This window comes from Fringilla coelebs (assembly GCF_963513975.1).
Source record: "Fringilla coelebs genome assembly, chromosome: 8".
NCBI lineage: Eukaryota > Metazoa > Chordata > Aves > Passeriformes > Fringillidae > Fringilla > Fringilla coelebs.
In genome coordinates, this window is record NC_140066.1 from 22,596,228 (window position 1) to 22,709,805 (window position 113,578).

At 55.2% G+C, this 113,578-nt stretch overlaps 9 protein-coding genes across 18 annotated transcripts; 5 read left to right on the forward strand and 4 right to left on the reverse strand.

The window, feature by feature from the left end:
* The first annotated feature begins 2,313 nt into the window (after positions 1 to 2,313).
* CPN1 (carboxypeptidase N subunit 1) lies at positions 2,314 to 13,425 on the forward strand. Of its 2 annotated transcripts, XM_084210208.1 has the most exons (9): positions 2,314 to 2,581; positions 5,403 to 5,599; positions 6,262 to 6,417; positions 6,869 to 7,051; positions 8,493 to 8,604; positions 9,276 to 9,415; positions 9,706 to 9,805; positions 11,250 to 11,368; positions 13,201 to 13,425. In XM_084210208.1, exons 1-9 carry the CDS (start codon positions 2,359 to 2,361, stop codon positions 13,330 to 13,332), a joined length of 1,362 nt encoding a protein of 453 aa, XP_084066334.1. In that variant the 5' UTR covers positions 2,314 to 2,358; the 3' UTR covers positions 13,333 to 13,425. The 2 variants fall into 2 exon arrangements, with proteins under 2 accessions (XP_084066334.1, XP_084066335.1); XM_084210209.1 differs by lacking the exon at positions 9,706 to 9,805 and having other exon boundaries at positions 13,201 to 13,334.
* A 3,091-nt stretch (positions 13,426 to 16,516) lies between these two features.
* Positions 16,517 to 49,905, forward strand: DNMBP (dynamin binding protein). Of its 5 annotated transcripts, none has more exons than XM_084210224.1 (17): positions 16,517 to 16,652; positions 24,862 to 25,040; positions 27,249 to 27,371; positions 27,922 to 29,853; positions 41,560 to 41,747; positions 42,352 to 42,451; positions 42,967 to 43,114; positions 43,635 to 43,652; positions 44,283 to 44,482; positions 45,527 to 45,657; positions 45,889 to 45,993; positions 46,163 to 46,291; positions 46,727 to 47,059; positions 47,480 to 47,662; positions 47,737 to 47,935; positions 48,033 to 48,475; positions 48,768 to 49,905. In XM_084210224.1, exons 2-17 carry the CDS (start codon positions 24,896 to 24,898, stop codon positions 48,951 to 48,953), a joined length of 4,563 nt encoding a protein of 1,520 aa, XP_084066350.1. In that variant the 5' UTR covers positions 16,517 to 16,652; positions 24,862 to 24,895; the 3' UTR covers positions 48,954 to 49,905. The 5 variants fall into 5 exon arrangements, with proteins under 5 accessions (XP_084066350.1, XP_084066352.1, XP_084066353.1 ...); XM_084210225.1 differs by lacking the exon at positions 16,517 to 16,652 and adding an exon at positions 23,435 to 23,491; XM_084210226.1 differs by lacking the exon at positions 43,635 to 43,652.
* Positions 49,906 to 50,822: 917 nt separating this feature from the next.
* Positions 50,823 to 67,794, reverse strand: ABCC2 (ATP binding cassette subfamily C member 2). Its single transcript, XM_084209869.1, has 31 exons — positions 67,638 to 67,794; positions 67,082 to 67,204; positions 65,941 to 66,075; positions 65,415 to 65,537; positions 65,067 to 65,122; positions 64,639 to 64,870; positions 63,833 to 64,020; positions 63,091 to 63,268; positions 62,400 to 62,654; positions 61,859 to 61,924; positions 61,267 to 61,404; positions 60,783 to 60,929; positions 60,449 to 60,537; positions 60,297 to 60,359; positions 59,984 to 60,110; positions 59,592 to 59,768; positions 59,319 to 59,486; positions 58,832 to 59,018; positions 57,863 to 57,995; positions 57,428 to 57,533; positions 56,974 to 57,193; positions 56,356 to 56,510; positions 54,844 to 54,999; positions 54,542 to 54,741; positions 53,792 to 53,918; positions 53,290 to 53,391; positions 53,048 to 53,191; positions 52,641 to 52,799; positions 52,250 to 52,416; positions 51,705 to 51,899; positions 50,823 to 51,289 (listed from the first exon to the last, which is right to left on the reverse strand). Exons 1-31 carry the CDS (start codon positions 67,692 to 67,694, stop codon positions 51,160 to 51,162), a joined length of 4,503 nt encoding a protein of 1,500 aa, XP_084065995.1. The 5' UTR covers positions 67,695 to 67,794; the 3' UTR covers positions 50,823 to 51,159.
* A 3,542-nt stretch (positions 67,795 to 71,336) lies between these two features.
* CUTC (cutC copper transporter) lies at positions 71,337 to 76,146 on the reverse strand. 3 transcript variants are annotated; one of them, XM_084210501.1, is made up of 9 exons: positions 75,981 to 76,144; positions 75,591 to 75,662; positions 75,461 to 75,520; positions 75,142 to 75,351; positions 73,960 to 73,995; positions 73,452 to 73,585; positions 72,836 to 72,863; positions 72,317 to 72,422; positions 71,337 to 71,758 (listed from the first exon to the last, which is right to left on the reverse strand). In XM_084210501.1, the coding sequence occupies exons 1-9, from the start codon at positions 76,042 to 76,044 to the stop codon at positions 71,647 to 71,649; spliced, it is 822 nt and encodes a 273-aa protein (XP_084066627.1). In that variant the 5' UTR covers positions 76,045 to 76,144; the 3' UTR covers positions 71,337 to 71,646. The 3 variants fall into 3 exon arrangements, with proteins under 3 accessions (XP_084066627.1, XP_084066628.1, XP_084066629.1); XM_084210502.1 differs by lacking the exon at positions 75,461 to 75,520 and having other exon boundaries at positions 75,981 to 76,146; XM_084210503.1 differs by lacking the exons at positions 75,461 to 75,520; positions 75,981 to 76,144 and having other exon boundaries at positions 75,591 to 75,740.
* Positions 76,116 to 81,082, forward strand: COX15 (cytochrome c oxidase assembly homolog COX15; the record flags this gene model as incomplete). The annotated part of the gene is made up of 8 exons (XM_084210500.1): positions 76,116 to 76,351; positions 76,876 to 76,998; positions 77,178 to 77,364; positions 78,285 to 78,452; positions 78,943 to 79,024; positions 79,340 to 79,494; positions 80,407 to 80,520; positions 80,779 to 81,082. The coding sequence occupies 8 exons, from the start codon at positions 76,116 to 76,118 to the stop codon at positions 80,908 to 80,910; spliced, it is 1,197 nt and encodes a 398-aa protein (XP_084066626.1). The 3' UTR covers positions 80,911 to 81,082.
* A 198-nt stretch (positions 81,083 to 81,280) lies between these two features.
* ATP6V0E2 (ATPase H+ transporting V0 subunit e2) lies at positions 81,281 to 82,909 on the forward strand. The gene is made up of 4 exons (XM_084210504.1): positions 81,281 to 81,387; positions 81,467 to 81,514; positions 81,727 to 81,872; positions 82,138 to 82,909. Exons 1-3 carry the CDS (start codon positions 81,284 to 81,286, stop codon positions 81,818 to 81,820), a joined length of 246 nt encoding a protein of 81 aa, XP_084066630.1. The 5' UTR covers positions 81,281 to 81,283; the 3' UTR covers positions 81,821 to 81,872; positions 82,138 to 82,909.
* Positions 82,910 to 83,588: 679 nt separating this feature from the next.
* Positions 83,589 to 88,553, reverse strand: ENTPD7 (ectonucleoside triphosphate diphosphohydrolase 7). 2 transcript variants are annotated; one of them, XM_084209918.1, is made up of 12 exons: positions 88,454 to 88,553; positions 88,204 to 88,371; positions 87,920 to 88,125; positions 87,698 to 87,848; positions 87,221 to 87,324; positions 87,091 to 87,147; positions 86,669 to 86,817; positions 86,426 to 86,592; positions 85,358 to 85,682; positions 85,176 to 85,261; positions 84,898 to 85,059; positions 83,589 to 84,756 (listed from the first exon to the last, which is right to left on the reverse strand). In XM_084209918.1, exons 1-12 carry the CDS (start codon positions 88,459 to 88,461, stop codon positions 84,528 to 84,530), a joined length of 1,812 nt encoding a protein of 603 aa, XP_084066044.1. In that variant the 5' UTR covers positions 88,462 to 88,553; the 3' UTR covers positions 83,589 to 84,527. The 2 variants fall into 2 exon arrangements, with proteins under 2 accessions (XP_084066044.1, XP_084066043.1); XM_084209917.1 differs by having other exon boundaries at positions 83,589 to 84,777.
* A 638-nt stretch (positions 88,554 to 89,191) lies between these two features.
* Positions 89,192 to 92,945, forward strand: SLC25A28 (solute carrier family 25 member 28). 2 transcript variants are annotated; one of them, XM_084210538.1, is made up of 4 exons: positions 89,192 to 89,509; positions 89,627 to 89,855; positions 90,615 to 90,671; positions 91,953 to 92,945. In XM_084210538.1, the coding sequence occupies exons 1-4, from the start codon at positions 89,207 to 89,209 to the stop codon at positions 92,468 to 92,470; spliced, it is 1,107 nt and encodes a 368-aa protein (XP_084066664.1). In that variant the 5' UTR covers positions 89,192 to 89,206; the 3' UTR covers positions 92,471 to 92,945. The 2 variants fall into 2 exon arrangements, with proteins under 2 accessions (XP_084066664.1, XP_084066665.1); XM_084210539.1 differs by having other exon boundaries at positions 89,221 to 89,509; positions 90,540 to 90,671.
* An 8,898-nt stretch (positions 92,946 to 101,843) lies between these two features.
* Positions 101,844 to 103,774, reverse strand: NKX2-3 (NK2 homeobox 3). Its single transcript, XM_084210071.1, has 2 exons — positions 103,276 to 103,774; positions 101,844 to 102,626 (listed from the first exon to the last, which is right to left on the reverse strand). The coding sequence occupies exons 1-2, from the start codon at positions 103,616 to 103,618 to the stop codon at positions 101,986 to 101,988; spliced, it is 984 nt and encodes a 327-aa protein (XP_084066197.1). The 5' UTR covers positions 103,619 to 103,774; the 3' UTR covers positions 101,844 to 101,985.
* Positions 103,775 to 113,578: the final 9,804 nt, after the last annotated feature.

Sequence of the window (113,578 nt, forward strand, 5' to 3'; positions counted from 1 at the left end):
TTTTCCTCATGTGTCCCTTGGCAGCACTGCAGATCCAACTCTGCCACTACTGTCCCAGGCTACTGAAAGCAGCCTAGGAAGGGAAAGGGGAGGGTGAAACTGGCCAAACATGGGGTTTGCACTATAGCCCTGCCTAGCACTCTGGCTGCCAAGTAACACTGGGTAGTGCTGGAAACCTGCCCATGACTCTTTCACATGGCCTTCATTGCTGAAGCCTGGGGAAAGAGCAGCTCCACGGGAACCCAGCAGCCCTGGGAGCAGGGATGTGAAGGAGGTGAAGGCATTTCCCACTGCTGTTGTGGGCTGCCAGCTTTGCAAAATACCACCAGACATGCCTTGCTGTAGAGACAAGAACTGTCCTACCATACCCATGCTCTCCACGCCACAGCTTCTGCTACTTTGCCTTGGTTTCTGTCATGTGCTGGGAGAAGATATCACCTCCAGCACTGACCCTTGTTAGCTAGCTACAGCTGGGTGCAATGCCACTCCTGCTCCTGAATGTGTGCAGCTTTCAGATTAGCTGACAAGCAGGGATGGGGCTTACCTAGGAGGAAGTATCAATATGGTTATTGCTATCTCTATGCATATGTAATATTTTTCTTTTTCTGTTCATGTATTCAAAAGGGTATTTTTTCAAAAACAGGGGTTAAGAGGGAACTGTGCAGGTGGGGCAGAAGACCAAGAAGGCAGAAGATCAAGGAGAGAAATGACCACTATGATGGTGCTGGGGCAGAAGAATGTTGGATATGGGGAAGTCTGAGTAAGCCAAGTCATAGGCAGGCAATCCATGTGCCTTGACCACCAGCCTGTACTGTTTGCATCAGAGGCTATCAACAGCAGCTAGAGGCTATAAACAAGGACTCCTTGGTTTTACCAATGCTCTTCCTGGAAAACTGAGGTAGAAAGACAGCAGCCCAAGCAGCTGTGGAGAATAGGTAGGAAAGCACTGGGAAAGAAGCAAGCCTTGACACAGAAATTAGAGCAACACAGCACAGATCCACCTCAAGGCTGAAGGGAAAGCAAATGTTTGGCATGGCACTGAGTATCCTGGGCAGCCCATTACTAGTGGCCAAGGGAGCTCCTCTCTAGAACAGCCCGGATACAGCAGAATAGCATGCTCATGTTACTAAAGGGAGCCTTTCTCTTGGCCTGTCCAGCCATGATGGTACATTTTTCAGATGTTTGTGTTCATGTTTGGTCTCTGTGTCAGGGTTGTCCTAGTAAATACCTCTGTCAGAGCCACTAGCCTGCTGGAGTTTTAGCCTCGTGGGGCAAGATTGCAAAGCAAGCCTGCCCCTGGCAGTGGGCAGAGAGCAGAGACCATGAGGTGTCTGCTGCCCACTGGGACAAACATGGCAGAGGGGTGGAAAGGAAACAGCCTCCCCTATATCCAGAAACAGTTTGTAATCCTTTGTTAGCAGACAGCAGGACATTTTCATTTGTCTATATGCAGTTAAGCAATGTCCTCCCGCCCAGCGCCTGTCAGAGCTCTTTCTCATGCCCCCTCCCAGAGCAGGGCGGGGTGATACCAGACTTTTCGAGCGGAGCTCTCCGTGATGGTTCCAGCTGAGCAAATGACTCCTGCATCACATCCCACTCTGCTCTTCCCTACCCCTGCACCGTCCCAGCTCGGCAGCTCGGGCAACCACCTGTGGCGAGGGCGATGCAGTCCCTGCACCTCGGTTTGTCCCGGCAGCAATGGGATCGCCGGGTGAGCAGGGCCGGGCAGAGGGGCCGACTGACCCGCGGACTCCGCGGCGGTGCCTCCTCTGTTTCCCCAGGAGATGGGGCAGGAGAGGAGGCGCGGCGCGGATCCGGGACCGGACTGCGGGGAGGAGCGGTGGGAGCTGCCCGCGCCGGGCAGGGCTGCAGGAATCGTGCGGGCAGCGAGGCCGCCCGGCGCTATCCCATCCCCTGGGCTCCTGCCCCACGAGAGGGTGACGGGCAGCCCCCCGCCCGCCGGCCCCCTCTCCTCTCCTTTCCCCCGCCCGCCGCTCCCCGAGCGCTTGGCAGCCCCGACGCCCTCCGCAGCCAGTTTTCCAGCCCTGCGCTTCTTCTGCAGTGACAGCCAGTGGCTGCGGGGCCCTGTTTGCTGTCCAGTTAATAAGTGAGCTGGAGCGGGGGGAAACTTCTCCCCCGGAGGAGAGCGGGTTTGCCGGGGGCCGGCCGGGCGGGCGGGGGGGAGCATTCCTGCGCCGCGGGGCCCCGGCGCGCCCCGCTCCCGCCGCCCCCCGCCCGCAGGTGCAGGGGGCTGGCGCTCGGCAGCTGGAAAGAGCTGGTTGGAGTTTGCACTTTAAGCTCCCGGCGGGGAGGGAGCCGAGGCTGGGAGCTGGTCCGGGCGCCCGGCGCCGCGGGAGGATGGCGCGGTGGCTGCGGCCCCTGGTGGGAGCCCTGCTCCTGCTCGAGGGGGCGGCCGCCCTCAGCTTCCTCCACCATCGCTACGAGGAGCTGGTGCAGGCCCTGTTCCGCGTGCAGAGCCAGTGCCCCTACGTCACCCGCATCTACAGCATCGGCCGCAGCGTCGAGGGCCGGCACCTCTACGTGCTGGAGTTCAGCGACTACCCGGGCATCCACGAGCCCCGTGAGTACGGCGGGAAGGGGACAGCGGCCCCGAGAGGACGGGCGACGCTGGCACGCTCCCTGCCACGCGGCACTGCTGGGGCGCTGGGTGGGGGCTATCTCCCTTTCCAGGCAGGACCCCTGGCAATGCCCGGGTGCCAGGCGGCGCGGTCTCCGGCAGGGAGCCCGCAGCCAGCCCAGGGACGCGCCCGCGCAGCCCGCACGCGTGCACCGTGCCATGCACTGTGCTTGCGTGAGCTGCGGCGTGGCCCGGGCGCGTACTTTGGACGGAGTTCTGAGTTTTCAGCTCAGCTAATGCGAGAACGCAGGCGAGTCCATCCCAGCACCCGCCTGCCCTACCACACTCTCCCTCCCAAAACAGTGTTGTCCGGGCGAGGAGAGCAGCATCCACTCTCTGCCCTGGGCTGCTGGGTAGTGACAGGACAGAAAGTGTTCGGCCACTCCTGCAGGCGGCAAACCCAGGAGGACAGCGAGCGGGGACCCCGGCAGAGAGGGTGCCGGGCTTCTACAGCCCTCGCAGCTCCGTGGGCAGTGCAGCCCCAGGGACAGGCTGGTCTCAGGGATCGCCACCCGCTGCCACGTGGCCCTGTGGAACCTTGGCAGCGATGGCCCCTTGAGCTGCTGCCTGTGCAGCTTGGAGATGCTGCCGAGCCAGACCTTGCTGGCAGCCAGGTGCCCTGGGGGGGCCGAGGAGAGAGCCTGCGTGCAGCTCCCCAGCAGCTGCCAGGCTGGGGGACTGCACGCAGGGCTCCCTCGCATCCCTGCCTTGTGTCCCTGAGCTGCAGGTAACGACAGAGCTTTCTGCAGGATCTTCTGCCTTTTCAGGTCCTGGCTGATGTGGTTAAACACAGGGGCTGATAAGTGCAGGCAGCCTAGTCATGTGGAAAACTGCCAGCAGGGCTGCAGGGGTGTACAGAACCCGTGCCCCCCTCAGACGAACAGCCCCCACAGCACCCCATGTCTGGCAGGACTGCTCTGGGGGCATACTGCACAGTCCTGTGCCCATAGTATCATTTTCAGGGGTGCCAGGAAGTGAGATGGGAGGCTTCCCACCTTGACTTCCTCTGTGACAGCCCTGTTCAGCACTGGGAAACCTGCGTGGCACTGAGGGCATCTGGGGTACCTCCACAGTTTATCAAGGGCTGATTGAAAGCACAGAGTGAGCAAAGGGCACTGGCAGTGCACCACTGGATTTTAGACTTGCAGAACCACATGAAAGCAGATGGGAAGGCTGTAGGAGATGACTCAGATCTACCCTGCCCCAGGCAGGCAGCATGGACATGTGGCCCTGCTTGTAGCATGGGCCAATGTCAGACTGGCACTTTCAGCTTGTAGGATGAGGAATTTGGGAAACTGTGGATTTCTTTGAACGACATGAAAAGTAACTCTGAAAAGCAAGCTGAGTCAATGGGCTTACATGCAGTAATTAGAGTTTGTGTGCCCATATACATAAAGTTTAGGGGTTTGCATACTGAAAAAGGCTGACAAATCCTGCTGCAGACTCAAGCAAAGCAGAGAATCCTTGCTGAAACCTTATTTTTTTTAAAGCCTGTACATATGCCCAAGATTTTTCTGAGTTTTTAATAACTGGATTATCTAACTAAATCAGTTCTTATGTCCCTGAAATCTAACAAGATCAAAATATGTGGCTCACCTCTGGTGTCTTGCACTGAGACGCAGCAATCAAAAAACATGGAAAAGCAAAATCTTTATCTTGAATTAGACCTTTTTTTTTTTTTAACACAGCAAAGGCACAGGGGCTTTTGCAAGCAGCAGCTCACAATCTGGGGATGTGATGCCTTTTACCCCAGGATCCTGATAGATATCATACCTGGCAGCAGGGCTGCACGCTGCCACTGCAAGTCTGATCCCTGCTGGTGTCCAGAAAGCTCACGGTGTAATGGGAGTCTCAAGATCTGGCGAGCCAGCATTTGTAACAACACTCTTTTTCCTGACTCTTTCATGTGACAGTCAGGCTCCCTTTTTAACTTAATTCCCCTGTTGTCTTTCATTCTACCAATGCTGGCTCCAGCCTGCAATGTGACATTTTATTTTCCCACAAGTAACTGCTTTAAAAGGCCTCTGGGAAAGCACAACCTGTCCGTCACATGTCCTGCCTCTCCTTCAGCAAAGCAGCAAGTCCTGTTCCAGGCACTGTTTGCCTGTGGTCTCCAAGTCTGTATTTTGAGACCTTATTTTAGAAAAGCCGGTGGCAAGAGACCTTTTTGGTCATACTGGAGCTGCTTGAGGGACAGTTTGATCCATATTCAGCTCAGCTGCTGAGGGTTTCTCCAGGCTCTTTTCCTTGAGGATGAGGAGGGCCTTAACCTTGATCTTGGAGGCAGATAAAGGGGAAGGAGAGATGCAGAGCTGGGAATGGACCATGCTGGTGAGGGGCACTGAGAGCAAATGTAGAAGAGCAGAGGTAGGAGAAACAGTCTGTCTCCTCCACTGCCACCTACCCCAGAGCAGTGAGGTCCTGGTAGCCCGGGGCAATCCTGCCAGTGCTCCCTGGTCCTTTTGTGCTGTCTTTCACCCAAGACCAAGCCAGCAGCAAATACTCTTCCTGCGTGCTCCAAAGGCCCAAAGCAACCTAGAGGAGAGTCTGAGCAGCTCTCAGAGTGCTGTGCGAAATGAAGCAGAGCCCATATGAGAACTGTGCCACTCTCCCTCACTGAGGTTTGCATTTTCTAAGGGAAAGGGTCATTTTAGACCATTTATTGGGTGTCCCTTGGGCTTGCCCGGGGCTCTCTGTAGTAGGCTTTTGCTCTTCCCCCCTGTTCCAGCCCTGGCTGATGGCGTCACTCTCTTGCTCTCTCCAGTGGAGCCAGAGTTCAAGTATGTTGGGAACATGCACGGGAACGAAGTGCTGGGCCGTGAGCTGCTGCTGCAGCTCTCGGAGTTCCTGTGCGAGGAGTACCGCCGGGGCAACGAGCGGATCACGCGCCTCATCCATGACACGCGCATCCACATCATGCCCTCCATGAACCCCGACGGGTACGAAGTGGCTGCCAAGCAGGTACCAGGCAGTGATCACCTCCTCCAGACGGGTAGGGGCAGAAAGCCCTTCACATCCCTTTGGGATCCTCTCACTGCAGCTAGAAGGAGGGGGAATCATGCCCTGCCAAATTTGTCCCCATCAACTGCTGCTGCTGCTTGTCACCTCCTTACCAAGGGCTCATGCTGTGTCCTGTTACAGGTGACCTCGGCAGATGATGGAGAAGACTTCCTATACCTGTCTTACTCTCCTTAGAAGTTATTTCTCACAGAAGGGTCACTGCAAATCGCCTGCCCTAGACTGGGAAAGTGACAGCTAAATGCCGCTGTCATAAGCAGCCAGGGACATGAGAGATGGGAGGGTGGAAATAAGGCCCCTAGTCTTCCTGAAAAAAAATCACCCATCTCTTTGTGTTTCTAGACTTCAGGGAGATATTTATGGCTCTTTCAGCTAAAGTAAATTGTTTATTTGTCTTGTGGCTTACTCTGTCACCCTGACAAATTAAGGTACTGTTATTGATTTTCCCTGTCAGTACCAATACTCTTTAGCCCTAACAGCAATAACACATGTTGTAACTCATAGGCATTGAAGTGCTTTTACAGTGGCCAGTTTCTGCTTCTCTGATGCCCAACCTGACTGCACCCAACCTGGACTCACCCCTGTGATGCACCTTTGCCCCACAGGGCCCAGACAGCAACGGGTACTTGACAGGAAGGAATAATGCCAATGGAGTGGACTTGAACCGCAACTTCCCTGACCTCAACACACTCATGTACTACAGCAGGGAAATCAGCGGGCCAAATCACCACATCCCACTGCCTGACAACTGGAAAAGCCAGGTACCAGTCTGGGATACCGTGAGGGCTACAGCATCCTCTTAGAGTGTCTCAGCATGCAAGCAAATACATGCCCTTTGACTTTCACAGTGCTTGTTTCTTTCTCTGAGCCTTCTGCCTGCAGAGAAATGATACAATCCTGTCCCATATCACAGCTTGCCCCTCTGCCAGGAGAGGCTGACATCACAACCAGCTTGGGGGAGCAGGCTGCAATGCACAGGGCAGAGGAGGTGGCACATGCTGGTGAACACCTGTGCCTCAGGTTCTGGGGTTTAACTGGGGGAGGTGCTTTGTGTATCAGGGCAGTTGGTGGAGAACAAAGGAAGCTGCAAGAGCTGCAGCAGACACACTGCAGGACAGGGTCTGACATGGTCAATCACACCACAGCCTGGCATGGAGCAGCAGCTGGCACAGAGGTGTCTTCTCCTGGTCTCCTTCTCTCTTGTCCTTACAGGTGGAGCCAGAGACATTGGCTGTGATCCAGTGGATCAGCAGCTACAACTTTGTGCTCTCGGCCAATCTGCACGGTGGAGCAGTGGTGGCAAATTACCCCTATGACAAGTCCCAGGACCAGCGGTTCAGGAGCCACCGGCGCACGGTCAACACGCCAACCCCTGACGATAAGTTGTTTCAGAAGGTGAGCACGGCCACGTTGGGCAAGGACGTTCCCTGGCAGGGTGCAGAGCGAGGGCTGGACGGGAGCTCTGGTCCCTGCGTCATGCAGGAGCTGAGCCAAGAAACGTGTTGGAAATAATCATTAGAAGACTACAGCATTTCTGCCAGCCACTGCCTCAAGAGCCAGGTCAGGACAGTCCCACCACAGGGACAGGCCATGCTTAACCCTCAGGGGCCCCCTCCTTGTCCATGCTTGCTTTTCCCATAACCCGAATACCACTGGTATACTCAATAGCAACCTGCTCTTCCAAAGCTGGAGCTGCACTCAGCTTTGACACACCATCTTAGAATGCATTGGGTTCTTTTTCCTAGAGAGGTGACTGGGGGCCTGCTGATACCAGGATAAGGGAGGTGGGTGCCCAGCAGGGGCTTATGGATGGCAAAGAACAACTACAACAAACAGCAAGAGCTCCAGGAGCATAAGCAGGCAGCAGGGAATGCATCAGTCTGTGCTGTTGATCCTGTTAGTGCTAGCTGAAGCTCGTGGTTTTTCTTCATTATCCCAGCAAACAATGCCTTCAGTCACTGCTTCCATTAGGAAATACCCAGCATAAGAAAAAAATAAGTCCGCCTCAGAACAGTTAATGAGAAAAATAAGTCCAAGCTGGAGTCCAGCCTTCTCTGCAAGCAGAATCTGCAGGGGCTTGTCAGGACCTCCTGGGATCATGGCTGTGCTCTGACCCAGATGTAAAGAGGCTGCAGTCTGGGGTGTAGGCTAATGATTCCCACATGGCTCAGGACTCAGAAATGTAGAGAAGTAACTGACCGAATGATATTGCGCTGGAATCTGAACTGTAATACAAGGGTATAGAGTTTGCCTTAGAAAATGCAAATGCCAGTCCCTCTTAGACTGTGTCTTACGCAAAGAACTGGCTTTGGATGCAGCAGCCCAGTTTTAGCCCTGCCTTCATGTCTAAAAATAAGCAGTAATCTTAATAAGGGCAACAAACAAGTCGTTGCTAGAACCAGAAGTTGCCCAAACTCTTTCCTAATCGAAATTCTGCCAATATGTATCTGGTGTTTGCCAGTACCAGTAGCTGATACTGGTTACTTTTCTTCATATATCTTTTTCCTCTATTAGTGCCATTTGCTGTGTGGTGCCAAGTGTCCCCACATAGGTCCAGTGCCTTCTGCTCCCTCTCTTCTCAGTACAAACGGGGTAGAAGCCCTTTTGCCATCAACAAGTTTCCAGCTCTTCCTCCTTCACCTTTGTCTGCATACATCTTGTAGAGGTCCTGGGCACCTCATGTTTATTTTGTGGCTGTAAAATGCAGGAACTCTTTTCCTGTCTGACTTCCCTCCAGTGCTCCTCAGCAAAGGAGGGAGCAGGTTTTCTCCAGAGCCAGGCAGGTTCTCCAGCCCTGTGGAGCTGGAGCGGTGACCACTGGCTGCTCTCCCTCTAGCTGGCCAAGACCTACTCATATGCCCACAGCTGGATGCACCGGGGCTGGAACTGCGGGGACTACTTTGCTGATGGCATCACAAATGGGGCATCCTGGTACTCGCTCAGCAAAGGTAAGGGCTGGGCCGGTGAGCACCCCCCACAGCGAAAAGAGGTGAAGGGATAGACAAGAAACCTCAGGATAAGATGGGTTGGGGAAGGACTATGGCAATAGGATTGTGCCTATTACTAGATACCATTCTGGTGTTTTATATCTCAGACGAGGAAATGGCTTGGGAAAGAGCCACAGAAAAAGCCGAGGTCTGCAGAGACCTTCATCCTACGTGCTTCTAGACAAAGGAAACATTAATCTGCTAGTGTATTTGAAAATCCTATATAATTCCGTCAAAACCCAAAACTGTGACCAAAGGGAAGGCAGCTGCTAGTTCCTGAAAAATCTCATTAAAAAAGGTGCAATGAGAAAACTGGAAAATCAACACATAAGAGTAGACAAAAGATTGAAGAGGAACTGGAAGAGATATATAGGCCCCCTGTGGTACCAAACCTCCCTGGGCTTCTGAAGGCAGCTTAATGAATGATCCAGCTGAGAGTTGGCAGCTCCAAGGAGAGGGCTGCATGGGTGGAGAAGGCTCTAATTGCACTATCATGCAGGGAGGAGGCTGCACCTGTGGTGCAGAGAAGGAGAGTGAGATGGTTCTGGTCAAAGAAAGATGGGCCAGGATGACTGGGACATAGAAATAGGAAGGGAGCCATGCCCTGGCCATAAGGTATTCTTCTCTTCCAGGCATGCAGGACTTCAATTACCTCTACACCAACTGCTTTGAAATCACCCTGGAGCTAAGCTGCAATAAGTTTCCCCCCGAGGAGGACCTGGAGAGGCAGTGGATGGCCAACCGGGAGGCCCTTGTTGCTTTCATTGAAGAGGTAGAGGGACAGTTCTGAGACCTGCACCCTTCTCCTGCAGATCCCCATGGGCCCTGGTGGTAGGGGACCACTAGGCACCAGGAGGGGAAGAAAGTTGGTTGTGGAGATCATGGGGTGCTCTTGTTGGTGGTCTTTGGGGAAGCTGTTGTGTCCTAGACTGGCTGTGCTGGGGACAACCAGGAGCACCAAGGGTGCAGGAAAAGGTAGGGTTGTCCCCAAAGCTCTGCCCTTCTCGTCGATACCTCTTGAGCAAAGGAGGGGCCTTGACCCATCCATCTCCCTCCCTGCAGGTTCACCAGGGCATCAAAGGGATGGTGTCAGATGAGAACAACAATGGCATTGCAGGAGCAGTGATTTCTGTCCAGGGGATCAGCCATGACATCACCTCTGGTGGGTTGTCAATCTGCTTACGTGTCTGAATATGTGAGTGAAGCTAGCAGGCAAGGCTATACTATGGGAGGTCATCATGGTTTGCTTCCCAAAGACACTGGAGAAATATGACATCACTAGAGAAATATAAGCCTATCCTTATCCTTGACCAGGGTGGGCTTAGGAAAGCCTAGGAAGGACAGAGGTGAGAAGTGGAATGCAAACCTTATTGTAAAGGACTTTGGAAACTCAGCTCCTATTTTATCTGGGAGGGACAATTGAGAGGATAATTTACTCAAGACTGTAAGTATCTGCAAAGAGTTGAAACAGAAGATAGCAAAGAACAAGATGAAAAAAGAAAGAATAAGATGAAAGACTGAAAGTTCACACCAGACAAGTTCAGAGTGAGAATTAAGTGCCACTTTATGTTTCCCAAGTTGTGGTTGTTTCTTCCTTGCTGGCCAATTTTAACCTCCTTTCCATGAACACCCTCTTCCAAGCAGACCAAACACTACAGACTGCCTGCAGAAAATAGCTGATATTACAGCTCTTCAAAGGTCAGACTATGAAATCATTAAAGCTCCTCCTGGCTATAGGTCTGTGAGTCAGTAACACTAACATTTGGCACTTATTATGCCAACCTGCATAGGAAAGGGGACTGTGAAAGAAATCGCAGAAGAGCTGGCTGTCAAGGGCCCTCTGAATTCTTCTGTCCAGCTTGGAGCAAGATTTTCCCCAGCTGGCTCTGATCAGCCACTGCTCCCTCCAGCCAATTCTCACTGACCTCAAGGATGGATATTTCATAGCCTAACTGCTGACCTGTACCAGGGCTCTACCACATTCAGGTGAAGCTGCACTCCCAGCTCCACTCTGAAGTAATTTGCAATACCTATCCAGTTACATAAATGGGATTATACTCAGATTTCCAAAGTAATCCATAATGTGGTGTTACCTCACTGTTGGTTGTCCCCTGTCCCTAAGCACACCAGAGCACAGTCTGTCAAAGTGCTTCTGAGGCTTTCTTATGCAGGGAATCAGGGAGCAGCTGAGCTATTGAGCAACTAAAACCTGCTAACCTAAATGTGGCAAAATTGTGTATGGAGGGAATTAGATTGTGCTATGCATAAGGAGTCAGACTGGAGCTGTGATTGTCCTTAGGTCTGCTGTCATCTGACTGGTGAGTGCTCAGCTCTGCAGCCCTATACAGGCACAGCCAATGCTGCTGTACAGTCCCCTTTCATTTGGCTTTTACTTGCAGACTGACCTCTCCATGGCACTAATGAGACATCACTTGCAGTATACCAGTGTGAATCCAGCCTTGAGGTAGCTAGCAGATCTGGGAAAAAAATCTGGGTTTTGAATGCTACACATCCTAGAGGAAGTAACTCAGCAGGAATTACTGGTATGTCTTACGCTTTGCTCCCTGAGCATCCTGAATGCTTTCTTTTCCTATCTTGTGGTCCAGGTGATATGGGAGATTATTTCCGGCTGCTGCTGCCTGGCACTTACACTGTCACAGCCTCTGCAGAGGGGTACCAGCCCCTGACAGTCACAACAACAGTGGGCCCAGCTGCACCTTCACTGGTGAGTCAGGCTGCATAGTCACAAGGGTTTCTCAAAATATCTTCACCCCAGGGAGAAAGAAATGTGGTGGGGGATGTCTAGTGAGCAGCAGAGAAAGGAGATAGGATGTAGAGCATTTCCAGTGGCTGTAGATTACCTCTTTTGGCAGACAAGGCTCCACACAGCTCACAGCAATGAACAGAGTGAAGACAATGCCAGGTGCCTTTCAATTCCTTACTGAGGCCTTGCAGCTGCACTGGGCTCCCATACCAGCTTCTGTGTCTTTCTGCCTCTTGGCCGTAGGAGATCTCCTGGCTGGCTGGGACTGCTGCTCTTCAGCTCTCCCTCCATCCTCTTCACTCTCTAGGATGAGATGATGTGGAGACAGCCAGCCTGGGTTCAGTTATCCCCCCAGTTTTGTGGGTTTCAGCCCTCTGCTATCATCTGCATTCTGCCTGGAACCAAACATGTTATCAAACTCATAGCAAGAGGCTGAAGTCTGCCCTTCTTTTTGCTGAGAGCACCAGAGACAAATGGGAACTGAATGCAAACAAAGAGCAGCCAAGCACTTTCAGGAAAAGAAGTTTTCTTGAGACACTGGTGTGTCTCCTACAGAGCCTTTCTGAGGGCTGGCTGGACAACTAGAAATTGGTTGTAAAAACAGTGGGTGGTGATCCCTGCCCCTGCTGTTGCCTTGTGAACATGATGGAACCACAGATGCAGGCTCCTCAAGAGACCAGCAGGACTGCCCCAATGCCCCCCTGCCATCTGCGGCATCCTGGCCCATCATTTGCCTCACTGTATGTACACTGGTCAGGCTCTGCTGTAAATACACTGTGGTTGTTCTCCCACCTTCCATCGCTCCATCCCACCCTGCCCAGCCTCTGAAGTTCTTCCAGAGCTGCCCTCTTCTCAGGATCAGAAACCTTCTAATTTTTGTACTAAATTTATTTATGGTCAGTTTATGCCTATTTGTTCTTATGCCAATGTTGTGCTTTAAATAGCTCCTTTTCTTCCCTGGTGTTTATTCCCTAGTATATTTATAGGGAGCTGTCAAGCCCAGTCCTTTGTTTTGCTAGGTTAAGCACCCAGCTCTTTGGGTTTCCTTTTTAAAGCAGATTTTCTTTTTACAGTGTTACTGTAGAAGACTGATTTGTTCCCTGATGGTCTGATTTTTGCATATCTCCTCTCACAGCAGCCCTCCTGTTCCCATTTCTGCAACACCTCCCATATTCACTCTTCACCCCATCCCTCCCCCAAGAAGCCCATGCAGCCCCATTCCAGTTTTACCTTTCTGTATGGTCTCCCTATTCCCCGTTTATCTCATGCTGTGTTTTCCACACTCCTTGTCCCCTTCTCCCTCTTGTACTGCTTGTGCGGCTGTAGTGGATGGAGGTGTCTTTCCCAAAATTTTTCTGCCTGGGTCCACTGGAAGGGCTGGTTGCTGAAAGACTGATTAAGCTAACAAGATGCAATTGAAAAAGAACTGTCTTAACCATCCTCTGTATAAAATACTCACAGAGATGCAAAGCAATGCTATGTGTCCACTCTCTGGTGAGAAAAGGAGAATAAAGGACATAGCTCAGTCCCTTGCCATTTACAGCTCATCTTCCAAACCATCCTAAGACATCACATAGCCACAGGAGCAACTCTGCATAAGAAACATAGTTCATTGTTAGTACATTTTCCACAGGAGAAAAAAATTTACAGCTGCTTTAAGAACTAATTTCCTTTAACCATGGCTGAGACCCCTTATTGTTTGACTTGGCCCCAGAGTCCGCTTTGAAGGTAGAGGCAGGTCCGGCAGAACACATACACTGTGTTAAATGCAGTTATCTTTATTCTTTCTCCAGGTGCATTTCCAGCTCAAACAAGAAGTGGTGAGGAAGCCTGCGGAGCGTAAAGCCTCAGGCACACGGATGAACAACAAAGCCCTTCAGAAGAAGGTGGTGCCAAGAGCCACCCGCAGGGGGACCCAAAGATGAGGACAGCTCATTTGGCTGAGAGCTGGGGAAGCCGTTTACACGAGGCCTGGCTGATGACTCCAGCCGGTGAACTTTCCAACAGTTCAGCATGAAACTAGCCCAAATTATTAAACAAGGAAGTATTTAATACCTGAGCAAATTGTGAAGTCATTCACAACAAAGTGAGCCTGGGCTACAGTTCCCTGGGCATTGTGTCTGTCTGTGCTGAGTTCTTCTACAGTTGCTCCATCTCAGAGAGCTCTGCTCTCTTTATTCCTGCACTATTGCTACAGCCCACATGAAAGGCCACGAGTGTATACCAAGGATAATGAATCCAATCCTTGGTGTAAACTGCACTCAGAAAAGGAGCACATGAACAACAGTCCTCTGGGTGCAAGTAGCATGCTTTGCCCTCAGGTAAGGACACTTGAAAAGGCTGTTTTTACTGCTAGGCCGAGAGTTAGAGTTCTGCCTAGGCTTAGGGTTCTGAAAACCACAAAGCCCAGAGCTCCAGGCACACTGCAGCTGCAAAAGGCATCCCAAGAGGAAGACAAAACTGCCACAACATGCCTTCCTCCACAGCTTTTTCCTTGGAACCAACTTTAGCACAAGGCTGCTTTTACTGCCAGACCTAGGGTTAGGGTTCTGGGCTTTGTGGTTTTCAGAACCCTAACCCTAGGCGGAACCCTAACCCTAGGCAGAAAACGCAGCCTGGGGCTAAGGCTGGCACCAAGGAAAAAGCCATGGAGGAAGCCATGTTGTGGCAGCTTCGTGTTCTCCTCGGCATGCCTTCTGCAGCTGCAGTGTGTGCAGAGCTCTGGGCTTTCTGGTTTAAAAACCCTAACCCTAGACAGAACCCTAACCCTAGGCAGAAAACCCTTGGGCTAAGGCTGGCACCAAGGAAAGAGCCATGGAGAAGCCATGTTGTGGCAGTTTTGTGTTCCCCTTGGGATGCCTTTTGCAGCTGCTTTGTGCCTGGAGTTCTGGGCTTTGTGGTTTTCAAAACCCTAACCCTAGGGACAACCCTAATCCTTGCAGTAAAAGCAGCCTTGGGCTAGAAAATGAGGAACTGTCTCAATTCCACTCTTCAGGACAGAGTCAGAGTAGGGAGACTCCTTCCCTAGAATAGGACAACCAGCCCCAGACGCCGGATCAGTCACCCTTGCAGGCTACTATGGGGTTAGCAGTGCAGCAGAAAAATTAAGAATCTCAGTCACAAGCATTTCCCCTACAAAAGGGTTCCTGCAATATACAACTCTCTGGATGTCTCTCTCTCTGGGCTGGGATTTGTCCAGTTCATTCTCCTCCCAGCTCTGAATATTTTTGTGTTGAACAATTTGGTAGAGCTCCACTTGGCCGTGGCTGAGCTCTCCACGTGAGAACATGGTTACAAAATGTTTCTGAGGCAGGATTTTTAAGGACACCCCTCAATGGTGTGCCATGAGCTTTGCCCCCAGTGTTGCAAGAAGGGTGGGCTAAAAAGGGCACAACCTTGGGATGTAACATCTGCCAGATAGAGATTTCTTAGGCTTTTCAGGCTTCATTCAAGGCAAAAACAGTTGACAGGTTTGTGTCAGAAGACAAAGCTAACAGTCAATCCTCCCCATCTTCTCTGGGCCACTCATGATTTTGTAGACCTCTTCCCCGCTATATGTCCTTCTACCAAGCTGAAGAGTCCCAGCCTACAGTTTTTCATAGTACAGTCACTACAGTGATTACTGTACTTTCACTACAGTCTGTTCCCATGTCTCTGAGCATCCTTCCTGCCTGCCTCCAAACCTTCTTCCATTCTCTATTACCCTTTCTGAGGTGAAAGGACCAGAATTGTGTGCAGACACTGGAAAACATTTAAACAAAGTGAAGCCAGGCCCAGGAAAGTTAACCAAAATTCTTATAAGCAAAACTGTGAGGATCTTGGGAGAGCCAAGAGGGCAGATAGAACTCTGCATGCATTTCTGTATCTGGCATGGAGGAGGCAGAAAAGGGAAAATACAAATAAGTGAACTCAAAGAAAAATTAAGCAGCTTGGATGGGGATGTCAGCAGAGGAGAGTTGGTCATGGCAGCAACCTGAAAGGCTGCAGGAGGGATTGAGATTATGAAAAACACTCAAAACCTTCTTTGGCAGGCAAGAACAACAGAAATTTTGGGTCAGAGGACATCTAGAGCCCTGTGGCAGGAGGTGGTGTTCATTCTTCAGCACCAAGAAACCCTCTACAAGCATCCACACCGGCAGGGAATAGAGCACCTGTGCAGCTTCAGGCCCCCTGCCCACGGCATCGTGCCAAGGCAGCAGTGTGGGCCCCCACCTCGGGAGAACAGACGGGAATCAGCACCCAGCCTGTGCACGTACTAACACGACTCAGAGCCAGCCTGCGAGGCGTTCCACTCTCCCGCTCCTGGCTGGTGGCAAGTCAAGCTGAGATCTGTGTGGTTGCTATGGAGAACTGTAGCTAAATGCACAAACAAGTGCCAAACAGTGCTAACTGCTCAGGGGGACTTAGAGATTCCGGGCTTTACGTGTTGCTGAGGGATGGTATCCCTTGGGGCATGGAGGCTTTTTTTAGCCTGCCAGGAAATCCAGCTCGGGACCTACTATACTTTGTATGCCAGATCCTCAGTGATGCACAAACTGGCCCTCTCCCTCGTGGATTTCTGCTGGGGAGCTATTTGTTTTTCTCCATCTTAATTCTTTGGCACGATCTTACGATGTATCTAAGCAGCCAAGGAGGCTGCTAGCGGCAAAGCTGAGACTGCACCAGATGGACCCTATAGACCCACTCGTCAGCTGCTGCCTAAGCCAAAGCCGAGAAGGCAGCGAGATTCCCACAAGGCAGCAGCGGGGAAGGGGAGCCCCGGCAGCGTGTGGGGAAGCAGAAGAGGGTTTGCACAGGCAGCTGCCTGCCGTGCTCCGCGCCGGGCTCCCGGGTGCCCTGCCAGCAGCCTGGCTCGGTGCATGGCGCAAGAGTGCCGTGTCCAGCCCGGGGAGGGCTGCACCCCATGGTGGGCGCCGGGTGCCGCGGCGGGCCGGCCCCGTGGGCCGCCGGGGGGAATGCCTCACAGCCCGGGGACGCGCGGTGCTGCACAGGGCGAAGTCCTCACGTCACCGGCGGCCCCGGGCTCCCCAGCCTGCGGGCCAGCCCCGCGGAGCAGCTCCGCCTATCCCAGCGGCACCACGCCGGGCCGGGCCGGGCCGGGCGGAGGCAGCCGGGCGGCGGGGCGGGCGCTGGGGGCCGGGCCGGCCGGGGCCCGGGCGGGGCTGGGCGGCCTTGGGCGGGCGGAGGCGGGAGCGGGACCCCCAGGGCCGGAGCGGCCGCAGCGCCCGGAGCGGGCCGGGAGAAGGTAGGGACCCGCCGGAGCGGCCGGGGGGAGCCGGGCGCTCCGCCCCCGCCGCTTCTCGGCTTGGCCGCTGCCCCGCCGGCCTCCCCTCATCCCGCGGCCGCCCCCGGCCTGCGCCTCCGCCGGGCCCCGGCGCGGCCCGGCCCCCGCCCCGCCGGCGCCTCCCGCACTCCGCACCGGGCCCCGCTGGCCGCGGGCTTGGGGGCTGCCTGTGCCGGGGGCTGCCCTGGGCCGCGCTGGCCGGCGGCGGGTGCTCCAGTCTGGGGTGCTGCGAGCTCGGGTGGGTGCGCTCCCCTCGTGCCAGCCCCCCCAGGGCAGCGTGTGGCCCTCCAGCCCTGCGTGCCCGGCTGGGTGCTCGCTGTGCCCCGTCCCACAGCGCACACTCTGCCCTGGGAGCACTTCGGGCACCTGGGCAGCGTGGAGCAGCTGTGCGATACCGCGGGAGCCGCCCGTCTGCTGCCCACATTGCACTTTGTGATTGTGGTCTCAAGCCGTGTCTGTTCAGGCAGTGCTAACCCGGGTGGTCACCGCCAGGCAGGCAGGCAGCTGATGGTAGCTGGTGTTGCCTGGACAGCTTGTTGCAGGAGAGCACCTGGCCCCTTAGAAATTCTGTGGCCATCCCACAGTGGTTTGGCACCAGAGGGAGTCTGGAGTTTTTACAGCCGTGAGGGTGGCACAAGTGGTTGTACACAGAGAGCAGGAGCTCAAGGCTGCAGCACTGTGCCTTTCCCGGGTGCTCCTCCGAGGGCATTCACTCGGTTCAAGGCAGCCTGAAAAGAGAAACTTAAAAGAATTCCCTGTTTGTTTTCACTCTTGCAAACACAAATCCCTCTTGCAACACTGGCAGCCTGGCCCCATTGCCTTGTACTTATCAGAGATGAACTGAAGGTGTCTCCTCCAGCGGTTCTGCCAGGGGATGTAGGCTTGGGTCACCCTCAGAATACTTTGAGAAGCAGCTGCTGCTCTTCTGCTGTCCCTTTGTTGACCTTAAGTGGTACCTCGGCCTATCCTGTCCTTGATGTAATTTGGCCTTTGGGTTCAAACATCTCTGCTGCTGTTCCTGCTGTTTGAAATTCTCTCTCCACTTATGGCCTTTCATTCTCCTTGCTGTAGTACCTAGGAAGCCTGTAGCTGTGTCATACGCGTAAACGTCTGCTTTGACGTTTTTCATGATTCCATAACTTTCAGTTTCTTCTGAAAAGGCTTTCTTTCCCCTTGCCTCTGCTTCCACTGAGATTTTGTCTCTTCATCTGAAAGAGTTCATAGATACAGAATTTGCAGTTTTGCAGATGCTTTGCCAAATACAGCCTCTGTACCGTGCTACAAGACGTCACCATCATCCCCCTCATCTTGACTCACTCTGGCTGTGAGTCGTGCTGGGCAGTGTCTAAATGCGTCCTGCTTGTGTGTGAGGCCTCCATAGTGCCAAGAGTGCCCACGTCTCTGAGCTGGCCTCCACTTTCTGTTCGTGAGATCCTCTCTTCTGTCAGGGCCAAAGGTTTCAGTTGTCTCTCCAGTTGCTCTGCTTAGAATTAGCAGTGACATTAAAAACTAGTTGAACATACAACAGTTTTAAAGCACTGTAGATAATGGGATGAGAGGAGCTGAGCAGTAGGGGCAGAGGAAAGGAGTGATTCTCAGAGTTTTATGGGGCACCACCTCTGCCAGCTGTCATGGGAACCTCTTGGCTGTGCGACCTCTTGGGGTTCTGAGTGCAGATGAGGTGTGCCTGCAGTGGGTGACCTCAGACGGACTTTGTGACAGTGGTGATGTAACCTTAGGTGGGACAGCCTGACTTGTGCTTACCTCAGCACTTCACTGCCTTAACTGATAATTTCCCCTCAACCTCTAGCAAAAGTATATTTCTAATCACATTACCCAACCCCACTTCTGAGTGACACAGTTTTTACTTTGTCTTATTTTTAGAACTTTTCTGTGGGGAGATGAAATTTATTGCTTCCTTCTCAGGAGCACCTAGGGACTCTGAAAGGAAGAGTCCCTGCTGAGGACTGAGGTTCTTTGCAGATACAGTACAGAACAGGAATCGTGGTGAGCAAAGAACAGAGTTTCCACGTCAAAATTTCAAGTAATTTCCAAATTTCTGGACTCCCCACCCAGCAGCCAAAGCTTCATAATGTGCTTCTGTCCAAAAGTTATCTTGAAGAATATTGTTCAGGGTGCAAAATCAAGTGCTACAGTGTTAAGGAATGTCCTTGTAGTCCCAGTTCAACTTGTTTTGAATATGTACTCAAGGTGTAATGACTAATTTTGTAATTGTATGCTACTTACCACCTGTAGCCCAGCCACAGGTACGGCACATCAATGGTGATTCTGCTCTTGGGGTTTTGTCTGTTCCTTATTCTAAGTTGTATAATTTTAGCCTGTCTGCAAAACTGGGAAAAGACACAACCATGTACCTTGGGGTGGGAGAAGACAGGACTTTATAACACAGTCTGTAAGGTACGTGCTGCCACAGCATACAGAATTTGGGAAACTCTGGTCTCCCAAGCTGGTGTTCTGGCCTTTGCATGCTTGGCACCCCACTGCCAGAGATTAAATATCCATCACAGTCATCACATGTTGTGGCAAGGTGTTCTGCTTTGCATTAAAAATTGATGCTGTGCTCTAGTTTCCAGATACTTTTCATTTGCTTGCCGTCTGGCTCAGCACGAGCTCCTCTTGCTTCCTTGCCACGCCACTCTTAACCCACACAAACACCACCAGCCTGCCCTCAGACACATCCTGCAACAGAACAGGTGAGAACACTGACAGCCAAAGCCCAGCTGGAGAGAAGTATTGGTTTAATGACTTGTTTGGTACACTGCAGAGCTCCTGTGCCACACAGGTGTGGTGGGAGGCCAGAACTTGCTTAAGCAGCTCTTTTACTTGATAGTCCTGGTTCTTCAGGGGTCGGTGATCAAAGCAAAAATGTATTAATATCAATGATTTTTGATATATCAGGTCACAGACAAAGCAAAAGAAACTATTTCTTTTTAGAGTGAGAAGATTCCTCTTCCTCCTGAGAGCTGTGTGGTGTTAGGAGGTGGTGTGCAGAACAGCTCTCATGTTTCCCACTTTGTGAAGCTCGGCTGGGGGACTCTGGGATCTGCTGAGACAAGCAGCATGTCCTATCAAGAAGCTGCAGTGATCAGCATTCCTTGGTGGGAGAAGGCTCTTCTCCTCAGCACCATTAGTTGGGGGTTTGCCCTGCTTGCTGCATTGTCCATTCTGTTGGGATTCACAGGATCAGCTCTGCATTTGCTGGAGCCACAGTCCCTGCACTGGCACCATCTCCAGCTGGGGCCTAGGCAGCCTGGCTCAACAGGGTATTGTTTATTCCACCCAGGAATGTGCAGGCGAGCAGGGACCTCAGGGGGCTTTACAGAGCAGCATGTTCTGCTCTGAGCAGGGAGAGGGAGTGTGGGTGGCCACAGCTCTGAAGGCCAGTGGGAGCAGTCAGGGCATGCTGGTGTGCAGGTAATGTCCTCTCCTAGAAGTGTGAATGAGGACAGTGCAGGCTGTGCACATGCATTGGGGTATGAAGGAGGGGAAGGAGGGCTGTCCATATTTGGAGAACACAGGGAGGAACGGAGGAAAAAGGTAGAATGTCATAGTATGTAGTTAGTAGGCTTCTGCTCTTGACACAATGGTGCGAGAAGCAAAGCATAACTGCTGGTTCCTCCCACTGTGTGCTGGGTACTAATCCTGCAGCCTAGAGCACAGCAAGAGCTGCAGCAGATCTCTTGTCAAAGCCAGTCCTCCAGCAGCTGAAGGATGCATTGAACTGAGAGGTATCTCTGTCACTGGGGGTGGATTGTGGTGAAATGCAAGGTGTTTTTCAATTTTTTAAGAAGATCACTGACAGCATTTGTTTAATATTTTTAATATTAATTTCTCTAATCATTTTGTGACAAGCTTGTCTCTGTACATTTCTGGGAATATAACCATTCCTGGTCTACTGCTCATGCAGGTTCGAAAGTTCTTACAGAGATTGAGACATCCACTGGACAAGAATCCACTTGTCCCTTTTGTGCAAATCCCGCATGCCTGTGAAAGCCCACATGGCATATTTTGATCTGTTTGGTGAAATGTTAGTTTTTCAGTTACAGTGCAGTCATACCCTCCATAGTCAGTTCTAACAGTGCTGCTTCTAGAGTGAGAAGCTGGAATGTATTATTTAGTGGAGAAACAAGTGGCAATAGCACCTGTTAAGTTTGGTTTCCTTCCCGCTTAATTTGTGTTTTTTATCTCATGGTCTGAGCAGTGCTTTGGGATAGGAGTGGATTAGCTGCCCTCAAACCCTTTGGGTCTCTCTTTTTACTGGGGCTGTTAATACTTCTTGTAATCAGCCTAAATGCCTCTTCACATTGCTGCCTTATCTCTTAAGTGCTTAAAATGCTTGCTTCAGCATCTTTAGTAGCCCTGCCACCATCTAAGTGATGGTACTTCTAGCAAGTGCCTGACAATTACATTTGATGCTGGTCAGTCCGTTATTTGGGATTTCTTACCCTGCACAATTTCAGCTGCAAGAAGAGGAGGGATAGAAGTTGTCAGAGTCTGTGTGCAAATGCAGTTTCTTGGCTGACCCAGTCTGTGCTGAAGATCTCAAAACAATATTGTAACAGAGTTAATAGCTATCGTTTCATTCTGGTCCCTGCTTCCATCAGCCCACGCTGGACCAGAAACACTCCAGAGCTAATAGCAAAATGGGATAAGCAGTCTTCCATGAAGGTAATGTTAGTGTGTGCTGAGCATGCATGCATGCAGACTGGGGGGAGTGATTAATGCCCTGGGAATCCACTCTCTGCCTTGCTGCACAATGCCGTTGTGTCAGGCCCAGAGCTCGGCACCAGGCAGGCTGTGCTCAGGCGCCAGGAACACGTTACCTGGTTTGTGCAGGATCGGGCAGGGAGACAGAGCCTGTGTGTTCTCAGCAGGGCGAGTTCCTGCTGCGCCACAGCTTCATACTTGCACAGTGAGGCTCTCTTTGGATGTGGATCTGCTGCTGGGCGGGGGCAGGAGCCCTGCGACCCACAGTCCTCAGCTCCCCCCGCCTGAAATCCCAGAGTTTGCTCAGTTGTGGCAGAGCTCTCCCTCCTTCCCTCTGGCAGGCAAGGATCACCCATCCTTGAGGTGAGAGGTGCTTGGCCAGCTGTCAGGAGCCGTGACTCACAGGGGATCACAGGCGGAGCTCTGCTCTCCCTGCAGTCTGCTTTTCCTTCTGGAGCCTCTGCGTGAGCTGTTGCTGAATGCTTGTTTTCTAGGGTGGATCTGGAAGAAGGTCGGGTCCACTATTAAGCCTGAAGAGTTGGACTCAGTAAGTTTCCAGTGTGGAATATGCTGGGAGGCTTCCTTCTCTAGGTGGGGGTTTGTAGAAAATGTTGGCAGGCAGCACTACAGGGAGTAAGACAAGGCCAAGGCCCTGGAAAATGTAATATTTTGTGTTCAATTCATGTCATGGAGCAAGCAAGCTCCATTAGACTGATTCACTACTTGCAAATACAGGAGCATGCTGTCTATACTCCAGTGGAGTCAGGGAGTGATCTTGCTCTTCTTGGTACTGCTGAGGGAACATGAGCCTGTTGGGTTTCTTTTTTTGGCAGTTTCAGAAGTTGCTTCACACTTTCTTACAAGTTGCCTCTCAGGGAATGCTTTGGACATGAATAGGTTAGTGGTTTATTATAACTGTAATTAATATATTCATGCTGGAACTATTGCAGTCCTGCCTGTCCCTCTCTGTCTTCATCTCATTGGAAAATCTTGCACATTTTAATGATGAGTCCCCGGAGCTGCAGGTGTGTTAAAGGAAGTGACACTCCCGTTCTCATGGGTGGGATCAGTGTCAGGGCTGTATTCTCAGCACCAGTGACTGTAGCAAAGCCAGGTTTGGGTCTGCAGCACACTTACTGTAATCTTTGCATACCTCTGCTCATTCTTACATTACACCTTTGACAGAAGACATACAAGAAATCTCACTGTACCATCGTGTGCTCCTGGAGAAACTACCCCAAGGCAGCAGTTATGCTGCAGTATGTTCTTCCCTCTTTGTCCAGTGCTGCTGTGAAGTTTGAATATTCAGAGTATGGCAAGGATTCCTGGGAGCCTGAGCTCGGCTGGCAGCCTGTCTGGGGGTGGAGGGCAGCCTGGGTGCCTGCAAGGGGCTGCTGCTTTCACTTTCCCATGAGAACATGCAGCAGCATGCCCCAGGCACCCCACCTCAAACAGCAGATGGATCCTCACATGTCTTTAGTGTTTTTAAGTTAATTGATAGCTCTTCCATCTTTTTCCTTGCTCCACATGGTCATGTTTTTAATACTGTTACTCCTTCTGCCTCAGTGGGTTTCTGCTATCCTGAACTGCAGCTCTTTGTGCTCCTGATTCACTCCAGCCCATTCATCTCTTTTTGGTGGCAGAGTGCTGTCTGCTGCTGGATATTGGGCTCTTTGTTTGTACAGCCAGCACAAAGCTGTTGACAAAGGGACAGCCTGTGTCCCAAGGAGCCCACGTGCGATGGGGAAGGCAGTGGAGAGCAATAGGAGTGACAGACAGACAGGATGGCAGAGGTGAGGGTGGCCAGGGGCATAGCGTGCTGGCTGCAGCAGAGGAATGGCTGGGGGCGGGGAGAGACGTGATGAGGAAGCTGTTCCTGCTGAGTACAAACCCGCTTTGTTCCCAGGAGGTGAGTCGGACTGGATAAACAGAATGGTCCCGTCAGCAGAAAGCCTTTCCCTGCCTGGATCCCCCACTGGCACTCTCACTGGAAGTTGGCTGCGCCTCGTTAGCAGGGACATATTTCTTCTGCATGTGTTAGCTTCCCCTCTTCCTGACTCTGCGGGGCTCAGGTGGGCTGTGTGTGGCTGTACGGGGAGAGGCTGCCCTTGGGGGGGCCGTGTGTTTGTTTCTGTTGAGTTGTCACTGCTCTCTTTCTGCCCTAAGCTGGGCGGGGGGGTTGTCAAGCGGGGCTGACATGGGACGGGTGTCAGCGGCTGGGCGGCGCTTGGAGCGGGACTGCTCGCTGTGCGCTTGGAGCCGCTCTGGGGAGGGAGGAGAACGTGTCCCACGACGGGGAAGGTGTGTCCAAACGGACAGAACGGGGGCTGTTTGTGAGGTGGGAGGAAAGCAGCCTGTGCCAAGGGCGCTGGTGGGGAGGACGCCGATGTCCCAGCGTCGCAGAAGGCAGGGCTCTGAAAGCACCGAGAGGTGCTGGCAGTGCTGTCCTGTGCCTGTATTTGCAGTGGGTCTGAAAGTGAAAGCAAACTCACTGGTCTGAGGTGGAGGTGAGGAATTCTGGTTGCTTTGGATGGATGAACCTTTCTGTTGCCATCCTGAGGAATTTGGGAGGAGGCAAAGGAGCAGCTTAAGCTGCAGGACTGCTGCTGCCTTGGTGCACTGTATTTCCTTGACAGTGAGGCTGAAAAGCAGAAATTATACAGAAGAGTGTCCTCAACAACCACTTCCAGAGTAAGGGGGAATCCAGGACATAGCTCTTGACAAGGAGGTCTTTGCCTTCTTTCAAGTCTCCTGCCAGGAGGAATTTTAGCCTTGGCTCCCAGAACCTTGAATGGGGTCTGTACCCTCATCTCAGTCTGACTTCTGCCTAGAGCCATGGTGGGGCCACCCAGGGAATGTCTGAGCCAGGTACGTAGAAGGCAGAAAGGATATTTCCAATCAGGTCTGAGAATGAGGATGGTGGTATGAGCTTGCCTGAGTGGACTTTGTGCCTCTTCTCTTGCTGAGCCAGGATTGTGGCGCTGGTTCAGCATGCAGTTCCTGTGCCCTGAGTGGTGGCGTGGGGAGGGGGATTCCTGTGCCCATCCTGCCAGAGAATGTGTGGTGCGACGTGCAGGTGGGTGGTGCTGGCTGCCCACCAGGCCCTGTCAGGCTGAGCTGTGCCCCACATGTCAGGGAAATGCTGAGCTTCCTCCCCTCCTCTTGCTTCCTTCCTGACGGGAATTCACTTCCAGATTGCTTGCTGCTTGTCCCCCCTCTTGCAACACAAACACATGATCCCACAGAGAGAGCCACAGAGGTAGGACAAGGCAGGTTAGACCGTGGGGCTGCATTGCTGCAGCCCCTTGTCTCCTGTGGCATGTGGCGAAGGGTTGGGATCTCCCCACATCTGCCTCTGTGCTCACAAAGGGCTTTACTTCCTGGGCTTATCTGTGATAATTTCAGGTGTTTCTGGGTGCTGACAAATTTCTCACTGTCTCAGCCTTAGGCACTGACCTGCCTTCAGACCCTGCGCAATGGAGGCTGGCTCCGTGGTGCGGGCAGTCTTTGATTTCTGTCCCAGCGTCTCTGAAGAGCTGCCCCTCTTCGTGGGAGATGTCATCGAGGTGTTGGCTGTCGTGGATGAGTTCTGGCTCCTTGGCAAGAAGGAAGGTGTCACAGGTAAGAGCTGGAAATGCTTGCACCTGGGTCTGTCCAAGTGCCAGCTAAATGCACTCCATGAGCACCTCTTCCTTTGGTGGGGAAGGACCTGATTTGATTTACTAAATCTTTCATGGGCTTTGATTGGGACTGAGAGTGCAAGTTGCCACTGGTCTCCTCCCAGCTTTGTGTCAACTATTCAGACAAGCTTGTGTGTTGTTTTTTGAGAGAGGTTAGTGGAGAGTCAGTTCTCGAGGAGATAGGAGCTTCGCAACACTGGTTGTTCCAGTCTCTGTGGAGAGACTGCCCATTTCCTGGCTGGTTTATGTGCTGACCTGCTGTGGCAGTGGAAGGGGAGAAAGGAAACCGATGCACCCAGAGTGGAAATGCATCCACTCTGGAAACCAGTCCAAGTGACCTTGTCAGTGGAGATAGAACAACAGTGACCATGTGTCCCCCCCAAGCCCTCTGACTCAGCCCCACTTCCTCCTTTCTGCTTCAAAGCATCTTCCTGCACAAATTGCCATCAATATCTAGGTGCCTGGAATGGTGTGCAAGTCTCTTAAACTTTTAGGGGGGTGTGAGAAACCTCTGAAGCAGCGGAATGCTGTTAGTGAAACACTAAGAGTCTCATAGTCTCTGTTTAGGCAGCTCTTTCTCATCTTAATCCTGATGTTAAGATGTGTGAGCTTTGGGGAGATGAAAGCCAGGCCACTTCAAAGCATAAGCCTGCCTCTGTCTTCAGCATGAGGGTGGGACTGATTTCATCCCTGGCTGTAGAGACAGGGCTGCTATTGTAGCAGCAGTCTGGTCTCTCCTAACAGCCGCAAGCTGTGTATTGTCTGAAACAAAGGTGGACAGGAGCACTTCCCTCCTGTGCTCCATTGGCATTGAATGGGCATGTGCCTGATCCTACTGCTGCTGAAGTCACTGGGCAAGGATTATGTCTGCAGTTTTCAACAGAGATTTGTCTGCCAGCATAACTGGTGAGGTTGTTATATAGAAGATGAAGCTATTAAGGAGTAACAAACGGATGTGCACCATAGCTCAAAGATAAGAAACATGCTGAAGTCAAACGGAATGTTTTTAATGACCTTTAACTCAAAACCCAATTGCATTTCTGCTTTCCCTTGGAACAGCTGTTGTAGTTTTCTGCCCAGCTTTCTAAGTTAAAGTTATAGGGAATTGAAAAAGCACTTTAGAATAGAAGCTGTGGAGGTGTTGCAGCCTAGTACTCATTACTCTGTGGAATAATTACTGTAACTCCATGTACAGTAATTCCTTTCTTACAGCATTATGTTGTTTCCATGTAGAAAGCAGGAAACTAAGATAAGAAAAAAGAGAGTTGTTTAAAACTGTGAAGGGAGCAGCAGAGAATAGCAAATGTCAAATTGCCTAAGCACAGTGTAAAGCTCTGGGTGTCTAGGATATGGTGTTTCCAGGTTTCATTAGAAAATTTTGGTCACCCAGGGGCAATGCTGGATGTGGTACTAGCCCATACTTCATCATATCCCCTTGCATCAAATTATATAAGAAAGACATTTTTAGTGGCCTTTGCAGTGGGCTCTGCCATGTCATGTGCTCTCAGGACTGAAATTAGTATCTGATGGGTATCATCTGGTGGCCAACAAATGTGCCATGGTGAAACAGATACTCAGAATGACAGTGGGGAAGGTCCCTGGAGTCCCAGCAGTGCTGAAGCTGTGACAGAGCCTGTGACTCACAGGTGTGGCCATCCCATTCAGAGTGGCAGCCTGAATTCTGTGCTGACACTGCCCTATGGAGGCCAAGCCCTATGGAGGAAGGAGCACCAAGTGGATTTGCCCAGTCAGAAGACAGTGCTCCCATGATCCAGCACTACTGGATCCCTTAGTCCTCACCATGGGTCTGAGTTGGGAAGGAAGCAGTAAGGGCAGAGAAAACCTAATATGTCTGTTCCTGGAAGCTCCATGCTGATGGCACAGTCCCAGTAATGCACACAGCCTGTGGTTGCCTGGAGTGAGCCAAGGGCTCAAAGCTTTTTGTTCTCTTTTAGCTCTTAAGTACTTAAACCCCCAGGAATTCCTGGCTCCCAAACTTGTTCTTCTTTCACCAGGCTATTGAGTCACCCAGGGTAACTGGGTATTTCCCTTTAGCAAGAGATTAATAGATCCCAAAATCTGGAAGGAGGGTGGAAATGGTGGTGGGTCATAGGAAGGACTCATTGCTGACAACTCATTCTCCTTTTAGGGCAGTTTCCTAGCAGCTTTGTTGAACCTGTGGATATTCCCCCTTTGAAGCAGGGAGAAAAACTGTTTGTTTGTACCAATGACTTCACATCTCAAGAGCCAGGGAGCTTGTCATTGCAGAGAGGTAATCTCCATTCCCTTCCTTTGCTTTGCACCTCAAAAGCCTCACCTGTCCTTCTGGATGGATGAACCTAGTCACAGCCTCCTGCCTAGAGTGACAGAAGAAAGAGGTGAATCTCCTAATTCCTCATGACATGGGTCATGTCAAATCCACCATGGTCGTCTAGGCTTTTGCCATTTGGATACAACTTTCTCATGATCTGTCATTACTCATGAAACTCCAAAAAATGGCATTACCTGATCAGAGTAAATTTACAATTGCCTCTTAACTGACCTCTGATCTCCAAATCTTAGACTTGCATTTGGGGGAGAATGAAAGCTTCGATGCACCTGCACAGCTTTGCAGCCAAACTGTGTATCTTAGATGTACAAAAAGCTGCTGATACTTCATGCCTTAATCCCATCCCGTGCTTGTATGCATCCCTAGCATGCACTGTGCTATAACAGAGTGCCAGGCCTCACCCACAGCCAGGAGGAAACAGGGAGAGGCAGGAATAAGAGTTGTGAAGCGATAATGAGAACAGTTTTGAACTGTTGTGTCTCATTCTCTGCAGGAGACTTGGTGATCCTGGGAGGGTCCCTGGCCTCCAGCTGGCTCCAGGGCCGAAGCAGCTGGGGTTCCAAGGGCTTCTTCCCATCATCATGTGTGAGGGAGCTGTGCCTTTCAGTTCGGAGACGTCAGCTGTCCCAGAGCCCTCTCCTGGAGGTGCCTGCCTACTCCTTGGGCCAAGCCCAGGCCCTGATGGACCTGTCTGCTCAGCTGGAGGAGGAACTGGACTTCAGGGAAGGGGATGTGATCAACATTATTGGAGTCCCGGAGCCTGGCTGGTTTGAGGGTGAGCTCAGAGGCTGCAGGGGCATCTTCCCAGAGGGTTTTGTGGAACTGCTTACTCCTCTGCGAGCACCAGGAACCTCAGTGGATCCAGAGCCCACAGGGACTTGTGACACCAATGGGACAGTAGAGATGCCCCACAAAGATGACAAGGAGCCAGGGAGTACTTATGGTGTTGCCCTCTATCAGTTCCAAGCCCTGGAGCCCAAGGAACTGGATTTTGATGTGGGTGACAGGATTCGGATTGTAGGCATTCTGGAGGATGGCTGGCTGGAGGGGGAGCTGAGAGGAAAACGTGGCATCTTTCCACACAGATTTGTGAGGCTGGAAGCCTCTGAGGCTTGCATGGAAATGGTGAGTGCTGGGGATCTGCAAGGTGGAGGCAGTTGTGAATTGAGCATCCATCAAGATTCAGAAATCACTTGCTCTGAAACTCCTCCTTTGCACCAGAAAGACAGGAAAAAGGAGGATGGCTCGGTTGCATATCCTGAGCCTGCCACCATTTTGTCTCACAAGGCAGGGAGGTCAGAGGGTCCTCTTGGCACTGACTTGGGACAGGCCTTTCCCAGCACAGGACACCAAGAGCCACATCCTGAAGGCACGGTGGGCTCAGTCCCCTCTAACCACACAAAGTCAGTCAATGGCATTCTCCCCTCTGCTCAGCTGCCTCCCCCACAGGGCAACAGGCCTGGCCAAGCAGGTGAGCTGGAGCCTGAGGGGACTACTTCAGCCACCCCAGGAAACTCAGAAACTCACTCCCTCCCTAAGCATGATGGAGACAGCCCCAGTGTGCCCTTGCAGGCACCCCATTTCCCCCAAAATCCTTGCAGGAGCCAAGCGATTTCATCCGCTAATAGCTGGGCAGCATCCGAGCCCTGGGAGAGCCAGAGCAGAACCCAGGACCTAGACAATTGGATGGACAGTAAACTGGAGAAGTCCAAGCCCTGTTCCAGCTTAGGAACTGCCCAGGTGAGCCTGGACACATGGGCTGGGAGCTGGGGGGAGTGCTGCCCACTTGCAGTGCAGGGGGACAGCTGCACGGACCTGGACTCCAAACTGACGGAGCAGCTGGCCCAGTTTGAGAAGAGCCTGTCAAGTACTGGTGCGGAGCAGGACAAGGTCTCCCGTCACTTCTCCATCTTGGACTACAGCTCTGAAAAGGACATTGTCCGTGGGTCTCCTGAATCTGTGTCCCACTCCAGGCAGGCAGAGAGGAGAAGGGCCCTGAGGCCACCCCCTCCTCGGCCCAGCAGCCTCGCGACAGCCGCTGTGCACACGCAGGGTGGCCAGGTGTCCAAAGGCAGGGCTCTGTCCTTCTCAGTCAAACCCTCCCGGCCTGCACCCCGGCCTCCATCCAGCAACCAGCGGAAAAACGTGGCCCCTGCACAGCTTCAGCCCAGCACCCCAGAGCAGCGGGTGGAGGAGGGATGTGAGGACTTGACACAGGCAGGATCAGCCTCCTCCAGCTCCATCCTGCTGACTCGAATTGGAGAGGTGGAGAGAGATCTGGAGGCGTACAGCAAGACCCGTGCTGAGCTAAGCCTGATGCTGGAGGAGCAGCAGGATGAGCTGGTGAGAGCAGAGACTATGGAGAACCTTGATTTCTGTGACTCCAACATTGAGAGCCTCAGCATGGAGCTGCAGGAGTTGAGAGGTGAGTCTACAACAGCGTGGGATGGGGAATGCTTCAGGAGCGCAGGTGCCTCTGCTGTTTTACAGACACTGTTGAAGGCAGTCTTTTATACCCTTTAATTCATGATTTTGATTATCTTGTAAGTACTGTTGCAGTATATATCATCGTGATTTCGCCTTGGAGAATCACTTTGTCTTTCTCTGGATATCCCTTTGCCCCGATCTTCCTCACCCCCTTTTCCTTCCAACTCTCCCATCTGTTCCAGCCCCACCACACATCCAGAGCTTTCATTTCATCTACTCCCAGTATGTCCGTGATGGAAAGCAAAACTGCTGCTGCAGTTCCAACCCCCCTGCCTCATCTCCTTATCTGTCGGGGAGTGAGCAGCAATTTCAGGGTGGCTTTGCTCATGGTCCTGCAGTTGAGATTTGAGTTGACATAAGTGCTGTGACTGCTCTCAACCTGTCAGGGCACTGGGTTTCCTGTGCTTTCTGCTCTGGGGCTGATACAGACCTGTGGGGATTTGTTATTCATATGAGAAGGGGTGCACAGAAGGGGACTGAACGTGACCTGGGAGTGGGATGGATTACTGGGCAAAAAGTAAAACCTGCCCCTGTGCTCCTGCCATCCATGAAGTCCAGGACAAGAAAATAGGACTAGTCTGTTGGTAACAGCAGCAAAAAGCTTACAATTGTGGCATATCTGTAGCTGAAAATGTGACTTTTGTTCTTGCACCCCAGAAAAAAATTACTCAGGACAGAGGAATTTCCCACGGTCAGCACATTTGGTCTCTGAAACCTGAAGATGCCACATAAAGATCAGTGCTGTTAATTATGTTACACTTGATATTACAGTAGACAAGTGGAAAGATGGAATCACACACATCTTCTCCCACAGTTCCTTCCCAGGCTTCTCCCAGGAGCTGTGACACTGCAGTTCTGTTACTGAAACCCACGACGTGCAGGAAATGTGGGCACTGCATGCAGGAGACGGAGCGAAGTGCCAGCTCCTGCCTGGGAGTTACTCACTCTGACTTCATTGCCTCCATCCTCCCACTGCTTAATCAGCACTGGGGAGCCCAGGCACTTTGCTGCACGGTCATGTCAGAGGCAGAGCACATGGGAATGAAGGCTGGCTGCACCAGGAAAACAGGGTGACAAACAGCCTTCGTGTCAGTGGTGTGCAAAAGGGATGCTTGGAAGGAGGCCTAGAGGATTTGAAGCTAGATGAAATAAGTTGAAGGCAGGAAGAGGAAAGTCTAGGCTGAATCACAAGGGGAATTTTCTGATAGGATGGATCTTGCTAAGAAGTGTCTCCTACTGTCCCAGTGCTTCCTGGCAGAGGACTGATCCTGTGGAACCTGTTCGTTCCTGGAACTAGAAGTTTTAGACAAGAACTAATGCACTATCCTGAGGCATCCTCAAGCTAGTATCCTTTTAGTAGTCCTAGGGGATTTTTCTCCCATTCAGCCAAAGGAAGAGTAGAAAATACGTGGTTTTCTACAGTAAGTGTTTAAAATCATCAGGTTGCTTTTTTGGTGTGTCTTATGAGCACACTGTGGTTTCACTGATCACCAGGCTGGGGCAGGATTAGTGCTTGCCCTCCTGCAGTTGGAGTAGGAGAGTCCGTTGGTTTTATTTTTGTCTTCTACCAGCTGAGGGCATGGGCTCTGCGTTCCAAATATGTGTTGCAAGAACCTGAGACATGGATGACATCTCCAGACTCTCGCTCTCTCTGTCAAGGGCACGTTGTGGTTGTCTCTTGGTTTCTTATAGGAGCTCGTGTTTGGCATGGAAAATTGGGAATATGTTGTGCCCTGCAGTGAGAAGCATTACTGGAGTGTGTAGTTCTATAGCCTTCTGGAAACTTATTTGGTGTGTTGGCACCACACTCCATAACCCAAGTAATCCCTTCAAGCCTGTTCCTGTCAGCGGGTGGACCAGCTGTTTCCCCTGGAGCAGGGAACCATGCAGCTGTGGCTGCATGGCACTGTGGAGGCACTGGTCTGTCTTGCAGGGAGCAGCTCCTTTCCTGAGCTTTATGTGACTGTGGTGAGGGCTGAGAAGAGGATGGGCTCAGCATCAGGGTTCAGCCAGGGGCAGCCTGAAGGCCTCAGTTTGCCCCAGCAAAGTGTGGAGCAGATCCCAGCCTCTTCTAGACCATGTTGTTTCCTCCATGCCATCAGGGGTGGAAAAAAGAAGATCTAGTAGAAGATCTGGTATCCCACCTCTGCTCTGTGGCTTCCTGCGGTCTCACACATGCTCTGTTTCCCTTCCCTGAGGACATTGGTCTCAGGGCAGGGCCTCTGCATGCTCCAGTGCCCTCCTCCTCCCTGCCTCAGAGCTGCCTGTGGAGAGGTTTTGGCAAAGCCGTGGAGCCGGTTTGGGCGGTGCAGGCCTGCCCAGCCTGGCTCACCTCCTCGCTCAGGGCTGGTTACTGATTACTTTGGGCAGCAGGTGGAGGAGGCCAGGGCTGCCAGCGATTGGGCCGCTGCCTTAGCTGGCTGGTTTCAGGAAGCAGCGTTTCACTTGGGACGGGAGTGCTGGAGCAGAGTGGAGAAGCGCCGTCAGCCTGGGGTTGGGCTCGGGGAGCAGAGGGTGAGGGGAGCCGGCCCCTGTGCCACACCCCGCAGGACTATGTGCACCTGTCCTTAGAGGAAACGCTGCATGGAGGATTCGAGACGGGAACCGCGGCTCCTCAGCTGGGAATATGAGGATTGTTGTGCTGTACAGAGACGGGACGTGGCTGGCGGCAGTGACAGACCCAGGGCGACGAGGAGGCCGTGCCCAGGCAGCCGAGGAGCAGACAGTGGCTGGGACAGTTCCAGGACACAGGAGGACATCTCTGTGGACCAACAGAGCAGGAATGGAGACTGCGGAGGTTTTTGGAAGGGACAGATGCAGCACATGGACTGCAGGAGAGCAGACAATGTTTGGGAAGGCAAAAGACAGGATACAGAGGACAGAAACTACAGGGTGTACGAGAGGGAGGGTGTTCAGTACAGAAACTGCAGTTCTGAGATAAGAGGAGGGCGGAACAGAGAGGACAGAGTACCTGGGCAGTACAGGGAGAGAGAAAGGCAGTATGGAGAGGATAGAGGCCTTGGAGACTGTAGGGAGGGGGGAAGGGGGTATCAGGACTACAGAGATCCTAGGGACTACAGTGAGCATGGAAGACATTATAGGAAAAAGGAACTGTGGCACAGGCAAGAGAGCAACTCTGGGGAGTATAGGGAGAGGAGAAGGCAGTATAGAGAGGATGGAGGCAATCAAGTATATAGGGAAGGGGAAAAGTGGTATAGAGATGATGGAGGCCCTAGAGCATATAGAGAGCAGGAAAAGCTGCATGTAGGTATCAGGGACCAAGTCAATGAAGAAGACAGGGAACAGCACAGGAGGCCCAAAGGCCATGTCATGGACCACAGCAGTCCAGACAGAGGTTGTGAAGTTCCTGCATTTGCAGTCAGGTCCTCAGGAGATGGTAGTGTGAATCTGGGGTCAGGTACCTGCTACCCACAGTTCGAGACATGCGTCGTTGACTCCGACGGCTGTGGGGAGCTGGAAGGAGAAGCGCCAGGGCCTGGGGTGCCAGCCAAGAGCAGCAGTGGAGCAGAGCACTCAAGGGTACGCACGGGCCGGCCCGACTGGAGCCAGGTCTGGGAGCAGGAGGTCGAGGAAGCGCACAGGGTGGGCTCTGTGCTGCAGAGGAACAGCTTCTACAGACGGACGGCTCCCAGTGCCCTGCGGCACTCAGAGTTTGTGCAGACCAGGAAGAAAAACCCAGGTACACAGGGAAAGGGGGGGGCAGTTCCCTTGGGTGTGCCTTCACCCTGCCCCGGCACCAGGGCAGCGCTGGGAGTCTGGTACACGTGGGTGGCCAGCACAGCCAGCCTCTCACAGGAAGGCTCCTCCCTGGGACTTAGTGCAATAGCATCATGGTCATCACCCCTCCGTGCAGCCTCTTCAAGGGGAATTTGCAGAGGCCCAGGTGGGAGGGAAGCACAGGTGGCACAGACTCAAGGCTGTCCTTTCTGTTGCTCCTGCATGGTTTTGGTACACCCTAAAACTTGGGCCCTGGTTTGTCTACTCTCTCAGTGCTTTGAGGATGTTCCTCATGAGGGAGAGGGTGAGATGCTGGGGTTATTCCCACTGCCTCTTTATAACCCAGCATTAATAGATTCTGTAGGAACCAATTCCTGACCCTGAGCATGAGTATGGCAGCTGTTCACAGGCGGCACAAAGCAGGAAATTGAATGCTTCAACAGCTTCCTCTGACATACACAGAGAGCAAGTACTCAGAGTTGCATAATTCACCTGGGCACGGTACCCAGGCACCTGCATGCTGGGGGGCTGTCACCAATGGGAATCTCTTGCACCATCACCCTCAGTACTGCAGTGGTCTCTTGCCTGTGCTACAACAGTTGCATTCCCTGTGTCCTGGGTCCCCAAGCCATCTCCAGGTCTGCAGTCCCATCAAATAGCACCCTGGAGCTGCAGAATTACCAAAGTGGAAGGCTTAGGCTGTCTTGGTGAAATCATTCCCTTGACGCTGTGCTGTGTCAGAGTCAGCTGTAGATAGATTTGTGCAGCTTTGCTTGTTGGTGCAAGAATATTGGTGGGGGTTGAGGGGAACTAGCAGGGTGCTGGGGTCTGGGCAGAGGGACAGAAGGAGCCCTTCTTGATAGACAGGCCTCCGTGTGTCTGAAAACTTGTTTGTTCCTGTGCCCCTGCTGCCAGCATCTGTCTCATGTAGCTGTGTGTGTGAATTCTCCATGAAGTGGGATTGAAATGGAGAGGAAAACTGCAACAGCCAAAGTGATGGCAAAGCTGGAGGCAGTGCCTACCTCTGCCTTAGCAAGAAATCTGTCCTCTGGAGATATTTGATTAAGCAGGCTCCAATGGCTGCATTTCTCCACTCTCAGGCCACCCTGTAAGGGTGGGACTTTGCTCAGCTGCATTCCTGGGGTGAGGAAAGGGAGAGGCTTTGTGGTGCCAAGATGTCCAAAGGGCAGCAGGGGAGCCAGGAGGAGGCCAGGAACAGAGTGGGATGGGAAGTGGTCCACAAAGCCTTAGGAGGCTGGAGCAGTGCTGACTTCTCGAGCTTTTGCTAGAATTGAAGGGATAGACTGTGATGCCAAGTGAAAGCCTATGCTCTTCAGGATTATAGGATTCTTCTCCACTGTGGCAGGCTCAGGGGCATGGGAGTAGCTGTGAGAGGTGCAGGGCAGGATGCTCTCATCATCTGCACTAGTGTCTCACAGCAGAACAGGAGAGATGAAAGCTCCAAGTATTTCAAACACTGTCTGTCCATCCTGTGGCCTTTTTCTGGCTGCAATTGTCTGCTACTTTCCTCCTTTTGCCCTGCTGCGGCACAGTGCTGGATCAGCAACATCTCTCCTTGTCATGTACTGCTTTGCTGCTGTAGCTGCCTCAATGTGAGATCCCACCAGCACCTCCCCAAAAGAGCTCCCATTGTGCTTGGCAGCAGACACCTCCTGTGCAGCTGGCAGGCAAAAGTCAGCTCTGGTTCTCCCTCAGTGTGTGCTCCAGGCACCTTTTCTAAAGCTGTTTACTTCTCTAACAGGTTCCTCCTCCATCCACTGAGTAACAGAATTTGGGACTTTAAAGCTCCAGTAGAGATCATGGAATCGTAGAATGGTTTGGGTTGGAAGAGAACTAGAGGGGCATCTAGCTCCAGTGCCCCTGCCATGGGCAGGGATGCCACACTCTAGATCAGGTTGCCCAGGGCCCCCTCTGGCCTGCCTTGAATACTTCCAAGCCAGTAAAGATGATCTTTTCTGTTTGCAGGGTTATCACACTTCTTACAGATTTCTGTACAGTGTAACTGGGTGACATCTGCTTGGTTAGAGCTCCTCTTCTGGGATAAGACTCAGATGTGACTGCCTGACACATCAACAGGAGAACCCACCTGTCATAGTTCTGCTGCTTAGTCACCATCATTCTTAAAGGTTTTGCATGCTAATGTGTTGCATTTTAGCTCTGAACCCCAACCTTTTTCTCCTAAATTAGAGCTTTTTAGTTGATGGATATTCTTCTCAGGCAGGTACTGTAATTAAGTAATTTTTCAGTCTTCAATTCTTTGTAGTGAATGTAGTCTTAAAATACCCATGTCAAAGACTCACAGAAAGACTTTAAGTGTTTATTCTTCCTGATGCTCACTCATTTTTCAGTTCAGACTCTTTTAAAACAGTGGACTTCAGAGCTGGGTGAGGCATTCTGGGTGGGTGTCAGCACTAGTTTAACTTGCTATGCTCCTGTGCCCTTGTCCAAAACCCCAGTGGACCTCTGCAACAGTCAGGGAACTCCTGTTAAATTTTGTCTGATCAAGCCAAAAAATTACTGCCCAGAATACAATCCTGCATGTGGCTGTGTTTCTTGTTCCCGTTAATACACTAATGCGTTTGTCTGCATTAAACCTGCTTGGTTTGAATAATTCTATCTTATTCAGGGTACCCTGGATCACTCAGTGACTCATATGCCTCATCTTTATTTGTGATCCTATTGAATTGATCCTCACTTCTCTACATGACAGCAGTGATTTTCCATTTACTCTATTATGTGGGATTAACTAAATCCAGTCTCTGGAGAACCTGTTTAGAAATGCCTTCTTTTCTGGATAGTCTCCACTCCACTGGTAGTGGATTTTCAAAGTATTTTTTTGTTTTTTGGGGGTTTTGTTTGTTTGGTTTTTTCTCTTTTTGCTTTTTAGAAAGAAATAAGCAGAAAATTTATTGTATAATTCTACCTTTTTGCCAGGTTTGCCAAAAATCGTACTCTCTCTGCTACTTGTGGGATTGTGTCCTTGTAGGATTTTCTTTGTCCTGGACGGAAATAAAGGTCCATTATAAAGTACTATTTTATTTCCTCATTTAAAAGATGAAAACTGAATTCTACCATCCTTGGATTTTTCTTGATGTCTTTCTTTTCTCTTTTTTCTGTGGTGTGTCTATTATCTACTATCTGACTTACTATATTCATTTATATATTTATATTTGCTGTCGTTATTGAAGCACAGATGCAGGACAGACTTTTCATCAGTACTGTTCTCTTAATGTTTTTTGGATTGTATATTTAAAACATCCTTTTTAAGAACTTTCAGCTTTCGTTCTTTTATCTGTCAGTGGTTTTGCTCCCATTTTTTTTATGCCCTGCCTCCATTTTAGCAGCTTAGTTCTTTTACACCATCATATTACTTCACTTTTTTCTATATCAATGGTTGGAATCATCCTCTGGTCACACTGAATGCCATGGGGCTGGTCTGGGCAACCGGAGGCGGTTTGGGGCCATGGTTGTGGCATAGAGGCATCCCAGCCAAGCTGTGCATTAGGCATGTTTGGGACACCAAGCCGCTCCAATGGCCCTGGAGAACCATCCCTGTTCTGCCCCTGTTCAGCTCCCTGGTGTATTACCAGTGTCTGGAGTAAGAGTTTTCACCCCAGCCAGATCCTGCTCCTGGCAGCCAGTTTAGCCTTTTGCTTAGATTAATTATTCCCTGCCCTAGTTTCATCGCTCCCCCCTCTCATGGTCGGCAGTGGCTCCTCCCCTCCTGGCCTCCACATACTTCAAATATTTGCAGCTGGTTTGTTTTGTCCTGAGTCACTGCTTGACTGTGCTGAGCTGTGGGCCCGGGGCCGGGCTTGCCTCGCGGCTGGGAGCAGCCCCGTCGGAGATTGCTGGGATTGTCCTGGGCGCTGATGGGCGGCACGTCCCTCTCCAGGGAGCGTTAGCGCCTGCGGGATGCTGCCAGGTGAGCCCTGAGGAGCAGCAGCTGGGGGGCGAGCCCTGCAGCGTGGGGGACGTGCATCCCGTTGGATCTGGTCTTTGCGGGTCAGCTCTGCTCCCAGAGCGGGGCAGGAAGACCTCTAATTGCATGTGTGCTCCCACTAGGAGGTTGGGTAATGGCAATTCAAAGTTTTTGTTAATTTTAAGAAAGTTGATGACAGCGGCATTTCTCAGACGAGCAGGATGAGCCGTATGATTGCAATGGCAAACCACAGCCTCCCCAGGAAGGGCAGGGGTGGGAGTGTGCTCCATCTCACACCTCTTTGCCAGGGCTGGGTTAGGAGCTGCTCTCATGGGTCCAGCAGGGGTACTAGCCAAGCTCAAAAGCAGGTGCGCCTGGGAGGCTGTCTCAGACCATCAAACCGAGGAGAAACAGAATCTGAATCTCTGAAAATTGTGATTGAGAACATAGTTTTTGGAAGTGTATTTCTGAATGCCTATTTGGCAACTGTGTCATGGGTAAACATAAATTTGTCACTGGATTGGAATTTGTTGGCTTCATTAAAAATACGAGTCATATTCCTGCAGGCCAGCAAAGCCCATTCAAGCTGTGGTGTATGTCTTAGCATCTCCAAAGCTGATGGGCATGATGAATCAAATTGAAAGGTAACATCTAAATAGAAAATCTGTGGATTATAATGGAGATGTGTTTAAAAAATACTTACTAGATGACCAAAATCTACAGCTGTGAAATTGGTGGGTTTAGCTACCTGCTTAATAAGCTTCATTTAGGGAAAGCTGATATTAGACATACAAGAATGTATAACAAACAAGAAAAAATAAGCTCATGACAATTAACAGAGATAGTATGAAATGCAAAAAGTGAGAGTTTTTAAATGTATCAGAAACAAACACTAAGTAATATATATTCGTCAGATATAAGAGCCAAATATTACAAATAAATTCTGTATTTGAATATTTTGAGCTGTAAGTGTTTGGAAAGAAGTAGGACAACTTTTGAATTCATAGCTGAAGGAGGATGCTGGACTAGTGATAAACAACAATAGTTCTAGGAGACTTGACTGAATGTAGCCTTGTTTTTGAAGAAGTCTTAAAATGTTCAGAAAGAGCAAGAAGGCCAGAGGAGAATTAATTTGTATGAGTTTTCAAAATCATGCAAATACTGATACAGTGTAAGTGGGTGGAACTGATGCCCAGCATTGTGCCAGGTCATCCAGGCTGAGCTGATAACTACTGTGGGCTCAAAATCTGTGCAAGGAAGGTTTTAATTTCCCTTCCATAGGCAGGGACTTGAGACTTGCCAAAGAAGGGTGTCATGGAGCTGGCAATCTCACAAGTGTGGGTTGAATCCTTGCCACAGGGTTCTTTCTGTAAGGGCCTGACCTAGATTTACTTGCCTGGGGTTTTCTTGGTGGAGCGTGGGGAGCTGCTGCATTTGCCAGCAGCACTGGGCATCCCCAGCTCTGTTTTGGGGAGCTGGAGCCAAACACATGGTGTGACTGCAGTTTAGCTATGGCTAGGGCTGGGAGCACAGCAGGGTTGTTTGGTGATGCAGAAAACTCCCGAGGTGTCTCGTACAAAACTTAGCGTGGTGGCATTTTTCCTGGGGCTAAATATAAAATCCTGTTCTTAGACCAAAGAAAATGTAATATTTTCCATTTGTCTTCCCAAATGCTGCTGTATGGGTCATTTCTGGCTGTGAGTTTGGCTTGTCTTAATTTTCAAGATTCTTCCCAGCCCACCCCATGCAGTAGTACCATCTCACCACCCACCCCTCTGGGTTTCACACACCTGTTTGCATTGCAAATTAACACCTTCCTGTTCCGTCCAGGCTGCCTTCCCACTTGAGCTTGCTCTCCTGCAAAACAAGTGCCATGCCTTCTTTAAAATAACTCATTTGTTGTTACTTCATGGACTCCCTGAGCCACAAAGACCTGCTGACAGTATTACCTTAGTGTTTAGTTGTGCCTGCTGCACGTTTTTCTGCTCGTATGCTGTTCAGGCTCCCAGTGCTGTGTCTGTGGATATCCCTGTGGGCGTTTGTGGAGGACCTTGCACAGCAGGGCCCAGTCTGCTCCTGAAACTTTGCAGATGCTGTGGCAATGCAAAGAGCAAAACCAGTTAAACCCAGCATCTGCTCTGAGGCTCTCCTTGTGGATTCCTGCTGCATTTGAGTTGATAAAGTTCATCACTGGGGACTGCTGGAAAGCCAAGGCAGGCTCTGATGGGGTTAGGCTTAAGAATACTTGCCAGTAGGAATCAGTGAGGGCTTTTCTTCCCAGTGATTGCCTACTAAATGAAGTGCTGGTTGTGTCACTGAATCCTCCTCCATGGAGCTGGTTGTTTTGCCTCTCCCCAGGCTTGATTTCAAGGCAGGGCAGCAGAGATGCCAGCTTAGAGAGACAGATATCTTCCCTCCCACATTGAGGGCATCTGTGTTTCAGCTGGGTTTCCCATTTGCCAGGCTGGCACTGGAAATGATTTTGAAGTTGTTATTTCTGCAGAGAGGCACAGTGGTTCATCCTCAGCTTGGATAGCTCTAAGAACTTGCTGTTTGTTGCTGATGCTCCTGGTTTCTGCCAAGGCTGCTCTGCAATGGAAGGGCCAAAAGGGCTGGCATGGTTTCAGATAATCATGGGCTGAGTCAGTGTCTCAGTTTGGGTGTCTTTTCTTTCTTGGATTGTTTTGGTGTGAAGACCCTGGCCTGGGGGAGCAGTGGACAGGATGCTTAGGCAGAGGCAGCAATTTTCCCGTCCCACGTTTCATGCTGCCATGCTGGGTACTGCCATCACCCCACGTAGCACGGCCGGGGTCTGCTTGCTGCCTGCCCCACTCCTGGGCAGAAGCGGCTGGGAGCAGGGGGGTCTCTTAGGGCTGTGCACAGTCCATACTGTGGTACCAGGGTAAGTCCCCAGCCCTGGGATTTAGCAGGGCTGAGCCTCTGTTGTCCGACGCTATCACTGGAGAGGTCAAGGACCTCTGGAAGTGCTTGTCCTGCAAAAACATTCCTAGAAACGTCTGAACTGGGGCATGTCTGCAGCTCTAAAAGAATTCTGCGGATGGAGGGCAGCTGGGGCTCCGTAGCAGACGGCGCATTTGTGGCATCAGCCATTGACATGAAATGGGGTACCCGAGGCAGGCTGGCGCTGCAAGGGGCTTCGTGCTGCCCTGAAATGGGGGAGCCCCGAGTGTTCCTGGCCTCGGAGGGGTGACCAGGGAGGGCGCGGGGGGAGCGCTGTGGCCGCGGTTTCGGTCCGGAGGCGCAGCCTTTGAACGCGGGCAGGTGGGGCAGAGAGCGGCGGGGCCCAGGAATCCGCGGGGGGATGAGAAGTCTCAATGGAAGCGAAGGGGGCTGGGCCGGCCTGAGGCCGCAGGTGGCACAGAAAACCAGGAGGAGAGGCGGCCGCGGGGGTTCGGACGGGGCCGAGGAGCGCGGCCCGCAGCCCCGGGCCCTGCGGGCGGGGCGGCCCTGCCCGGCCGCGCTGGCCGGGCTCCAGCTCCGGGCTTTGCCGGCGGCAGCCGCGCTGCGATGCCCGGGGCCCTCCGCGGCCATTGAGATGGAAATGCCCCGGGCCTGGAGAATGGAGACCCTGTTCCCAGCCTGAGGGAGGGGCGGCCGCCATTGCCTAGCGGGGGCTTCCCTCCGTGTCTGCCGCTTCCCGGAGCCGCGGCGTGGGAGAGGAGCCGGGCCCGGCCGGCATCAGGGCAGACCGTGTGGAGCAGGTTTGTTGCCCGCCGTGCCGGGGCCGGGGCTTTGCGGCGCTCCTGGCGCTGCGAGGGTGGGCTGTGGGAGCAGCCGGGTCTCCCTGCAGCCCTCGGGATGGTCTCTCTGGAAAGGCCCTTGGACTCTCAGTAGTGCTGTTTCTCAGTCTCATGGGTTACATATGTAGCAGTGCCGGTGCTGTTTGTCTCCTGTACTTGTATCCTTGCTGGAGCATGCTGATCTCGATTATCTGTCTTGCAGAGATGACTCTCCTGTCTGCCCAGACACCATCCCTGGAGCCATCCTCAGCCGCCACTGAGAGCGCAGAGCAGAGGATGCTGGAGAAGAGGACCAAGGTTATTGAGGAACTGCTCCAGACAGAGCGCGACTATGTCAGAGACCTGGAGATGTGTGTGGAGAGGATCATGGTGCCCCTGCAGCAGGCACAGGTAGGAGCTGGGAAAGGAGGGGACACTGTGGTGCAGCACGGGTGGATTGGGGTGAGAATACTGAGTCCGTCTCAGAGGGGACTACGCAGTACGGGAACCCACAGAGGAAATTAAAGCCATTCTGAGGGGAGGAGAGTGGTTCCCACGGTTCCCTGCACTTGTTGCAATAAGCCCATCTGCTTTGAGATCCTGCTGAACCCTCATCCTTGCTGGGACTGAGAGACCTGGCAGCAAGTATCATACACTGAATTTTTTGGTGCAGGAAAAGTTTCTCTTTGTTTGGTTATAGGTTAAATTCATTGACAGGAGAAATAAGATATGGGGTCTTGGCATGGGGACAGATTTAGTGGGAGGAAAAAGAGAAAACCAGGTGAGCGGAGGCAGGGGTGGAATTGCTGGGAAAGAGAAGGACACATAAGGAGTGAGAGTTTCAGTGCACTAGGGGACAAGGAAATGTGTACAGGAGTCACTGTGATGAGAGAAGGTCGTACCAGGTGCCTGCTGTGAAGCTGAGGACTGATGGGTTGCAGGGGGGCAATGGGGGCCTGTTGAGTCTAACTGGGACATGTTCCCCATCCAGGACATCTCTTTTCCCCTTCACTAGATGCAGACCATAGACTTTGAGGGCCTTTTTGGAAACATCCACATGGTAATAAACTTCTCCAAGCAGCTGCTATCCGCCTTGGAGGCTTCAGATGCCATAGGTATGAGTTCTGCTGTTACCTTTTCTCAGAAGGCTGGGATGGGCATTGCTAGTGGCAGGGCATAACAGTTTAAATGATGGGAGAGGATCGGTGGGACTGGGCTTTCTCCCTGCTGGTACCCATCACCACTCATCATCAACAGTGAAGCCAAGGAGATCTGTGTTGCCTGTTGCCCCAGGGGTCACTGTGCTCAGACACAGTGCCTGTGGCTGTCCATGGCCCTTTGCCCCAAAGTGCTACCAGCTTGAGCCGTTCATGCCTTGGGCTGTCTGTGCCTTTGCTTGGTGGTTCCTGTGACCAATGTCTCCACTACTCCCCCTGGGAGACCTGGATTGATTGAGCTCTCTGTGTTGGTGGGTGATGAGGAGGGATCCTGCATGCTGTAGTAGAGCTATTTTCTTGAGCTGTGTGTGTGGAATGGGAACACTGGATGTCTTATCAAGAGACACACCAGTGTTTTTGGAGGCAGCTGGGGACCAGGAGACTCTGAAGTCCTGCTTTGCTGCTGTCTGCAGGACCAGTGTTCCTGACACATCGTGCAGAGCTGGAGAGTGTCTACAGGGTGTATTGCCAGAACCATGATGAGGCCATCGCACTGCTGGAAACCTATGAGAAAGATGAGAAGTTGCAGAAACTACTTTTGGACCTGCTGGATAGCCTCAGGTTTGAGCCTCTTCAGGTGGCAGCCACCAGGCTGGGATAGGGAGATCAGTTTCCATCATCCCTGCCCCTCTTCAGCAGTGTTTAGATGGTTCAGGTGGTGACTGGAGAGGGTCTGACAGTGGCACTGTATAGTTGACCAGGCTCTGGGTTCAAATGGCCCCCTGCCCCAATACACACATGCTGGGAAACTTGTAGACCCCATTAAAATCTGCATAGAAGCCACCAATGTATAGAGAAGGTGGCACGTCCTGGACTGAGGGCTCCTGTTCCCCAAACCCTGGGCCACCACGGCTGCTGAGGAAGGAGCTGCTTTGCCTGGCTCAGTGAGTGCCAGGCTCCAACTTGTGGAGGTAACTGCCCCAGGAGCCGGCAGTGCCGATGGCTGCTCTGGGAGGACAGGGCTGCCCACTGCCCTGGCAGCCTCACTGGGCAGGGCATAGACACTGGCTGTGGGATTGCACACCTGCCACCCCATTAACCCTTGCTTTTCTTTGCTTTTTGGCACTCTGTGGGCCGGCAGGAGCCTGTACAGTGAATGGTGAGTATTTCCTCTTAATCCCTGCTTGTCTGTCTGTGTTGGTCTGGCCATGCCCTTGTAACTAACCTTCTGCCACAGGCTGGGTGCATGCTGGGCTGCCCTAACAGTGCCTTGTGGAGGCATGACTGGGAGGACAGGGGTGTCTGTGGCATCATTGCAGCAGAGGCAGTGGGTGGGCTGCACAGGTAGGCAGCACAAGTGATGAGGTGAGGGGAAGTCTTGGGCAGGAAACAGAATTTGGGAGCCCTCAGCCCCAAGGAGCCAGGAAAGCCCTGCTGTGACTGCGGTCCTGCAGTCAGTCTGTCCTGCACTGGGGGACAGATCTGGGCAGTTGGTTGGTGGAACAGCATCTGAAACACGTGGCTCTCTGGCAAGTATGAGGCTGTGCCTATGTGGGATTTCATGGGGGGTCTGGTAATGAAGAGGATCCTGGCTGGGAAGTATCACCTGCTGTGAGTGAGGAGCAGAAACCTGGGGATGATCTGAGAGCACCAGGAGTTCAGGAGTACAATGAATTTGGTCATGAGGGTGGCTTGATGTAGGGAGTACGGTGGATTTAGAGGCATTGGAGAATGTGTGTGGCAGAGCCGGACTGACACCTGGTACATCTCCTTTGTCCTGACTTTCCAGGGGTTGCACAAACTACATTAACCTGGGCTCCTTCCTCATCAAGCCAGTGCAGAGGGTGATGCGGTACCCGCTGCTGCTGATGGAGCTGCTGAGTGCTACCCCTGAGGCTCACCCTGATAAGGCACCGCTCACGGCTGCTGTCCTTGCAGTCAAAGAAATCAACGTCAACATCAACGAGTACAAGCGCCGGAAGGACCTGGGTGAGGAGCTGGGCACTGCTGGGCACAGAGAGACAGGAGTGGGTGTGCTGAGGTCAGTGTCTGCTGGCCACTGAGCCTTAGCTGGCAACCATGGTCATGGAGGAACTCTCACTGCTTAGGGGAGTTTGGCCCCATCGCCTTTTTCAATGCCCTTCAAGCAGCTGCCAGTTGTGAGCAGATTCCCCTCTACTTCCTCATGGCCAGCCTACCTGGCTCCCCCAGCTCTCCTCGTGGATTAGGAGATGTGGTTCTCCCACGTCACTCATGGCCTTCAGGCACTAAAACTAGACACAGTACCCAATGTAGCTTCCCTGGGGCTGAACAGAAGGAGAAAATTACTGGCCACCCTCCCTGTTTTCCCTTGAAAGTCCCCAGTTTGGGCAAATCTTACACTTAAGTCTTTCCTCATAGCCCCACTGAAGCTGAGGTGACAGAGGCTGCATGTAATGATTGCTTCTATTTGCTAAAGAAGCAATATAGACACCTTCTGTATGATGAGGGACTATTGTACATCATCTCCTATGTCATCTTATGCTGGCACTATGCATAATCCTGTGGAAGAGCTTGAATGGTTTGTCTACAAACTGTAGGGCATCTCAAGAACCAAACAGGTGACACAGTGCTGGATGGGATGGGAGCTTATGATACAATATTTTATAAAGGCATGCAGTGATAGGGCTAGATAATGGCTTTAAACTGAGAGGATTTCGATTTAGATATAAGGAAAAAGCCTTTACAGTGAAGATGGTAAGGCACTGGATCAGGCTGCCTGCAGAAGTTGTGGATACCCCACCCAAGGAAGTGTTCAAGACCAGTTTGGATGGGGCTTTGAGCAGCTTGGTCTAGTAGATGTCCCTGCCCATGACAGAGGGGTTAGAACTAGATGATTTTTAGGTCACTTCAACCCAAGCCATTCTGTAATGAAATGTGGGACCTCAGAGGCTTGATGAAGAGGAGAACTAACAAAGTGATTGTTGATGAGGCAGTGTAAGACATGGGTGTTTGTGCTTACAAGGGTTTTGATTTCTGTATCAATCTCTTTAGTGCTAAAGTACAGAAAAGGGGATGAGGATAGCCTCATGGAGAAGATCTCCAAGCTCAACTTCCATTCTATCATCAAGAAATCCAACCGTGTGAGCAGCCACCTCAAGCATCTCACAGGCTTTGCACCCCAGGTACTGTGCATCAGGAGCATTTACACCCTGCAGTGCTTCTCCAGAAGCATCTGCTGTCCCTCCACACGCCTTGCCCCTGTCCAGCTCTGATCCAGGCCAGCGAGGCAGAGTGAGCTTAGGGTCTGAACCACCCATCTCTGCTGTCCAGCTTGTGGGCAGCAGGGCCCCACATCTTGTAGTCTGGGAGGTGCTGAGCCTGCATCGCCTCCCTTGAAACACTTTCTCTCACAGCTAAAGGATGAAGCCTTTGAAGAGACGGAGAAGAACTTCCGGATGCAGGAGCGTTTGATCAAGTCCTTCATCCGGGACCTTTCCCTCTACCTGCAGCATGTCCGGGTGAGCCAGTCTGGGTGTGATGCCAAGCCTGTGGGGCTCACCATGCACTGCCCCTCCTGTCTGCATGGTGTGTCCCTGCAGTGCCTCTGGCCACGGCTCCTGCCTCAGCTCTGCTGGGGCTGGGTGGTCTGGGCTGCAAGCATGGCTCAGCTATGTCTCCCTGGTGCAGGAGTCAGCCTGTATGAAGGCACTGGCAGCAGGGAGCATGTGGGACCTGTGCACAGAGAAGGGAAGTGGGGACTTGGACCAGTTCCAGAAAGTGAATCGTCTCATCAGCGACCAGCTCTTCTCCAGCTTTGTGAGTGAGGCTCGTGCCCCTTTGAGGCCCAGCCTGGGGGTCTGCTGCAGATGGGCAGGCCCTGGGAGGCTGCAGGCAGGGTAACCTGGGAGAGCTGTGAGCATTCCTTTTTAGATGTGCCCTCCTGAGAGTTTTGATGCCTGGCAGTTTATGACTGTGCCTGTTAGATACACATTTTTTCAGCCCTACCTGAAATGCTACAGCTCTTTTTGCGACTGGTTCAGGTACTTTGCGTAGAATTACCCATGCTAGCACAATTATGTAAGATAATAGGATAATTGCTGTTGGAAGGGACCTCTGGACCTCCAGTGGCTGTCACCAGGAGACAGTCACTGTATTGTCCTGGGGAGGCTGTATGCTGGAGAGTGAGCTGCTGGCGTTCAGAGTGGGAGAGAGCACCTTGTCTCACCTTCTCCCTACACCTCTGCCCACCAGAAAGAGCGGACGGAGCGGCTGGTGAGCTCGCCCCTGAGCCAGCTGCTCAGCATGTTTGCGGGGCCCCACAAGCTGGTGCAGAAACGCTTCGACAAACTGCTCGACTTCCACAACTGCACCGAGCGAGCGGAGAAGCTGAAGGACAAGCGAACGCTGGAGGAGCTGCAGTCAGCCCGCAACAACTACGAGGCCCTCAATGCACAGCTGCTGGACGAGCTGCCCCAGTTCCTGCGCTTCGCCAAGGAGCTCTTTGCCAGCTGCGTGCGGGGCTACGCCGAGGCACACTGTGACTTCGTGCGCCTGGCCCTGGAGGAGCTCAGACCCCTGCTGTCGGTGGGTTCACGCAATACAGGCAGCTCTCTGGGCTCAGAGCAGCACTAATCTGTGCAGGGTTTGTCCCTGAGCCTCACTGGGACCTGTCACATGGTGGGGGAAGCTGCTACTGCAGCTTCAGGCCCCTAGCGACTTGTGGATAGCTCCCGTCAGATGATGTTGGGGCAGGGATTGCAGGGTTATGTAGCAGTTGTGTGTAGAAGGCTCTTGGAGCAGTGGCAGGAGAGCATTTGCCTGGGAGAATCTCAGGTCTCAGGTTTGAGGACCACTTAGGGCTGAGTCCAGACAGGACTGCAGTCCTGGGCCTGATGCAAGTCACAGGCAGGACTCAGAGTCCTGCCATGGTCTGTGCTGTAGCTCTTGGCCACTTCTCCCAGCGCCTGTCACCTAACCAGGCTCTGAACTATGCTCTGGTTTCAGTTGCTGAAGGTGTCTGGCAGGGAAGGGAACCTCATTGCCATCTTCCAGGATGAGCACAGTCGAGTCCTCCAGCAGCTCCAGGCCTTCACCTTCTTCCCAGAGTCCCAGGCGGCTCCCAAGAAGACTTTTGAAAGGAAAAGCATTGAACGGCAGTCTGCCCGGCGGCAGCCCCTCATTGGCTTGGTGAGTTCCCTCTGCCCGGTGTCAGGGCTTGCAGAGCCCAGGACAGCCACTCACGCCTGCCTTGTTCTCTGCAGCCAACCCACTTCCTGCAGTCGGATGACATCCGTGCTGCCCTCCTGGCCCGCTATCCCCCGGAGAGTCTCTTCCAGGCAGAGCGCAATTTCAATGCTGCCCAAGACCTGGATGTGTCCCTGTTGGAAGGAGACATTGTGGGCGTCATCAAGAAGAAGGACCCCATGGGCAGTCAGAATCGCTGGCTCATAGACAATGGGGGTAGGTGGCTGTTCCCTGCCCTTGGTGCGTGCTGTGAGTCTCCTCCTCTGGTCTCCCTGTGCCCCAATCTGAGCTCCCTTCCTCTCCCTCTCTGCAGTGACCAAAGGCTTTGTGTACAGCTCCTTTCTGAAGCCCTACAACCCCCGCCGCAGCCAGTCGGACGTCTCTGTGGGCAGCCACTCTTCCAATGAGTCGGAGCACAGCAGCTCCTCTCCCCAAAGCAATGCCACCCTGACCTTCAGCCCCAGTGGGGCGGCCGTCACATTCACTCAGAAAGCCCTGCAGGACTCTGTCTCCCCAGCAGATGTGTACCAGTCCCCACTGGAGGTGGACTCCCCCTCTGTGCCCCAGCCTGGCTCTGGTGACAGGATGGCCCCACGGGCTGGTACTGTGACATCTCAGCGCCGCTGCAGCCGCCCCGAGCAGGGCTGCAGCCCCAGCTCTCGCAATGGGCACCCCACCAAAGCACACCTCAGGCCCACGTCCTCCGTGGAGGACAGAGACTCAGGGCTGGAGAACAGCGAGTCAGAGGGCAACCAGGTGAGTCTTCAGCCACCCTCATGGGGCTGGGGATGCCAAGGGCTAACTGCTTTGATTGGCTGTGGATGGAATCATCATCCTCCCTGGCAGTGACCATGAATATGTAGGAGGTGGGGTATGAGACCTTTTCTAACAACAGCAGAGAACCAGGCTTCAGGTGGGGGTGGGCAGAGCCAGGATGGGGCCAGGGCTGTCACTGGGGAGAAGGACAAAAGCTCACACATCCTATGCACTGTGGGATTAAGGCTGTGTGGTGTGACCATCTAACTGATGCTCTCCCCTTGTCTGGCAGGTCTACTACGCTCTCTACACCTTCAAAGGCCGAAACACCAATGAGCTGAGCGTGTCAGCTAACCAGAGACTCAGGATCCTGCAGTTTGAGGACATCACAGGCAATCAGGAGTGGTGGCTAGCTGAGGCCCACGGGAAGCAGGGCTACGTCCCCTCAAGTTACATCCGGAAGACAGAGTACACGTGAAGCCACAGACAGAGCCTGCACCCCGTGCCTTGTTCCTGCTGGGACTGCTAGGGTCTGGGGGAGGCTGGCCAGCCCTGCAGCCCCCACTACTCACCCTTAAGGCTATGCCTCTCACAGCTGTGCAGTGCTCCTGGGCCCCAAACACTGGCTACCATCATCCCTTTAGGGGACAGAGAAGGGTGGGCTGGCCAGGTGGGCAGGAGCAGGCAGCATGTGTGAGGGCAGGGGTGAGTTCACATCTGAGGTGTGTTTGAGCCTCCTGTGTCCAGCCAAGAGCAGGGGAACAAAGCCTGGGGCTGTCACTTGCCCAGCTTGACTCAGGCTGAGGAGCTGCTGTGGATTTAAATTGTGGAAGGCTAATGCTGAGTTTCTGGAGATTGTCTTTAGTCAAGTAGTATTAAAAGCAACCCAGACTTTGTGAATACACTCCCTGTGCAGCAGGAGCCTGGTCTTGCCTCTCTCTGCAGGACTTGCCGTGGGACATTTACACTGCCTGGGGAAGCAGCTCTGAGCTTTGCTGGGAGTAGTTGAGCCCTAGGCCTGGGATGGATATGGCCTCTGAAAGCCTCACAACAAACCCCCCAGCAGGTGCCTTCTCCCTGGGCTTGGTCTGCCAGGGGCTTGGCCTTTTCAAGGTCTGCTGCCACCAGCAACCATCAGGTTCCCATCTTTCTAGTGAGCCAGAAGCCCAGAACACCATACCCTTGTCAGCACAGGGCTGTGCCCAGGAGCCATCTTTGCACTGACATGCCCACCTGGCTGCTCTGGGCTGGAGCAGGGGAGAAAGCAAAGCACAAGCTGTCCTCCAGCCTGTTTTTTGGGGTCTGACCAGAATTGCCTCACCTGTGCTTTCCTGCACAGCATTGAGAGGGTGCTGACATTCAGGAGTGGCAGGACCATCATCCCTGGGAGGGCTGTGGTGCCTTTTGCTGGGTTGGTGTGTGATACAGCTGCTGCCATGTCCTGAAGGGAAGAGGTTCCCTTCATGGGGCAGTGTGTGTATGCCCTGTACTGCTGCTCTGCAAATAAAGATTTGCCTTTGTGTATAGAAGGTGCCTTTGCAAGTGTTGGGAGAGCTGGGAGGAGTGTCTGGCAGGTGCTGCAACCTTCATGCAGACCCTGCAGGGCCAGGAACAACATTTCTGTTTTGGTGGGATCCAGCATTCTAGTGCCTTGGTCTTTGTGCCAGCTGCAGCTCAGGCATGAGGAAACACTCACAGGAACCTTCTGTATTAAGATGAAGTGGTTGCACTGCCCTCTTGCCCAGCTGTGTGTTACATGGCTGGGGCTCCAGGACAGTAGGGGCTGGTGTGGTGAAAGTTTGGCCTGCTCTAAGTGGGCACCTGCTCCCTGCATGAGGAGATCTGGCCCAAGAACAAAGAGTCAAGGGTTTGTCAGCAATAACCACCATACTTTGTGTGTGCATGGCTGTACACAGACGTGTGCCTGCTGCTCTCCAGCTTCTCTCCACCACCATCACATTTGCAGTCTGGAACCACAGCCCAAAACCTGCCCCACAAGTAGTTGTGATAACCTCAGGGAGAGACTAATTTATTTGCAATACAATCAAAGGGAGCAGTAGCCACAGGGAAGGCAGGCAGGCAGCCCTGGTTTTGCTACAGAGCAGTGTTCTGCATGAGTAGAGCTGTGCCCCTTGATTTAGACTGTCCAGCTCTGTGTAAACTCTGTTGGCAGCTCTTTCCACCCAAGCACTAGCCAGGTTTAAAGCTAAACTGAGGCTTAATTACATGTTTTGACATCAGTCTTGTAGTTGAAAGACTACAAATAGTTACAAAAAGTAAATAAATTATAACATTTATTCTTTGATTAAACTGTAAATTTCATTCCATAATGCTAAAGCATCTCTAAGGTAGATTCACCTGGCATGGTGAAGTACAAAAACTAAGACCACCCCCACTGGAGGTCCTGATATCTCTGCCTGGCAGACAGCTTTTCCCCTCTATCCTGGAATAAATTATGCAGCTCCAGACCCTTGTGTGCACAGCAGGCAGGATGTGGTAGTAAGGTTAACAGCTCGCTCAAGTCCAGATGGTCAATCTCTTGACAACCAGAGAAGCCACCCTCTTTGCTTCCCTGCTGCAGAGAGGCCAGTTCCTGGGCACCTTGGCTGTGGGAGACACCGGTGCCCACTGGGTGAGTGGCAGCAGGAGGAGCTGTCTCACAGCCGGCGCCTGCAGCTCTCTGCCTACAGAGCAGTGGTTTCTGCAGCAGTGATGCCGGCGTCCTTTGCCATCGAAGCGAAGAGGCCCTGCTTCATGAGCAGCTCCTCGGGGCTGTCGAATTCCACAATTTGCCCAGCATGCAGCACCATCACCCTGGCAGAAGGGAACAAGGCCTCAGCTCCCAGGATCCGAGTGGAGAGCACTGCTGGTGCCCGCGCTGCAGCCCACCAACCCTCACTCCTCCTGAGCCACTTTATGTGGTTCTCCTCTCAGCAGTGCTGAGGGCACAGCCCTCCTCCCTGTGCTATGGGTGACACACACAAGGTGTCAAGAGCAATTGCTTCTATGGTCTGTTGCTGTAAAGAAGGATCCCAAAAACTTTCTCCTGCAGTTCTGCATGGGCATCCTTACTATCCTGTTCTCTTCACCACTGTGTATTATGCCCCAGCCTCTGCATCCACCCCTGCCCCTCTGGCTGCATGCTTGCTTTGGCTGCTGTCCACCTCTCACCCCATCCCAGGAGTCCAGATGCCCATTCCTCATGCCCTGCAGTATTGTCCCATGGTACCTGTTGCTGTCCATGATGGTGTGGAGGCGATGGGCAATAGTAAGGACAGTGCAGTCAGCAAATGCACTCCGAATTGTTGTCTGGATTAAATGATCAGTTTCCAGATCTACGGCTGCTGTTGCTTCATCCAGGATGAGGATCTTGGCTTTGCGGAGAAGGGCCCGGGCCAGGCACACCAGCTGCCTCTGCCCAACACTGGGATGAGATGAAGAACATGAGTTACTAGACTGACACTAGTGGACATTCTGCAAGCCTACTGCATCTCGCTGCTCTGACCCCAACACTGTCCCTGGCCTTTCCCCACTGACCATCTGCCTCCCTGAGCACCACATCCCTCAGCATATTACTCTCTGGGCCACCACAGAAGGGTTGGATCACACTAGCTCCCAAAGAGCCCTGACTCCTTGGCCATTTTCTTCCATCTTCACTTCCCAGAAGCTTCTGTGCATCATCCCTGAATGGCCACTTTGCTGGAGGGTTCCAGGCTGGTCCCTGGGATCTAGAGAAGGGAGGGGAGCTGGGCCTGCATCTGCTCCTCTGCTCACCTCAAGTTCTCCCCTGCCTCGCTCACGAGATGCAGCAGCTTCTCAGGAAGGCCTTCCACATATGGCTTCAGGTGAGCCAGCTCCAGGGCCTTCCAGACCTCCTCGTCTGAGTACTGGTCAAAGGGGTCCAGGTTCATCCGCAAGGTTCCAGTGAAGAGCACAGGGTCCTGCCAGGGACAGCACTGTGTTCAGCCCCACCACAGCCATTTAGCAGGGGCAATGGCTCTGGGCCACATCCTGCTCACACCACTGCCTGCAGCTGGCAAGGGATGTGGTGACAGCCTGCTCACAGGCCTTTGGCACGTCCACAGCACCCAGGGACACACTGAGGCCATGCAGTCCTGAAGGGGCCATGCAGCAGTGGGATGTGGAAAGGTGGGGATCAGCTCACCTGGGGGATGATGGTGAGGTTGTTGCGCAGGTCGTGGAGGCCAATTGTTGCTATGTCCACGTCATCGATGATGATTTTCCCTCCAGCTGCCTCCAGCACCCGGAACAGGCAGTTGGTCAGGGAGGACTTTCCAGCCCCAGTCCGGCCCACAACCCCAACCTGTGGAAGCAGCTTTTTAGACGAGATGACAGGGCTATAGAAAACAGGGCAGGTGCTCTCCATCTGTGTCTGGTGGGCCTTCCTGCCCTTACCATCACCCAGACTGTCTGCTTTAGTTCCTTTCCTGCAGCTCAAGTCCCCAGGAGCCACATCCCATCACCATCCCACCCCAGGGCATGGACTGAAGCCGAGAAAAAGAAACAACTTTAACAGAGTCTCTGTAGAGAGGGTAGTGAGGGCAGAGGCACCTTCTCAGTGCTCCCAATATTACAGGTGATCCCCTGAAGAACCAGGTCCAGTTCAGGTCGGTAGCGAACTTTGTAGTCAATGAATTGGATCTCGCCTCTGCTGGGCCAGCCGCGTGGTGGACGCTTCTTTGTCACCCATGGAGCCTGGGGGAGGGCACAGGAGCATTAGGGGGGTTCACAATGCAATGCTGACCAGCACCAAGCTGTGCAGCAGCTGTTTGCCCAGACCCTGGATTCCTCACCTCATTCTTCACTGTCATGTACTCATGGACCCGCTCCACAGCCACAATGTTGGTCTCCAGCTCCGAAGATGTCCGCACCAGCCAGTTCAGTGTCTGTGTCACCTGCATGGCAGAATCAGAGGGTGCAGAGCTCAGTGGCACCCAGGAAAAAACACCTCCCGCCTCAGCCCAGGGAATCATCCTGGGCACAAGCACACCTGGCCTGGCCCTAATGCTCCACTGCCAAGACACAGCCCACCTCTCCCCAGTCCTTCAAAAACTTTGCTGCAGCATCTCTGATCCACAGCAGGGCCATTTTCCACCCCATGGCAGCAAGGATCCCACTCAGACTGGAATGAATATGTGCTTCCCTGGCTCTATAGCCACTCCCCAGGTGATGGAACATCCCAGATAACCCCATTTCCATGGATCAGAGCTGGTGGCAGGGCAGCATCCTGCTGCCAGCCCAGAGCTCCCACAGACAGCCCTGTCCCGGAAGGAGAAAATGCTTTCAGTGACTCACATTGAGAGCGGAGGAGACAGAAAGACCCACGATGCCGCCCTCCAGAGCGCCCTTTGCAATCACTGCCAGAAGTGCAGAGAAGAAGACCACCAGGCTCCCAACGAACTCCAGACGGATGGCCAGCCACCTGCACCAGGAGAGGACAGCTGAAGGGCAGTGAGAGAGGCAGGAAGGCATCTGCCTGTGCCCAACACACAGCCCACCAGTAACAGCACACTGCACCAGCATCCCTCACAGCCAGCCACGAGCCCAGTGCTGTGCACACTGCACACAGCAGGTCATCTGTGGCCAATTCTGCAAGCAGGTTCATTTATGTCAGTCCATGTCTCACACATAACCTCCTGTGCTGGTAATGCCATGTATCAGAAGAGCCCCAGGCATTCAACCCTCAAACACCCAAATAATTTACCAGTTAGATTCAAAACCAGAAGGTGCCCGCATTTCTCTCCTGCTGGGCCTGGAGGATCGCCCTCTTCCCAGAACTCACCAAGAGCACCTCAGCCCTTGGCTGCACAGCTCACCCTGCCAGCCTCTGAACACTTTGTAGGGGAGAATACTTTGGCTTTCAAAATCACCCTAAAATGTCCCATTACCACAGATAGTGCCCCTATCCTAATCTGCCCCAGTACTTACACAGACCCTCAATGCTGAGATCAAAGGACTGCAGGATCCCAGGGATCTCTCTCAGGACCCAGAAGCCCCGGGCAGAAGTGCTGCAAGGTGTGCTGTGACATAAGTGGTAAAACTCACCTATTTGATACTATCCAGGAATAAACACTTTTCTGATTTATGTCCATGGTGTTCTCATTGTGCTTCAGGAACCGTTGTTGGTGTCCATAGGCCCGGATCACAGAAAGGCCTGACACAGTCTCACCAAAGTGGGAGTAGATGGGAGACCTGGTGACAGAGTCCAGACGCCTTAGCTGGCGGGACGTGGCGATGTAGAAGCGCTGAAACGAGCGACACAGACTGGTTACCAACACAAAGGCCAGCAGCCACCAAGATACTGCTCTCAGCAGGGCAGAAACTCCACTCAGGGCCCAGTTACTCACCAGCACAAAATAGTAGAAGATGCTCAAGGGAATGATAACGATAGCGAAGAATGGAGTGGCCAGGCAGATCACAATCAATGTGCTAATGATGGCCATGAAACAGGAGATCCAGCTGCGGAAGGACATGGGAATGGTCTCATCTACCGTGAAGATGTCCTGGAGGATAGAAAACAGTATAGAGAAGCAGTCAGTGACCCCAGAGAGTAGGAGAAGCCCAAAGGCCCCCCACACACAAGGTTCCTACACATTCCTGTAATAACACAGTGCCAGACACTGGTAAAAATATCAGATCATCCTGAATTGGTGTTATGGTCACAACTTCATTTAGGGCTACAGTTCTAAGCTTGTGAACAGCTGAGTTAACAGAGAAACTTGTAGGTACAGAGTTTGTGGTAATTGGGAGTGGAGCTGCAGCTGTAGGCTACAGCTGTGAAAAACAGGTGACCAGCATGGAACGTAATGAGACATGGAGTGCTGAAGTGCACTGCTCAATCACAAAAGGGTAAAGAGGACACACAGGTGTAAAACACATAAGATGAAGAGTATAAAAAGTTGAGCTAAAAAGCAATTAGAGCAGACGCTTGCAGCCTTTTGAAGTGAAGTGATGTTACACTGTATGGGCAGACACCTGAAGCCTTCTGATGTGGTATAGTGTAACTCTGCTTGGGCGAATGCTTAAAGCTTTCTGAAATTGTATGGTGATACTTTGTGTATCATGGCCCTCTCAACTGCACATATGCTGTGACAGAAACTTCCTATAATATTCCCCTGTTATGTAAACCAGCTATAAGAACTGCATCTTCATCAGGACCTAGGATGCAGGAGCAGTAATTGAAGCAAAAAGAGGGACAGGGCAAACTCCAGATCCATGCAGGTGCACCCAGGTCTTCAGCTGGTCCTCATCCATCTCCTAGCCAGGCACCACATTCTCCCTCAACTCAGAGTAAACCCAGGCCCATAGGCTTAATTTTAAGAAGAAATTTAATTCTCAAAATCATCAAGAGATAGTACCAAAGGAAGAAGTGGAGAAGCAGCCCACTTGAAATGACCTGTTTGTATTTTCCCTCCTTTCTCATTTTCTCTTTGGTTTTGACCTTCACTTAGATAAAAAATATTGTAGATTTTGCTGGAAGTCTATAAACTTCTTATTGTGGGACATGAGCTCTAGGCTCTTACCTCTCTTAGTCATCTACTATGAACGCTCCTCTGTTTCTCCACATCCTTCTTGCCCAGGTGACTCCAAACACAACATAGTATCCAGGTGTAAGCTCCTCAGCACTGAGCAGAGCTGAGGTAACAGCTTCCTGTGATTTGCCACACTGTCTTTCTAATAGAGCCCAGGATGTGGTTTGGCTCACGGTCAGCCTTGAATCCCCATGTCCTCCTGGTCCCTTCATAGCCTTTACCTGGGCTCAGCTGTGCAGTGCTCAACAGGGGCAGGGTTATGCCACTACCCAACGCTGTGCAGCTGTGGTGGAACAAACCTTCTCTGTGCTGGGGCTGTTCCCTTACCTTGGCAAACCTGTTGATGATGCGGCCAACCGGGGTGGTGTCGAAGAAGCTCATGGGCGCGCGCAGGATGTTGTTGAGCAGCTGCTGGTGCATGACACGGGAGGCTCGCATGGAGCCGTGGGCAGACAGCATGGTTGCGAAGAGCAGGAAGATGGCTGCAAGGAGAGCAGTGTCACCAGCTTATGGGTGACACTGGCCCCCAGTACCCTTTGGCTTGATGGACACACCAAGCAGTGCCAAGCCAGCAGCTCTGCAGCGAGCCGCTGGGATAATCCTGCATCCTGCCTTCTTGGGAGGCCCCAGCAGCTGTGTCCCAGCACAGGGGAGGAACACTAACCCTATTGGAAAGCCTTGGGCCCTAGCACTATGTCTAATCTGATTAAGGAAAATGATTTTAAAGTGAGGGGGCAATGCAGACTTGGGACAATTTCTGCTGCTTTCAGACTGGAGTGTGTCCACAGTCCAGCCAGGAGCTGAAAGGAAGGCAGCAGCAGGCAAATGAGCAAAACGCTGGGTCCCCTGCTCCTTACAGCACTGCTGGCTGCAGGCCTTGCAAGTCATATCCCTCCTGGACCACACAAACGAGATGAGTGGGAACTGCTGTCCTCCCACACTCACCTTGTGATATCCCCAGCGCCCCAAAGACACCGATGCGCAGGTCCCGCAGCTGCGTGGGGTAGGTCTGGTTGTGGTAGCGCACCGAGTCGTCGGTCCAGTCACTGAGCCACAGGTTGCTCCCCACGTAGGCCACGTATTGTCCAATGTAGCCCATGACGATCCAGAAGGTAAAGCACCAGCCAACGGCACGCAGGTACCGCAGGTACATGGAGAACTTCACCTGTGGACCAACTGAGCCCATCAGACCGCAGGCAATGACAGCCAGCACAGCCTTGGGGCTCCACCTTGCTGCCCACAGTGTCCCCTCCACCACCGCACCCACCAGTCCCAGGCAGCTCTGTCTCCTTTGTGTCTCTCGGCTGTGGAAGCCCACAGCAGCTTCTCTGAGCCACAGTCAGGGTCTGGCAGCACTTAGCCAGGGCAGCACAGTGCTTCATCCCTCCATCCTCCTCACCCTGCCGGTTTCCACAGTTTCTTTCTCGATCAGTTTCTGTCCCTTCAGCTTCTTTGGGGGCGCCTCCTGGGCCTTCTTCTGGGAACTGGTACTCCTTTTACTAAGGCTGCAGGGAGGTGATGAGTACAATTAGTTACAGGGGGTTGGATTGGTCCCAGCTGGGGCAGCTTTGAGTGAGCCTTGTGGAAGCACTAGGCATGTGCTAACCATAAAATTAAAGCCTCATTCCCAAAGGCAGAACTAGCCATCAGCATGAGTTTCAGGGAGGACTGCAGAGTAAGGCTGTGGCACACTAGTGTGAGTAAAGGCAAAATCAGATGCTCCTGACCCAGAGCAGCTTGTGGTAGGAGCAGGCAGCGAGGCTCCCAGCTGGAACTCCCTGGGAAGCAGTGCTTGTGGCAGGGGAAAGAGCTGAGAGCTCAGGTCATGGCCCACCTGCGACTCAATCTTCTCTGATGGATGCTGGCCTCTCGCTTCAGGGTCATTGTCACCACATCTTCAGTGCGCTCCTCCATGCAAGGATCCACAGCTTCATCAGCCTCCTCTTTATCCCCAGCTAGAGCAACAGCTACAAGCACAGGGATGAGGGAAGGTAGGGTCAGGCACTGAGGAAAGAGCAGATCCCACACACTACACCTCTGCTCCATGCCATACCCTAGGCCTAGGCTGTGTCCCACCACCAGGTATCACACCTTCTCCCACCTTGCTGCAAGACCCGCACAGCAGGAGGAGGAAGAAATGCATTGTGCTGGAGAGAGAACTGATAGGGGACACAGGGCTAAAGGCCTGCACAGAGGCAATCCCTCCTGCTGACTTCTCCCAGCACCACTGGCCACACCTCAAGCAGAGATTTGTGCTAGTTTAGTAGTGCAAGATCTGGTAGTTCATATTACTCCAGCTCAGAAGCATCTCCCTGAGCAGGTGGAGGTGGGCCCTGTGAAGACATACTGGGAATACCCAGGCTGCAGCAGGACAACTGGGCTGAGCTCTGACAGGGTAAGCACCCACCTGACCTGACACCACTCCTCCCCATAGCGCTGGGGGACATGATAAAGATGAAATATGGGATGTTTGGAACAAACCAAAGGATCTTTCTGACCCCACAATCACAAAAATATGAAGCCTGTTGCCACATAAGATTTTGGGACCCATAATAAATGAACTAAAAAGGGAGTAAAAAAGTTAAACAGGTCCTGTGCTGGATGTCCAACATAATGCTTGAATGCAAGTCTTAGTCAGAAGTTATTGTGCTGCTGATTGCCTGAAGCTGAGAAGGATTCACAGCAGCCACCGTTGGTGCCTGGGCTGGATAGGGCCAGGTCAGGCTGACACATCAGACCTTCATATCCCCAAGATACACGCACAGCCACTCTAACTGCCACAGCCCCACTGTGCTCCCAGTACCTGCAGTATTTTCCTCTGAAACATCCTCCTCCTGATTTCCATACAAGTTCAGGAACTGGGAAAAGGCCCCCTTGTTTGCAAGCAGGGTGCTGTAGGAGCCATGCTCAGACACTGCTCCTGCTGCCAGCACCACAATGTTATCGACCTGGGGCAGGAAACTGATACTGTGCGTCACCAAGATCCGTGTCTGCAACAAAGGGGTTGCAGGGTAGTGATCATCAGAGCGCCCCTCATCCCCAGCCGTGGGTCTGCAGGTTCTCCATCTCCCACTTGGGGACTTGTCTGCTTAGCAATTCCTGGCTATGAGGACACAGGACACCCCTCTGGGGACTCCTGAGGCCTCTCCTGCCAGCTGCAGCCACACGTGAAAGCTGCAGGATTCCTCTCTGTCCCAGGCAAGCAACCTCAGACTTCCTCGGCTGGCTAACACCACGCCAGTGCCACTCCTGCCCGGCTGGGGGGTGGGTTGGAGGGTGTGGGTGCTCACCTTCTTTTGCAGCAGCCCTTTTGGCCCCAGCACGTGCTCAAAGAGGTACTTGCCCACGTGGGCGTCCACGGCAGAGAGCGGATCATCCAGGACGTAGATGTCTGCGTTGCTGTACACCGCCCGCGCCAGGCTGACCCGCTGCTTCTGGCCCCCACTCAGGTTGATTCCCTGGAGGAAGGGAAGGATCTCCCTGCACATGGGGCTGGCACAGGGCAGCAGCTCTGACCTCTGCTGCAGGTGCCATCGGAAAACCATGGTGCCCAGGGCTGATACCTTCTCTCCAATCTCTGTCTGGTCACCTGCAGGCAGCAATTCCAGGTCTGGAAGGAGGGCACAGGCCTTGATGACCTGCTGATACCTGGCTTCATCCACCTCTGACCCAAAAATGATGTTGTCTTTCAGTGTGGCGTTCTGGATCCAGGCCTGCTGGGGGACATAGGCCAGGGAGCCCTGGAAGAAAAGACAAGAACAGCTACCTGTCAGAGCTCAGCCTGACCCCTGGAAGGAGGGACAAGAACAGCTACCTGTCAGAGCTCAGCCTGAGCACTGACACCTCCTGCAGCCTGTCCTTGCCCCGAGCCACCGCTCTGGGACAGTCCTGCTCTATCTCCCTGCTAAGCTCCCAGGAAGCCCCAAAGCCCTATGGACCAGCTGGCTCCTCTCACCTGGATGTTGATGTGTCCCTTGATATTCTCCATCTCCCCGAGCATGGCTGACACCAACGAAGATTTGCCTGAGCCCACAGCCCCCACCACAGCCACCAGGCTCCCAGGCGTGATGTCCAGGGTGACACTGCAAAGACACAAGAGCTGAGGAAGCAGCACTGCCAGGCCACCCATCAGTTCCTGGGTGGGAAGGGCAGTGTCTCTGGGACACTCATGCCTAGCAGCACTGAGGGGTGCTTGTCCTCCCCAGCTAATAACACAGAAAGCCTCCCCTGGCCAGCCCTCTGCCCCTGATGTGGTGCAGAGCACTCACTCTCTTATGGCAGCGTTGCCGTCCTGCTCCCAGGCAAAGGTGGCCTCCGAGAAACGCACAGCACTGCCTGCCACAGAGAGATGTCCCTCAGAGAGGGGAAAGCCCAGGGCTGGGCCAGCCTGAGGCCCACAGGGAGTAATCTGGAGGTTCACCTGCCTGCAATGGGGTTGTGGTGGATAGCTGAGGTGTCCAGGTCTTCTCCACTCAGGTAGCGCTCCAGCCTCCCAGTCGACACATTGCTCTGCCAGAAAGAGGATGAGGATGGCACATGGGCATGGGGGGGCTGGCAGGAGCCCCATAAGCAGGGCATCACATCACAGTCCCCACCCAACCTCTGGGCCCCAAACCTGTGTTATGCATGTGAGTCCTGTCCCACCCCAGTGCCAGCAGAGTCCTGTGTGCTGACCCCTGGGGGTCCATCACACCCCTGGTTTGGACAAAGGTCATGGGATCCCCCTACACCCCCTGCCCTAGGTGAGGCCTGACCTGCACCAGGGAGGAGATGACCATGGGCAGCGTGGCCATGGGGAAGCGCAGCACATTGAAAAGGGAGATGGCAGTAAAGGCCTTCTGTGCATCCAAGATGTTGTTCTCATCCACAAGCACGTAGACAGCAAAGCTTGCCAAGGAGACCTAGGACAGATATAAGGGAAAGCCATCACCAGTGTGTTTGTTGCAGCCCAGACCCTCAAACTACCCCAAGGCCTCAGCAGTGCCTTCGTGCTAGGGACCTGTTCCCCTCCTGCTTCTGTTCTCCTTTGGGCCCCATTTCATCACCCCAATGGGACCCCTTTGCACCACAGCTCTCCTGCCAGCAACCAGAACCATAACCTGTACCCACCAGCAAGCCCCTTCCTCGCTACAGAAACACTCCAGCTGAGGTCCCAAATATTTCCCATCCCTTTGGACAGCTGGAGCCCAGCCCCAGCTCAGAGGAAGGGACAGCCCTCCCAGGGCTGTTGTCACTCACCAGGAAAGGAGCACATGTGAAGGCGAAGACAGAGACGGACTGCAGGTAACCAAAGTTCACCAAGTTCTTGAGCTCATGAGCCCGGATGTCATTAATTCGCTTCTCAAAGGAGGGCTCCCAGGCAAAAAGCTTCAGGATCTGCAGGACGAGCAGGGTGAGCAGATGCTGGTCTCACAGGAATGCCCACCTCCACACTCAGCTCACTGGAGGCCAGCACCTCCATCACATTGCTCAGAAGCCCACTTGGTCACCGCATCTCTTCTCTCCTGTCCTACTTATAGCGTTTCCCCACTGCACTCCCACTCCCTCAGTCTCACCTGACACTGTCAGCTCCTCTGCCACCATGCCACTACCACAGCCATCCAGAAAACTCTCTCTTGGCTCCCAAGTCTTAGTCCCAGTATCCAGAGTTCCTCCCCAGCCAACTTTTCAAAAGATGAGGCAGCTGAGGGAATTGCTGAGACCCAGACAGGGCCCCCCAGCTAGACCAACACTGGTGCTGCAGGGTTATAGAGGTGTGCTGCCTCCAGGTACAGTGCACCAAGAAGAGGAGTACAGCAGCTGCCCAGAGAGTCTCCACTCCACTGCCCACCTTGATTCCATTGAGGATTTCACTCATTATTTTCATGCGCTCGTCCTTGTTCTTCATGTTCCTCTCCTACAAACAGAAGAGCCAGACATCACCTGAACCAGACAGCATCTGGAAATACATCTGGGCTGCCACAGGGAAGGGAAGGATGGTCTCCACAACCCAGAGAAGTCATCCCACAAAGCTGAGCCTTGACTTCCTGTGGCTCTGGACAAGTTGGGGAAAAACACCACCCTGCTGTCAGGTAGAAGCTAAAGCTTTATCCTGTGGTTGGCATTATCTCATTTTTAGCCCTCAAGGCTGTGCCCAGTCTGGTTCAAGTTCAGCTGTGATGGTAGAACAGATCTCACCTATCTCCTACTCATGGAGCTGATCACCTCTGGCTCAGGCTAGAGGCATTCCCAGCCCAAGCAAGATCAAATTCCTAGGCTGGGAAAGATCCAGAGCGTAAAAGCAAAGGGTAGGGAGTGCAGCAAATGAGGGAGGGGAGCAACAGTGGGGTTGGACATGGGAGACCAGGGAGGATATTGCACCCACCACTGACCTGAATGGTTTTGGCCTTGGCAATCAGGAACGCGTTTATGGGGAAGAGCAGCAACAAGGTTGCAATGCCAGCCAAGACAGAGGGGCCCAGCTCCACCCAGAGGAAGACAATGGACAGGATAATTTGCAGGGGGGATGACCACAGCTGGTGAATAAAGTTGGCCAGGTCCATGAACCTCTGGGCATCAGCTGACATCAGATTCACAGTCTCTCCCACCGTGGACTCCTTGCGGGTGGCTCCGGACATGGTGAGTGACTGGAAAGAGAAAGCACAGTCAGCACAAGCCAGGCTGGGAGCAGCTCAGAGCAGGGAATGAGCAGACCAGGCTGAAACCACTTCTGGGCACCAGTGCTCTCTGGTGCCTGCACACCTGGAGCCACTGGGTGCTAGGTGCAAAGAAAAGCACCCCTGTGCAGGAATCCTAGTGGCACCTGCCCCAGGTGTTGCACTGCTCTGAAGAGAAACCTCCCCCAGCCCCTGGTAGCTGTCAAACACATTGCTGCAGCACCCAGGTCCCAAGCAGAACTAGGGCTCACACTGTCCTCAGTGTTGGGTGGGTGCCCCCCAAACTCTCCCCATGCCTTCTGAGGAGGAAAGTGCACACACCCGAGGTTGATGGGGCAGGTGGATGATTTTATGCACAGCCCAGCTTGGAGGAAGGCAACAGGGATGATGACAGGACCATACAGACCTTCTTGTAGATGGCAGCGATGAGACTGGCTCGCACATTGATGCCAAGCTGGAAGCACAAGCTGAAGTGCTGCTGCAGGCAGAGGGACTGGATCACTGCTGTCAGGAAGAGCAGGATGGCATACAAATAGCCTTTCCAGGCAAAGGCGTCCCCATCTGACACAAAGGCAATCAGCAGCCTGGCAGGGAAAGAAGCTCATGAGACACACACCATACTGAGACACACCCAAGCAGGATGGTCCCAGTGAATGCAGGGAGAGCATCCTCACAAGAGTGGTGAGCAAAACCCTGCCCCAGAGAGCTGGCTCGATGGTCAGCAAGCTGGGAACCCTGTTGTGCCACAGACATGGCAGAGGGTCACTAGGGGAAGAGCATCCACAGCACAGAGACTGTGCTGCTCTGCAAAACAAGCCAGGGGGGCCCTGCTGGGCTGAGCTGCACCGACTCTGGCAGGGGCCCAAGGAAGAGCCAGGACTGACTCCAGGGAGTCCAGGGAGGGAGCAGAGCCGCATAACAGGATGCAAGGGAGCGGGATAACACACATAAGAGCTGGCAGCCAGCTCAGATCAGTTCTTTGTTAAACTGTACCCCAACATATTCTCCCATTTTTGTTGAGGGCACAAAAGGTCCCCAGGGTCTGTGGCTGGGAATGGCACACAGGGAGATGGTGGGGCTGGATACAGCGCACACACCGGGAGGTGGTGGAGCTGGGTGCAAAGTCAGGACAGAGACAAAGGACTCACTTCAGCAGCTGGGGGCTGACAAACACGAGGGCATCATGCACCAGCTTGAATGCCACTGCTAGCAGGAGATTCTGCTGGAAGGTCTTGCCCAAGGCTTTTATCAACCAGCCCCTGGGGTAATCCTTGGGAGGGCCTGAGTCCTCATTGTCTCCCTTCTTCTTCTTCTTCTTCTTTGGCTGCTTCTCCTCCTAGAGGAAAGCCCACACAGAAGTGAGGGAGCTGGTGGTGCAGGTGTCCTGCATCTGGAAGGATGCTTCAGGGCAGCACCTCACTGACCCCAGATCAGGTATCCTGAACAAAGCCTTAGCTTTAGCTCCTGTCACACTCCCTTTCACTGATCTCTGTTTATGCCATACACACCCAGGACTAGACCGTCTCTTTTGTAGCAAAGACAATTGTTAAAACCCAAACCAGCCTGAACCTCTCAGGCCAAAAATCAGGCAAAAATCGTGAAGAATCTGAGACCAGGAGTGGTCACAGAATGATGTTCCCTCTGACCTCATTGCTGGTATCTGACCTAGACAGACAGGAGGGAACTGCTTGTACTGCAGATTTGAGGGTGGTTCCTGTCTTTATGTAAGGCAGAAAGATGGAGACTTCCTTGGTCTTTTAAAGTACGGGGATCTGCCAAGGACATGGCAGGAAGACCCTGTCATGGTTTCCCCTATCCTTGCCCATGGTCCCGTGGGATCAAAGAAGGGAACGCCCAGGAAAGAGGGCTGCAGGGAGGTGAGGTGACCCTACTCCCTGAGGCTGGACCGGGATGTCTCAGCCTCAGACAAGGCCAAGAGTAGGAATGGATTTACCAGCACCAGGATGTCTTGGCTCTGGGCCTTGCTCATGCTGTTTCCATGGTCTGGGTCACCTTCCTGGCGTCTCTTCTTGCGTTTCCGTTTCTCCAGTTCTGCTCTGGCCTTCTGCATTGCAGTCTTCATGTTCTTCTCAAAAGCAGTGTAAAGAGCCTTTGTCTTGTCTTTATCTTTCAGTTCCCAGACATCCTCTATTTCCAAAGGCTTGCGATAGCCCTTGAAAACCATGCTGTGGGACAGAGAAATCCAATGACACTTGTTGGAGGAGACTCCTTGCTGCAAATGCAGGGCCTTCACACCATCCTGGCCCCGGGCTCAGGCTGCACAGGCTGCACCCAATATGGTGCCTCTTCCAGCCTGAGCTGAGGTTTCCCTCAGGCACCCCAGCATTTTGCCAGCCCGACCTCCCTCAGAGCCCTGCTCACCTGCTGTACCATTCAAAGGTGATGCAGCTCAGGAAGGAGGCTGTCACCTCTGGGTTCTGTGGTACAAAGCAAAGGGGGTACTGAGAGATTGTTTATCTGGGGGATGGTTTTGACAAAAGCTGCTTAGCACCCCCAGCCATTAAGGAGCCTCACAGGTTTCGAACCGTGCCAGCTCCAGCCCCAGAAACCTCAGCTCAAGCTAACAGCAGCCCACCCTGGACACACATGCAGATGCCCCATGCTCCAGGCTCCAGCTCTTGCTGGGCCCTGTGCTGCATGGAGCCTGCCCTGCCCCACACAATGCTCAGGATGTGGTGCCCCAAACACAGTCTCCTGTAGTCCTCACACCTTCTTCCCGATTTCCTTTGTTTCTGGGGCAATATCTGAGAAGCCTGAGACAACGAAGAGCAGCAGCTGGAGCCCGTAGGAGATGAAGAAAAGGATAAACCGTGGCAGGTCAGGGATTGGTTCCTGCAGAAATGGAAAGCCCAGGGTTATTGCTCAGGATTGGCTCAAGGCCCCTGGTACTCAGAGAGAAGATCCATCCCCTGGCTGAGCCCAACAGAGCAGTGCAAAACTCGCTCTGAGTCCTGGATCAGCTTCCCTTTGCCACCTTTCCCTGCTTCTCCCCGACCTCCTCCCATAAGTGTTTAAGGGGAGAAATTAGTCCTGGAGAGCTTATACCTCCCCAAAGAGACAGGATGAATTCAAACAGGGATTCCTTCTCAGGTCTTTTCTGGTTCCCCAAGGTCCCCAGGGTGGCTGGGACCCCAGTGATACCACAGGGAGCTCGTCAAGAGAAGAGTATGAGGAAGCTTGCTTTGGGAGCAGAGCAAGACCATGTTGAAGCACAGAGCTTCCTGTCAAACCCAACCTGCAGAGCTCTCCGGACGAGCGACTGGAATGGCAGAATCCCACAGAGAAGGGACAGCGTCCAGAAGCAGAAAAGCACCCCCGAATCTCTGCGCAAGCAGGAGCGCCGTGCCTCCTGCACCAGCAGGACCATAATCTGGGGAAAGAAAATCAGAGCTGCAGGACTAGGTATGGCTCTAAAAGCACCTTTGGAGCATGTGTCCGGGGATGCCAGCACACATGATGTGCTGGGATTCACTGCCTTGAATACCCTGAACACACCACCAACCCTTCATAAGCTTCTGAATTAATTCTAGAGGGCAAAGGTTTCTTTGCCCTCTATAAGATCAGGTTTGAATGTACCCTGACATTACAGCAGGGCACTATTACTCTTTCTAGCTGCTCTCACTCCACTCCATTCTCACATGTGTCAAGCTATGAGGGATCACACCCTATCTCCAGCACCTTGCCTCCAGACCTGGAACTGAACCCAGATCACATTCCAGTGGTGCAGTGTCTCTGGTGAGTCCCCTTGCCTTATCATCTCACATGGACTCAGCATGTGAAACTAAATGACACGGCAAAATAAGAAGGAAAGCAAATGACGGTCTTATTTTGCTTTTAAGTGTAGCTCCTGGGCATTTGTTAAGACTGTTAGAATACTCCATGTCTCACACAAGACGTCTGTAACTGCCATGCACATATTCCATCAAGCTAATAGCCCCTAGATCCTCTTTAGCCGGCTTTCTCTTCTGCTTGGGCACCCTGTGGTATTTCCTGGCCCTCTGCCCAAAACTGAGCAACAATGTAAAGGAAGCTGTGAGACATCAGAGTCACAAGCCATGGTCTGATGTTCACACTGCAAAACCAGTCCTGTGAAAAGCATACAGCTCCTAGGAAAGTTCTGTCAGAGAGCTCAGCTACACTTGCAGGCATAGAATCATCCCAGTTGTAAGGATAACAGCAGTGAGCACTGTACAACCAGGTACCTGCCTTCAACATATCACCCTCATGCACCACCCACACAGGTCTGGGGCTAGTCCTACCCAATTTCCAGGCTACCCCTGCCCTGTGGACACAGCTTCCCTCTGATCTCTGTGCTAGGGTGCTGCAGTCTCACCCTGTCCCCGCGGCACACGGCACACTCAGAGCTGAGCCCTTACCCAGGTGGCGATGTACAGGCTGGGGTTTGTGTACTGCACAGCTGGCACAGCGCCCTGCTCCGCGTCTACAAACGCCAGCGCCAGCCCCGCCACTGCCGTCAGCACCAGCAGAGCAGCCAGCACCTGTGGGGAGAGAGGGCCAGCCCATTGTGGACACTGGAACCACTGGGAGACAACAGAGGTCGGCATAAAATACATCCTCACGTTGTTTTCAACCCAGGCTTGGCCTGGGGCAGCTTTCAACCCTGCGAATGTGCCACAGCTCCACAGGAGCACTGCCACCATTTTCATTTTGGAAGACAGCAGCCCACAAGACGAGAGGCCCCAGCACACACCCTGCCCTTCCTCCCAGCGCATCCCTCCCTGTTATGCCCTCTGTCCCAGACATGCCTCCTGCTGGACTCCCCTAGACATTTCTGTCCTGGATGGTTCCCTATTCCACTGCTCCTTCCCTCCCACACTTGTCATCTCTTCATCCCACACCTGAATGCAGCGCAGAGTTTTTCCACTCATACCACCAACACCTGTCATCTGTGCCCCCTCAGCTCCACTCTACCTGTTTGATGATGTAGAGTTTGGTCACAGAGGATTTCTTGGCTCTGGATTTGCACATGGGCAGGAGCTGCCATGGGGCCAAAATCCAGAAGAAGCCAAGGGGGATCCAGACCAGCACAGTCTGCTGGAAGCACACCGGCAGGTCGGCATCAGGACGAGCAAGGTAGGAATCATTCTGGAGGCAGCAAGGACAGAACACCAAATCACTTGCAATGGCTTGACTCTCACTTGGCACACAGGACAAGAGCCAACACTCCTATAGGTCCTGCCCACCCAACTCCACGCCATTGCATCCCCCCTTCCACACCCACCCTCCTGGCTGAGCATTTCAGCGCTCAGCCAAGGTCCGAGCAATATCCCCATCCCCGTCTCTCTGCCTCAACGAGGGAGGACCACCCCTTGCTGGAGCCAAGCCAGCAGAAGCAGCTGAAGCCAAATCATTCTCCAGAAGTCCGTACAGGCTGTCCTGTGTTCCCAGGAAGGCTAAAACAGGACAGAGCTCAGAGAGGTGTCACTGCCTCACTGTCTGGTGAACACTGTGCAGGCAGTGCACAGCACTCAGTGTCATGGCACTCCTGGATAAACCCCCGACCCTCTGCTGACCACTGGCACTTGGGTCTCACTGGCAGGACGGGCTGTGAGCCTTGGAATGCACTGCCCTCCCCCACAAGGGCTGTGCTACACTGAGAACAGGCATGGGGATGAAGCAGTCACTCACCCAGAAGACGGAGCCGCAGAACTCCTCCAGGGCTGCTGACATAGCTCAGAGGAGAAGAAACAGCAGCTCCCTCCTCTCGCTCTGCCCAACTGAGAGCCCTGGGCAGATGCTCAGCATAAAAGTCCCCCCACACCCTCAAACGGTCTTGGGACAAAAACTCTGATGACCCACAGTTATTTATTAACTCAGTTATTATTGCTCAACCCTACAAACCAAAGCTGTGACCAAAAGGGCTTGGGAAGCTGCACAGGCTCAGGAGAAGGGAGGAGAGGAAGAGACGCAAGGAAGAGACCGAAGGGGGGACACAGGGAAGTCACAGAGTCACTGCAGGACACCACAGCCATTGCTCAGGAACCATAGTTTTCATAGTTTCATAGATCAGTGCACACCAACAGACACAAACTCGTCCTGACCTGCTGAAGACATTACTTTGATGCAACAGACCTCTCTGGTGAGAAGCCTGCTGAACGCCCACAAAAAGTCCAGCAAAGGCTGGTTCCACAGTGGCTGGTGCCTCTAGGCAAGGGGGCCTGCGACACCAGCAGTGCCCCTGGCCTGGGAATTCGCAGGGTCTGGCAGCTGAGCTCAGCACTGGTCTGCTGCACTGGTCTTTCTGAGTCTTCAGGATCCAGATTCCTTTTACTAATTTCCAGTCTGCAGAGCATAAGATTTTCCAAATTCCTTCTTTTTCTTCTTTCCCACATTTCCATGTTATCTGTGTGTTATGGCAGTTGGCTGACCACAAAACCCCAAAGAGACTTTGAATCTTCATGCTAAGATAACCCCCAACATCTGAGACAGAAAGAGGATGACTCCCAAGGAGACTGCCACTGAACCCTTGCTACTTAGGAAGGCCTAGGTGTGACAGGAACACATGGGGACGGTGCTACTAGGGCTAGAATTGGATTTGCTTTATCATGTGTGTTCTTGAGGAACAGCAGATAAAAGAGGACAGTAAGGGGGACTGCAATTATTGTGCTGTCTCATTGTACACAGAGTTACAAGGTAACTCAGAAGTCAAGGGTGACACAATGAGTAATTCCTCAGGAATCATCAATACCAAAGAAAGGCTCAATGTCCAACTCAGTGGTTAATTATTAGCAATTTCTCTGATTAAATCCACATGTTTTTGTAAATAACACTATCCCATGTGCTACGTCCTCCGGGACAGAACCAATACACTGCTCATGAGAGCTGTAAATCGATGCAGTGAGTAAGAAGTGAATGGAGCAATCACTCAGCCCTTCTCCATCTGGCCTGCTGATGTGATTCTTCTTTCTGGCACTGGCACAGGTGTCCTCTGGCCTTGCTCAAAACCACTCGGAGCACTGCTGCCAAGGGGCACACTTGTTTATGACACCTTCCTATATAATGCCCCATCCCATTGCTTATCTCTGTTTTTAGTACAGGTCACAGCTCATCCTCACCCTGGCTTTGGTCTCTCACTCAGAGTTCAAGTGTTGCCCTCAGCACAGGATTCCACACTCTTTGATGTTCAAAGCAAGCATAACCCACTTTTTCTACTCTCACATGCTCCTCCTAAAAACCCACAAAGCTTTATTGTCCTTCAGCTCCTTCCATAAATGTTCCTCCACTAAAATACCCAGACACCATTCAGTGGTACCAAGGTAATCGAAGTAGCACCTTTTTGGCCAGCAACACCATAGTTTCCCTGTGCTCCCCTGTCTTTATCCATCTGTTATACAGCATGTTATAGCTTTTCAAAACTAGGTACTGATTCATGCCTGTCTCACACAGTGTCTGATCCAGAGGCCTCTGCCAGGCAATCAGCCAAACTGCTCATATTCTGTCTGGAGTGTCTCTGCCTTGTCATGTTCTTAACCCTATGTTCAAAAACATGAGGCAGCTTGGTCAGCAGAATACTCTCACCTTAATTATCATGATTATGATACTGGTAGCCCAATCTTAATAGAGCTACCAGTATAATAATCACAACCATGACTCATAAAATCTCAACATAAGTCATGAACTCTTATGAACTCTCTATTGACCATAAATTTAATCAGTCTTTCCAAGTTTGGATTCTTCCTACAGCCTGCACATCTGTCAGTGCTAAAGCAGGCTCTGACACCAGCGCTATGCAGTCATTCCCTTTCCTGCTCATCTGTTAAGAAGTTCCCAAGGTGTTTTGGGAGACACCAATACCTCTGATGGATCCACGTGAAAAAGTGGATGTACCCTTTAAACTGAAAATACAGTCTTGGTGATAGGTTTCCAATAATGTGATTCTATTTAAGGTGACAGAGGTGCTGCCACCTTGTCAAGTATCACATTTTTTCCATATATCCTCACAGGCTGTAAGCTATTGCCAAGATGGGAAATCTGTACCCAGCATTTGCTTCCTGAGGTCCACTGTCTTGGCTGTCAGAGGGATTCTCTTCAGCTTTGTGATCTCTTACAGAGAGCAGGCAGCATGGATAAAGGTGCTTTAGTTCTAGGACTCTACTCTTCTAATGCACCACTCTGATACCACTTAAATCTTTCACTGGGTATTTTATAAAGTAACTGAGTCTGAGGCTTCAATCCTGACTAGGCAGCCATGATCCAACAGGCACATTCCCCAAATGCTGTCTGGAAAACAAGCAGTTTATGCTCTGTCTTGGGACAAGGACCTGGAAACTCTCTTAGAAAAAGCAGCTTTTCCTCCCAAGAAATCTCATACACCAACCCCACCTCAAGCACTGAGGATCCACAGCCCAGCATGGCTCACAGCTTCCTCACCCAATCAGTCAGGTGCTTCTCACTGCTTACACCTGCTGCATTGCTAATCCCCACCTGTGCTGCAGGCTGACCACTGCAGGCTTTGTTCCCCAGCTGTGGCTAAGGTGTTTCCCACCCTGGCATTCTGGATGTGACTGTATTCTCTGGCACAGCAGGGTCCTAATTCAGGCTATGCAACATGGGTCACAGTCTTACCTGAAAGCATAAATAAACTCTAGAAAAGCACAGCAAGAGGGGGGCAGCTGCAGTGTTTATTTGACAATCACATGCAGTGCTGTACAATTCAGTCCCCCTACTTGCTCACCTCCCTTCCTCCCAAATGCTGCCCAACAGCTGCTGCTGCAGCATCTGGAAATGAGTCCTTTTATTTAAAATGGCCAACATAAGTTTCCAGGCCAGGGACTTCAGGGGAAGCCAAGGGAAGAGGTGTGAGGCTCCATCACCTAGTGGACATCCTCTGCAGCCTGAGGATGGAAGCAGTGCCCATCAGTCCGTGTGCCAGGGCACGCCCTGGAGTCTCTGTGCTCCTGGCCCAGCACGGTGCCCTCCACTACAGAATGTTCTTGGCAATGGCGTTCAGGGTCCTCACTTTGGCCACGTCTGCCACCTTTATGGAGTACTCGGGGGCAGAGAAGGACGCTCCCATGGCAACGTTCGGATTTCTGTCAGGAAAACCAGTGATTAGTGGTGACCTGCTGGGGACACAGATGAGTAAGATCCACCAAAAAAAACACCCCCATATTTCCCCTAGCTTCAGCACTGGCCAAAGATGGTGCCACCCAAACCTAAGTTGGGACAGTAACAGAAAGAACAACAATCTAAAGAAGTGCAGACCTATGGACAAATATAGCCCATTCCTCACTCAATTTTCAGAAGCACATCCCACTGGCGTGCCAAATCCTACGTGCTTATGTTAAAAGTCTAAGGCAACTACACCACAGCCCGCCTTCCCAAGTGCCCTCAGAACTCCTAGGGTGGCAGTAACAAAAGAAATGCCCCAAGAACCTGGTTCTGCACGGAACTCACGTCCACGTGAGGAGCACTGCTGGATTCATACACTGCAGAACACAGTACCAGGCACCATGATCCCAAACATAAAGGCATAACTAGCACTCAGGAAGCTGCTTGAAATTAATGCCAGTTCTACAAAGGCATGCTCACGTTCATTAGCCTTTTCCTCACAGAGTTCTGCTAAAAAATGAACATAAATAATCGGTTACCTGAACTTCATCCCTGAGTCCCGAGCTGAGCGAGCAGAGCAGTGAAACTCAGAGGCAGTGGAGCCTTCCAGAATCCTCTGCAGGTTGCGCTCCGTGATGCCACCTCCTGGTGGGAACAAGCCCGATGTCACACACCGAGCAGATGACACTATTCCAGACCTGCCACCACCCCAGGACCTCACCACTAAGGGACAGGAGCCATATAAACTGAAGGGAAAAACAGCCCTTGGGACAACAGAGACACGGGCAAGTGAAAAGGGACGGGAGAAGCCTTGGCTCATGCTCTCCCACAGATCTACAGCTGTCCCCAAATCCTGCAGGGAGCAATAGCTGCAAGGCTCTGCTCTACCCAGCAGGCTGCGTGGCCTTTACTCACACCAGGACAGGAGCTGCTCCTCCTGAGCAGCTGGCTCAGAAAGCCAGATCAGAAAGTGGATTCCAGGGCAAGGAATCCAGGACAAGGAGGCTAGCAAGGAAAGGTTAAGGACTGCAGGACGTGGTACAGATGACAAACATTACCTGGCATCACCACAATTCTGCCCTTTGCCTGAAAGAAGAGTAACATACCTGTCAGTGATATTATTGAGGACCAGATCCACACATGCATTTGTGAGGCAGCAAAGAAATGCAGCCCTTTCCACAAGCTCATGGATGTCACCATGATTTACAGTTTGTGTGCTCGCACCCATCTTTTTTGTACTATTCATGTTTTAAAATGAAAAGAGAGAGGAAAAGAACTTGCAGTTACAGCTAAGACAACCTGTCACCATTCCCTCCTACCTCTCCATCCCACCTTGCTACCTCACCTGTTGCACTTTCCTAAAAGGAACTGTGAGACACTCAGCAGGGACCTCACTCTGTTGTTTGTGTGGGGTCATCACACCAGCTGCTAACACCAACTCCCACCACCCTCTCCAAACCTACAAACAAGAACCCAAGCAGTTTTTGCTGTGGGAGACTTCAGGGCCCAGCCTGCATGGACTTGGGGAAACAGATTAAAGCCAAGCAAGAGAGGGAAGGCAAGCACTCCTTGACAGAACTCCCTTTCAGAAATCAGGGATATCATAAAGCAGCTGCCTGCAGGCAGTGCCAGGGAGCAGCCACAGTAACCCAGCAGAGCACAGCAGGCACTCACCTGTTCTGCAAGCCTCTTAATCAAGGACAATCCTTCCAGTGCTGAGCTGTCACAGCCACTCGTCAACACCCTCTCAAAGCCCAGGGAAATCAGGGTCTCCAGTGCCACCAGAGGGTCATGCACCATGTCAAAGGCTGAGGGACCAGAACAGCAGCTCAGCAATCACTCCGTTCATCGTGCTCAAGCCCTGTCCCTCAGCCAGCCATAGGAAGGGTCCTGCTCACACCCCGGGTCCACAGCTCCCGACTGTAACACTCCCCTGGCAGCAGTGCCAGGGCCACCATACTCAGCTCCTCAGACACTGCCTCTCTCACAGGGCAATGAGACAGCTCCCACACCTGAGCCCCCTGGACCTTTTCTCTTGTAGGGAACAGCACAGCCTGCAGAGCTCTCCCTCTCCAAAGAAGAGCCAAAGAAGACCAAGCTCAGCTCCCTCCCAGCCCCTCCTTCCCCCAGCAGTGGGACACACGCTGGGTCCTGCCCAGGGCTGCTGTCCCTGCAGACTCACCGCGGTGAAACGTGACTGGCAGGGGACGGCATACGGCTGCAGAAAGAAGACAGTGGTCAGTCAGGGCTGGTACAGAGTGCCTTGTGCTAGAACCAGAAACACACATGACACGGAACAGGGCAAAGGCTTCTCAAGCCATTCCTGGGGAGCTCAGAGAGTCCCCATTCTTGCTGGGAACAATGATGTTCATCCAGGCTTTTTCGTGGGGAAGAGTTCTTCTGCCCTATGAGAAAGCAACAAACCTTTGGTTTTATGGGTGACACCAAAATCCCCCATCCTATCTGGAATGTGCAGAACCTTCATTCCTACCACAGATGACTTTCTTGGCAGGAAGGAAGCAGGGAAGTTGTATCATCTACCTGGGGAAAGGCCAGGACCATTGCTCTTTGGAAGCAAGGGAGCTGATTTTTGTGATTTCTTTAATTACAATTTCTGCTCTCAGACCACAGCAAACTTCACCAAAGGTTCTCTACTTACTGTGCAAAGTTATTTATTTCTACAAAAAGATATCCACCTGCTCCCTGCTAAGTCCTGGCAAGACCCTTTTCCTTTGCTGCACTCCTTACATTCCCCTTCATATGAAAACCTCAGCACTACATCACCAAGGAAAGGCCCAGGCCTCTTTAGCTTTGGCTGTAGCTCCCAAAAAACACGCAGCAAGAAAGAGAATTTCCTTCTGCATGTTTGTGGTCTGGGTTAGCAGTCTCCCACTGCAGCTTTTCATGTGTTCACACCTCTCGCTTGTAATCTTTTCTCCCTGTGTGTGTTAAGAGAGAAAAATGAAGATGAATTGCCAGCTACACACAAGGCCAAAGTCCTGGAGCTACATATCCTAGACACCTGCAGCAAGGACATAAGGAAAAGAACAAAGGACAAAGAAAACGAGAGAGAGAATTCAACAGGTCAAAGCAGCTCACCTAAGCCTTCCTACACTTTGCTATTATGTCCCAGGTGACTCAAACTCTGTATGAATGGCTTGGGGCTGTGGTCCTTGGTCTGCAAAGTTTCTCAAGTATTTAACGTCTCACAGGTAAGGCAGGAAACCGAAAACGGTGCAAAGAGATGGCAAGACCCAGACAAGATGTGCAGACCGAAGCCCTCTGTACATTTCTACGGCACCAGCCGGAGCAGCACTAGAACCCCGCCAGGCACAGAGCTCTGCCTGGCAGAGCTCGCCCTCACCCAGCAGCGCCGTGCAGAGCTCGGTGTCGATGCGCCCGTCCTCGGTGAGGGCCCCGAACACCAGCCCGTCAGCGCCGTGCAGCTTGGCCAGGCGGATGTCGGCCTTCATCACCTCCACCTCCCGGTCCGAGTACAGGAAATCCCCGCCGCGGGGCCGGATCATGACGAACACCGGGACCCGCACGCACTGCTTCACCACCTGCAGCAGCCCTGCCGGCGGGACGGGGGCGGCTCAGCACCGGCCGGGAGCGGCCGCGGCGGGAGCCGAGCGGGACGGAGGGCGGCGCAGGGAGACCGACCGGGGTCGGGCGCGGCTCACCCATGCTCGGGGTGGTCCCTCCTTCCACGAGGCCCGCGCACAGCTCGATCCGCCCGGCACCTGCGGAGAGGCGCGTCAGAACCGGCCCCGCCGCGCCGCCGCCCCCTCCCGCGAGGCTCCCGGGCCTTACCTCCGCGCTCCGCGTTGACGGCGGACTCCACCGAGTCCACGCACACCTCCATGAGGAACCCATCGTCCATGCCTGCGGGACCAGAGCAGCGCGGTGATCCCGGACCGCCCCATGGCGCCCGCCCGGGCCGCGCCGGCCCCGCCGCGGGCCCACCCCGCTTCCGCCTCAGGCCCCGCCCCCCACCGGCGCTTCCGGGCCCGCCCCCTCGCGGCCCGGGCCCGCGCAGCCCGTTGGCGCGAGGGCGGGCGCGCGGGCGGGCGGAGGCGCGGGACGCGAGCCCGGCGCGCCCACGCCGCCGCGCGGCGCGCGTGAGCCCCGCCCCTCGGGCGCCTCGGCCCCGCCCCCGCCGCCGCGCGGGCCCCGCCCCCGTCCCGCACGCGCCCTCAGCACCTGCGCTGGCGGCGCGCGGGGGTCGCTGCTCTGCGCTGCCGGTCACGCGCAGCGCGATCGTCATGGCGACGCCCGGGCGGGTCCGGAAGTGCTCGTCCCGCGCTTCCGGCGGCGACACTTCCGGGGTGGCTCGGGATGCTGCGAGCGGCGCGCGGCGGGGCCCGGCGGCTGCTGCGGGGGGGGCTCGCACCGCCACCGGCACCGCTACTGGCACCGCCGACACACGGCCGCCTGCCCTCGCCGCTCTGCCTTCCGCGCCGCCTGCTGCAACAGGCGCCCCAGCCCGTCGTGCCGCCGCCCGCCGTGGGGCGATGGCTGCTGGTCTGCAGCGGTGCCGTGGCCGGTGCCGTGGTGCTGGGCGGCGTCACCAGGTGAGCGCGGCACCCGCAGCCCCGCCGGCAGGGGCACAGAGCGGGGCCCTGGAGGCGGCCGTCCGTGTGTGCCCTCCGGTGCGCAGCGCCCGTGACCTTCTGCGGCTGTCCGCACACCGAGAGCCGCCCCGAGAGAGCCTGTGAGAGCTCCTCCCGTGCCTTCCCTTCCCTTCCCTTCTTGGCTGCAAGGGGACGTGGTGGGAGAGGGCTGGGAGTACCGGGGAGGCAGTTCATGGTCTGTGGATGCCACTTTGAGGCAACTCTTACATGTTTATCGTCATTTTAGATGTGGTCATTCACAGACTCTGATTTCCATTCTGTTCCTAGTTGTGAGCTTAAGGATTTGTCTGAACAAGGGTTTTAAGAGTTGCCATAAAAGCACAGAGTATGCTTGGAAGGGTCCCACAAGGATCATCGTAGTCCCAGCTCCTGGGTTGCTGTGCAGCCCACAGCTCTCGCTTCAGTTCCGTAGATTTGCTGACTGCCAGGGAGTGAGTTGTGCCTGTTGGTGTCTCTGCCCCCAGGCTGACAGAGTCAGGCCTTTCTATGGTCGACTGGCACCTGGTGAAGGAGATGAAACCCCCCCGAACGCAGCAGGAGTGGGAAGCCGAATTCCAGAAGTACCAGCAGTTCCCAGAGTTTAAAATGTGAGTGTGCAAAACTGGAAGGAGGGTGGGCTGAGAGCCTCCCTGCTGTGACTGAGCCGCTCATGCACCTGTGGCAAGAAGGAAAATGTTTTCTGAAGCCACTGGGAAGGCACACAAAGCCTGCCTGGGGGGGCCTGCTCTGGTCCCCGTGAAAGAGTCGCTTCCTTGTCCCTTGACAGCCTGAACCACGACATGACGCTGCCGGAGTTCAAGTTCATCTGGTACATGGAGTACTCGCACCGCATGTGGGGCCGCGCCGTGGGCCTGGCCTACCTGCTGCCCGCCGCCTACTTCTGGCACCGCGGCTGCCTCAGCCCGCCCCTCAAGGGCCGCGTGCTCGCGCTCTGCGCCCTCGTCTGCTTCCAGGTGAGAGGGGAGCCCCCGCAGCCTCTGAACTCACTGAGGCACCCACAGAGCATCCCCTTCTGGCCCCCCAACCAGAGATGCCTTTCGCTGCACCAGTTTGCTCAGAGCTCCGTCCAGCTGCTCTGGGAAACCTGCTCCAGTGCCCACCACCCTCACTATAGTGGATATTTTTGCCCCCAGTGAAGGAGAGGAATGATGAGGAGGACTCCATTAATATCAGAAGGCTAATTAATTACTTTATTATACTATATTATTCTATAATATATTCTATTATTATTCTATATTATATTACATATAATTCTATACTATATTACATTATATTATTCTATACTATTATTCTATACTATATTACATTACATCTAAACTGAATCTGCCAAGCAACCAACTGCACACCACTGCTCTGACTCTGGTGATTGTCAGCCAACAGTCCCGACACACACACACACGCACACACACACACACACACACACACTTGGCCCTGATAGGCCAAGGAAACAAAACACCATCACTCTGGGTAAACAGTCTCCATATTGCATTCTACTTTTGCACAAACACAGGCACAGCAAATGAGATAAGAATTGTTTTTCCTTTCTCCGAGGTTCGGAGAATGTGAAACCCAGAAATATTCTTGGGAAAAATTGTGCCTTGCTTTTCTCTGTGAAGAGAAATGTGGCGACACCTCACAGCACAGAATTTTTTCCCAAAATCTAATCTAAACCTGTGCTCTGTCAGTTTGATACCTTCTGATTCAGCATAACTAAGACAGTGGGATTCACGATAGCTTGGTGTCAGTGATGCCATGACACTGTGTCAGTGCTAGTAGAAAGTAGAGGAAATAAGTTGCTTTGCCCCTAATGTTTATCCCATTTTAGTAGTTGCTGCTGTCCTGTCTGGCCCTGAGCCCTCTCCTGTTTTGTTAGGGGCTGCTGGGATGGTACATGGTGAAGAGTGGTCTGGAAGAGAAGCCAGACTCGTACGACATCCCCCGGGTCAGTCAGTACCGTCTGGCAGCACACCTGGGCTCTGCACTGGTCCTGTACTCTGCCAGCCTGTGGACAGGGCTGTCTTTGCTGCTTCCACAACACAAGGTATGGAGTGCTGTGTCAGGGCAGTGTCACTTCAGAGGGCTGGGGTGTGATGTGAAGGTTGATGGTGCCTCTCTTGTAGTCTCTGTTCCTGACTCGTATCTAATACTTAGAGTGTTACAAATACCCATACTTAGAGTGTTACAAACTTCTTGGTTATGGAACACTTGCTTTGGCTTGTGCTGTTTGGGTCAAAGTGATGAGTCTCAGAATTTGTGGAAGCTCGGTTAGGGGTGTGCCTGGCTGGGGTAAATTATTTGTTCCAGTAACTGTCCAGGGGCCACTTCAGTTTCTGCACAGAGCTGGACTTGAATAGCTGTGGTTTTGAGAGACCACTGAAGCATGGCTGCTGTAAAACCCCCCTCTAAAATGCAGGCCAACCCCTTGGCCTGTGTATGTTGTGAAGGCTTTTCTTACCTGCTGCCAACACCACTGGAAATGCCTTGATTATTTCTTTTTCTTTTTCTTTTTCTTTTTTTTTTTTATTTTACAGTTGCCAGAAACCAAACAGCTCCTTCGCTTGAGACAATATGCTCATGGCACTACAGCTCTCATTTTTCTTACTGCTCTTTCAGGTAAAGCTTTTTCTGCTGTCCACTTTATGACTCATTCCTCTCTGCTGGTTTGGTTGTTTTCTTCTATTCTGTGAGCAACCCCATCCATTCTCTGGGAAAACTGCTGCTGTCAGGGATCTTACAGTCAAGAACGTCCTCACTGGTCTTTCCTGGGCAGGGGGAGAGGCACCTTCCAGCCTTCCTGTGCTGTGTGATCTCTGTCTATGTTGCTAAAAGAAATTCAGGATCGAGCTGAGCTCTTGAATGAGAGCTGTGCAACCTGGAGTGACACCTTTGTCTACTCTGGTAGTCTCATTTTCTGCTCTGGAATTGCAGGTGCCTTTGTGGCAGGGCTGGATGCTGGCCTTGTGTACAATTCCTTCCCCAAAATGGGGGAGCGCTGGATCCCAGATGATCTCCTTGCCTTCTCCCCCGTGCTGAGAAATATCTTTGAGAATCCTACAACTGTACAGTTTGATCACAGGATCTTGGTAAGTGCTGTCTTCCTGACATGTCTGGGCTGCTTCTTGGTTGCCTCCTGCAGCCAAGCTCTCTTCTTTGGGCTGTGGTTCTGTCAGCTTGAGTGATTTCCAGGGTGTCCAAAGGGCCTGAGAGCATCTTACCAGTTTGCTTTGCAGGAAAAGGAAGTTTAGCATTGTTTTTTATTTTCAGTGTGGCCTTCTTCCTTAAGGAGCTCTTCCTCCTACGCAAGTAACACACTTTGTTTCTCTGATTCTCCTTTTCCATAACATGAGCTTCAGAGTCGGGTAGCCCTTTGCTATTGAAATGTCTGGGAAAGCTGTGTGAAATAAAACTTGGAAATCCTGATACTGAATGCTTCCTGCAGCATTTCTGAACTTGTTTTGCACAGTAGTGCCCTGTGAGTATATCTCAGCTAGTTGGAGCAATCCGGATATTAAATACCACTGGCAGCACTGCTGTGAACTAAGCTGTGGCTAAGACTAAAAAAAGAAAGATTAAGCTGGATCACCTTGGGTGACCTGCACAGCAAGATTATACTGGTGAACTACAGCTGAGTGGTGGAAGTGAGATGAGTTTTCCAGATGACAGCTTCCACCTTCAGTTGTCAAGGTGGCAGCTGGAGAGAGGGCAGACACAATCTCTAATGACTTGAATTAATGAGGAGAATCTGTTGAAACGTAAAGCATTCATTTGGAGGAAACTACAAGTTCACTTAAGTGAACTGTAAGTTCACTTAAATTTCAGGGTTGTTAACCTGATGGTGTGGGAGCTCTAGGATTTGGTCATGGCCATTAATACATTTCTTTAGTTAAATACTGCTCACACAGTTTCTTTTACTGCATGGAAGGCAGTAAAAGGCCACTGTATCCATTTCCCTTGAACTTTCATTGAAGGGTGGTTGTTTCCCTTCTCTTCTGTAGGGAATTGCCTCCATCACAGCTGTCACAGCATTGTACTTCTTCTCAAGGAAGATTCCACTCCCTCGAAGGACCAGGATGGCTGTGACTTCCTTACTGGCCGTAGCTTGCATGCAGGTACTGCCCTTATTTTTTTCTTACTCCTTTGTAGCACATTCAAAGGCAGACCTGACCCCACTTGGATCTATGCTGGCTCCAAGAGTCCAGAGCTGAGAGGTGGAGCTGCCTATACCCCACACCTCACCATACTGCATGCACAGTCTGAATCTGGGGTGGCTCATGGTGCGACCATGACCCTTTCTAACACCACACGTGCTGGGAATGGTATCCCTGGTGCTTCCACAACTGCTCTTACCTCTTCTCCCTTCTTGGCAGGTGGGCCTGGGCATCAGCACCCTGCTGCTTTATGTCCCTACGCCTGTGGCTGCTACGCACCAGTCGGGCTCCCTGGCCCTGCTCAGCATGGCACTGTGGCTCATGAACGAGCTCCGGAGAGTTCCCAAGTAACGCCCCGGCGGGGGAGCCCTTCCGGGGAGCCGCACCGCCGGACGGAGGGGCGGCCGAGCCCCCGAGCCCCGGGTGCGCAGGGCGATGTGCGCCCAGCCGGGCTGGCGCGGGGGGCGGCGGTGGCGGCGTGTGCGAGTGCGAACTGTGTAACATAAAGGAGTTTTGTGAAGCGGCTGTGTCTGGCTGGGTGCTCCTTGGCGGAGCGAGCTGCGGAGGGCTGCGGGGGCCGTGCCGTGCCGTGCCGAGCGGATCCGGGCCGGGCCGGGCCGATCCGCCAATGGGAGCCGACGGCGCCGCCGGCGCGGCGCGCTCCGGCCGCGGATTGGCGGCGTGGCGCGGCAGTGGGCGGGGCGCAGTCCGGTGCGGAGCGGCCATGACGGCGCACAGCTTCGCGCTGCCGCTCGTCCTCTTCTCCGCCTTCTGGGGCCTGGTGGGCATCGCCGCCCCCTGGTTCGTGCCCAAGGGGCCGAACCGCGGGTGAGTGGGGGCTCGGGGGGTACCGCGGTCGGGGGTTCTGGAGCTGGGCCTTCCCGTGCTAACGCCGGTGTCTCCGCAGGGTGATCATCACGATGCTGGTCACCACCGCCGTGTGCTGCTACCTCTTGTGAGTACCGCGGGCCGGGCCCGGTACCCTTTCCCCCCCCTCCGCTGGCTTCACCGAGACCGGTGGCTGCTGCCCAGCATCCTCCATGGATGGAGGCTGGTCCCCTGGCTGCGGCCCGCCTCCCTCCCGGGCCCATCGCTCCCGGGACAGCAGCCGCTCCTGGCGCTGTGGTGCTGCCAGGGGGGCTGACGGCGGGTTGCGTCCCTTTGCAGCTGGCTCATCGCCATCCTGGCCCAGGCCAACCCCCTGTTCGGGCCGCAACTGAAGAACGAGACCATCTGGTACGTGCGCTTCCTCTGGGAGTGAGCAGCCCCTGGGAGCTGGCGCCTCGACAGAGAACCCCATCAAATCCATCACCGTGAGTGGGCAGAGAGTTAGGATGGCAGAAGTACCTGCTTGCCTGCCTGGGGAGGGAGCTGCAGCTCAGCCCTTGCTGGGCTGGGGGAAATGCTTTGGCTTCGGTGCCTGACACTAATGCATGTCTGTGGCGAGCTGGTCCCAGTGTGGGGCTGCTGGCTGTGTGCTGGGCCTGAGCAAATCCAGCACTGTAGTTCTCAAATTTGTGGGAGCTCCCTCATGAATGCAGTTTGGTGCTTACTTCTCTTCCTTTCTCCCTCCCCCAGCTCTTGTAGCTGTTCCAGCCTCTACCCTCCTGTACGAAACAGCCCCCCAGAGGTGCTGGACAGAGGCTGGACCCGCTGCCCAAGCACACCTGGAGCACTGCAGCCTGGACCAATGGATGGCTGGGCCCCCAGGCACAGCAGGCAGCATCCCTGGACAAGGGCCTACTAATCCACCCCTAGGAGCAGCCACGCTACCAGGGAGAGAGAGATCCCTTCAGCTTGGCCCAGTGCTGCAGTGACTGGGCACCATCCTGTGAGGGATCTGTGTGTGGTGGCAGCGGATCCTGTCCCAGCAGTGCTTGCCCTGCCCTCTTGGTGTGTTCAGCCCTAGCCCCCACGTGAAACCCCTGCTTGTAGCCCAAGCTGCCCAGCTGGTTCCCCTTCCCTGGTCATTACATCCACTGGCTGCCCGTCTGCATGAGAACACAGGAGCCATTGCATCCTCTGTGGAGTGAGCAGTCCCCTGTGGTGGGGGTGGTCCCTGCTAAGGCAGATTCTGGCTGTGGGTGGAAGAACAAAGGGTTCACCCTAGAGGAGTGTGCAGACCCCCTTGGGTGTGATAAGGGAGGTGTTGGGGACTGCTGGCAGGGACGAAAAGAGGGCTGTCTCCTACCTGAGCAGTGAGGCAGCTGCAGTAGTGTTTAGGTATCTCCACCACAAGATGGGTCCAGGTTCTGAGAAGAGCCAAGTAGGGCATTGTGTTTCAGATTTCCCCTTATTTATCAGATAATTTATCTGTATTTATTTATTTGTCTGTGTTGTTTAACTTGTGTTGTGGAAATAAATCCTTTTTCTAGTAAGTCATGCTGGAGGCTGAGTCATTTGCTGCTTTGAGGCTGAGTCTTGGCCTTTCCTTTCCCCAGCACTGTTCCTGCACCATGAGAACAAGGCTGGGATCCTCAGCTGTTGAGCAGGAGGTCAGCAGCACACAGGTGCATGGAGAGTTTTACCCTTGATGCCACCTGTGTGCTCACGCTGTGGGACCAGGGTCACAGGGAGTGACTGTGTGTGCTAGAGAGAACTGGGTACTTTCCCAGCCTCTTGCAGCTGTGCTGGGACCATTTCCATGGTGCTGGAGCAGCTCAGCAGCCTCTTTGCCAAGCAGCTAAGAGTCAGGTGGGGAATAAGTTAAAAAGCAGAGACCAACATCTTGGAGGGGCTCTGAGTGGGCAGGCTTGTTCTCTTAGGAAGAGGGCAGCAAAGCATGCTGTTTCCAAGGATCCCAGCAGTTTGGTTTGGATCAGGGCTCCCCTTGCTGCTCAGTTAAGCTCAGTCCTGCTGGAATCAGAGAACAATACTGGCAGGAAAGGAGCTCCATCAGCCCACTGTGGCAGCAGGAAGCAGCAGCAGAGCTGTGCAGCCATGCAGCCACCCCACAGCCAGGAGCCATCGCTGCTGGGAGCTGCTCGCTAGGAAATGAGACAGTGCTGGATGGCTCAAGGGGTTTGTTTATTGCTACAGGAATGGGAACAGCTGAGTTCAGTAAAGTGACAAACTTCATTGGACCATCGGTGGGGCTCCAGCCCCAGGGAAGGTTTGTGCCTGTGTGCACAGCTCAGCCCTGGTCTGCCCTGGGGCTGTGAGCTGGGCTGGGCTGAGGTGGCTCTCCCAGGGGCAGGCCCAGCCTGCCCTCGTGGAGGAAAGAGCCACGGGTCTGACACTAGTGCCTGGCACAGCACAGGGCAGCTGTGCCCAGGAGGGAATGAATGTGTGAAAGGAGACAGCCCACTCTGGGGGTGCCTCAAGAATCAATCAGTGAGCCCTCAGGGCTCAGTCTGGGATGTAGGGTAGGACTGTAGGATTGTCCTCAGAGGGAAGACATAGCAAAGAACAGGACACCCCTTCAGAAATACTCCAAGAGGGGCCAGGATGGGCAGAGCAGCCTGGTGGAACTTGTGGTTTACCTTGTTCCTGCAGTAACTTAGCTGGTGCCTGCCGCTCTCCCAGCCCCAGGCTTGTCAGGGCCTGCAGAAGGCCACCCCAGGTGACGAACCACAGCACCTCACCAGGTCACTCTGCAAACTGGTAGCTGAGTCATGGAAACTCAGCACTTCAGGCCAGAGCCCTGGGTTGGCTGCCTCAGTGATAGTGTCCTGTTATCTAAGGGATCTGCCAGGGCTGCAGCCTTGAGCCTGCTGGTGGCAGAGGACTTTGCTCTACACCATGTAGTGAGGCAAAGGCCAGAGGCCAAGGAATGCAAAGATTAGGACTGGGGCAAGGTGGAGAGGAAAGCTCTCGTGTCCATAGCTGCCTCAGCCCACAGACTCCGGTTCTGATGCAGAGACGACGGAGCGCAGACTTTGAGATGGTCTTTAAGAAGGAGTCCAAGCTCTCAGAGCCCAGCCAGTCCTAGTTCTGCTGGTGCAACTGGATGCTGGGCACCTCTGGCATCACGGCACGCTTCCCTGGCCCAGTGGCACCACCACCGTGTCCAGCCAGAGCAGGGTGTGCTGGGCCGAGCGCAGCTGCCGGCGGTGGATGCGGCGCAGCCGCAGGAGGTAGAGGACGATGGCCAGCGCCACGACCAGGATGCAGGCAAAGAAGAGATAGTGGTTGTAGACGAAAGAGAGGCGCAGCCAGGAGGCGTGTGCTTGCCGGATGCTCTCCTGACGGAGATCCCTGTGGAGAGGAACGTCAGGACTGGCCATGAGATACAGTGGGGTACCGCCAGGCTCCGTGCGGAGCCCTCACCCAGTGCAGTTACTCCTGCTCCTCCCTGGCCACCCTTCCCTGTGTGACACCACCCGGCAGCCACTGTACCTGAGCGGCAGAAATCGCGTCTTGTAGAGGATGGCTCCCAGGGTCCACTGCACCTCCCGGTCGTACACCAGCTGGGCTGTGCGCAGGCTGGGGTAGTCCAGTGGGAACTGGAAGCCCTCGTGAAGGACTTGGTACATCCAGGCTGATTTGAAGCACTGATACCTGCGGGCACAGCACACAGGCGCATCAGCCAGACACTAACAACTGCAGCAGTCCCCTAGCGCAGCAAAAGGCCCCCAGGAGGTCCAGCCACGGCACCTCCCAGCAAGTCCATTTACTTCAGCCGGTGCTGGTCAGCGTGCGCCGAGTAGAGGCCACCACGGAAACGCTGAGTCAGCATCTCCCATCGCTGGCTGCAGTACTCCTGGGAGAAGGAGAAGTTGGGGTTCAGAGCAGAGAAACCACCCTCACTCCCAGCCCCAGGAGCAGCCCAGCTCCCCTGGGCTGAGGCAGCACCCACCTGGGCAGCAGAGGTGAAGGTGGAGGCACTGTATTGGCCCCCCAGGCGCAGCACGTCCTCGGTGCAGTAGAAGAACTCTGAGAAGCCGTAAAACTCACTGTTGCTGAAGTCGATGGGTGCTTTGTAGGTCTCCACCAGGGAGACATGGCTGCCATTGGACCCTGCCAGGAGGGGCTGCAGCAGCTTTGCACAGGCCTGCCAGTCCCCTCGTCCCCTGATGTACAGGGTTTGGCCACCCCTGACCACCGTGTCCTCCAGCCCCACAGGCAGGCAGGGGTCCAAGAAGGGCATCTTGGGGCTCAGCCCTGTCTGCTGGTTGTGCAGGCTGGAAAACAGTCCAGGAAAACACGGCAATTGTACAGGGGGTCCTATTCCACCTCCCAAAAGCCTAATCTAGCCCTGTCCCACATCCAGATACCCTCTGCACCAGACCAGGCTGTGTCCTGCAGAGCTGGTGCCTGTCCTGCCACCTCCTGCTAAGGCTGAACTCACCAGATCTGTCATGCTGGCCTGCAGCTACATGCTCTGAGCACCTGTAGGTGCAAGAAGCCACGGCCCACCCCACCCAGCTCATGGGGATCTGTGCCTCTGCACAGCCCCTGGGGATCTGGAGGCAGGGGCTGCTTCGGCACAGGAGTACCTGGGCACCAAGCCTCCACCTCTGGCGACAGCTTCATGGAGTGCTCTTGGAAGGAAAGGAGAGACAGGAGAGCTCGAGGTGGGGATGCAATGGAAAGATGTGCTGAGTGAATCGGTGCTGGAGGAGGGGAAGTCAGAGCAGGAAAAGCCAATAGCCACTAGGAGGGGCCTCCCTGTAGCCTGTCACAAGGAGAGAAGGAGGAAGGCAGGGAGCTGTGGCACTGATAACACCTGCCAGGCTTGGAGAACAGCAGCAGCCAAGCCCTCTGTGCCAGCCCAGGCAACAGCTGCTGCCAGCGTGGCTGTGGGAGCTGTTATCACCACAGGCAGTTCATGAGGCAAATCCAAGGGGGAGAGCACAGCATGAAGGAACCAGCACCCCATTTCACAAGGCTCTAGTGGGGGCACCACTAGGTGAGGCAGCAATACCGGTTGTGCACATAGGTTTGGTTCAGCACGTGCTCCTCATAGCGCTGCCGGGCAAAATTGCCCCCGAAGCCCAGGAAAGTGTTGACGTAGACACGGTACATGTGGCCAGTGTGCTGCACGTCACAGCCCAGGTTGAATTCAGCCAGCAAGCTCTTAGCAGCCTCGTCCTGCTGACACAGATAGGTCCGTGATCAGCAGCAGTCCAGGGAAGGCAGGAGCTGCTCTCAGGGACCAGACACACACCTGCTGTGGGGAGGAGACGGCTCCGGAGTCGGGCACTTCGTAGGCAATCTGCAGGGAGGCGCCTCCCATGTCAAGGATCCCAACTGTTCGTTTCCGAACCAGGGACTTCCCCTGGTCCCCGAGTGCTACGGTCACCACTGCATCCTCCTCTGCAACCCACAGCAGCATGTCGGCAAGAGGCAGGGCCTGGGGCAGCATCTTCTCCCTTCCACCATCACCCCGCAGCTGCCTCAAGGGGCTCCTCCCCCACTGCAAGGGCCACCTGCAAGGATCACCTCCCAGGTCCAGGAAAGTTTCACTCTTATGACAGAAGTCAGGCACTGCTGCCTACTCCAGAGGCTGATCTTAGCTACAGCACTGGTACAAAGTGCAGCATGCTCTGCTTAGACCCTCCCAGCTCTTCTACGAGCAGCCAGACTCACCGTCGTCATGATCAAACCGTCCCAGGACAAAGTTGATGCCAATCCATGCATAGACACCTGCACAAGACAGAAAAGGTCATTACAACAACATACCAATGAGGAACAAGCAGTGCTTTGTGGCAGTTCTTACCTTCCTGCTTCCCTGAGATCACTTCTGCGTGTGATTTGGAGAAGAGGAAATCAAACTCCAGGGGCACATTTGTCACCAAGTCTTCGAGGATTGCAGCTTGCTGCCTGCAAGGGTGCAGCAGAGGGACGGAGGCTGGTGCTGGTGGAGACACCAGGAATCACACTGCACTACAGACCCCGTTCAACCCCACAAGTTCTGCTGCAGCAGCCAGCATGTTTTGGAGATGAAAAATAGATCTATTTGTTTGAGATCCTCAATCAAAAGCATCTCCTCTCAGCTCCCTCCCAGCATGCTCAAACCCTCCTTCTGCATCCCTTGCCACCCACCCCTACAACACACCCTTTCCTTTTTCAATTCCCCCCCACAGGATTCTCGATTCTCCCACAAGGTCCAAGAGCAGGCAGCTGTCTTGCTCCTCCTCGGGGCTGAGGGGTCCCAGAGCATCCCTGGCTCGCCTGACAAAGGCGGCGAACTCACCGCTCGGGCAGCAGCCGCATGCCCGCTGTGCACAGGATGTACAGCGGCGTCTCCTTGTGCTTCCGCGGCGGGACGTGCGCTGCCGCGAACCGCAGCAGAGGCCGCAGGTACGGCGTCGCCTGCTCGGGGGCTGCCGCGGTCACGGAGATGCCTGGCGAGGAAGGCGCCGTGAGCCAGCCCGCCCCGTCAGTGCCGGGGGGCTCGGACAGGGGCAGCACGCACCGGGTTTAATTTTCTTGACGACGGGGCGGCTGCTCCGGTCCCTCATCTGCTTGATATCCAGCAGGTCGTGGGGGTTCCCGTTGTGCGGGGGCCAGAAGTAGACGAAAACCCGGGACCCGCTGCTCCCGCAGTCCACCACCACCCCGTAATTAAGAGACGAGTCCTCGGTGTCCGTGGCCGTCAGCTCCTCCGCCCGCGCCAGATACCTGCGGCACGGCGGCACGGCGGCTCAGCATCGGCGGCCGGCCGTGACCCCGCTCCCCGGCAGCCCCGTCCCCGCTCACCTCTCGTCCCGCCGGGAGGCGCGGGGCGGCGCGGCCCAGCGGCGGGGCACGGCGGCCGCCAGCAGGAGCAGCAGCCCCAAGAGGAGAGCGAGCCCCAGCACAGCCGGGCGCTGCCGCGGCCCCGGGCACGGTCCCACCGAGCGCCACGACAGGCAGTAAACGCCGACCCTGAGGGCAGAGACCACTGTTGAGCACCGGCACCGCGCCAGCCCCGGCCCCGAACCCGAACCCCCGGCCCGGCCGCACTCACCTGGCCATGTGCGCCCGCTGCTGCCCGCCCGCGCATCGCCGCTGCGGGCACAGCCGCCGGCACCGGCGGACACGTCACCGGCCGCCGCCGCCGCCGCGCCCCGCCGGGCGGAGCCCCGCCCCCCGCGGCACGGCGGCCAATCGGCTCCGCCCTCCCTGCTGGAACCACGCCCATGCTGCCCGACGACCAATCATACTGGGCGGGACGCGCTCCCCGTCGCGCGGGGGGGGGGCGGTGCCCGGCTTCGCCCTTGCTCCCCCGTCCGACCTTCTCCGGGAGGTGGCACGCGCAGGCTCCCAGCCAATCGCGAGCGCCCAAATACACAGCACGCTCCGACGTCCGGAGTGGCGGAGTCGCCCGCCAATGGCGGCTCTTCAGCCCCTCGGAGAGGCGGGGCGAGCGGGCCAAAGGTCGCAGGCCAGCCGGCCAATGGGCTGCGCGGTAGGGCGGGGCGCGAAGTTGAGACGCCCAATGGGCTGCGAGCGCCGGCAGGGCGGGCAGTCCCCGCGGCCAACGGGCAGCGCGCCCGAACGCGCCAGAGGAAGCGGCCGGCCAGTGGCGGCGCCAGAGCCGCGGCGCCGGCGGCCAATTAGCGCGGTGTGCGTGGGCGGTGCGCGGCCTGCCTAGCCAATGGACGCGCTTCAGGGGCGGGCGGCGGCCGGCTGCGGCCAATGGCGGCCGGGGAGGGGCGGGGCGGCGCGGGGCGCGGCGGGCGCGGGCCGGGGCGGCGGCGGCGGCGGCGGCGGCGGCGCGATGGAGCTGGGGGCGGGAGCGGGGGCGGGCGCGGGCCCCGGCGCGCGGGGCGGCGCGGAGTCGGGCCGCGTCCTGCTGCTGCTGATGGGCGGCGGCGGCGCGGGCCGGGCGCGGCGGGGCGGCGCGGAGACGGAGGTGGCGCCGGGTCCCGGCCCCGGCCCGGGGGGCCCCGAGCCGCGCTCCCCGCCCGCCCCCGACTACGAGGCGCTGCCCCAGGGCGCCGCCGTGTCCACGCACATGCTGGCGGGCGCCGTGGCCGGCGTCATGGAGCACTGCGTGATGTACCCCATCGACTGCGTCAAGGTGCCGGCGGCGCGCGGGCGCGGGGACGGGGCGGGAGGGGGGGGGGCCGGGGCGTCACACCGGGAGCCTCGGGCACGGTCTGACGAGCCGCACGGCCGGGCCCGCCCTGTTTTGCAGACGCGGATGCAGAGCCTGCAGCCGGAGCCCGCCGCTCGCTACCGGAACGTGCTGGAGGCCCTGTGGCGCATCGCCCGCACCGAGGGCGTCTGGCGGCCCATGCGCGGCCTGAACATCACCGCCACCGGCGCCGGCCCGGCGCACGCCCTCTACTTCGCCTGCTACGAAAAGTTAAAAAAGACGCTGAGCGACGTTATCCACGCAGGGGGCAATAGCCATGTGGCCAACGGTACCGGCCCCGCCACGCCCGGGTGGGAGCGGGGTGGGAGCGGCGGGTTTGGCGGTAGGGCGGTCCCGCCGCGGGGTCGGGGTGCCGTGGATGTCCTAAAGCCCTGTGCTCTCTCCAGCCATGAGCCAGCCGCACGCTGCCGGGCACGGGGAAGCTCCGCTCCGCGCCTGCCAGAGCTGCTGCCAGGTATCTGGCCTGAAGCAGGTTAGTGGCCCTGGCTCGGAAGGATGCTGGTGGACAGGAGCTGCCTGCAGACAAGCTGGGACTGGCCGTGGCCCCGTGGGTCGGCAGTGCCAGAGCTCGCCCCAGGAGTGCCACATGGTTTCGGAGCCCGTCTCGCCATGGTGCCCATTACTCATCTCAAGGACGCGCCACAGTAGGGGGAGCATGGGGCTGAGGGGAGAGCAGGGCAGGCGTGCAGCAAGTGCCAGCGGGCTTCTCCGTGGGACATGGGGACACTCACCGTGGGCCTCCCTGCCAGCTGGTGGCATTGCCCTGTCCCCCAAGGAGTGGGCACAAATGAGTCCCAGTTACCCCATGGGACACGGCAGCCTGTCACAACCTTCTCCCCCTCTATCTCACTCTGGGTGGGAACCCCTGAGGACCAGCCTGCCTTTGGAAGGGAGATGGAGACTGCCTTCAGATCTCACCTTTTTCAGGGGCCTCCTCCTGTGCCTTGGCCAGGGACTTGGGGCTGTGGTGAAGTCCCAGGGTCCCTCACCTTTCCCCCCCTCACATGTGGCAGTTCTTGTTTTGCAGGTGCAGCCGGGTGTGTAGCAACGTTGCTCCACGATGCAGCCATGAACCCTGCTGAAGGTAATGAGGGTCCTGGCCTGCTGGGGAGGGGAGAACCAGGGTCTGCCCAAGCCTCTTGGGTCCCCTCTGTAGCACAAAGAGCGCTCTTGTTCTGGCCTGACTGCAGGGGCTCTTGGGGGCCCGTGGCTCCAGTTAGGGACCCTGGTGGCTGCCTGTTATGGGCAGGGTAGGTAGAAGAGATTAACTCAGGAGCACAGCAAACCATGGTTTAGGAGGAGCTGTGATGGAGGGCATGGGCCTTTCATCCAGGAGTTTGGCTGGGACTGTTACTTGGAGCAGGAGAGAAGTCAGCAGAAATGTGAATGGCACTGCCAGAGTCATTCTGAGTGTGTGGAAGCTGGGCACTGCTGTATTGAGATCTAGGGAAGAGGTGGTACACTCATGGGGCTGTGTTGAATAGGAAGATTAAAGAGTGGGGTATAAAAACATGCTAGACAAGTTGGGAGGAAGGAGATCTTGTGAAATGTCTGGAAGATGCTGATTTTGATGAGCCTGGTATATATGAAAAAGGTATATAGAGTTTGTAATTTTACTGAGTCCATGGAAGTGGTGGGAGAAGGAGAAGCAATGAGGAAAGGCCAGTCATGAAGGTATTTTCCCTCTTACAACTGGAGGGCTTGTGATCGTGCAGGCTCCAGCTGATGTGGGCACAGATCCTGCCTACCCATTGCATGACAGGGACCCTGAGGAGCAAGGCAGCTGCCAGACCATTGTCATGGATTTTCTCCCTGTCCCACTCTTGGATGTTTAAGGGGGGTTTGGCTCTGAACCTTGCCCACAGTGGCTGCATTTTGGCAGTGGCTGCTAACAGTTCCTGGCTAGTGGGCTCTGCAATGAGCTGTGGATATTCTGGGCTGCAGTGGGGGTGGCAGGGGAGGGACAGTCTTATCCAGATCGAGAGCTGTCTGGGAAATAAGAAACTGGATGCCAGGGAGTTCTGACTGAGTGATAGCTCTGCAGCAGTGGTTAGGGAAACACTGGTTGCTCAGGGGCAAGGGTGGATCTGGACTGTAAGCAATGGGATATTAGGTTATTCCCTGAGGCTGTGGCATGTGAGTAGCTTCATAGTGGTGATGTCTGTGTGACAGTGATGCCTCAGCAGATTTGAACAGCTGGTGTCCTGTCTGGAGACACGTGGGCACCGGTGGTTCGAGTTGTCTCTCTTCAGGCCAGCGTCACCAAACTCCAAGCAGTTGGAGGAAGCCTGGCTTTGTGTTTACCCTTCTCTCTCCTCTTTCCCTTCGTGCCTGGGTCCTGGCTGCTGTCACCGCCTGTCCCAAGTGGTGAAGCAGAGGATGCAGATGTACAACTCGCCTTACCAGCACGTGACGGACTGTGTACGGGCTGTGTGGCGCAACGAAGGGGCCGGAGCTTTCTACCGCAGCTACACCACCCAGCTCACCATGAACATCCCCTTCCAAGCCATTCACTTCATGACCTATGAGTTCTTGCAAGAGCAGCTCAACCCCCACAGACAGTACAACCCGGGCTCCCACGTGGTCTCGGGAGCCTGCGCGGGGGCCGTCGCTGCTGCCGCCACTACGCCTTTGGACGTTTGCAAAACGCTGCTCAACACCCAGGAGTCCCTGGCCTTGAGCTCCAACATCAGCGGACACATCACAGGCATGGCTAATGCCTTCAGGACGGTGTACCAGGTGGGCGGGGTGACCGCCTACTTCAGAGGGGTCCAGGCCAGAGTCATCTTTCAGATGCCCTCGACAGCGATTGCCTGGTCCGTGTACGAGTTCTTCAAATACATCCTTACCAAGCGCCAGGAGGAGCGTCGGGCTGGCAAGTGATGCAGAGCCAAACGCCGTTCCAGACCCGTCTCACATCCCCTCCTGGTGTGTCTTCTGACCCCTCTCCCTTTTGGTTTGGTTTGTGTTGAAGAGAGGGGGCAGCGAAGCCCTCTGGGGTTCAGCGATGCCGTTTTTTGCCTGTGGCTGTGGCAGCCCTGCTCAGGCTGCACAGCTTGCTCTCTCTGGGCTCCTCCGAGATGTCCCGCTGGGAGCTGCAGCCCAGGTCACGTGCCCTGGCACTTCGGTGGAGCTGTGCTCCCGACGTCCCTTAACCACAGCATCTCACGCAAAACTCAGCCCTGCTCAGAGGGGAAGGTGAATGTGCTGCCCTGCCCCTGGCAGGGCCAAGCTGAGCTTGCAGTCACCAAGGAGGGGGTGACAGCGGGATGCTGGGGGCTTTGTTTGGCTTTTGGCTGAAGCACAGTGCAAGTCTTGGCCGTTGTCTCGTAGCACGCACACGTGATGCTGACTGCCCCGGTGGTGGTGGTGGTGGTGGTGGTGGGCGAGGGGAGGATGGCACTTGAGGAGGGAGCCTGTAGGTTTGTTCTTGTTCCTGCTCTTGACACCTCCAATAAAAACAGTTCTGCTCTATCCTCATGTCCCATTCTTACCTCCAGCATGGCCCAGTTGCCAGCACTGTGCCTTTCTGACTGTGCCTGGTGCTGAGCTCTTTTGATGATGCCAGAGCAGTGGAGGGGAGAGCAGTCTGGGGGTGATGGTGGGAGAAGGGGGTTTCTCTGGCCCAGTCACCCTGGCAGCATGCAGGGATGAGGGTGCCCCCATCCCCTCTGGCTCATGGTCCATCGCCTGCTGCTGGTGTGAGTTGTGACCCTGGAGGAGAAGCTGAGGTTTATGTTCCTTGGCAAAGTAGTCCCACACCCTCAGTCTGACTGGGGGTCCTCAGGATGCTTCCAAATTGCTCCAAATGGAGATGTTGGCAGGAGGGGTTGTGTGTCAGGAACAGCACAGGAATTTGGTGCTGAGTGAGGCTGGTAGGCTTTGTGCACCTCATGTAGGAGATTTGGGGCTCAGCAGAGCTTTTGCCGCATAAGTTTGAGTAATTAGACCAGTTTGATGCTTGATGAGTGTCTCAAAATTGCTCAGAGTGCTAATGTCTTTTCCAATCTAGTGGTAATTAGTAGAATGACTTTTTTTTTAACCTGTTAGTTGTCTTGATACCAGTTTATTTTAGGGTCCCAGCCAACTATGGAGCTGTGAGCTGAGCACTAAAGTATTGCCTCAGTTGTGCTGACCTGCCCAGAGCAGATCTCTGGGTTTCTTGAACATGGGTGATGCCTGAACTCTCCCAGTGCTTTCAGGTGTGGCATGTGTTCCACGGAGGCATGCCCAAAATAATTCCCTGGAGGAAATGCATTCACAGCTGTGGCATGTGCTGCCAGTGGGTATCTGGGTTGGATCAGAGCTGCTCCAGAGGATCTGCTGGCCTGAGCTGCCCAGAAGACTACTGGAGTGGGCTGTGGTGAGAACAGAGGGGATTTCCTGTGGCTGGAAAAGCAGCCACAGCCACCCCTCTGCAGCCTGGGTCCTCTTGGTTGTGTGCTGAGCCATCCTCTGCTCCCTGACATGGGCTGCAAGCTCCTGGTCCCTGCTTTTTCTGCACAAGCAGAAGGAGGAGAAACTCCTTAAAGACAGAAAAGCTGCAGAAGGTCAGGAAATTGAAGTTTGCCCACTATTTCAGGAGCTGGGACTTTAAGAAATAGTCTGAGTATTGCAAGATTTGGCAGCCCTGCCGCTCCTCCACCCAAGAGGGAGAAGCAGAGATGGCTGGGAGAGACCAGAGCAGGATTGGGTTGGAGGGCAGGGCGTTAGACAGGAGTTTGCAGAAGATGGCTACAATGGGCTTTGCCAGGACGGGTCTGTGCCCAGGAGCTGAAAGCTGCTGGCAGAGCTGCAGCTTTGCCTTTTGCCCTCACCATGCACTGGGGCAATGACAAACCCCATGGAGGGGAAGGCATAAACAGACTGGGGCTGGGGGAAGATTCACACTGTTAAGTCCATCAGCTGCTGGAAGAAGCTCTATAAATGTCAGTGGATGAAGACATGATTGAAAGTGTCTCTAGGATGTTTTCCAGGAATAACAACCCACAGAAGTGCTGGGGGAGGGAGTGAGACCCCCAGGAAGAGGGAGGTGATAAGTCAGCACAGCCCAGAAATGCTGCTATGTGAGCACTTGGCCTAAAGCATTCCCCTGGCAAGGGCACCGCCTTTCTGCTCTTGGGCGCTGTGCCAGCCTAGCCAGCAGCAGCTGGGTGTTTCACAGGGCAGGCACAGCAGCCCTGCAGGGAATGGCACTGCAGGGACAGTAGGGCTGTCGTGGGGATTCCCAGATATCCCTTGGGCCAGGCCACAACGGACAGGACAAATGCCATCCTGCTGCCGTGTCTGAGCTCTGAATGCCTGACACAAGCTAGGGCTGGCCGTGGCAGTTTGCTGCTGCTGCCCAGCTCTGCCAGGGTGGGGGTGTTCCCTTGCCAGCCAGACTGGTTCCTCTGGCACCTTCGGCATGACGAGGTGCCTGGAGGCAATGGAGTTATTGGCTGGTTCGGCTGTGCCCGCTGCCTGTCCAAGGTCTGGTAATGCCTCTCAGTGTAGCCAAGCCACGCTGCTCTGGGTCTGTCCTATGGCCTCCTAGGTATTTGGCTGTGCTTCGAGTGAGATCTCTCCTCCTACAGCCTCTTCTGAGTAAAGAGACTATTTTTGGCTTTCCAGCAAGGAAGCAATGCTCAGCCCAGCAGAGTTTTGGAGACAATCCCTTTTGCTTTCACCTCCCTGCAGGATCCCCAGCCACATCCAGCACGGGCAGGGATTTGCTGCCTTGCCTTCCTGTGTCCAGCTGCCCCTTGAAGCCCTGTCCTGGTGTGTTCTGGGTCGGGAGAGTCCCACAGCCCCTGACCAGGCAGACCAAGCACCACTGGCCTGGCCCTGCTCCAGGTGACAGGTCCAGGGCTGTGCTATGGCACAAGCCCAACTATTTCAGGCAGTCTGAGGTTGCTGTGCTCAGGAGCCCCCAGCTGCTTTCCTGGGGTAACTGGAGATGGCTGCACCCCTGCAGGTTAAGGGCAGAGCTGGGGTGAGGAAAGCTGGGGGGTGAGGGTTCATCTTACTCAGAGAAAGAAGGAGGGGAGATCTCTCCAGTGTCTGTTCTGTACCTTCAGCTGGGGCTGCGGGGCTCCTGAGCTGCTCCTGCCTTTGTGACCCCACACAGGGCACTGGGGTCCCAGTGCTCAGAGGCAGGCAGGGGGGCAAGAGCACTGCTCGGGAAACCACATCCCTGTGCCTTGCCAGCACCTTGGGCTGCCCTGAGCTTGCCTGCCCCACAGCCCCTCTGCAGTGGGTGCCTGACAGCCCTGCTCGGTGGGAGGAGGTGGCTGGAGCCCGTGGGGAGCACAGAGATGGGCTCCCAGCCTCCCTCCAGCCCCAGCCCACCCTGGCTCTGGGATTCCTCAGGGCTGTGTCAGACCCCAATAAAGTTGTACAAGTTCTCATGACCTCCCGGCCTTGCAGCAGTGCTAAACACAAGCACTGGGGCTCCTGGACACAGAGCAGACATTGCCTCTGGTGGGCCTGGGAAAGCCCCTCCTGACCCACACTGCTGCCTGGCAGAGGCATCTCCGGGCTGGGCTGGTCACAGCCTGCCTGGCTCTGTCCAAGAATGGACAAGGAATAGCCTGAAAGGCTATTTCCCTTTCTAGGCAGGGAATATACCCTGAAAGGTAGAGCTGAGGCTGAAAACCTTCTTTCCTGTCTATAGAGAAGCACTAAAAGAAGCAATCCCCTAGGCTGGGCTGGGACAGCTCTGGGCATGTTTGCTCTGATGAGGAGTTACTGGGTGAACACCCATACTTAGTGCAGGCTTCTTTGTCAAATTCCCCCAACAGGGGATGGCAAAGTGGCATCATGGCTGGAGGTGGGCTGTGGGCAGATGGCCTGTTGCACTGGGGAGATGACAGAAGTGGGGAAGGAACTGCTCCTGGGCTGGATGGGAGTGGCACAGGGGTGGCAGCAGGAGTCAGTCTTGCAAGCATCCTCACGTGGGTGAGGTCAGCTCAGCCACGCTGTGACACTGGAGCTTGGTCTGGGATCATCCTCAAAAGCAGCTGAAGCAATGGCCGTTCCAGGGGATTGGTGGAGGCTTCAGCCCTAATCTCCCCGGCCCAGCATGTCTGCAGATACTGCACTGGCAGCCAGAGTCAGCCCCAGAGAAAGCCTGCAATGCCCCCTGGGGCAACAGAGCTTTGGGACATGGGAGACTCCTGGCAGGCCCTGACCATACCTGGCACGGCAAGGTGGGTGCCAGGAGGAATGGAATTCCAAGCACCTTTGGATGCCCGTAGACCTGAGCAGTATGTCACCTGGAGCATTGCCAAGGGCTATAAAAAGATGGGGAACTGGGCCAAGACTGGGCTGTGCCTCAGTGTGGGACACGGCTCCCTCGGTGGGGATGCAGCTGCGACAGGCACCGGGCACTGGATACCTACAGCCACCTGTCCTTGGGCAAGGACTTGGAGGGAAGGGTCGCCTTAGGTGGAAGCTGCAGGCAGTGTCAGGGCATCAGGAGTTTTAGGGGGCCTCCTGGAATTAGGTGAATTGCATCATTTTGGGGCAAAAAAAAAAAAAATCAGAGCTGAAAATCTGCTGGGTCTCTCACAGAGACTGGGTGCTCCTGCTCACCTAAAGAACACAGCAAAGCATTGCTCACTAGCAAGGGAGCTGCACGGTGGCTAGAGGCTGGGAGGGGACACTGGCCTTGTCCCCAGCTCTCCCCTCGCGGCGGGGCACGGGTGGGTGGGTGCCTTTGCAGCGTGCACGGCCGCCGGCGATGCTGCCCGGTGCAGCAACGCTGCCGCGGGGTCGGGATCCCGCAGGGCTGTGCCGTGGGCACACACCGCCTGCCCAGAGCCCACGGAACCGGCCCAGCCCTCCCGATGTCCGCTCGGTCCTGCTGCCCTCCTCCTAGCGGGGACGCCACACCCCTCCCCGATGCTCCGCAGCTCCCCAAGCCCTGTCGGCCGACTCGGGCACCCCGAAGCGAGCCAAGCCCCGCTGCAGAAGCTCCGCGGCGCGGGATGGCGGGGGCAGAAGGGTGTCTGCCACTCCCTGTCCCCGGGCGCTGGCCGATAGATGGCGGTGGCGTATCTCGCTTGGGGACAGGCCCCGGGAGCAAGTGTCCCTGTCCCTGCCGGCAGCCCGAGGAACCTGAGCGTCCCGGGCCCCGGCACCGCCCGCCTGCAGCAGCCCCGGGCGCGGAGAAGGGTCGTCCCCGGGGAAGTGTCTGTGGGCTTTCTTTATTGCCTAGGCGGGAGATAGTGACATGATGTCACCGGGAAGGGCTCTTGCGGGACACAGGGGCAGCTTTGACATTCAGCAGCACTCTGCTCTGGAGGGGACAAAGTTTCAGTCTCCCTCCGTGGACAGGTCACCTGGATCCTTGGGTGAATCAGAGTGAATCCTTCATGGGTCACCTGGATCCCTAGTGGCAGCACTGTGCCTGATCTCACCACTGCAGGAAGAAGAATCAGCTCAAACATGCAGGTCCCATCACCCTGCTCAGCCAGGTGTAGTCATCTTGTGATGCAGTGACTCATCCACGCAAGGGAGGCAGGTCCCTGCCCCTCGTGCTGCAGGCACGTGGTGGGAGAAAGCCTCGCTGGAGACTCCATAACACTACTACCACCAATATTTTAATTACCTGATCCGTGGCTGGCAAGAGCTTTCTTGGCACTGGAGAGTTCTTCTGTGACAGCCCCATACTGCCGCTGCCAGGAGGAGCTTCCAGCATCTCCAACAGCTGAGGGATCCACAGAGCCCCGGTGGCAAAGCAGCCTCAGCAGCTCCCAGCTCAGGGCTGGGGTGGCTGCAGTGGGAAGCTCTGCAGAGCAGGAGCTGACACTCAAATAGAGGAGCAAGAGCTGGGCACCACACCAGCAAACAGCTGGGTCCCCAGGCTCCCAACCCAGGCAGCAGGAGGTGGCTCTGACCAGGCTGGAGTAGATGGGACCAGAACTCAGTGATGCCTGCCCAGATCCACAAGCAGCCTGACCAGCCTCACTGGGAGCAAGCATCTCCCTCTTCACCCAGGTGAGCTCCTTGCAGATGGCTGCAGGTGGGTGGTGGAGACAGAAGGATGAAGGCTAAGAGGGGGAGGGATGATGTCAGCAGTAGGGAGGGAGAGAGGAAGGGGAAAAAGATGTCAAGAAGGAGAGGAAAACAGAGCGTATCTGTGGTGCTGCAGAAAGAACAGCACTGCTTCTGTGTGATCCTGAGCATAATGGAAAGGCCACAGAAAACCAGCAATAACTGGGCTTTGGATGGAGCCTCCCTAGAAGCCACTGCATGAGACAAGTTCTGCTCATGAGCTCCTCCTTGAACAGGAAACTCGAATAAAAAACACAGCTGGAGCCTCCACACAGAGTGGGTCTGAGGCCTGGCAGTTAAAACCTAGCTGCTCCAGAAGTCCCTCCTTTCCTTTAAATCAGTGCACTTAGAGAATCTCATTCCTGTTTGAAATCAGTCAGCACCTTCACAGCTTGATTCCCAAATAGCAGTAAATCCTTCAATCAACCAGGAAGAAACACACGCCCTCTGCCCCTTGTCCATGGCCATCCTCGTCCCTCCCTCCCTGATGTCCCCCTGGCCGTGGCACCACCATGGTGCAGCGGGACCATGACGAAGGAATTCCCACCAGAGATTTCCTTGTGCCTCACCCTGCTGGAGGCACCCTGCTCCAACCTGGGCTGTGGGGGATAGGGAGCATCGTGGGCGGGTGCTGCCTCCAGCACAGCCACGCAGCGACTTCCCTCCATTGTGTCTCCCCTCCCTGGGCAGCCGGTCCAATCTGCAATCTCCCACCATCTCCCTCCCACTGGCCTCTGCCGGCTGTTCCTCCTCTTTGGAGCGTTCCACTTCCGCCACCCCGCTCTGGGCCCTCCATTACCGCCGTCTCTTTGTGCGGGTTTGTCCTCCCCATCAGCTCAGGAGCTTTGGGCGAGGCTCTGCAGAGGGGTCCCTCCCACTAACCCCTTGCCCTTCCTCCAGTCTGAGCTGGTGGGACAGCTGGGATCTGTCCCAGGAATGGGGCTTGCTATGGTGGACATCTAGAACCTTCCAGCGCCATGAGACATCAGCCTGCGGTCAGGCCTCTCAGAATCCCCCGACTGGGAGCTGTTCCAGCTCCGTGGAGGGAAAGAGGGGTCAGGGTTCTGACCAGGCACAAGTGGAGAGTGCTCTGCTATGGCTGGGTACTGTTGGTGCTAGATCATGCTGGTACTGCCTGGCATCACCTCTTACAACACAGCTGTGAGGTTCCTGGGTGTCCTTTTGCTTTATAGAACAGTCTGTGCTCTAGAGACTGTGCCTACAGACCTGGGCAGCATCTCCCATGCTGGGGCCCTGGTCTTAGCCAGAGGCTCTGGGTGCTGCTGAGATGCAGTGGATTTCTCATCAACTGCCACGTACTTTGAAGGGATGTGTTAAGCTGGGAACTCCTCTCACACACCCTGATTTTGGAGGAGCTTCTATTGTGGTTACATGCTATTGTGGTTGCATGCTGAAGTATGAACTCACACGAGTCCCCTGTTTTTGCAGACAACAGTCTGGCAGAACATGGAGGAAAATGCAACTCCTTCCTATGGCAGAGACAAATCTCTCCAGCCTGACTGCCGCTGTGAAGAAAGCGCATTACCTTTGTTCTTGGCTATCCTGTTTCTACCCACGAGACCACAGGGCCTTAACCACTCATCTCTGAAAGCCAAGAGCAGGGCCTGGGCTTCCTCTCCTGCGACACCTTACTGCCATCCAGCAAACAATCAGCTGGGCGTGCCGCATCCTCTCCCAGCGCCGGCCCCGTGAAGCCGGCTGGCCTCGGGGCGGCCCGCGGGACAGCGGGGTGCCGTGCCGGGCCAGGCTGGCAGCCGGGGCCTGCGGGTTGCCCACTCTGTCCCCGCAGTGGAAAGAATTTCTCCGGTTCCTTTCAAACAGCAAACCCCGAAGGTGCGCGTTCACCTTGAATGGTGGGAATGTGCAGCTTAAACCCGGGGTTAGTAACGTCAGCGGTGTTACCTGCTGCTTCTGCGAGGGCAGAGCCTGGTCCTCTGCTCGGGACGCAGGGACCGTCACGCAATACACATGGGGAGGTCATGGGGAGGACACGGTGGGCCGCGCTGGGTCAGGGGGTGGCATAGCCAGCCCCTGGTCTGCGTCCGGCTCCAAGAAGGCTCCGCTGGAAACAACTTCGGAGAGCCAGGGTCGCGGCCGGGCAGACGTGCGGGACGGCAGGGGAGAGCTCCCGGCACCTTTGGTCCCCCTGCCGCCCGGGGTGCCCCAGACGGCCGCTGCTGCAGCGCTGCTCTGCGGGCGTCCGGCCCTCACCGGCACGGCTCCGGCCCCGGCGGCGGGGCTCGGCAGGACCCGCACGGCAGCGGCACGGCCGCGGCGGCGCGGCCGCCACCGCCCCGAGAGCGCCTCGGTGGCGACAGCGGGACCGGGCGGCCCGGGACGGGGCAGGCGGCAGGCGACCCCGCGGCCACTCCCGTGGGGCTCGGGGGCCTCGGCCGCCCCCTCCCCCTGCGATGGAGCGAAATGGCTGAACATGTAGCAATAATGACCCGGCATTCAGGCTGCCCGGCCCGGCCGGCCCTAATCAGCGGCCCGCGGACCCCCCTCCTCTTCCCCTGCGCTCCCAGAATGAGGAACAAAACCCAGCACGTTTCTGCAGCCCCCGCGCATAAAGCGCCGGGCCTGGGCCTCAGTGGGGGGCAAAGCGGCCCGTCAATCTCGGCGCCGGGGCCCCTTTGTCCCTCGCCTCCCTGCCACACCTTTTGTTCCCGAATCCAATAAGCGCCTATTCCCGCTACCTTCCTCGGCGGCTCCTTTCAGCGCCGGCCCGTCGGCCACAATGGGCCCGGCTCTGAGCTACGCGGCCCCATTCAGCGCCCTTGGCACGCTCACAAGCCGGCCGGGCCGCCCTGCCCCGCGGGCACGACGCGGCGACCGCCCCGCCGCCGGGCACGGGCCCCGGCCCCTCCGCCGGGCACCGGCCGCTGGACGAAGGAGGATCGGGCGGCGAGTATTGCACCTGGTTTATTGACTGACTGGGCGAGCTGGCGCTGGCAGTGACCGATACAGAGTAGATAGAGGGGCCGCGGCACTAGCGGGCCCCGCCGTCGGCTTTTTACAAGCAAAGCTGCTCCGCTGGCGCGGCGCGATCGGCTCCGGCCCGCCCGGCCCGCCCGGCCGTCGCGGCGGCTCCGCGGGACGGCGGCGCTTCGCTGCGGGCTCGCGCGGGTCCGTCCTGCCGCGCCGCTCCGCTCCGCCCGTCGCCGGCCCCGCACCGATACTCGCGGGAGCGCCGGGGTCCCGCCGCGCCGTCCCGCCGCCGCCTCCGCCTCCGGTCCAGGGCGCGTGGCGCGCAGCCGGGCTGCGGTGCGGGTGCTAACGGGGCCGCGGAGCCGCCGGGCCGTCCTGTCGGTCCGCTCCCGACCCTCAGTGCGTGCGGGCTACCAGGCCCGAATGCCCTGCAGTGCGCCCTGGCCGCAGGAAGGCCCCGCCGCCGGCTGGTGCAGCGGCTGGCCGCCGCCGCTGAAACCCCCGAGGCCGCCCACGTTCACGAAGGGGCTGGCGGCCGCCGCCGGGCTGCAGGCGGCTTGCATGGACGCGCCGCCGGTCCCCGCCGGGTAGGTGCAGCCGTAGCCGGGGTTGTAGGAGGCTGCGTTGCCGTAGCCGTAGGCGGGGAAGCCATTGTAGGAGTAGGGCCCGTTGTACGCCGAGCTGTAGCCCTGCGACCCGCCGAGGCACGGCTTGCCGTCACGGACCAGCACGGGCACGGCCACCCTGCGCGGCGGCGGCGGGGCCGCGGGGCCGCCCAGCTCCAGCGACTTGTCCTGCCGCTGCCGCTTGCACTTGTAGCGCCGGTTCTGGAACCAGATCTTCACCTGCGTGGAAGTGAGCTTGAGGCTGCTGGCCAGGTGCTCCCGCTCGGGCGCCGACAGGTAACGCTGCTGCTTGAACCGACGCTCCAGCTCGAAGACCTGCGCCTGGGAGAAGAGTACGCGCGGCTTCCTCCGGCTCCGCTGCTTCGGCCTCTCCGTCTCCTCCGCCTTCTCCGCTGCGTCCAGCGGCTTCTTCAAAACACAGCTCTCTGAAGGGGGGAACACACAGGTCATGGGCGCGCCTCGCCGACGCCGGGCGCTCGCTGCTCCCGGCGGGCCCCACCGGCGGACGAGAGCTCCGCGCCCCGGCCAACCCCGCGCGCCCGTCGGGGCACCGCGGTGCGGGCGGGGAGGCAGCGCTGGGACCGGCCGTCTCCGGCACCGCCTGTGTTTGCGAGGGCCCGATTCGGGCGGCGGGGCCGGGCACGTTCCCGCACCTCCGGGACGGCTGCGCCGTTACCGCTGCGGCACCGCGAGGAGAGCTCCGCGCCGCGTCGCGCACAGCACCGGGCACCTGCTCCGCCGCAGCGGGTGCGGACTGGGCCTAACCCGACCCGTTCCTCCCCCTCCGCTACCGAAATTGCAGAGCCCGGGTCTGATCCGGCACGTCCGGACTGAGGCCATGCGGAGGCACTACCCAGGGAGGAGGCGAGCGAGGCGCGGAGGAGGGCTGTGGCAGCCCCGCGATGTGCCTGTCCCAGCTCGACATGGCCAAGGGACGTGGGGCGGGCTACAGCGCCGGGACCTGGGTTTCGCGGGGCGATGCCCGAGGGCTGGGAATGCTCCACGGGAAGCCAGCGCGTGGCCCGTCCCGGCGGGGCGGTGCAGTGCGGGGAGCGCGGCGGAGCCGATACTCACTTGGGTCTCGGACCGCCGGGTCCAGCTCTTCTCCCGGGCCGGGCGCCTCGCAGGAGCTACGCAGCACGGCGTGAACGTAGTTGTCGGCGGAGATCCGCGCGTCCGCCTGGCTGCCGGGCGCTGCCATGGGGCTCAGGTAGGAGAGCTTTTCCTCCTCCTCTTCCTCCTCGCCGTCGGAGAAGCGGGCGCCGTCGGCGGCCGCCAGCAGGCAGGCAGCAGGGTGGAAGTGGTGCTCCAGGTGGTGCGGGAGCTGGGCCCCATAATGCGGGTCCTGCTGCTGCTCCAGGTTGAGGATGTCTTTGACAGAGAAGGGTGTGGAGGTGACGGGGCTCGGTAACATCATCGGGGCAGCGCAAGCGGCCAGGCAGTCCCGCGGGCCCGGCGGCGCTCGGGCGGCTGCTCGGCGGGGAGCGCCGCGCCCGGTGCGGGGGGAGCAGGCAGCGCCGAGAGACGAGGGGCCGCGCCTGCTTCTGTCTAAGTTGCCTCCATTAGCTCGGCGCTGGGGGTCTGCGTTTTGTTACAGCTTCTGCAGGGACAGCCAAAGGCTCGGGAGCCTCCTCTGCCCCGGGCCGGCACGTCACGGCAAGGAGGGGCCGGGGGCGGCCTCGCCATTGGAGAGAGGGGGAGGCAGAGCCGGCCCCCTGCCCGGCTCCGGCCGCCCGGCCAGAAATAGCAATGTATTAAGGCTGCACTCGGGGAGGCTGCTTCCCCGCAGAGCGCCCCGCCGGCCCGGCACCCGCCCGGCGGGCGCGGGGACGGTGCGCCGGGGTCGGGGTCCCCGCAGAGAGCCGCGGCAGCCGCCGCCGCCCCCCCAGTGCTAAGCACGTGTAGGTAGGTAGGGACCCCCGCCCGGGCGCGCCCCGCTGGCCCCTGCCCGCACACGGCTCGGTCCGGCCCCGGCAGGGGCCGACATGTGCGGCCCCGCCGGCCTGGCCTCCCCGCCCCACCGGCGCGGCCCCACAAGTGCCTCCCGCGGCCCAGGGCGCGTAGCGGAGGGGAGGTTCAGGCCCCTCCGCCACCCCGCACCCCTCCCGCGGCCGACGGCGATGCCGCCGTCCCGGACGGGCCGTAGCCATGCGACGTACACGTAGCCGACCCACTCCGCATCCCCCTGCACCTCCGGTGCCTTCGCCGGTGTCCCCACAAATTCCCCCGCGATCGGCCAATGTGCAGGTCGGCCCAGCTCACCGCAGCCGGTGCGACACTCGTTCGCACAGGGGAAAGCGCGCTTCGCCCCGCCGGATCGGGCCCCGCAGCCCGCGACCGCCAGGCCCAGTCGGGGCGGACCGGGCCGGGCCGGGGGGGCAACCCGGGACCGCGGTAACGCGGAGCTAGGTGGGGAGCACGATACCGCGCTCGTCGGTGTTTCCTTTCGTTGTTTTTCGTTTTCTTTCGTTTCGTTTCGTTTTCTTTCGTTTCTCCCGCTGGTAACGGGCGGCCAGCGGGTTTCGCGGAGCCACCTTGCCGCCGTGCCGGCGGGTGACGCACCGAAGGAGCCTGCCGAGCTCTTCCGCACTGAGAAGTCCCTGGGCACAGGACTTCGCCAGGCACCGGCCGAGCCCCGCGGTGATGCGGGGGCTGCCGCGGCCCCTTGGCGCTCCCCGCGGCTCCCGGACTTTTGCACGGGCTCCGGGCTGCCCCGGCGCGGGGAGCGGGCGCACCGAGGGAGGGGCAGGGGGTCTTTGGTGAGATTTTTCGTTGTGATTAAAATCCTGCTGCCCCGCAGGGCTTGGATCGGCGACGAGGGGAGGCCACCGGAGCCGGGCGCGTACGCCGGGCAGGTGAGTGTCCCGGCTCCGGGCTTCGCGGGGCCCTCCCGGGAGTTTCTCTCGTGTTGGTAACGTCCGGCGGCTCCACCGTTTAGCGGCTCTGTCGGTGCCCTCGTATCTTCGTCTTTCTGCACGTCCCAGAGACGTACGTACCGGGGGCGCTGCCCGGGACAGCAGCCCGAGTCCCGCGCACTTCGCCGCAGTTCATATGCTAGTGGTCCCTCGGCAGGGCCGGTTCCCGTTCCCCCCGCGCACCGGACCGCTGCCACCACGCAGCTTCAAACCCCTCGCCATATAAATATGACGATTCGTTCTCTTCTCGCCGCTCCCTGTGGGAGACGCCTTCCTGCGGTCCGGACGGTGGACGGGGAAGGGCGGCCGCGGTAAGCAGGCCTGACCGGGGCCCGACTCTACCCCGTGCCGCCGGTGGGCAGAGAAGCTCGGCGCTGCGTCGCTGCCGGGCCCCCAAAAATAATTAGTAACAATTAGCTCCTTATCCGTGTTGCACATCTGACACCATCCCGGGCCACTCCCGTCCTCCTCGGGGCCCCGGGCCCGGGAAGGTACAGGCGCGGGCCCGGTGGCAGCGCGGCGAGCGGCCGGGCTCCGCACAGCGCCGCGCTCCCCGGGAGCTCCCCTGCGGCCGAGCTTCCCGGCGGGGAGAACAGCGTCGAGGGCCGGTGCCCTTGGTGGTGGCGGCCATAAGAACTGCCGGGGCACTGCCGATGTCCGCCTGCCCGTCCGTCTGCGGGAGCAGCAGCCACCGTGCCGAGGGCCGGGGCCGCACCCCGGTAGCGTCTGGCTCGTGTGGCGCCATCGCGCTCCCGGCCCGCACAGGGATCCCGGACGGGCCGATCGCCGGGCGCGGCCTGCGGGCTCTGGGAACCTGGGTCGGGCCGAAAAGGGCGCATTGGGATTTCTCCCCGGTGGTACGAGTGGTTCCCCCGCTGGGACCCACTCATTTGTGCTGCTGCCGGCCACACGGACTGCTCGAAGAACCCACGCCCGACGGAGGGAGCAAGCCGCGGCCGGGTGCGGTAACCGAGCCCGCGCTTTCCCCCCAAGCCGCCATGCCCTCTTTAGTGAAGGCGGATCGGTGGTGAGTTCCCTGCTGGGAAAGCCGGGGAAGTGGGGAGATGGTCTGGCTCGACCGTGCCCGTACCGAGGCGGCTGGCGCCGAGGAGCATGACCGGACCGGGGCGAGCGGTGCGGATGTACAGAATCCAGGGGGATGAAGGAGCAGGCCAGCCCTGTTACCTGCCGGCGGGTCTCAGCCCGGGTTGCGGCTTCAGGGCTTTCCCAAGCCGGCTGGGCTGGGGTCACCGGGCTATTAATGGTTATTTTATTTATATCATTAGCGGCGTCCCCTGAGCTCTGTTTACAGCAGGGCCTTGTTGTCCCGGCCGCTCCTGCGCTCTGTTTAGACAGGGGATTATTGTAATGGATGGAGCTCGCCGTGCGGATGCTGCAGCGGAGCCAAGAGAGCCAAGAGTCTCCCCCCTGGGCCCGGGGAGCGAGCAGCAGCCCCGCCGCAGCCGCGCACACCACGGCGGGCGGGCGAGGGAGCGAGCAGCCCGCTCCCGCCCGAGGGCCCCGGCCGCAGGCAGCCCGGTAGCAGCGGCCGCGGCCGGGGGTCTCGCTCGGGGCGATGCTATCAGCACCGGGGCTGCTAATTGCTCCATTAGTCTTGCGGGTGCGGAGTGCTGGAGCCGGCCCCTCGCTAATGGCCGTAAACAAACAAACACGCTAATCCGGCCCTGTCTCCAGCCCCCGTGCTCGGGGAGCCAGCGGGGCACGGCGGCGGGAGGCGCTGGGCGGGCGGCACCCACCTGCCCGCCGCCCCGGGAGCCCGGCGGCCCGCGGGCTGGGGCCGTAGCCGGAGCGGACCCGCGCCGCCGGGAGCTGCCCCCCGCGCCCGGCTCTATTTACACAGAGCCTGCCCTTGTGTAAACGCTGCGCGCCGTGGTTTATCTCAGGGCCCGTCTGGTTCTCGTTCTCTGTCAGCAGCGCCCGGTGAAGGATGGCCCTTTCCCAGGAGTTCGGTCCTGATTTATGTGAGAACCGCAGCGCGCCGGGGACGCCCCCGCACGGCGGGGCCGGCGACGCGACGCGGAGAGGCGGCGGGTCCCGGGACAGCGACCCGCCGCCGGGGCTGCCGGTGGGGCCGCGTCCTGTGCAGCACGCACCGGCTCCGCACGGCTCGGTCACCTGCCGGCAGCGGACCCCGCGGTCCTGTCCTGTCCGGCACGACACGGCACGGCGCTCCGCCGTCTCCCGGTCCGGCTCTCTCCGCACGCAGCCTCGGCGCCCCTCACGGTGCCCAGCGGGCGCGTTCTGAGGGGCTCCGTGAGGAGCGCGCACGGGGCGGCTCCGCCGGCTCTCCCAGCCCGGACTCACTCCCTGAATGCGCCTGGTCACGGCTCCCGGGGAAAAGGATGGCGTTTATCCCTGCCCTGCCACTTGCACAGGAACGGCTCTTTTTCACAACTCTGAAAATAAACATTATCTATATTCCTCAGGAGAGGAGAGGGCTTCTGCAGGCAGTGGAGCCAGGTCCAGACAGGGGATGCAGCATGCTCAGCCAGCAACAGGCTGGCTCCATGTCCCACTGCTGTGTCCCATCGGTGCCAAGGCAGTGCCTGGACCATCCTGTTCACTCGGGTCTGCCACTTGACACCTGCCTTCATCTCTCCAAATCCTCAGAACAGCTGGCCTGGTTTGGCCAAGAACCACCCGACTAATGCCCATTTTATTGAGAAATACATCACTGAAAATATCTGCTTTTCTTCAGTATTTTTTTTGCTCCATTGACATTGGCTGATTTACTTTTGCTTCACAGTTCTTGTGGGAATGCATGGCTTGGAAATGCATCCCAAAACAAAGCCTCAGTGGGAAATAAATGTGTTTTCTAAAGGTCAGAACCAGACTCTAGCATCCTACACCTATGTTTTTATGGTGGGAGGTTGGTTTGGGGGATACCAGTAGCTGTGTGAAACATTCAGTGTTCAGCTCTTTGAGGGATATGAGCAGCAAATGCAAGGGTGCTGCCCATTGCAGCAAGGGGAGCTCGGTAGGCTTGGACACCAAAGGGGAGGTTGCCCTTGTTTTCAGTGCCAGATGGGCCTCTGAAACTGAGGCTGACATGCTGAGCTTGGTGAGAGCCAACTTGCAGGAGCAGGTAAAGGTCATCCTTCATCTAAGGCAATGCAGGATAGGAAATGCCATTGCCAAGGACCCCCTTCTGCCTGCTTTTATTTGGCATCTCTTGTGCACAAAGGATATCCAGGCTTCACAAAGCTACCCTGCTGCACAACGCAGCCCCATGACTGTGGATGTGCAGAGGGTAGCAAAACACCTCTTCCTCTGGATTAGAAGCTGCCATAAATCACAGTTACTGACCGTGCGATGAGAGGGTCCCCCATGCAGCCAAAGGAGGACACTGCTGCAGGCACACGTACACCACCACCCTGTTGGTGGAGCACACCCCACAGCCTTTCTGGGAGCACCTTTGCTCCGTGTCTCAGAAGCCATTGCTGTGTGTTTGTGTCCGTGAGGTTGAGAAGCTGAGCTGAAATTCATCCTTCAGCAGAGGCCCAGCACGAGGCTTGCTCTCCACTCGCATCCACAGGCCTGCGTACCACTTGCATCCCATAGCGCTTAAGTGGAGCCTAAGTGGACCCTGGGCCTTGCGCTGGCGACCTGCCCAGTGCTGGATTTCAGCTCCGAGCCCAGGCCTGCCGCTCTGATTCATGCACGTAATCCCGCTGAGGTCAGCGGGTTTCATCCTGCTCCCACCACAGCCCGCGGGACAGTTCACACGAGAGTGGCAGGGTCAGGCTCTGTGTTTGCATGTGCCATAGAAAATGGAACAATTAAGATTAAACCAATTAAATTTTAACAGGTCTGGAAAGCGTTTTATTACATAATAAACTGGAGGGATTAACTGTGTCGGGCTTTGCTGTGTGTGTGCTGGCAGAGAGGTTCCTTGCTGTCCACAGCACTTGGTGTTCCTCCGGGCTGGAGACCTCCCTGCGCTGGGGCTGGGGCTGGGGCTGGCTCACTGGCAAACACAGGGGGCTGGGAATGCAGCTGCATGCTGCCTCCTGCTCCTGTCCAGCACTGTCCCCCAGAGCATTCTGGGTGTAATGCTTTTCTTAGCCCAAGCAAAGCATTTTCTAGAAGAAATTTTGCAAATTACATGGTGGCTATTTCTGTGGCTTCCTTCAGGGAGAGGGAAGCCCTCATGCTTCTGGACAGACGTGCTGGTGAGGAGCAAGTGGCTGGGCTGGCTCTGTGCAAGGTGGTGACAGATGTCTCATCTTGGAAACAGAGCTGATAAGTTACTCTTGTTTAGGGCATCTGCCTGGCAGCCAGTCCCCGCTTCTGTCCCTGCTTAATCAAGATTCCTTTGGCTGTTCCTGGCTACCCCATAGCTGGCAAAGCTGTGAAAGAAATGGTACGCAGCTCTGGGTTTGCCAGAGTGGTTTCAGGGAAACTGAGCTGAAAAGGATGCAGGAATCAGCTTTTATGCAGAAATTATGCTGCAGCGTTGGCCGAGCACATACACAGGGAGGTGCACAGGCCTCTGTGCAGTGGCATTCCTCAACTCTGCTGGCATTTGTCTGTAGGGCTGACATTTGCTCTTAGGGGCACCCACAGCCAGTGGCTGTTGGACTGTTTCATCTTCCCAAATGTGATTTGAGGCTGACCAGCTCAGGAGGATTGGACACAAATATCCTCTGTCTTGCAGCAACCTGCACTTGTGGGCTGGGGGGTGGTAGATGAGGCTGGGGAAGCTCATAATTTCTGTCTCTCCTGGGTAAATATGGGTCAAAAGCCTGATAGGCTTAGCTCTAAGACATTTTGCACTGTCCTTCCAGAGGCCGCAGCACGCCAGCTTCCAATGCTCTGGTGAGTTTTCTCTGGAAGTAGAATGGTTGCTGTGGCTGGAGACTGCGGCATGTTCAGTGGCAGTGAAGGCAAACTGCTGCCTGGCTGATTACCATGCCTGGAAAGGTTAAAGGCAGAGCATGTGCTTGGCCTGCACACGTCTAATAAATACCCATTCTTTTGTTTTCCTTTCAAATACTTTTGGTATTTAGCCATGGCTGCTCATGTGGTTCCCTCCTGAACCCAGATCCTCAGCGACAGCCGCAGTATAAATAGGGCAGCCCCTGTGTCCTGCACACGGGAAGGCAGGTAGGAGATTTGAAAGTTTCTGTTAATAGTTTATCTCTGAGTCTGCCTAATGAATTATCCTGGCAATTACTGTGCAGAAATTGTTAGTGTATCCTGATGATTCAGAACTTTCTAACAACAACTCTGGACCAAACTGTAAACTGTTTTTCTATCTTGGAGTGGAGACTTGAGAGAGGACTCCTAATTGTTCTCATCCCCTCCGGGGCCATAGCTGGATTATCCCACACAGGCTCCTCTGCAAACTTGTTTTCAGTCTATCAGTGGGCCCTTTGCCAGACCAAAGAGATGGGGAACTGTTTTCCAGATTTAAATCCCTCCCCTCTACCCTTCCACTCCACTTACACCTCTGAGGAAGAGCATGGATTAGAAAGGATTTGCCCTCATGGGGCTTTAGTTTGGGTTTGTGAAGATCTGTCCTTAAAAGCATTGCCTTTTTTGTTTTATCCCTGTGTAAACCTGACTCCCAGCTTTACGCAGGGAACAGGCAGAAGTGCTGTGTTGTTCAGAGAGTAGAGATCTCCCATTTCTTTTGAAATACCTGCCTTTAAATGGCATTTCCTCTTGGAGACAATGGCTTAACATGAAGGACAAGCAGGTGGGGATCGACAAGGGTGGTGTTCCAGGAGCAGGACATGGTTGGACCCCTCCTGCTGTGGTTGCTGTGCTTCAGCCATGCATACAAGAGGATGGATAGCTCAAAGGCTCAGCCAAAATATGTCCCTGTGCCAGCACTGACAGGACAACCTGGATCTCTTGATATGGTTCCTGTCTTGTCCCTGTGCTGTTGATGTCCCAGCACACTGGAGGCCATGGGTGTCCAAGCATCTCTGGGATGCTCTCCCCCAGGATCCATCCTGCACTGAGAAAGACCTGTGCAGTGATCCTGTGTCAGACCAGCAGTTTGCAGCCTCTGGGGCCATAGCAAAGGTGGTGAGGAGTTTGCAGGGGCCAAAGTAATTCTTCCCTTCCCTCACCGGGATGGCAAAAGGCCACACCGCTGGCCGTGCCCTGTCCCACTGGAAGCACTGACGCCTGTCTGGCTGCCAGGACACCCCGCCAGCCCCGTCCCAGGCACATTTCCTGCGCCCAGCAGTGGCGAGTGGGCTCTGTGCCGCAGCCCAGGGCCTCCTGGGCCCAGGCTACCCTCTCCAGACATCCCTCCCACCGTGCACCCGTGGTACCCCCGCGGCTCACCCACGTCCGCTACCCGCGCACCCGCCCTTGCTGACAGTGGGGAAAGTAGGAGCCATGTCCTTGTGCTGACCTTCATCTGACCTTCCAGTAACGCTCGAGAAACCCTCGGAAAGGCTTTCTCATTGTGCAGCCCCAGGGTTTCCAGGGAATTAGTCAGCAGGCTGGAATTGTGCTCTGTGTATGTGACCCCCCCCTTATCCCCCCCTCCTGCCTCTCCCATCCCTGGAGCCGGACCGGTCCAAGAGATATGTTGCCAGGGTGACAGCGAGGTGTGATGGATGGACAGAGAGTGGCTGTGGAGTGGCAGGGCCGCTGGTCAGTAACCCAGGGCTGTGTTTATAAGAAGGAAGAGGCTGTTTCCTGGAGCTAACATAATGCAGCTCTAAAAAAGGCAGGGGAAATACATCATGCGAGGGGAGCGCGGCCCGGGGAGGGGAGGGCCACGGGGAGCTCAGCACCACAGCGAGCCTCCAGGTCAAGGTGCCTTTGACAGGGGCCTTTTTTATAGGCCATTTGCGTGAGAGTTCGCTGCTGTTTCTCTGCAGCCCTGACAGCGGCTCAAGGCCCGGCCGGGGTTTGGGGAGGGTCTAATCTAAACTCGCTGATTTCCAGCCCTTCTCCTGCAGGACCCGCTGATTTATTTGGAAAATAAATAATCGACACTGACTATTGTTTTGTGTCTGTGGAGTGACAGTCCCCCGCCCTCACTGTGGGGCTGTGCCCTACCCCACAGTGGACACTCGAGGAGCGGGGAGCTGTGGAAGGACCCTGTTGCTCAGAGAGAGAGGGGCTGAGTTCACTGCTTCCATCGGCCCCCACCTCACCGTGCCCGGGAAGGGGCAATTCTTGGGGCATGGTCCCTGCCTGGGCGGGCACCTGGGGCATCACTCACTGTGCTCATTGTGCTGGACTTAGAGCTGGGGCAGCGGTGACCAACTGGAAGGGGAAGGGAATGTGCCACCCTCCTTCCCAAATGCCAGCTGTGGCAGTTTTGCTCCCTTTAGCCACACTGCAGGTGTGTGAGGCTCTTGTGCCCGGCAGTGGCATCTCCCCGGTGTGGAGCCAGGCTGTCTGCAGCCCCACACACCTGCTGCTGCCACAGCAGTGGGGTCATCCCCATGGCTCGTGTCACCTCGGAGCCCTGCAGCCACGCTCCCCCTAATGTCAGCCCTTCTGCTGCACGGTCTGGTTGCAGGAGAAGCTGCCACTCGAGATTTCCCTACCCAGCTGGCAGTGTGGGAGCTGAATCCCCAAGGTGGTTGGGACCCCGGGACCTTAATCATCATGACTAATCAGAAAGCAGCAGCCCAGAAAACAGACCCTGATTTTTCCCTACCACAAAAAAAAAAAAACCCAAAAAGCCAAAAACCAAACCAAAACAAAGCAACAAACAAAAAAAAAATTCAAAACACAAAAACAAAACCAAAAAACCCCAACTAAAGTATTTCAGAAAAAAATCATAACACAAAAAAAAAGGTTAATTTTGCTGTAGGTCCCACCATTTTCTGAGTAGGCATAATTGTTTCTACTATAGCTGAAAAATTATTTAAATGTTGACAAATATTTTTTTCTTATTTTATTTTTATTGTTACAACTCTTTGGTGGCTGAGGAAGCGATATTGCATTTATGGTTTTTCTTTTTTTCCTTTACAAGAATGCTAAAATTTTGTAAAGCTTGGAGTTGGGAATAAAGGATCAGAAAAGAGGAGGAAATCCAGCACGAATGTCAGCCATCATAAAACAGCTTCAGGGCAGCGGACAAAAAGAGGACAAGGAAAACCTGGAAACACAATGCCCTCAAATTTTGAACAGCTTTCTGCTTTAGAAAAGTGAAAGGAAAATATCGGTTCAAAATATCACATTGAAAAGTTAAATGAAATTGGTTTCCATAGAATAGTTGTGAATTTTAGAAAATTTAGGCAATTTTTTTATAGAATGAGTATAAGTTTTATAATTTCTTTTCTACATCATTAATAATAATTCTGCCTCAATATGATAATAGAATAATCAATTTACATTTTTCTAGTGAATACATGGGTTTGGTTGTGTCTTTACTAGTGTGAGAATAATTTTTAAGTGGGGTCTTATTTTTGGTTGAGGTTTTTTCTTGTCCCTTTTTCACTGGAGAAGTGTTCTGTCTT

Bases quoted from the DNA above. Each gene is read 5' to 3' on its own strand.
- SLC25A28 (XM_084210538.1), top strand. From the start codon at position 89,207: ATGGAGCTGGGGGCGGGAGCGGGGGCGGGCGCGGGCCCCGGCGCGCGG. The intron at 89,510-89,626 runs GTGCCGGCGGCG...CCTGTTTTGCAG, and splicing joins ACCCCATCGACTGCGTCAAG to ACGCGGATGCAGAGCCTGCA. The intron at 89,856-90,614 runs GTACCGGCCCCG...CTTGTTTTGCAG, and splicing joins CAATAGCCATGTGGCCAACG to GTGCAGCCGGGTGTGTAGCA.
- ATP6V0E2 (XM_084210504.1), top strand. From the start codon at position 81,284: ATGACGGCGCACAGCTTCGCGCTGCCGCTCGTCCTCTTCTCCGCCTTC. The intron at 81,388-81,466 runs GTGAGTGGGGGC...GTGTCTCCGCAG, and splicing joins CCCAAGGGGCCGAACCGCGG to GGTGATCATCACGATGCTGG. The intron at 81,515-81,726 runs GTGAGTACCGCG...GTCCCTTTGCAG, and splicing joins GCCGTGTGCTGCTACCTCTT to CTGGCTCATCGCCATCCTGG.
- CUTC (XM_084210501.1), bottom strand. From the start codon at position 76,044: ATGACGATCGCGCTGCGCGTGACCGGCAGCGCAGAGCAGCGACCCCCG. The intron at 73,996-75,141 runs GTGAGGGCGAGC...TTCTTTCTGCAG, and splicing joins GCTCTGCACGGCGCTGCTGG to CCGTATGCCGTCCCCTGCCA. The intron at 72,864-73,451 runs GTGAGTGCCTGC...CTCTTCTTTCAG, and splicing joins TTAAGAGGCTTGCAGAACAG to GCAAAGGGCAGAATTGTGGT.
- ABCC2 (XM_084209869.1), bottom strand. From the start codon at position 67,694: ATGTGCAAATCCAGAGCCAAGAAATCCTCTGTGACCAAACTCTACATC. The intron at 60,538-60,782 runs GTCAGGCCTCAC...TCTTTCTGGCAG, and splicing joins TCATCTCCTCCCTGGTGCAG to AGCAATGTGTCGACTGGGAG. The intron at 51,290-51,704 runs GTACCATGGGAC...CCCTTCTGCCAG, and splicing joins ACCATCATGGACAGCAACAG to GGTGATGGTGCTGCATGCTG.
- CPN1 (XM_084210208.1), top strand. From the start codon at position 2,359: ATGGCGCGGTGGCTGCGGCCCCTGGTGGGAGCCCTGCTCCTGCTCGAG. The intron at 5,600-6,261 runs GTACCAGGCAGT...TTTGCCCCACAG, and splicing joins ACGAAGTGGCTGCCAAGCAG to GGCCCAGACAGCAACGGGTA. The intron at 9,416-9,705 runs GTAGAGGGACAG...CCCTCCCTGCAG, and splicing joins TTGTTGCTTTCATTGAAGAG to GTTCACCAGGGCATCAAAGG.
- ENTPD7 (XM_084209917.1), bottom strand. The intron at 87,148-87,220 runs GTAAGAACTGCC...TGTCTTGTGCAG, and splicing joins GATCTCAGGGAAGCAGGAAG to GTGTCTATGCATGGATTGGC. The intron at 84,778-84,897 runs GTACAGTGGCTG...TCTCATGGCCAG, and splicing joins ACGCGATTTCTGCCGCTCAG to TCCTGACGTTCCTCTCCACA.
- DNMBP (XM_084210224.1), top strand. From the start codon at position 24,896: ATGGAGGCTGGCTCCGTGGTGCGGGCAGTCTTTGATTTCTGTCCCAGC. The intron at 44,483-45,526 runs GTGAGGAGCTGG...CAATCTCTTTAG, and splicing joins CAAGCGCCGGAAGGACCTGG to TGCTAAAGTACAGAAAAGGG. The intron at 47,663-47,736 runs GTGAGTTCCCTC...TGTTCTCTGCAG, and splicing joins GGCAGCCCCTCATTGGCTTG to CCAACCCACTTCCTGCAGTC.
- NKX2-3 (XM_084210071.1), bottom strand. From the start codon at position 103,618: ATGATGTTACCGAGCCCCGTCACCTCCACACCCTTCTCTGTCAAAGAC. The intron at 102,627-103,275 runs GTGAGTATCGGC...TCCCCCCTTCAG, and splicing joins CCCGGCGGTCCGAGACCCAA to AGAGCTGTGTTTTGAAGAAG.